Source organism: Cyprinus carpio, chromosome A10, assembly GCF_018340385.1.
Source record: "Cyprinus carpio isolate SPL01 chromosome A10, ASM1834038v1, whole genome shotgun sequence".
Taxonomy (NCBI): Eukaryota; Metazoa; Chordata; class Actinopteri; order Cypriniformes; family Cyprinidae; genus Cyprinus; species Cyprinus carpio.
The window spans coordinates 12,370,173-12,479,263 of record NC_056581.1 but is presented as its reverse complement, the minus strand read 5'-3'; the positions used below and the strand labels follow the sequence as shown (position 1 = coordinate 12,479,263).

At 37.8% G+C, this 109,091-nt stretch overlaps 4 protein-coding genes and 1 pseudogene across 5 annotated transcripts; all 5 read right to left on the bottom strand.

Moving 5' to 3' along the window:
- Positions 1–899: 899 nt before the first annotated feature.
- LOC122146454 lies at positions 900–11,865 on the bottom strand (annotated as a pseudogene).
- Positions 11,866–23,226: 11,361 nt separating this feature from the next.
- On the bottom strand, positions 23,227–37,149 carry LOC109047956. 2 transcript variants are annotated; one of them, XM_042765251.1, is made up of 14 exons: positions 36,775–37,149; positions 36,072–36,192; positions 35,760–35,867; positions 35,105–35,141; positions 33,105–34,954; positions 32,931–32,958; positions 31,007–32,775; positions 30,871–30,919; positions 30,459–30,502; positions 30,203–30,245; positions 28,248–30,109; positions 28,031–28,067; positions 27,818–27,901; positions 23,227–27,730 (listed from the first exon to the last, which is right to left on the bottom strand). In XM_042765251.1, the coding sequence occupies exons 1-14, from the start codon at positions 36,861–36,863 to the stop codon at positions 23,943–23,945; spliced, it is 9,909 nt and encodes a 3,302-aa protein (XP_042621185.1). In that variant the 5' UTR covers positions 36,864–37,149; the 3' UTR covers positions 23,227–23,942. The 2 variants fall into 2 exon arrangements, with proteins under 2 accessions (XP_042621185.1, XP_042621186.1); XM_042765252.1 differs by having other exon boundaries at positions 28,248–30,106.
- Positions 37,150–38,205: 1,056 nt separating this feature from the next.
- On the bottom strand, positions 38,206–42,069 carry LOC109047949 (52 kDa repressor of the inhibitor of the protein kinase-like). Its single transcript, XM_019065619.2, has 5 exons — positions 41,783–42,069; positions 41,126–41,246; positions 40,703–40,783; positions 40,537–40,573; positions 38,206–40,335 (listed from the first exon to the last, which is right to left on the bottom strand). Exons 1-5 carry the CDS (start codon positions 41,869–41,871, stop codon positions 38,438–38,440), a joined length of 2,226 nt encoding a protein of 741 aa, XP_018921164.1. The 5' UTR covers positions 41,872–42,069; the 3' UTR covers positions 38,206–38,437.
- A 410-nt stretch (positions 42,070–42,479) lies between these two features.
- LOC109047941 (cytoskeleton-associated protein 2-like) lies at positions 42,480–46,169 on the bottom strand. Its single transcript, XM_042765250.1, is given in 6 exon segments — positions 42,480–43,456; positions 43,544–43,859; positions 44,008–44,069; positions 44,191–44,529; positions 45,186–46,006; positions 46,146–46,169. Coding segments are annotated over 6 exon segments (1,848 nt in total). The 5' UTR covers positions 46,167–46,169; the 3' UTR covers positions 42,480–43,167.
- A 3,731-nt stretch (positions 46,170–49,900) lies between these two features.
- Positions 49,901–78,096, bottom strand: LOC109089384 (LHFPL tetraspan subfamily member 6 protein-like). Its single transcript, XM_042765249.1, has 4 exons — positions 77,783–78,096; positions 76,689–77,192; positions 50,812–50,910; positions 49,901–50,645 (listed from the first exon to the last, which is right to left on the bottom strand). The coding sequence occupies exons 2-4, from the start codon at positions 77,071–77,073 to the stop codon at positions 50,527–50,529; spliced, it is 603 nt and encodes a 200-aa protein (XP_042621183.1). The 5' UTR covers positions 77,074–77,192; positions 77,783–78,096; the 3' UTR covers positions 49,901–50,526.
- Between the last annotated feature and the right edge of the window lie 30,995 nt (positions 78,097–109,091).

Sequence of the window (109,091 nt, the reverse complement as noted above, 5' to 3'; positions counted from 1 at the left end):
CAACACATATAGTCACAATGTCCTTGTTGATATATGTGGAATAAATACAGGTATGATCTCCCCTCTAGAATTGAAGTAACCAACCAACAGATGGAAGCCATTGCAAAGTTCCTCATTCAAAAGCCAAATTTGAAGTTCCCTTTGCGTTGTTCAGCACTTTCTTTATCTCGTCTATTAAACAAAAACAAATGTGGGGGAAAAAAGTACCATCTGAGTTTTGAGGTCTTTATCCATTAGAACTTGGAATGTTGAATCCTCTGGAATGTCAAGCAATTCTGAAGGTTCTAAGAAGAGTGTTGAAAATCAATGCCTTGCCAAAAACTGGGAAAATGTACCTTTTTAAAAAAATAAAAATAAAAAAACGGACCCAGGTATTATGTAAGAGAAAAATAGACTTTTAAGATCTGGATAAAGGAGCATATGTTTTAATGTTTAAAAAAAATGCGGAATAAAAATCCTCTTGAGGACGGGTGAGCTGGGTGTTTTTAACAAAAAAAACATAAAAAATAAAGTCCAGCTTCTGAGTTTCTTTATAAAAGTTTATAAAGCCAAAAATAAACCATGTCTTCTCAAAAGCATATAAGCTGGAAAAGCATAAGACAAAAGAAAGCCTGGTTGGTAACATGCTTTGGTTATTTGTGGCCAAGTAAGATCAGGTAAGACAAAGGTTATGCTCCACACCCAGGCTGAATATATCTAGAATAGAATCAAGTCTTGAAATTTTCAGCTCGTTCAAACCACAAAGTCTGGGAATTCGAATGAGAATTCTGTCCAGTTCTGGTTACAATGAAGTAAGAGCGCATTCCAGACCTCCTTTAGATTAGTTTAGCTGAGAATAGGTACGTGTGACAGGGGATCGGGACAATTGTTGGAGATGAGTGCAGAGAGGGAGAGCCAACTCATTTGCAGACGTATTTCTCCACAGTCTCTCTCACACTTCTTGCACGTGACGTAGCAGCACCAGTGGTATTTGCAGTGGCATCGCTCCACCACTCTCTCTGAGTATGGGTTGTGGCCTCTGCCACAGCACATCAGATCACAGCTGTCACTTCCGCTGGAGGTTTTTTATTGCATTGCCTGCAGCAAGAAGAAACAGACTTTATAAGAACTTTAGAGTACATGCTTGCTTACCACCAACAAACAAGAAAACATTATTTAAAAAAAAAAAAAAAAAAACGTATATATTAATTTAAAAAACGTATATTATTAAGAAGAAGAAAAAAAATACGTTATTGTTGTCAGTGGGTTGACAACAATCAGTCATAAGGAATGCTTTTCTTATTGGACTTTTACACACACACACACACACACACACACACACACACACACACACACACACACACACGTCTTAAAAAAACCAATGCTGCTTTTAGTCCAATAAAGCACATACAAATTTGGGTAAAATATAACTTTTTTTAGAAATAGCTTTTCGATTATTTTATTTTATTTTCTAAAAGTAAATTTTTAATTATATGAGATCATTTTTTTATCAGCATTTCATATTGAAAAAATATTTTTTAATAGAAAAATCTGCAAAAATATTTTCTAAATTTTCCGTTTTTTTTACATAAATATTATATATATATATTTAGTATTTATATAATATATTTGTTCATGTTTTATCAAATATATGATATTCTATTTTTTTTAATAAAATCCCAATTAAAGTTCAACACTTTTTCAATACTGAATGTTCTACATTTTTCATATTTTTAGAATCAACATCTTTTATATGAAATATTTGATTTAAATTTCAATTTCCATATATCGATTATCATTTATATATATATTATAAGTTATAGATATATATAAGTAACACTCAGATTTTCAATATTCAAAAAAAAAATGTTCAATACTTTTCAATATTGAGTGAATTGTCAAATTTACGTACTTAGAATATAAATAAATGGAACAACAACTAACTCATACATGATCCAAACTGTTTTTGGGTACATTGTTTTGTACATGAAAATTAATTAAAATGATTTATTAAATAAATTAGATGAAATAGATTTTATATGTTTTCTTTGGATGAATTGCTAAACATAAGCGTTTTTTCAAACCAAGGTAAAAAATTTTGCTCAACCACATATTAGAATCAACAGCACTGAACCTTCTTATAAGCTCGTTTTTAAGAGCCAGGTCATTTCGTACCGAGGGGGGGTGGGGGCACATGTTCTCTCTTGCATTTAAGTGGATCCTGCAGACATGTACTGAAGCCTGGGGCTGGGGATCTTGAGCAATGAACAGCCCTGTCATAAATTCACACTCTATACACTAGGGGTCGGCCTGTTGTGTAGCCCTCTCCACATAAGTGCATTGTTTATATAATTGTGTGGTATTAATGCTCAGGGTGGTGAGAGACAGACAAGAGGGGATGGCTACTAGAGAATGAGAGAGAGGTGAAGAATGCTGTTATTTCAAAACTAAAGTCAAATGTTTCTCCCAGGTCAGTGCTGAAAGTCGTAGAAAGGCAAGTAAACATTCTTTAAGGACTCAATGAGTAGCATATGTTTACTGCTGCCCTGCACTAGTGTGGAGTTAATATAGTACAAACGGTTTATAATTCATGAAGAGACCTTCAAAAAAAATAAAATTAGAAAGAAAAAGAAAGTCTAAATGTAGTAAATTTTGCATTCCAAACTACCTAAGACATCTCTAAAGTGATAATCAGTTTAACAATTTAACAGCTGTGAGCAGAACTTTAACTCTTCAAAGTGAAAAGACATTTTAAAACACATCTTTTAAACAGCACTCGGTCACTACAGACACTGTTTGCTTGTTTCTTTAGTGTACCAATCATCTCTAAGCCTCTGGGATGTTGTTCTGTCTGAACTTCTAATGCACCCAATTTCATTATGTTATCAGTCTTGTGGACCACAAAGCAGCATGAGGAACACGGAGAGCAATGTAACTTCAGATGAGACAGATGAGAATACGTGTCCGGGCTTCTCTAAGCGTGTTCATTTTTGGTTTCTCCCCATCTCTCATCACCAAACAAATCAGATTAGACCAAGCCATCTCTGCAGGTAACACGTAGTTAAGGGGGGAAAAGACACTCAAAAGGGGGGGGAAAAAAGAAAAAAAAGGGGAGGAAAAGAGGACGGAAAAAAGGCCTAAGGAGAGAGGGAAAAAAGGAAAATTATCTTAAGACACCTTCAAATCACAAAGAGAGGATGTTGCAAATGACTAGCAGCTTCCTGACTTCATGGGTGAATCTCATGGAAAAAAAGCCCAGGTCAACATTTCACTACACATCAAAAAAAATTCAAAAAAAAAAAAAAAAAAAAATTGAAAGAAAGAAAAAAAAATTATAATAATATTTATGATAAAAATGTAGATTATATGTGTTTTAATGTGAACCTTACTTATCATTTGAACCCAACAATTAGTATATATATATATATATATATATATATATAATATAATATAGTATATATATATAATTATATATATATAATGCTATATATATATTATATATATAATATGCTGCCGTGAATTTTATTAAAGTTAAGCACATCCCCACATCCCCAAATTTAGTATTGTATAAAACATACAATGATATTAGTAATGACAAAAGCACACACACATTAGGTAGAATAGCCCCAATTTAATAGAAATATTTTTTCATTTTTTTTTAAATAATTAAAGGATATGTTTTAGAAAAATATATATGTTTAAAATAAATAAAATAATGCATTTTCATCAAAAAATGCATTAGCCATAATCTTGTATGGACCATTTTACTCAGAAATTTACATTATAATCCATTTTAACAATTCTCATTAGATTCTTAATACTGGCATTACGAAAGCATAAGAATGGGCTTATTCCAATGGGAAGTGTGAGACTTAGTTGTCACAAATGTAAAATTATTTATTCGGGCAAAAACATATTTCTTCATTCTTTCTGCTGATTTTGGTTGTAGAAAACATGGACCTGGATTTCTTGGGGACAGGGTTGCATGAGATTCATCCTCGTTGTATGGTGAGTAATTATGAAATAACTGACCTTCTGTAAAACTGTGACATCAAAGCAACACACGCAAATTAAATGCAAAAGGACAGCAGGTGTTGTAGTCACGTTTTAGAGACAGGTATGGGGTGATGCTGAACCCCCTACATAACAGAGACCACCATGGAACCAACATGTTGCGGACACACACAGTTTCCCTGATTGAACGTTTCTCTATTGATTACAAAACACACCAGAGACCGTGTGACCAAGTGCCAAGCACTAAATATATAGATGCAGAGATCATGTGTGAGTACTCTTATCAGCACTAAGGCTGAGATGTATACTGTGTGATGATGCACCTTGACATATAGCATGTATCTAGTTTTATCAGTGCACTGACCTATAATACCTATATATTAAAAAAGAAAAAAAGAAAAAAAGAGTTTAAGAATTTTAAAAGTTACAGTACTGACTCTTACAATTTGATTGAACTTGAATGAGACCGCATTCAAAGAAATAGTCTAACTCACACCGAAATCCCAAATTTTACTCTGTGACCATCTTCCCGACAAATCAACAATAAAATGTGAAACCAGCTATATAATAAATGTTTCTTCTATAGCTCCAATTACACAAAAAAACACTACAGAAAAAAATAAATAAATAAACATATAATTTACAGAAATTTTTATATTATTTTTATAATTATTGTTATTTTTATTACAATAAAAAACAAATAAAAAAATATAAGAAATACAATTATTATTATTTTAAAGAAATTAATGTCTTTTATTGTTGCTGCCACCATTTTTGGAGCTGTAGTTAAGACTGCGGATTGCTGAAAATTCATGTCATATGAACCATTCATTCCACAAAGCTTAGTCAAAAAAGTGACAAAGAGCACATTTAAACGCAAACATAACAAAAGCGAGGAAGCTGAAGGTTATTGTCCATTCTTACCTAAATCTACACCTTAGTCTCTACTGATAATGCAATAGGAAATAAGCAGGGAGAATTCATTGTCGTGCTAATCTGTGTGTGCAGAGCTGCTATCAGCTGAGAGCCCTTAGTTCTGTGAATAGCAGCACTACTCACAGACAGACTGTGATAACAGTAAAGAGGACACAGTCACTCTGGACATGTCAGAGACACGCGTGTACACACACACACACACACACACACACACACAGTCCGGCTTTATCAGGGCTTTTCAAGAGATATCTTATGAAGTGACAATGAATAACCCATAAAAGACAAACATTTCAAGACATGAGCATTGTGTTAAGAGACTACCTATCAAGTTAGAATAGTTTTTAAAATGTTGAATAGTTTGCTTCTCTGATCAGCAACAAATCATAAAGTTAGGCTTTTAAAGTAAGTTAAATTTGATTCTGCTTTTTTAGACTTTGATCAGCTTTTTTAGACTTAAGTTGGTGTAAAATGTTTAAAAGTTAAGATTTGTTTTCATGATCAATCATTACCGCCAAGTACTGTGTCTGTTCCTACTACAAATGTCGAGTGTCGAGAAGGGGAGCTCTCATTGCTCACTCTGCCTTGGGATTGGTATGAATGGACATAAATGGAATATTTAAGAAAAAATGAAATGATTAAATGAAATAAAGGGCCTGTGAAAATATTGTCAGGGAATTTATAAGCCTGACCTAACTGGGCTAGCAAAAAAAAAAAAAAAAAAAAGATTTTTTTTTTTTTACTGTTGAGCAGTGAAATATGTAATTTGTTAATTAGTTAGTCTCACCTGTCTTGAGTACCGAAAGAGCCCAATTTGTCATTCTTTGCGCAATAATCCGGAGAACTCTGCAGATAAACCAGCTCATTCTCTCGGACTGGCCGGATGTCGATGTCTTTGGGGACGAGCTGTTTGCGTGTGCCCATGGGCCGATGAACCACCTTAGTGGCTGACAAGTATTTGGTCTTTAGGTCCATGGCGATGTCCTTCAGATCCTGTAAACCTCTCCAGCAGGTCCGAATGGAGCAAGAACCAGAAACACCGTGGCATTTGCACTTCATGACCAGAGCGTCTCGCAAAGCCTGTGTAGGGGGGAAAAGTGGGATAGATTCAGATGAAGTAATAAAATAATGAAAAATAATAATAAAATTACATTTTGACCATCTAAACACGAAATGCAACATATTAGTGAATTTGGACAGCTTTTGCTCATTACACCTCATGTATCAAATAAAGAAAAAGACTACTTTGAAATACAATCAGACTTGCAATAACCCATTTTAATTCTCTGGTTTATTATTCCTATCAGACTCCATGCCCAGCTGCCTGGCAGATGAAGTCATGTGACTGGCTTTTGTAGTGAATCATTGATGCACATGGTTTCTGTGAGGCACCGCTTACCTGTCTGCCCACTTCGCTGTTGTGAAGATGCATCAGCTTGTTGGCATTGGAGCCAGATTTCTTCTTCATTTTCATGGGGGCATCAGAAAACTTGGAGCCCATGAGGAGACCATAATGCAGGTTATCAGCACAGCCACCCCACCTGTACCCAGGCTCGGGTATTTCACCTGGAATCGGACCACACGAACACAACCTCAGGTCTCCGGAGGTACATGCCCGTGCTATAGTGTGACTTATAGCGGCTGCGGAGAGTGCATATACAAATGCGGATTCCCTCGTTCCTGAAAGATGGCAAAAAATAAAAAGAGATTAAAATTAGTTTCTTATATAAAAAAGAAAACATGAATTCTGACTTTTTTTCCCTTAGAAAAAAAAGCAAAACAGAGCAACATGAGAAACCCATCAGTATGCAGTATGAAAGGATAATGGCAGAGATTATGGAACTGTTCTAACAGCGCACATATGCCATGACAAGATAATAGGTGTAGAAACAGGAGAGGCGCAACTTGACCCCGTACAAGGTACATCAAAGGCCGCCACAGAGGCAGGAGGGCTTTAACTCTTGACAAATCCAAATGGTCTGCAGGGAAGGACATCATACAGTTCTCTAGAACTTCAATCAGATTTAGTCTGACCATCTCTGGCATTTGGATCACGCTAAATGCTTGTAATAAATAAATAGGGAGGGCGATTAAACCACCCGTCAAAGCATAGCATGAAAGTGTCACCACTCTGAGGAAATTCAAGATGTGATGCTGCATCATTAATCCACAGAAAACCAGGACTATCCCTTTTGTGACTATTTTATTTCATTGATTTCATATTTCTTTAGTTTGTTGAAAGCTGAAAATCACATCTGTGCTGCAGGGGTCGTACACAGGGTAAAACCGTAGGCTTTAAATGACTGTGAAACTAGGAAAAAAGGCAATTCTCTGTCCATTACTGACTAACTCGCTCAATAGCATCTCTCATTGAATAGAATGGACCCTATTGTTTGTCCTCACAGTAAATGCTGCTCCTCCGTGAAGCCTCTCATCAAAAGGAGCATGAGAAAGAAGAGCGATGCGCAAGAATTCTGCGGGTCGGAGGTTTCTGGGTGGGCAGGGGTATGATTTCTTTTATCATGCAGTGAGGCACTCAGGCCAAATTGCACCATTTAACTGGCATAGTCTGCGTTACCTGGAGCGAGAGTGTTTAAAGATCATTGTAGGCTGCTTTTTAAACCATTGCCCTCATAAAGTTTTCCTTCAACAGTTAGATGGGTTCCTCAGACCTATTAAGGCCTGAATGGAAACCATGCTTAGGTATAAAGAGAGGTGTGTGGTTGCCTTGAAGGGGCTGGCAATGGACGGACAGCGGCCCTTTCGCTAATTTAGGGCTTGCTGTATCTAAAAAGAACATCTGTGGATAGATTTCAGAAACGCTTCACACAAAATAGACTTCAATTGGAAATAAATCCTCTTTGGACATGATTTTCCTCTGTATCTCACCTCGTTCCAGGTCCGGGAGGAATTTTAAAGCATCAATAGAGGAACAGTTCCAACGCATGTCTGCGAAGGTCTTTTGGCAGACCTTTTTAACCTCCCGTGCGGCTTGGATGATGGTTTGCATGAGTTCCAGGTTACTCCTACAGAGCTGAGCCTGAGAGGAGACGAGGCCAGGCAATGTCTTGCAGTGCTGGGTCTTGTTGATGTGTTGTGTGGCCTGCGATAGCACCCTAGATGAGGAAACGCATATGTTTTAATGAACACTGGATATCTGTGAACTGTGTGCATTGATATAAATGTCTTTTGAGTTCTAGAAGTTGAATCTAATTTTATATTACAAGTTAAACAGACACCTGAAACGTCATTAAAATGTTTGATGGCGTGAAAAGTGACTAAAATATTTGTGGCAAGTCTTGAATTTAAAGTGACTGAATAAAACATAGTAAAATAAACATGGTTAAAGCCAACTCTAAAATATTAGGAGTAACATCAATGGTTGAGATACGTTTGAGAAAGTGTTCTCGCATGCATTTAGGCTGCGGGCTAAAATTGTTCAGTGTCTCGCTCGCAAAGGCATGCAAACAACAACCCATTCCCAGAGATAATCAATCAAGATTAGACTAAAATGGAAGAAGATTATTTCTGCATCGCTTGGAAGCAAGAAAGGCCAATGGAAAAATGGTTTAGATGATTCAGTTATTGTTAAAAGTTTAGTGAATGTTCCGTGGTACGGCTGCTGTCAAACAATGCCAGAAGAATTTTTGCAAGCTTAAATTATAGTAGAAAATGCAAATCATGGATTTTATCTGAGCAATTATCTCCCTGAAACTTCTGTGACAAATAATTAAATTGAATAAGACTTTGTAGTGAAGCCTGTTGAATTCAAGCATTGTTTTACGATTCTCTTTTACTAAAACGCACACATGTATCACTATTCATGAGAACCAACAATTAGGGGCCATCAAAAAGCAACTAAGCTTACCTTGCAATTCGTTTTCTGTGTATCCAAATAAAAGGATTACATGCCGAGATACTAGCAATCTTATTTTATTCTTATACAGTGCAAAATATAAAAGTGCTCAGTGCATGTTAAAATCAACAAATGTTTCGGTCACGCAGGACCTTCCTCAGTGTTCACATACTGTTGAAACGATTCATTGTTCTATTTAATTCATCACATCTCAACACACGTGTATCTAATCAATTCAATTAATGAATCAGTAACAGGTCATTTACTTCAGTGACAATTAACAAATATAAATAACTTTTTTTTTTTTTTCACTTTATAAGAAAAAATACAATTGCTAGTATCTCGCCATGTAATCCTTTTATTTGGATACACAGAAAACGAATTTCAGGATGAGCTTGGTTGCTTTTTGATGGATTTGACTTGAAATCGTGTTACATGTGAATGGAACTAAGCACAAAATCCTCCGTTTTTCATTTTTAAAACTTCAGATTAGGGACTGCTACTTTACGTTCCACGATATGTTGTGACTGACAGACCCCAGTCTTAACCTCCGCACACACACACATACACCCTTCGTCTTTGTTATCCAGGGAACACAGGTGTTTATGGCGGCTTCTGTTTTGCATTTCTTGCCATGCAATATCAAGACTGTGGAAACCTCTATCAGCATCTTGTGCATGCAAACTGGCCTCTTCACAACCCGATTTCTGTACCATCATGTCTTCTATCGCAATTCATCAACAGTATGATTATGTGAAAACAAAACATTCCGCAGAAACCACAAGTTGCAAGGAATTTAGTGTTTGAACTGGATTTACCTCTGTTTTAATAGAATTAAGATTAAATTATGTTTTAGATTTATTCCTAACACTTTCAAATCCATTATTTCACTACCACAAAAACATATTTTCCTAGGTTCCAAACGTAATTTTTTCCCATGTTGCACATGATTTGACAAATCAGTCAGCTTGACAAACATCTTGAATGCGTTAAAACAGTTTCAGTGTATATATATATATATATATATAATATATATATATATAGATATATATATATAATATATATATATATATATATATATATATATATAAAGAGAAAAGTGTATATATATGTATTTTTATTTATGTGCACTGCTGAGACAGGAGCAGAAATGTGAGGAGACAGAGCGGGAGTGAAGGGAAGGCTCGCTTCATGCTGTACAATAAGATCCAGCTCAATCAGAAGACACTGATCGCTGACCCCACTGCTTCTTGACACAGTTATAATTAAAAGCCAAAAGCCATGGCACGTATTCCTTATTTCTGTCCCTCTCCTGCTTGGGGGAAAAAAAATCAGATTCAGAAAGATCATAGATCACATAGATCACATGCAGCAAACCCTAGGTTCATGTTCTGCTTTGATGATTACTAATGTGCACCAGACATACGTTGAAGATTTTTTTTAAATATATATATATATATATATATATATATATATATATATATATATATATATATATATATATACAGTATATATATATATATATATATATATATATATATATATATATATATATATATATATATAGTATATATATATATATATATATATATATATATAAACCTTTATTAATAGCTTTACTTTTGCTCAAAATAGTACTTTTGTATTTAAATTCTGTAGTTATTATGTTATTCTATTGTATTACTGGATTTAATATAATTTAAATTAAAAAATGTGTATTTAGTTTATTTTGTTTAGCTGAAGAAAGCTAATTAAAAAGATATATGATTCAAAAAGCAATTTTAAATAATGGTCAGATTTTTCACAGTTTTAATATTCTGCATGCAAACTTCTAAAATATAGGTGTGGCTGTTTTTGGAATGTTATCAAATGTCCTGGGATTATTCCATCGGCTGGAATAGGAGGGCAATAAACAGATAGGAGCTCCCAGTGGACAGGCCGTCTGGCCTTAGGCATGATGCGTTCACATACAGACAGTGATCATTCAGATTGCAGAGAGGTTTTCCCCCCCTTCTGGCTATAGACCTACCCAGAAAACTATACATTAAAAGTACAATTACAATTACAAACGTAGCTATTGTATCAAAAATTATAGTACTTATAGTAGCTACTTATTACACTTAAAATGTTATTCTATTGAATTTACCACTATAATATCAATAACAATCAATTATCAATAACAAAATGCAAAGTGCAGATTTTAACTTTGACACCACATTGATTTTACTAACAAATTTGAGGCAGCAATTTTCATTTTTTTTTTTCCGTTTGTGTTATTTTTAAGTGTACTAAGTATAAAGAAATAAATACAAAATGTAGTGTAGTTTATATCCTATGCATTCTCTATCAGTCTATATACAATTCACATGACTAGCTATACGAATCCAAAGAGTTTAATATTTCTTCAGAGCTCTTATATACAACCTATGTAATTGAACAAATCTCATATGAGATATAAATAACGGCTATTTAAAGATATTAGCGATAAGCTTTTATTGTGTGTTATTAGCTATATATAGCCTATGCAAATGCAATAAAACAGCTGTTTCGCTCTTGCTTTCTCTAAGTTGGCACTTTATCTTTTATCTCTTGATTTTTCGCTTTGGGGTGAAACGAGGTAAACTTAAAATGCAATTAGTTCACTTGATATAACCCTCTAGGTGGTCTACAATTAAGGCACTATTGCAGATTATTGCCCTGTCAATTTACTTTAAATTGCATCAGGGATGATGTTTAAAAGCTAAAACATCTTTGTAAATAAGTTAAGAGACGCAATCAAGCGTAGCCTAGGCTACTAAGTTAAGAAACTTTGCTCACAATAAATGGGAACGCACTTTTATCCTCACCTTTATCAAACGGAGACTGATGCCAAAAAAAATGCCTCTTGTGCAAAGTAATCCAAAAGTGTGTTTTATTTAAATCCAGCCTAAATTCCCTAGCCAATGGTCTAATGTGCGTTAATCCGTTTTAGTGAAGTCCGAATGAGAACGCATCATGCAGCAGTCCACTGATAAAGAGATGCGTGTTGATTTTGCGGTGCTGTGCTGCTCGCGCGCTGGAATCTGCTGGACTGACGGTGCAGACGGAGCTCGAGAGACTATATGAGCCCGCGCGCCACTTTGATCTCGCGCTGATGTCAGGAGCCATTAGCATAACAAAGTGGTTAAGGTTTCCAAGCCAAAGAAAACGCTGAAAGTATGATCCGAGACACTCTGACATCTCGCTACTTTTGACACGGAATATCAACGTTATTTATTTATTTATTTTTCTTTCCAAGGCTATTTTCATTATAGGTCAGTCATCAAAAAAGGTGCGGTTTGTGTTCCTCATAAATAGCCTGTGTGTGTAACCTTAAACGATGAGTTTGAAAAACTAAAACCAACTCTTATTATGTGATATTGTAGGCAATGATATTATTTTATTTTATTATTAAATTCCTTTTCCGTTTCCAGCTTTAGCTCTTCCAAAACACATTTCAGAGGAAAAAAAAAATATTTATATTTATTCTTTCTATAACTTTAGATTAGGTTAGAATAAAAACAGTTGTTCATACTATGCTTTATTAAAATGATTTAGCTACAATTCCATTAAGACATAATGTCATCCTTTTAAAATGTGAACTCAAGGACAAAGGTGTGATTTATGAGCACTTCATCTTAGGGCATGATTTTAAATAGTGATTTAAAGTCCACTCTGTCGTCATTATTTTCTACAGTAGTGATTTTTGGAGTGGAGATTTGTTGAAATATCAGTATTAAATTCCCTATCTAATAAACTACTCATAATATCATGCAATAGTCTAGTAATATATTTTAAAAGCATCAGATGGAACAGACACCCTATTACTAATTTTCTGCACTGTGATCCATGAGAGGTGAAATTAGTGAGAAATCGTGGGAGCGTCTATTTCAGGAAATAAAATCACAGATTTCGCAACAAAGTTGGAAATATTGCAATTCTAGTGTTTGCACGGTCCAAATAATTAAGTAGGTTATGCGGCTGTATGCCAGAATTTCCACACTCGTGCCATTTACAGTCCTGTACACAGCCCATATTGGCCACTCCAAAAACAAGGCAATTTTCCAAGCACGCTAATAATGATTTCAACGTGATGAATGTGTCCTGATGCATGTTTCATATTAGCCACTATATGACAAAGCTTCTTCTACATTTCACACAATAAATGATTTAACCTCTAGAAATACTCCCAGTAGCCCATTGAAGTCCACATCTGAGCAAAGATATTTCCTAATTTATAAAAATGAGCTATTAAATTCTCTTGTTGTTTTTGGTCCATCAAGAAGTATTAAAGAGTCCATTAAAGGATTCGTTATCATTACAAATTGCTAATAATAAATATAAATGTGTTGGGAAAATATTGTCATAGAATAAAAAATAGGCTAGTACGTGTGTCCATTTATTATAGATTGCACCACACAGAATGGCCAAGTTAATATTTTAACCATCTAAGGTAACTGTCATTTTAATAGCGTCTATGGTGTAATAAAAGTCAAGATGTTCTCTGGCCATATGCTTCTCTTATTAACCTGGCTCTCTGGTCCAAAAACGCCTCCTGCAGTGAATTCCGTAACACTCACACAAGTTTCCCCTGTAAAACACACCACACAAGCCAATTTTCTTATAACGACGCAATTAAAATACAATCATTAAGACTTTTTCCACTGTTAACAGTATCTACTGTTTTATATAAAACAGGCAATTCCACTGATTTTGTGGTTAAGTGTGTGTAAAAGTAGGAGTGTATTAGTTTGAAACAAAAGAGCAAGAAAGTAAAAAAAACATCAAAGCTAAAGTGCAAAATTAAAAAGGTCCATACACATGAAAAAATGTACATGAAAATTTGGTCAATTTTCAGTAAAGTGCTTGTAAAGTACAATACAATAGTAAGGTCAAAGCAGATCATTTCCAGTAAATGAGCAATAAAAGTCTGCTTTGTTCTTAAATAATGCACTTTTTCCTACCATCTACATATTTCTTCATAATACATGCAAATGTTTGAATGAAGTTAATCTCTGACGCTCCTCAATATCAAAAGAAAAAGAAACCCGATGGATGTTTCTCGCTATTAAGTTGAATCAAACTGCACAGATCCTGTTTGTTCAAGGCCTTGCGTGTGTATGAGTAAACGCCAGGCGCTACTTATTATCTTGAACTGTATTTACTTATGTGCAGTAAATCAACCACTATAACCTTGATTGACCCCCCGAATGCCTTTCCTTTCACGTTCTGTTGCATAATAAAACATACCGAGGGGCGTCAAGAAGACAAAATGCCACACAGACTTAAATCATTCACTCCAAAGAGGCCTGCAAGAGGGGGTGTGATATTGGAAACTGTAGGCACAACTATTTTAGTTTAACTGATTTAAGAAATAATCTAATACACTACTCCTTCTCTCACAGCTGAAACCAAAGCAGCAAAGAAAAGAAAATAGGGCAGCGTGGAGCTAATCTGATACTTTTAAGAGGTACCACCGACAATTGCCAAAGCATGACATTTCCATTCGCAGCCAAGCTGCACCATTTCAGCTCAATATAACGTGAAATGCCCGTGCCAGCTCTAATCTCGACCCAAAGCGATGGGAAAGCAAATATATGCATTATTTCGCTAAACACATCTGCCCACAGCAAATTATTTAAATATGCGGGAATGGGAATTAGCCGAGCTTAGGGGGATGTGCTGGAGATAATAGACTTTGGACTTGAATAAAGACCCCAATTTTTTTTTTTTTTTTTTTTTGAGATTCAATGCATTCTGAACATTGTGGACAGATGGAAGCATCAATAAATGGGTCTTATTTTAACGTTAAAAAAAACTTATTTGTTATATGAACTAAACAAAAATATACCTTTACACATCACAGCTAATTTTCATGCAATGTGAAGCCATAATAGGAGCATGTTTATGGAAAACCTAAGTCTAACGCCCATTTTATGAGGGATGTGAAAAGCATCTAGTAGCAGTGAGATGTGAATGGGGAACTCTTAATATCAGGTCAAACGGGAACTCTGACTGACCAAAAGAGCCGTGACCTCTCTAGTGTGTCTGTGTTAGAGGTTTTAACACGCAGGCTCTCAATTCCTCCTTATGCCAGGATCAACACCACAGCCACTTTGATTTTTCAGCCTTACCAGCATTGAGAATCTTAGCCTTAGGGTGGTTCATAGAGGGCACGAAAGCTACTGCGGTTTATATAACTGAAATTATGGATGGGGCAGAAAAATACATGTGCTTTGAATGAGAAAATGTATTTTTTTTTTTTTTTTTTGGATGGGCATTTGAAACGTTAATTCGATTTAGCAATTTTAGACATTTTGTGGTGGCTATCCATGTATGAAGTTTAATGCCATTACTGAGACTAATGATTTAACGTTTGCATGATGAATCATTTGCGGCAGCTGTGCCAACTGGTCCACACTATTTATCTGAGACATCATCAGACACATAGCACCATTTACCCTGACATATATTCAGATCATTCATTCTGAACTTGTTGAAGGAGTGCAGAGACACAGTGCCCCCGTCCCCTGACATCTCGGGTCTCTGCCCTGCTCACAGCTGCCTCGTGTCTTAGTGACTGTCAGTGGCACGGAGCTAGAACTGCACGGCTGCATCTGCACTTCGCACTCCTGATATGCATCATGAAGAATGCAAAGTTGCAAGAACAAATAAACCTCAATCCAAGGCTAAATAAATCTGTCCTAATGCCTCTTAGTAAAAAAAAAAAAAAAAAAAAAAAAAAATCAAAAAGCCTGATTATTGTCATCAGCGGTGATGAAATTTTATTGTCTTGTGACAGTATTATATAATAAAATCTCATCATTACTCAATAATTTATATTTGATACTAAACGTGTATTTCTATTGAAAAACTATAAACTTCCTTCAATCTTTTCTTCTTTTATTTAGAATCAAACTGAGTGCAACGGTGAAATGATCTTCCAAATAATATATTTTTCTATATGTTGTATCATTGTACATATGCATACAATGTATGCATTTGTATGTGTGTATGTGAGTGTGTGTGTAGAATTATAATTATAATCATAATATATATAATTATAAATAAATAAAAATATGATAGAAAATATCTATTAATGTCTAGATACACAAACATGTATTGTATAATTATAAATGCATAATTATACATACACACAATTATTTTTTTCATTCATACACACACACACACACACATTATAATTTAATAATTGATCTATATTAATGCAAAAGTATCTACATGTAGATAATCTACTTGTAGGTCACTTAAACAATTAAATAATAGATTTTACCCTAACTTTTTGTTCAATTAAGCAACATATATTGATATTCAGACAAAGTCAAACTTGAATGCATGGTGCCAGCAACGAATGGTGGGAATCATTACCCTTTTGAGGCAAAACATCTACACAGTACAAACAGAACACAGCAACAATGTTGATTTGAAACATTGTTCAGCAGCTCTGTGTCTCCGACAAATACAGGATCCATTTGTTTGAGACACAAGAAAGGCGGCAGCGTCTGTTTGGTGCTGTCTGCTATGCCGTGATGGAGAGTCTGTCGTTTGACTGGCTGTTTAAACTAAGAAGAAATGCATCATTTTGGCTGCAGCACTGTGTCCAGCCAGTTTATTTAAGCTAAGGTGGGAGAAGCTTTGTTTTGGCTGTTCTTTTGAAACCTGTTTTAATTAGGCAATCTCATAAAAACAAATCATGACTTAACAGGCTGAACGAAGAGAAACCTGACAAACAGCTTATGCCGGCATGCCAGTATCCTGAGGTTTTGTTTCTATTGCAAGCATGGTGGTGCTAAAGTTCAAATGGCTTAAATATAAACAAATTAGTGTTTAGGAGAATATTTTAGGAAGTTTACATACACTTAAAATCAAGAATGCGAACTTAAAAACCGCTAACCGCTTTCCCCCCACAATTAAGATTCCTATTATATGCAGAAACTTGTCAACAAAAATATTTTAAATTCCATGCTTTCAGAACACAAAAAAAAAGTGCAGAACATGTTTTCATGTCTGGGTTTGTGTTTTGCCTGCTTTTTGCTGTAAAAACACTGGGACAGTCACACTCTGCAGGAGAACTCGGAGAGAAAACGTTCAGCGTCCAATTCAGACTGTTTAGAGAGTTTGGACCTGTTCTTCAGAAAGGGGCCATTTGTTTAGGACAGGCCCTCTCTCCCCTCTTTGAAGGTGATGGCCCCTTTCATGTACCAGATGGGACGTACTTTCAAAAACACAAGTGACTTGTCTCACTGTATGGGGAACATGCACCCGTTTGTTTGTTTTTTTATATTGAAGTCTGGTAACATTTGCTGGTTTAAGAGAAGTCCCTCAGATATGGTTATATGCAAACCGATTTGGAAAATGACAAAACTTGCACCAAGCAGAGGTGAAAGCAAATTCATGAAAACTAATTCTATAATTATTAAACTCCATGGCTTGTCACTGCAGTGTTGTAGCTGTGCGGGGTTTGATCTCTCCACTTGTAGATGATAAAATAGGTGGGAAAGACAAGGATGTGAAGGGGAGGAACAATGAACACTTGTTCACAAGCCAGCATGGAACATGGAAGGAGAATTAAACTACGGCTACAAACAGCAGGGGCATGAAAGGCCTTACAGACATCGCCTTGTGTGCATCCATGTTGTCCATTTGAGTGAGAGGTATTTTTCCCTCAGTACAAGATCAAAGCTTTTACCCATCTGCCGAGGAGAATGCTGGGACAGGCGATACAGATGAGATAAAATCAGTATCACAGCGACTTTATCGGTCAGAAGAGACGTATACTTGTGGTAAGAGCATTTTCTGCTCAAAACAAGATCAAAAGAAGCTGCTCATCAACAAAAGTGGGCGGGTTATAGAGGTTTATACAGATGAGATCTAAACACTGTCATCAGAAATGTATCAGTAGGCGGACTGGAATACATGCTGTTACAGCACTTCTATAGCAAAAGCTAGATCAAAAGTCACTGTGCAACAGAGTAATACAGTTGGCCTCAAACCATTACACAATAATAATAACCGGACATCACATATGTCTATAAAATAGCACATCACAGTCAGGAGTATCTATTATAGCTGTTGACACAGCCATAGTGTTGGGCTTGAGAACTATTTAACAACAGGTGTGACTCTGGTTATTGCCAGGAATATTGGATCCAGTCTCTTTAACAGATCATGTCAAAAGATATCGATGTTGACTGATACCCAAAATCCGTAACACTGTATTTTATCTGGTACCCAAAACTGTATTAACTAAAAATCTTCTATAAGCCAGCAAAGAGAAGAAAGCAGGAGACGAAGTGATGATAAGACTTTGTCTGACCAGCACAAATCCAGCAAGTGTTGTTATATCAAACTGCTTCCAAAAAAGAAAGAAAGAAAGAAAGAAAGAAAAATATAAACCCTTGAAACAGAGATATTCCCTCTCATTTGTAAAGATAAATATTCCATGGAACCCCACAATCATAAGATTAAACAATCACTAGCATCACAAGGTAAATAAGTATAAAAAATAAGCTAATAAAAAGTGTATAAATGCTAAAAATAAAACAAAATGAGGAAAATAAAACAACAGAGATGTATGAAGCTATACACACACTTGATCTGTCCCATTCACACAACTGTGTACATAGCATTCAAATCACTACTGTATAAATTAATAACCAATGTAAATTCCCTTTTTGTTCTTATGCTAGCCTTGATAATCACTTGTAACCATTGTGACACTGAAAAGTCCAATCGAGACACGAGTTCCTCTGTAAAATCTTAATTAACCCATAGCAGCTTTTGTACCGGAGTAAAGCCCATTTGAGTTATGTGCATGACCACAAAACTGATGGAAGCAGGATCTATCTGACGTGATCTACAACCTAGATAACACACAGTTCATATCTCTGTCTGGGCAAGTTGGCCAAAAATAAATAAATAAAAAATAGGCATTACACACGAGACAAGCATGCAGCAAGTAGCTATTGAATTTTATGATGTGACAACTAGTTATTTTCCAGTAGGGTCCAGTTCACACAAAAGGGGTTCAAAAATGCTTAAAGCAAATAGCGGCTGTTCCAGCTAATGAATCGGAAGTCTTGCAAATTAACAGGAAACAGCTTGCTTTTCACTTTGAGGAATAAGATGGATAGAAGCTTGTCACTCTTGGAAATTTATGCATAAATGTAATTACATTAAGCACTTAAATTCTTGACTGACACTGCATTCTGCTGCTGTGTGAACGTGGCCTATTATAATAGCCTTTCATCTGACTTGCAGAGCTTGTCGGTTTCTGAAGATTAAGAGAATTTGAATCAATGAGAGAATGGAGTAAGCTTTCTGGGTGGCAAGAGCATAGACTTGGCAAAAGTTTTGGGTCTAGATGAACACTGATCTACTAAGGCGGTGGAGATTAACAGGGCAGAAAGAGGTAACAAGTAGAACAATAGATAAACTGTACGTACACATCTGTTTTTGTTCAATAGCCTTCTGTAGGATTAAAGCAAAAAGAAACCAGAGTACCAGGGTCAGTTATAAGAACTATAGACGCTATTACTTTGCTTTCCGATCTGAAAGCAAAGTAATTCAGAGAAAAGGTTACCAGAGCGGTAACCTAATCACTCCAAATAACAAGATAATCCTACTTGCCCTCCACTCGTACAGCATGGCATTATTCATACCGGCAGTCACTCAGACCTCAAACTCTCAAAAGCAAATTAATCAGTGACACACATTCCTAATACTCTTGATTTAGAAAGCCAAAAAGCAGTTATTTCAAGAATTCTAAAAGTCATATTAAGCTTTCCAAGATATGCCCATTTCAGTTACAATGTAATCCTGTTCCAATGTAGGTTCAGTTTTAAGTGTGGGGGAGAAAGCCGAAACACTAAAACTTCTTAAAACCTCACAGGTTAATCCATGGCTTTTAAATACATGAGAGATCTTACTTGCAGAGTAAATGGACAATAAAAAAAAAAAAAAAAAGGAAGAAAAAAATATTCAAGTGTTCCGGATCTAACTAACATATTTGACATAGGAATAACTCAAACCAAATGCGTTATTTGTTGGTGGTTCTGAGATTTTCGCTAGGGATTGCCGTCGCGGAAACCTTGAAATAAAATCCTGTTAAGCCCTCTGTCTCTCTCTCAGGAGTATAGTTAAAACCATGCTGTGCATGGTCACGATTATGCACCGCTACAGGTCTTACGGCATGGCCCAGCCTTGACTTTCAGCAGGAAACAAGCTCAGGAGTTCAATTAGGGCAATTTTCAGTTTGGCCAGGAGATTAGCAGGCAATGTAATACAATCAAACAAAGAGGGATTAAATATATAACATACTTTTTAATCAGCCATTTGAAAGTGTACAACTGATTATAACTGATTATAAGGTTACAGACAACTTAGACCTTAGAATAAAGAATTAAAATGATAATGAAAAAAGCTGAATGTGGGAGAATCTCTGAGGGCTTGAGGGCTTGAAGACTGGAGGACTCTGACATAATCCTGTCTGCAAACAGCACTGCTGAGCTGCCCAGCCGACAGAGGAGACTGATCCGTTTGCTCTGTGGATGAGCAGAGGTAAGACGAAGAGATAGTTCTGTCACACCGGGCTGAGCAGACACAATCAGACCCTTGTTCTGAGAGGAGGGAGAGGGCAGCTCTGTTTCGGCCTACAGACAGAGAATACATGAGCCCTCTACAGTGTGATCAGAGCAGAGGATGCTCCAGTTGAACACACAGAGTGAAACAACATTCAGACTGAGTGCTTTTGGAGGAAAGAGAGAGGAAATGTACTAATCCCAGATAGCAGTACACAAGAGGAAACATATCTTGGCATTTCAGCTGCAGTTAATGGCTTCAGGGGTTTTAAGGCTCATGTTATCAGCCTGGAAAAGGCTCACAAAAGGAACAAGAATTCAGTCCTTAAAGATAAACTAGATCTTCATGGTTTCAAAGTTTGAAATAATCTAAAAACATTACCTGAGCAACAGTGTCATGCGATCTGCAGTATTAACTGACAATAAGATGCCTATTTTGCAGCTTAAAGGAAAATATACAAACTCACCTGACTGATGTTGCAACTCCTGTCCTTAATGAACATTTAAGGGATTTCTAAAGATAAAAAAAGAGAAAATAAATGTCTAAATGTCGCACTTGTAACTTTGTATTTGAGCACAATGAATATCATAAAGAACTCATAAAAATCTGGCCAGCATATTTAAAATATTGTAATTTATTTGTTGTGGATTATGGTTTGTTGGTTGTGGAAAGTTGTGGTATGATAAAAGCATTTGTGGTTTGAAGATGGACAAGGACTTGGCTTGTCAGCACACTATCAAACCACACATGAAAAATCCTTTGGGAACTGATCAAACAAACAACTGTTTTGAGGAAAGATAAACATAGCACAATATTATCTAACCACACTTTTAACAACACATTTAACAGCAGAGCAAGATTAGAGAATAAATATATTTGTACAAAATGCTTTGATGAAATTTTTGATCCTTTCAGCTGTCAGCTGAAACCTACCCTAAGGAGCAAAGAAAGAAAAATACATACATTCTTTGGAATAGTTTTCATGGATTGATTCCAGAACCACTACTCTACTTTCTCTTGACTGCAAGTCATAGATTCAATCTGCCACAATAAAGTAATAAAGCAGGCATTGATTGATTTGTAGTTGTAATTACTGTGGCGTTGTCTTGTTAATAGCTTTATTTTCCTGCCTTTCCAACCACATCTACTGCGGCTCTCACAAGAAACAACCCTAAAAGGTTAAAGGCTGTAGCCCCCAAGGGTGAATCATAGGTCCAAGGTTACATGGAAATGGGAGACTGATTGCTTCTCAAAGACATCTCGAAATCTACTCCCGAAAACAATATTCTATGATGGATCTGCAGTCTATGAACCAAGGGTTAAAGAATGTGGGCAAATCATCGTCTGGCAACAGGGGGCCAATGCTACTTTTTGAAAAGACTAAACTCTTAAAAAAGGCATTAAAAAGTGAAAACATTAATAATTAACTACTGTTAACTCAGTGGGAGAGTAGAGGGCAGTAAGTGGTGAACAGAAGTGGGATTTTTCTTCCAACATCATTTTTACAGAAGTGAGTTTTGGGGGGAGAAAATATCAATAATCAATCAAAGCTATAAACAGTATGCATAAATAAATATAAGACTAAATCAGTCAAAATAAGTAACTGAAATAATTGAACAGACTAAACAATAAGGTAACACATGAAACCAGCCAATGACATCAGCTGTTACTCCCACCATAATATTGTAACATTAAAGGGATACTCCACCCCAAAATGAAAATTTTGTCATTAATCACTTACCCCCATGTCGTTCCAAACCCCTAAAAGCTCCGTTCGTCTTCGGAAGACAATTTAAGATATTTTGGATGAAAACCCGGAGGCTTGAGACTGTCCCATAGACTGCCAAGTAAATAGCAGTGTCAAGGTCCATAAAAGGTATGAAAGTCGTGGTCAGAATACTCCATCTGCCATCAGACGTGCAATCTGGGTTATATGAAGTGACGGAAACACTTTTTGTAAGCGAAGAAAATAAAAATAACGACTTTATTCAACAATTGTTTTGTCTTGGTTAGACACAGAGGAGACCTTTGACAAAGGAATTGAATAAAGTTGTTATTTTTGTTTTCTTCGCTTACAAAAAGTTGTCCCTGTCGCTTCATATAACCCAGATTGTATTCTGACGACTTTCATACCATTTATGGACCTTGACACTGTTATTTATTTGGCAGTCTATGGGAGAGTCTCAAGCCTCCAGGTTTTCATCCAAAATATCTTCAATTGTGGTCCGAAGACAACGAAGCTTTTACGGGTTTGGAACGACATGATAACGACTTTATTCAACAATTGGAACGAATTTTGGGGTGGAGTATCACTTTAACAAATTTCATTAGTGTAGCATGACAAATAAATAATTTTATATTAATGGCCAACTAATCAACTGATTTAAGAAAATTAGCATTTATAACAAAAAAAGTCTTATTTATAATATAAGTTTAAGTAATGTGCTCAATTAAAAAAGTATTTTAACAATTTATGTATCATTTTCCATTAATAAATGTGCTAATGTATTTTCTGTGCATCAGCATAAGTCACATAGCTCTCTATATGTTGTAGGGAAGAGAAGAAAAAAAAAAAAGAATCAACCACTAATATATTCATTACACACACTAACTTAATTGAGAGTGAATAAATGAATGTTCCTACAATGTAATTAGCTTCTACAATGCATAACAAAACATCTAGTTAACAGTCTCAGGGCAAAAACCTTAAAGAAATCAGTACTTACCCACAGATACTCGCCAAACTACAATGCCATCTTGTGGTCATCCTTAAATATTCTGGCTATGAATTCAGCAGAGCTTGAAATGTAAAACGCTGATTCTTTTCATTGATTTTATTTGTTTATTTTAGTCAAATATATATGAACGCTTCCTTCATGAGGAGGGCTTCTGGGAGAATTGTTTACATAAAGATCCATTCATCTAAATAAAACTGCAAACAAATCAAACATTGTAATAAGCATAATGATACAGGGACAGACTGTTTTTAGTTTGTGCTGTGGGATGACATTTCAACAATGTAACACAGTCACAATTCATTGTGATAAAACATGATTCTCTTTTCCTCGCAATGCATCTCAGAGTATTTATATGATTTGTAGTTTTTAAAAGTTCCTGAAGATATTAGGAAATTCCCAAAAAGTGTTGTGTGAAAGCATCCATCCACACTTTCGGTGATGATTTAAAGAGTTATGTAGGAGGTTTTTGCATAAAGGCACAAAGCAGTAAGGCCCCCCAAGGGCATCCTATTCTCATTTTTTTTTTTTTTTTTTTTTTGGCAAGACATTGGTCCCAATTGGCAGTCCTCTTTTTCCATGCCACTTACGTAAAAGAAAAAGAAGAAAAAAAGAAAAAAAAAAATCAATAAAAGCATAATGTGATTATACTTAATGTGTACAGGTCTAATTCAACTAAAAACAATATACATACTGAAACCTACAGTCAGATGTGATCTACAGTTTAAAGAATACAGTGGGACATTCTGAAGTTTCAGCAGTGTATGACATCCTATTAGAGAGCTTGTTTGGGGGCAGCTAAGCCAAGCCTAATACAGACGGTACAGCTCAGATTTAATCTTTCCCTGTGTGAAGCTATTCTGTGTGCTGGAGACAGGCAGGACTGCCAGGAGTCTAAGGATAGTTGAAATGTTGGGAAAAGACTCAATGTCTGAAGTTTTGAGAGTGCCAAGAACAGTGTCGGGTAGGTGTTGATGACTGGCAATAGAGTCTTGCCACCTGTCCCTCCATCTCTGCAGCTCATCCTGGAAAGAGTTTGGGTCAGGTAAGACATATTGGAACACCCTGACAAACTCTGTGTCCTTGCAGCATCCCTCCACTTTGGACATGACATAAGGCACAACCTGCAAGCAGCGAAGAGCAGACAGAACATCCTGGGAGAGCCCTTCCATCTCAGCAATACAGTGCTCAATGGCCCCTTTACTGATGTCCTCTCTGTAGTGCACATTTAAGGGTGGTTGTAGTGAAAGTACCTGCTTAGATGCTAATGCAACTGCCTCTTGAAACCAGGTTTGATGATGTGAGTCAATACTGTTCTTTATTGCACTGAGAGAGGGGAGCAAATCAGACAGGCGGTTTACAGCTTGATACACATCGAAGGAATTTCCCTGAAAGCTTGGGCTTATGCTTTTGGTGAGCCTCAAGATGTTTTTCATAATCACAACGGTCAATATGAAATCAAAGTTTTGGATGGCAGAAAGGAAGCTCTGAGCCCGTGTTGTGTTTGCCTCATTATCTTGGTTCCCTTTCATCTCATTCAAGCAAAAGACGATGGCCTCTAGAGTGTCTGTAGTAAGCTCCAGAACTTCGTGGCTCATTGCCAATTGATTGCTGCTGATCTTGGCTTTCAGCTCACTGGCCTTCCTTTCGTCATTCTGGAACAAATGCACAACAGCATCCTCTAGTCTTACACGTCGTTGAATATCCTCAGAGAACCACATTAAGAGCTGCTCCAAGCACTCAAAACAGTGAGCGGTCTCTCTCAGGGAGGACAAACTGGCTAGCAAAGATTTTGGAGTTACAAGGTTTGGAAAACTGAAAGCATGAGGGAGTCTCTGGGAAAGCAAAGCTGAGGCCTGTGTCATCTGAGAAACTGAGGCACCTTGTCTTGCCAAAGATTGACTACTACAGAGTGCCAAGTTCAAACCCCACTTCTCAGAGAGGGTGATGGTGAGTGTATCCACAAATGAAGGAATGTTTGTGGAAAGGGGGATAAAGGCTAATATATTTTCACACTGAATGTCTTGTTTGTTAAGGTAGTGTATCCCTACAGGCATGTATGGTTGGCCATCAATTGCAAACTCTTCCTCTGTGAATATGGAAAAGAACTTTATGTTGCACAGTTCCTTGAGCAATTCCTCTCGAGCAACAGTATCGTAGGGGGTAAAAACTATTTTTTCTAGTCCAGTGCAATCCAGGGTAACTACTTGGTTTGCAGCATCCTGAGCCTTTTCTTCAGACTGGACTGTGCCTTCAGATTCTGCTGCCATGGGATGATCAGTAATATCCTCAGGTGAAGCAGGTGTGCAATGGTCAGAAACATGTGGAGTTATTGCAGAGGACTGATCAAGGCAAATGTGTACTTCTGCAGTTTCTTTGTCTGAGCAATCTGGAGCCACAGAACTGATCTGATCTGTGCCACAGTCTGCAGCTACTTTGGGCTGCTCAAGGCCAACCTGATCTACTATGTTGGACTGATCAGTTTCACTGTGATTCCCTGGTACTATCTGATCATTTCCACCTTGACTAAGTGCCACAGACTGATCAGGTACACTTTGATTGAATGCAATTGCAAGAATAGTTTCACATTGGGCTTTTACTACAGACTGATCATTTCCACAAGATATATCTGCCACAAGCTGATCATTTCCACTTTGATTCCCAGATGCTATCTGACAAGTTCCACTTCCATCTGCTAACCCAAATCCACTTTGATGTTCTACTAAAGGCTGATGAGTTGCAAATTCCACAAATGTATCATCTACAGTTTGATCTGATGACTGATCACTTCCACCTTGATCTACTGTTACAGACTGATCATTTCCAGACTCAACAACCAGCTCATCAGATTCGCATTGATCTCCCAAAACTAACCGATTAGTTCCAACTTCATTTGGTAAGGCAGACTGACCAGTTCCACTATGATCTACTGTTACAGACTGATCATTTCCAGAGTCAACTACCATGAGCTGATCAGCTCCACATTGATCCCCCAGTATTAATTGACTAGTTCCTACTTTGTTTGGTAATATAGTTTCTGTCTGAGTGGTTTCAATTTTACCCTCAACTACAGACTGATCAGACTCAAATTGACCAACTGCTATAAACTGATCAGGTACACTCTGATCTTCTGTAACTGACTGACAGGTTACATCTTGATCTGCTGTTACAGACTGATCATTTCCAGAGTCATCATCTACCATGAGCTGATCAGATGCATTTCGATCTCCTGATAATAACTGACTAGTTTCACCTTCGTTTGGAAATCCAGTTTCTGTCTGACCCGGCTTGTTTTGATCTTCTACTATGGAATGATCATTTTCAACATGACCAACTACTATGAACTGTTCTGTTACACTTGGGTCACCTATTTCTGACTGACCAGTTAAACTTTGATCTGCTGTTAGAGACTGCTCATTTCCAGAGTCAACTACCATGAGCTCGTGAGATTCACTTTGATCCTCTGAGATTAACTCTCTTTCATTTGCTAACCCAGGTTCTGTCTTACTAGCATCTTGACTTTCCACTACTGAATGTACAGTTTCAAATTGACCATCTGCCATGAACTGATCATTTACAGTCTGATCTTCGGATACTGACTGACCAGTTTCGTCCTGACCTGCTGCTATAGAATGAAAACTTCCAGAGTTATCAACAGCCTCAAGTTCATGAGATCCAATTTTTTCCACTGAAACCAAGTGACCAGTTTCTCCTTCATGTGCTATCACTGTTACTATCTGACAAGCTTCATCCTGCCCTTTTACAATAGACTGATCAGTTTCAACTGGACTAACTTCCAACTGGTCAACTACACGCTGTTCCCCTGTTGATGGCTGACCATTTCCACCCTGATCTTCAACTACGTATGGATAATTTCCACTCACATCAACTTCCATGACTTGATCAGTTTCGCTTTGATGGACTGACTCTAACCGATCATTTACACTGTGATCAACTGACATGAGCTGAACAGATTCACTCTGATCCTCTGACACAAACTGACCATCTGCTAACCCTGTTACTATGGGACAAACTTCATCTTGAGCAACTATGGATGAATCGTTTTCAACTTGAACAACTGCCATGAACTGATCAGGTACACTTTGTTCCTCTGTTGCTAGCTGGTCAGTTTCACCTGGTTCTTCTACTACAAACTGATCAACTTCCATAGGTAGATCAGTTTCACTTTGATTAACTGATACTGACTGAATGGTATTAACTGGACGTTCTTCACTGAATTGCTCAGTTCCACTCTGATTAGTAACCATTCGATCCCCTGTTACTGACGGACCAATTCCACACTGATCAAGTACTTCAGATCTATCATTTACATCTTGAACAAGAGCGATCAGTTGATCACTTTTATCATGTTCTGCTACTGTAGATTGCATAATGGCATCTTGGACAGATTCTGTTGGTTGGTCAGGTGTGCTGGTTTGCAGAGCATGGATGACTTGAGCTGCAGTTGTGGCTTTTTCTGAGCTGGTAAGTGTTGAACATGATCTGGTCTGGTCAGGTGTGTTTTCTTCAGCTCTTTCTATTTCACTAGAATCACTGGTTTCCACTAGAATTTCCTCTGCAGCAGCAGTTTCAACATCTAAACAAAAGGATGACACATATTTAATAAAAAAAAAAAAAAAAAGAGATAACTTATTACTAATACTTTTTATTTAATATCACTCACCAATGCCAGCATCCTTTGTCTCTTGTGAATAATCTGAACCATTTTTATCTACAGCCATCTCCTGTGGAACCATGGTAATCACCTCTGAAAAGGGACAGGAAAGAGTGTGTCAGAATAAAACACAACAGCAATTTCATTACTTTGAAAACCCATTTGAGCTACTCAATTCGTTTTAGTGACAGAATAATTAGTTGAGCAATTAGTTTTACTTACCACCTTCCATTCTCAGATGATTAACTCTTGATTTTACCTACATGTATGAAGAAGAAAAAAAAGAAAAAAAGAAAGAAACAGGAACATTACTTTGTTTAAAAGTTGATATTAATACTAATACGAGCACACAGCTAGGGTGATTGACAGTGTATGTTAGTTTCATATTTTTGGACAATTAGAATTATTAACAGTGTAAACACTAAGATATGTACCACACCTGAGCAAGGAATTGATTACTTTCTGGAACACCCTCCATGCATTTCTCAATCACCTCCTCCAGGCACTGCAGTGTCTGGCGATGCATAAGGAGCATCACAGCATCAGTCTTACTGCCCCTGCTGAAGATACTATTTCTCAGTAAGGTCCTCAAGGAGTTTAGTGTCGTCTTCATTAGATCACACTCCATGCTAATACTAGGCAACACGGCCACAAGCTTAAGAAGTGTTGCAACGTTTGGAAGGTTTCTGGCTTCATTATGGAGCAATGTCTCAGAGATAGAGGTGGGAGGACAAACATCTTGATACTTCTCCCTCCATACTGTGGCCCAGGTGTTAATGTCTTCTTCTGCTGTCTCTGGCTCAGGGAGATCGCTCAGGTATATAGTGTGCAGTTTATCTGTGGATTCTGGGAGAATAGGCAGAGGGTTGCACGTTGGCAGAAGGGACAAAACTTTCAGGGCTTTTAGGTGATTCTCTGAGAAGTTAAACTTCATTTCTTCAATCAAACCATTTAGAACTGGTAAGCTAACTGCTTCCATGTAGAACGTTTCTGGTGAATCATAGCTACTGACAGATTCTGCATATGACAGCAATCCCATGACCTTAGTAGCAAGCTCCACTGCCTCCTCAAACCAGATAGAATGCACTGCACTCACATTGTCCAACATCTTGCTAAAAGAATCTATTATTGGCATAATCTTCTCAAGCTCGCATATAATGTCAGCTGGGTTTCCACAGCGAAACACAGTGCTGCAATTCCTCAAGGGAGCACATGCATTCTTTAAGATCACTAGGGGGATGACAAAATCGACCTGTCTAATAGCTGTGGACAGGGTCTGGGAATGCAGTGACATGCTACTACTCCATGACCCACTGCAGTTGGTGCTTACAGAATCTAGGCAGTTCAGGACTCCCTCCAGCATGTCCACCAAAATATCGAAGAAGTCTTCTCTCTTTTTCCATCTGGACAGGCAGGTCTCTGGGATCTCTGCAAGTGCCTCACGTGGGGTATTCAGGAGCCCATCCATGGTCTTGGCAAGCTCACTCTCTAATTTGGGTGACTGGTCAAAAAACTGTAGCAGATCCTCAGCTGTCTCTAGAACCTTTGTAATGGAGGCATTTTGTAGGCTTAAAGCCAGCCAGTAGGCAAGTCCACAAGACTCACTGGGAGTGTTCACAGCTAACGGATAGCTCTCTAAAAAGCCCAAAGCCATCTTTCTGAGACTTTTGCTCCCCGTACCAAAGCACATGATGGACTGGCCATGACAGCAGCCCATCTGAAGTCCCCACTCATCCTCAAGTGTGGCTGAAAGCAACTTTGCTTGCAAATCCACATCAGAGCTCTCATCAAAAGGCAGAAATCCTATAAGCTCCACTTTGGGTATGCAATCATTCACATACCTAACAAAGACTGGTAGGAACTTCACCTCTCCAACTGAGATAGCTCTATCAGTGATGATGGAAAAGAAAGGAGAGTCCTGAACTTCAGTGAGGATTGTTTGTCGTATGGCCTTCACAATTCTTTGTAACATTTCTCCCTCTGAAAACAATGTCCCTTCCTCCTGTACCCAATGACACGAGGTAAGTTTCTGAACAACAGCATCTTGCTCTGGTTTATTGAGGTCAATCAATGAACAGTTTCTCCTTGCAAGCTTAGCTGCCTGTTTAAAGACTTCTTCACAGTTACTTGTGTTGTCAGCTGGTTCATCAGAATGGCCATTCTCATCTGGAACCAGATCCACTTCAACTTTTACATGCTGTTCCTCAGCTGCCACTTCCAAGCAACCAGCAACCACTTCTATATTCTCAGACTGCTGCTGAATCTCTATGCTTTGTGCTCCCTCTTTGTGGATGTCTGCCTAGAAGTCAGGATAAACATTATTTTAGACAGCTTTTTCAACAACAAAATATTTCATTAAACTCAAGTGCAAGACCATTCCCAAAAATTACATACCACTGCCAGTAATCTCAGAATTCATCACAAGTATTCTGGAGTCCTGTGAATAGAAATGTTACTTAAAATCAATCAACTAAGAACGACTGATTTGAATCAACATTTTACCTGAAATAGTTTAAAGCAATTTTCACCTAAATCAATGATCTATACTCTAATATATAAACTATTCTCTAAACCCTTTGAAAATTTGACAGCTATATACTATTTAACTGTTAATACAAATTATAATAATTATCACCACAACTTTACAAACCTGCTGAGCTTCCCTGTCTTCTTCTTCATTCATGTGGGTGTCATCTGCAATGTTGGAAATTGAGCATTAAAGTCAACATGAAATTAAAATTCTCCCTACCTATTTTCTAAATGCATGTTACTGATCTTACTGTAAACAATTCATGCATGCATGCTTTATTTCCTACTGTATGCAATTCATGCATGCATGTTTCATTTAAAAAAAAAAACTCAATTTTAAATCAATACATAACTCAATTTACTGGTGAAACAACAGACTTCTTTCTGATTACTGAATTCCCCAGTCATTTAGTGTGATTAAACACCACCTCCACTTTTTTCCTCCTCTCAAAAGACAAGATGAAAAAAAGCATGCAGACTTTGATTCTTTAAAAAAAACAAGCAAGCAATAAAAATGATAATATATTGCATACCTTCTGTTTTTATTTCAGCAGTCCTTCCAAAGGTTTTGGATTCTTTGTCCTGTGAAATAAATGACTTTACAAACACATCTGAAAAGCAAATTAAACATTTAAAACAAAAAACACATTACTGAAAAAACATTCTTACCAGGCAAATACCCTCCAACGTCTTCGGTGTGAGCTTTAAGCACTGAGCAACCATTCGGTCTAGATCTCTTTTAAAGTCAATGCCCACCTGAAGCATGGCTAAACAGGGTGATCTGTCCATAGGTGAGGTGTTGCTCACATAGTCTTGATACATTTTGTGCCGCTTCACCTCACCACAATATTCCAAAGCTGTGCTTGGCAACACACACATAATCTTCAGCAATGTGTTGATGTTTATGAAGTACTGCATGAGGGGTAGACGCAGAGTCTGAAAAATTGTCTCTGGTATGGTTACACTAACCACTTTTGTTTTCCACTTCACTTTCCAGCAGCTCAGCTCAGTGAAGAAGTTGTCAGGATCGGGAAGATCACCAATGTACAATGGAGGTTTTGACTTGAGCGTTTCAAAAACATAGCTCATTGTCACAGAACACGGGACCAAGGACAATAGGTTGAGAGCCTCCTTGTGGTCATCAGAGAAATAGTCTTTCACCATGTTTATAAGGTGGTCAACTAAAGGGACACTCATTGCATCTTTGTAGTATGAACCTGGTTTCAAAAGACTGTCCCTTGGAACGATCACGCTATCAGGAACTTTAACCTGCACACCCAGACTCTGAGCAAAACAAGTAGCTTCATCAAACCAATTCTGATGGAAAACCTTGATGTTGGTTTTCACTCTGTTAAGCGTGGCCACAATACCACTGATCTGGCTAAGCTGTGAGGCAGCACTAAAATGGTCTTTCTGTAGTGCTGCACTCAGTTCTTTGGTGAAGGATGAGGCGTTTTTTAGCGCAACGATTGCCACAATGAAATCAAAGTCCCTTATTAACTGAAGTAGTCTCTTGGCTCGGTTGGATACTGCCAAACTCCATCTTTGTGATTGGCTGTTATCAATATTTTCTAGCCAATCTACCAGAGGCTCCAGAATCTGAGCGAAGACTTCATAAGAGTCGTGTTTCTCAAGCCAAGTGGAGCAGAAATTTCCTTGAAGCTCATGGATTTTCTCGTAGCTCTCTCTTAGGCCTATGGCTAAGACTTGATCTAATTGTTTCTCGAGGTCAGGCATGCTGTGGAAAAATGACACTATCTCCTCTAATGTGTCTATGGCTCTGATGACTGCAGCTACTGGAACTGACCTTGACCACCAGGTATTAAAAGAGTAACATGAGCAGTGTGTGCATATAGCAAGAGGATACTTCTCCTGTATTTTACATGCAAAGGCCTTGAGCTTGTAGGATACTTCCCCAGAGCCAAGGTAAGCTTGACCTCTGCAGTAGCTCAAATCCAGACGCCACTCATTGGTGACAACATCAAAAAGTCGTTCACACATGGCCTCAGTGTCGTGAGTAACCTCGATAAAACCCAGAAGCTCAAGGCGCATGACATCGAAACTGTCAACAAATCTGATGAACAAAGGTAAGTATTCTGTCTCTCCAAATCTGACAACTCTGTCGATAAACAGGGAGAAGAATGAATTTCCGGCCTCTGAAAGAATCCTATCCCTAACAACATCCTCACACACTTTAAGGACTTCATTCATCTCAGATTTGGTCACATATTCTACTTCTTGATCTTGATCACCCTGAGTGTGTCTGCTTTGCCTGCTGTATGCTGCGGTGACAGCAGCCTGTAATGCAGATTTGAATGCCTCTTTATCAGTTTCTGCATACTCGGGCGGTTTCTGTCTCTCAATGTCCATATTTAAAGTCATCTCTCTCGGTTCTTCCGTATCTTCTTTAGAGGCATCATTTGCACTGGTTTCAGGAACTGAATAGTGGTTGGAGTAAAAATAAATAAATAAAATCAACAACTGTATCTAACATGAAATTCAGCTCAGTTAAATTTATTCTTGTTCAAGCTATGAAAATCAGAAAGGTGTTAACATTTTTGAAGAAAAATAAGTCAAAGGTGAGAAGCTTTACCTGATGGTTGCACTTCCATTACATCATCCTAAAAACAAATGAGAGGATCAAAATGGTGAATGGCTCGTTAAAAACATTGCCATTATTTATCTCCAGAAATGAAATATAATTAAATATAAATAGAATTATATTAATTCAAATCAAATAAAATTAAAGTCACCAAAAAATGCTTACTTCACGTAATAGCTGCAGGATTTCTGGATATTTCTTCACATACGCCTCCACCATTTCCTCAATGCTGAAGTGGACATCTTGATTGACATAAACAAAGGCCATATTGCTCAGTCTCTTTTCCGCTGGTAGTTCTTTCATGTAGGAGTGATAGCGGTCTAACACCATGTCATAGTGCCCATACACATCCGATTCAGCGCGGACACAAGGGATGGTGCCCAACACTCTCAACAGGCTCTGCACATTTGGGTAAAAGCCTATATCTGGGATCTTGAGGGTAGCAAAAACACTGGTGGGAAGAATCCTTCGCTTGCTAGCATGTCGCCATTTCACTTCCCAACAGCCCAGCTCATCATAAAAGGAGTCAGGACGAGCCAGGTTATTCAGGTTAGCATCAGCAACTTTGTCTTTGCGGATGCTAAAATTGTGGTCAGCCATGTATGAGGGCACCAATGACAACCATCTGAGGATTCTTGCCATTTCAGTGCCTAGGACTCTTTTGACTTCATCAACAAGGTATTGTAAAACCTTCTTACTCAGTGCTTCCCTGTAGTAATCCTCCAGTGAGGCTTGTGGTTTTTCCGCACCATCACCATTTGTCACCATCTCCACTGGCAGATTGACTGGCACCCCCAACTTCTTGGCTCTGGCCACTGCATCAGAAAACCACTTCCTGTGAAAAATGTCGATCTCCTGCATATGTTTGTTTAGAAGCTTTAAGGCGTTGGAGATGGTGTACTGCAACGTACTGCTGATGCTGATTATTCCTCTGAGGCTGGGGTTCAGGATGCTCACACAACACAGCGTGTTCTTCAAAACCACAAGAGTAATAATGAAATTAAAGTTCTTCAGCTTCTCTTTCAGCATTAGAAGCACTACGACTGTGTCTGCGTCCACATCTGAAAGGGCACTGGTGCACATCTCTCCAATGCTGTTCAAAAGTGGCTCTAAGATATCAAGCATTGTCTGGAAAGCATCGGTGGTGTGTTCCCAATGGTTCTGACAAGACTCCTTCACTCGGTCCACTTCGCCTTTGATGTGGCTGTACGAAGCAGTGATCTTGGCATCAAGTTTCTTCGCCAGAGTTTCTGATTGCCTAATAATGCAAGCAACCTGCTCTACAGTATCAACAACATCCTGAATTGGAAGGATGGGCATTGAGCGAATCAACCACACATTGAAGGCGTAAGGCTCACTAGGGGACAAAACTACCTGTGGAAAATCCCGCAGCATCCTGCATGAGAGATCCTTCAGTTTCTGACACATGGCACCTGATGACAGGTAGGTGAAGCCGCGGCAGTGCTCCATCCGCAGGCCCCACTTGTTCCGGATCTCAGATATAAGCATAAGGAACAGACTTTCAGAGTCTACATCGCATGGAATGAATCCCATGAGGTGCTTCTGTGGGAAGCCTTCACCTGTGACTGAGCGGATAAACACAGGAATCTGGTCCTTGCCGTCAATGTTTACTTTGTCTTGGAGAAATATTGAAAAAAAGCGTGCAAGGCGCAAGCTATTGCGGATCTCCTCACGCATCACATCCTCACCTAAGGTGAGCACTTCTTTTTGGTCGATCTTCTCTGCACATATGGTATTGACAGAGAGTGACCCAGCTGGGTCATTGCCCAGTGGTTTAACAGCGTTAAGAGATGTATTGTTGGCGATGCTAAAACCAATGAAGGCTAAAGTCTCCTTGAAGTAGTCTTTCAAAGTTTCCTTTGCTTTGGAAATAGCAGGATCCTCTTCTGATTCACCATGTGCAGGAGGATTGTGTGTTTCGCTGTTCTCAGCAGAATCACTCTCAACTTTATCTTGTGCCTCTGGCAAAGAGGGGTTTGAGTTATTGGTAGTACCTAAAAAAAAAAAAAAAAAAAAAAAGAAGAAGAAAATTAGTACAAACACACTTTAAAACAAAAACAGCAGAGAATCTGCTGTAATTACTTTGTGTAATTACAAAGAGATAAAATAATTTAAAAATGCTGACATGGAAATGCATTACCTACCTTTAGTTTTCTTTGTGGCAACTGGCTCCTCTCCTGTCTGAAAAAAAAAAAAAGTATTATTTATACTCAACACTACAATGTGTCTTCAATGACAAATAAAAACAATGAATAATAAGAATAAAATGCTAGTATATAATTTTAATGATGGCTATAAATTATAAAATGATTGTTGAGGGAATGGGCCATTGAGAACTATTACAAGCATGAAATCAGATTTACATGAGATGGTGGAATCACATTCAAATGTAGTAATTTACAAATAAGTACTCCAGTAATTTACAAATAAGAGTAATCTACACACAACTCAATCCTGAAATTGTCTACCTAGCCACCTCGTATTTAAATTCAAGTTAATCAAATAATAAAAAATTGGCAAATAGTTTGTTCCAATATATTTAAGTTAACAATAAAAGCCTGTATTGCATAAGAATGTGCTGATAAAAAGTCTTTACCAGATATCAAAAGACCTGTCTTTAAGGGAGTTGCTAGAGACCATGCATTATTAAAATTTTCTTGTGTTTTGTATTGATTTTGACTTGATTGTTGAAATTATTTTTCTCAAGATTTTTTTTCTCCGTCCATTCACAAAGCAAGAAAGTTATGAAACAGGGTAAAACAAAGTTTTTGAATCTAGATGTGTACATTAGATACTTACTTTCTCCAGTGTCCTTTTTCTGTTGCCAGTTTGTGCATTGTCCTGGTTGGTTGCAAAATCGAAAATAGTAGGAACAGCATCATCCTTCAAAACAGACGTCTGAGAGCTCTGAAATAAAAAGAAGTTTTACACGTCTCTTATCCTTAGCAAATAACAATAAATAAATTTCAAACATTAACAATTCAAAAATGGTGCCGTTTTCTGGGGGATAACATAGGACATGTCAGCCTACTAGTCAACCCTAGTAAAAATTAATTTCACTGGATTAAAAAATTAAAATAGAAGACGCTCATCAAAACCATGCAAACTTACTTGCTGACATATCATTGAGGTCTCAAAGTGTTTTGAGCACAATTTGTAGTTCATGTGTAAATCTTCAGGTGTTTTGGTCTCCAGATCTGGTCTGTGGCAGTTTCCCACCCATTGTTTACATCTACAGATACAAAGTGAGGTTAACGCAGTAATGTAAAAGTGATATTTTACCATTAAAAACATCAAGAATCAAAAATCACAGGTCTAAAACAAAGCACATGTGTTTTATAAACATTAAAATTGTCAATTTGACACCTAAAACCCACAACAAGAAAGCAAAAAGCACAAATCAAGCCATTAACAGAATAACGTATTCGGGGGGGAATTAAATTCCTGCCATTTTGGGAAGGGCCTGATGATGGCGAACGTGTACAGGAGTCATTTGCTTACAGTAACCCCATAAAAGTTGTAACAATCACTTTGAAAAAATGCAAAAGATAATTTCACGATTGCCAATTAGAAAATTGACCCCGGCAAAAAAAACCACTGCATAACCAGATTAACGAAAGCAACATGGCAAGCATAAGCTGACAATAAGGGTGCCATGCATTCAATGAATCATTGTAAAAAGGGGGGCAGAAGCTAACCAGCTAGCAAACAATGCTAATTTTTTCTCATTCTGTACTTAAAAATCTAAATTAAAAAAAATATATATAACATTGATTATATTGCCATTGCATTTACGCCCAAAGGCTGCACTCACCGAGCGGGATCCAGTGGGAACCTAAAGAAGGAAACGTTGGACTGGTCCGTACTCTGCTCGCAGTTTGCTGCGGCACAGCAGTCGGGCATTTTGGACTTAATCAAAATGAATACTGCATTGCATGAATCCTTCACTCAAAAGGAGACGCTTTTACGGCAAAAAGCGTGCGCGCATCTACTGACGCTATCGAGCGTTATTTCCAATCGTCGCGTGCATTCTACTGGAACTTGCTAATGGCCGATGTGTTGCTACTTTCACATGGGTATCAACAACCAGGAAGAACACCTATCTAGAGCGGAAATGGTCTAAACTGAGGACGGATCCCCTCCAAAAATAACTCTTATCATCGTCATTCGTTCTCCTTCTCAGGTGCATTTCCAGAATGTCAAAATGCTGCACAACTAATTTTAAACAGTGTTATCACGAGCTGATGACTCGAATACAAATTTGTTCCCTTTCTCCACGAGGCGCCAAGGTTTTTTGTAACCCACGTGAACATTCGAGGTCACACCCTTTTAATAACACTTAGTTGATTATTTTATAGGTGTAAGTATGCAGGGAACAATTATAGGGAGTTTAACCCATTTATTCACACATTGTAATATTTGAATTTGAAGAATCTAATAAGAGTTGTTGATGTACTTTGCAACGATAAAATACAAATTCAGGTTGTATTGATGTTAACATTTAAAACGGTCACAGCGGTTTAATTTTATTTTTCCCGTATAAAAGATGTCATAAAACACATACAAGCATCATGTTTGGTACATATATTAATATGTATTGTAATTATTAATATTTATAGGGTTTTATAAGAAGTAGCTATATAATTTACCCCACAACTGCCTAGTAGTAAAAAAAAATGTTTCTACATAGTTTCCAACCTTTCTTGTGCCTTATTGAGCAATTTTTGATTCAGTAAGAATTATCCAACGATAAAGCATAATTTCACAATTTGAATCCCTTTTTCAAAAAATGCATGCAGTTTTTTCAATATAAAAATTTTAATTCGTTTTTCAAAGAGTAAAATGTATGTGCTCACAAATATGAAAATATGGGAATAAATTAGTTAACATGTTGACTTGATTCTGCAATCAAATGCACAGGTCTCAGGATAATTACCGGTAAAATAGCAAATAGCTAATTTGTGACAAAAGCAATAGAAATATTTAATAAATATTACATTTATATATATAAAAATATATATGTGCCTGATATAACTCTGAAAAATGAAATGCACTATATAATAACCTGCAAATATGTGAAGGCTTTTTCTATATGCTTTATAGAAATATAGAAATAATGATAATAGTCATAATACATATAGTTGTCTTTTTTATTTGACAAAATAAAATATATCACATTATTTAAGAAATTAAAAAATATATATATATAAAAAGAATTTAGAAATGTCAAGACACATTCACGGAGTTGGTCAGCAAAAGATCTTTTTAATGTTTTCAAATTCAAACTGGGGTTACACTTTTATATACACCATGTTAAATGAAATGGTAGAACAATAAGAAAAGGCTTAAATCCTGCTAATCTTGTATGACTGTACATAAAAAGCAAAAGTAACAATTATAGCTGGAAAATTACAAACTGCTGATTGACAAGTCATCATATTGCAATATGTAAGACTGTGCTGCTACCTGTAGTGTAATCAATCTTGATTCTCTGACGGCTCACTATCTGGATACATTTTCAAGTATTTCTCCACCATGCTGTCCAAATCATACTTAATGGCACAGTTGATAAAGAACAGAGCCATGCTCTTGTTTCTGTGATGCACAGGTGTATCTTCCAGGTATGTCTTCAGTCGTTGTTTCGCAGTGCTGCATTTGTCATTTGTCAAAGCAAAGACTGGCAGATTGTACAGGACTTTCAGGAGAGCACAGACGTTGGGGAAGAACTTCACATCGGACAGCTGAAGCGTCTCGTAGATGGTCGATGGCAATACAACATCTTTAGTGCCATGTTTCCATTTGATCTTCCAGCAGTGCAACTCAGCAGGAAAGGTGTCTGGGTTCAGCAAGTCATCTTTATAAATGTCTGCGCTGGTCTCCTCTGCGGTGTTGAACTTCAACTGTCCCATGATGGCCGGGACAAGTGACAAGGACTTCAGGGCCTTCAGATGATTTTCAGAGAAAAGATCAGACAGCTCCTTAATCACATGGCTGACCACTGGAATGGTTACTTGCTCTTTATAGTAGGTCTCAGGTTGGATTTCCTCCCCAGAGGTTGGTCGTTTTCTAAAGTACAGTCTTGGCACTTTCACTGGGATTTCAAGAGCTGCAGCCAGGTTAACAGCCTCCTCAAACCAGAACTCATGGTAGACCTCGATATTCTCGTAAACTTCATTCAGCGAATGCAGAACCGCAGTTAGACTGCTAGATGCAAAGAAAACCTCGTTTGTTTGTCCTTGCAGATTCTTTCCAAAGGCTCTGGAGAAGGAAAGTGTGTTCTTCAGCACCACTAATGTCATGACAAATTCAAAATCGGCCAATGCCTCGGATATGACAAAGGCGTTGTGTGCTACTTCATCGCTCCATTTGTGATCTTCATTATCATGGATGCTATCCATGCAAAGCAGGAGAGACTCCAGGAGGTCGACAGCTACTTCGAATGTATCATGCTGCTCTGTCCATTTCGAGTAACAGGCCTCTTTGAGGACATTGGCTTTTTCTTCATGTCCCTGGTAGTAAATCGAAATAGCACTTTCCAGCTGATTTTGCAACAATTGAGATTTACTGAAAAACACATCCAGCTTCTTCAGGGTAGACATGACGAGATGCACGCCTGTGAAGGTCATTGTGTTTGCCAGGCAGATGTTCAGAGAGCAACTGGAGCAAGGGGTGAGAACTGCTAGCGGGTGTAACTCAGCTATTCTGGCCACCACTGCTTTGACCTTCATAGCGGACACACCAGAACACAAATATGCCTGTCCTCTGCAGTACTGCATGTCCAGGCCACATTTATCAGTTACTTCAGCAATAAGCCTCTCGGTGATAGCCTCCACATCACCTTCAAAAAGCAGGAACCCGAAAAATTCTTCCCTCAGGCAGTTGGTCTTGTCCACAAAACGTATGAACAACGGGAGATGGCTCTCTCCGCCTATCTCAACCAGGTTGTCTAATACCAAAGAGAAGAAGCGTCCTTCTTTAACTTCAGCCAACAAGTCTTCACGAACAGAGTTTTCGATCACTTCCAGCATCTGCTGCAATTGAGTAGAGGAGCAGTGCTCAAGGTTTACGGACGACCCCTCAAACTTCTTTCTGAGGAATTCGTCACCTGCATTGATGCGGTACTCCAACAGTGCCTGGAAGTTGCTGGGAGTGAAGCTTTTGCTTCTGGGTTCTTTGTCGGAGTGCCCATGCAGAGGGATGTTCTGCGTGCCCATCATCACGACAACATCAAACAAAGACTTGAGAAACTCTTTATTCAGCGTTTCTTCATCAATGACCTGAGGGCTGCTGTCAGCCTGATCACCATTTTTGCTCTCACTGATCTCTTTGGTTGTTGCCTCAGTATCATCTTTCGTTGCCTCACTCTGGGAGTCCGCTGAGAATATAAACATATTTTTTGTGTAAACTCAGTAATTATTTTGTTACTATATTCTATATATTAACATGTAAATATATAGAATGTGTCACACAGCTTTATTACAGCATTACTAAATAAAATTTGATTAAAAAAAAAATCCATCCAAATTACAGATTTTGCATGGCAGGTATGTAAATATGTGAGAAAATCACAACTCACATTTACTTTTCTTTGCTTCAGGGGCATCATTTTCCTTCTGTTAGAAACATACCAAATTCATTAGGAAATCATTCACATTCAGTATTTACACATAATGGGCTTTTACATTTACTTAATAATACAGTATAGTAACAACTCATCAATTAATATACTGAGCAGATCTTACCTCATTATTCGACCGTTTGAGGGAAGGATTTTCAAATATGGTTGGTATTGCATTATCCTTCAGTACAGTCCTGAAAGGGCTCTGGATAATAATCACAATAATGAGCAATGCAACATGTTAGAGAGCACGTTATTTATTGATGGGAAGTTGTGAGACCAATCTGTTTTACCTGACTAAAACTTTTTACACAACAGTTTCTAATTCGTTTGATTATTCTACATGCAGTTTTTGGAATTTTTATATTTTTACAGAAATTTATGTCACACCACAGGACTATTTAAGCAGAAACAGCACCTAAAATACACACTTTATGTTAAATAACTTAATATATTTTGAGATACATTCAATATAAAGGTATAGTACATTTTACTAACCAGTACATATTCACATATGAACTACACAAAAAGAATAATAACAACTTACGGTTTTGGTTATCAAGTTAGGTTCAAAGTGCCTGGCACACAGTCTGTGATATTTGTTAAGATGGTCCGGCGCTTTGTCTTTAAGGTCTGAGCGACTGCAGTTTTCCACCCATTTCTTACACCTAAGGAACAAATATCTCATGAACATATTTCTAACATAGCATTTATTAATAATATAACTGGATATAGTATTATAATGCTATAATATAGTGCATATTATCTATATCTTTTTATCTTTACTGTAATATACGACGTTGATTGTGTCTAGCTGCTAATAGACAACATGCACAATGGGATCAACACAGTTTATATCTATGACAGATAGTTACATTCACCACATACAGTCAGAACTGCACTGTAAAAGCAGGTTGGACTAACAAACAGATTTATCTTATTTGAACAATACAAATGCAAAGTAAAACTGGGCTGACTGAAAAACAACTCATAGTTCTCTAACAATACAGTGTGCAGTATATAAACACTATGAAATGTACGACAGATTCAACTTTGCATCTGATCTGCCAAGCGAGCTAGCTGGCTCCTTTAGAGCTCTGCACACAATGGTAAATAAATGAAGCTACATGAAGGTTAAACACGACGTCGTCTATCGTCTAGATGACAAAGAGTAAGCTCCGTAAGCAAAACGTGTGTAATTTACCTCTCTGGGTCCCGTGGAAACCTGAAGAACGCCAGCACCGAATGAGTGCTGTTCCTGGAGCAGTTTAGCGCCGCGCAGAAATTTGGCATCGTGCGTTCACTTTGAGTCGAATCTTTAATAGTGAATCAAGTTCATTGGACGCAATGTGATGATACTCCGATCGGAAAGTTAAAAAATAGATAGTTTTAGAGACTAATAATGTGGTAAATTGATCGGCACTCTAGTGCTTTGTGTGGCCTGGAGGAGAAGCGCGTTGGAGTTCGTCTACGTCCCACAATGCTTTGCTCGCACACAGCGAGTTCAAATTCCCAGCCAATCAGCACGAGCTTACAGGAAGGAATTGGCGGCAGCTAGGCGGTAACCGTGGATATTAGAACTTTTTTTTTTTTTTTTAACAATACTAAAATAATAGTTCAACCAAGAATGATAGACGTGCCATTTACTCCCATTATTTAAATATTTAAAAAAAAAAATTTTGTTGAAACCAAAAGAAAAAGAGTGTTTCAGTCATCCTTTACTTTGATTGCATTTCGTTCCTATACAGAAAAACTGAATGGTGACTGAAACTCATCCTGCCTTAAGTCATACGGTTTGGAATAACATGACTGAATAAACTATCATGTTTTAATTAACCTTTAACTACACACACAGTTGGTAAAACCAATTTTTGTTACACTGACACAATGAAACATTTATATTGCAGTTCACTGATATATTCTTTATTAAAATGTCTTACAGTCACTGGTTCAGTGATCACAATTATGGTTAAAATACAGTGAATGTTCATCTTGCCTTTAAAAAGACATGGTCACTATTAAGGGATGAATGAAATCCTCTGTAGAAATTACAAGTCTAGCTAATTAAACAAATGACTTTACTGTATGTTTAGAAAATTTGACAGCATCTTAAAAATCTTCAAGAGAAATTACAGTTAAATGCAACATATTCTTTGGTTTGTTCATTTTTCAAAACAAATAAACAAACAACAACAAAACAAATCATACTTGTTACAGACATGTCATTTTTTTCAACTACCAGGTTCTGAAAATGAACAAAGCAGTGCTGTGTTAAAATGTTACAGAAAACAGAAAGCTCTTTATATATCTGCATGTATTATATGTTCATATATCTCGCACTGCATGAGCCTTGTTAGCATAGAAGAGAACTTTTTATAATACTGCCTATAAATCAAATTATTGTCTTTAAGCTGTTAAGCCATTGCAGTTAAGAGATTACTCTATTCAGCAGCCCAATGTAAAAAAAAACACTTAAATATATAAAATAAACAATTAATTAATAGTATCACATAGAATACTTAAAATGTAGGTGTTTCGTATGCTATAAATGTCCAACTTGAAAGTGACATCAACTTCAGCTTATAATGCTTAACTGAATACTTTTGCAAAGTCTTCAGGCTGATCTGGCAGGTCTTCCAGTAGTGCTGGGTTTTTTCTGTAGATGTAAGCATTTGCATCTGCATCTTCACTCTGCACCAGCTCAGCCAGTGAGGAGACGCATGTATCATGGTCATTCAGCATACCTGGCAGACGAGAGGACTTACGTTGGATTCTTGTTGATCGCCGCACAGGCGTCAGAAACTTGAGGTCTTTGATGGTGCTTTTGCGTCGCGAGCCACTGCCTGGTGCCATTTCACATTCAATTATCTTTTTCACACTAAAGGATGAGAAAACAAAATGAACACTTGAACTTGTTACACATGTATGTATCTTTCTGCGTACCGTTAAATTACCCCAAACACACCTTTGCAGATATGGAGTTGTTTTCACATTGTATTTCACAATGGATGACCCTGCCATCTCTGGAGTGGTGCTCTTCATCTTCTCATTACTGTCATCATCTTCACTCGTTAATGGCTTCTTCTCCTTAGGTTCCTGAACATCATCCTCATTCTTTATGACAGCCTTCTTAGTGTCTTCTGTAATGTCGCTCTCTGTGTCTTCTTCATCTCCCAGTTTCTCCTCTTCCAGAATTTCAAACACTTTATCTGTTTCCTGTTCCTCCATGTGCACTTCCATTCTTTTCTCTGCCACCACATCAGATTTGTCAAAATGTACACCTGTCGAGGATGGACAAAAACATATGAGCAATTTATAAAAAAAAAAAAAAACACATCATGACTCAAAAAGAGAATAAGTTTGTTTTTATTCTGGTAATATTAGTCATTAATTTGCAGTTCCTGCATAAAGAATCTGGATGAGAATCACCATCTTCACATGATGAGGGCGTCTCCATTGCCTCCAGTTTATCACACAAGTTCAACACCAACTGCATAATGCATATAAACAAAGCAGAAATTACAATTAAAGAATGCCAATATACATCAGTGCATATCTATTTGTCTGCCTATCAATCAGTCTCACAAATAAGTCTATGTTGTGTTTCTTTTCGAATACGTTTTTATGTTTGTCTACATCAGTGAACATCTGTCTGTGGGTTTCACAAAGAAAAGAACCCTATTCATAATAGTGCTTGATCTCCTAGAGCACACTGTTTTATTGTCAGGGACTTCGGTATCATTAGTTTGGTTGTCAGGCTTCAATGCAGCGGTTGGTTTTACAGGCTCAGTCTGGACGACATTCTCAGATTGGGAACCAACTGTGGTTTTGGGTCCTGTTTTAGGCTGTGGAGCTGGTTTTGGTTTTACTGAAAAGGTTGTCGACTTTTCTGATATTGGAGGCCTCTTCAGAGCTTTTCCTTTAGATGCCAGCCACTCTGCAAGCTTTGTTCTGAAAGCACAGTATAAATAAAACGTAAGACAATCACATCACTATCAGCAGATTGTCACACTTTTCCAGATAAAACTTATAAGTCTATGCTTGGCTGAAGTTTCTAAAATACATACATTATTGTTCAAAAGTTTGGTGTCTGTAAGATTTTCTAATGTTTTTGGAAAAAAGTCTTGTGCTCAACAGGCTGCATTTATTTTACCAAAAATACAGTAAAACAGTAATATTGTGAAATAATATAACTATTTAAAATATTTTAATTTAGTTTAAAATGTAATTTATTTTTTGCGCTGGTAAAGCTGAATTTTCAGCAGCACTACTCCAGTCTTCAATGTCACATGATTTGACTTCAGAAATCATTCTAATACGCTGGATGGATGCTCAGGAAAATATTTATTGGTCACATTTTTTAAATTACAGTCACTGTTTAAAACAGTTGTGCAGAATAATATTTTTGTGGAAAGCGTGATTCGTTTTTTTTAATCAATATTCTTTGATGAATAAATTTTTTTGTAACATACTAAATGTCTTTACTGTCACTTTTGATCAATTTAATCTATCCTGGCTTATTAATAAGAAAACAATAATAATAAATAAATAAATAAAAATAATCTTACTGACCCCCAAACTTTTCAGTGGTAGTGTATACAACTCACCTTCTCTCTTCAGCCGTCTCTGTTTGTAGTTTGTACTGGCTGACTGTACTTGTGACAGGCCTGCGGACTTTCTGTTCAGTGGTGGCTGTTTTGGGTTTCTCCACCTGCACAGTCATCTCTTTCTTCTTTAAAGCACTGGGTTTTCTGATGGCCGAACGCCCTGTAGCTAGAGGGGCTGACCTGGGAGGAGCCGAAAAACCTGCTTTAGAGACAGTACCTGGGAACTTTTGAGGTATCCGTTTATGGGAAACAGACTTATGGACGGGTTTTTCAGTGGCATTCAGCTGGATATCAGAGACAGATTTCGGTCTAGATGACACAGCGGGGTTTACTCTTGGTTTAGTGGATGCTGACAGGGAAGACACAGACTTGGACCGAACTTTAGGACATTCGGGTTTGGGTCTTGTCACATCCGGTTTTGAAATCCCTTTCTTTCCTGGGGTCTTCACATCAGCCCTGGTTTTTCTGAAACAGTCGATTTTAGACTGTACTACACGACCCTTATATATGCCAGGTTTGGATTTCTGGATGGCAGAGACAGTAGAGGGAGGTTTATGAACTTCTTCCACAAGCTTCTTTTGTCTTACAGTCTGCTGTGTACGGAAGGCCTGGCTTAGTGTGTTACGCTTGGTAGGATCAGCATTAGTTTTGGCCTTCGGTCGAACAACCTTTTCCTCCTCTCTTGTTCCAGAGATATCCTCCTTAAGATCATTCTTTGACTGAAGGGGTGCAGATTTATATATTCCTTTTTGTTTTGATACAATACTGCTGATGACTTGTTTTTTTGGACCACATACTGGTTTAGTGTTTTCTTTGTTGCTCTGAATTGAAAGAATAAAGGAGCAGAATTAAACAAACTACATCTCAAGCACACAGAGATCTTTCACACACGTAGATGTGAGAAATAAAAGTTATAGATCTATGAAACAGCTGGACTGCTTCACAAAATGCAATGATCACCTTTCTCACCACCGACTTCATTCTGAGCAACTACCAGTGCAAACAAAGCTTTTCAAAGATGACAATCTTCCCCTGCAGAACAAAACAGTGTTATAACATTCAAACAAACAAAACAAGAAAAGACGTCTCACAAAAATCTGTCTACAGATCCTACATTCAATACAATATATGTAAAATAAGTGGGGGACATGCTATTTTTATCGATTTTTATTATGAATATTTGACATGACAGATATATATTATATATATAGTATCTGACGACACTAACTTAAAAATAAAAATAAAAATAGTTGGAAAATGGAAACGGGGGTTGTGCCCAGACAAACCTGAATACCTCAGAACATGTTAAACAATATTTTCTGGTTTTATACCAGTTATAAAAGATTCGGCGAGGAGTTTACAGTATAATAACACGCTTCAAAAAGATCCAAATCATGACAATAACGTTACTCACAAACAATTAGTAACAGTCACCCAAACAACATCTACTTACGTTATCTACGGCTTCTTCAGTGAGTCAGTCAGGTAAGACCAGTATAAATTTACTGAATTTGTAGAATTATCTTCACATTCAAACACAGCGCACGTTCTTTCAAACAGATTTGAGTTCAGCGGCGCGGCGAGCTGTCGGATTGGCGAAAACCGTTTGTGAGTCACTCTTGCCTACGAATCGTATTGGCCGCCTCTGATCACGTGATCAAAGTCGGTGTGCTCGAGTCGGCCCCACCCCTTTTACTGAAAGCTAAGAGCTGCCCGATTTGAATCAAAATAAAATTCCTCTCATAACTGCTCAGTGGCAGTTTCAAAACTGTTGACGAGCCCAGTTGCCCTAAATTCCAGTCTAATGACATTAATGTTTTATATAGGCTTAGTTTTTGTAAGAAAATCAATGTAATGCTTAATTTAATTTTTGATAGTTCTAGACACTGTAAGAAAATTGTAATTATGGGTTTTATGTGAGAAAAAAGAACAGTGTATTAACAGCATAGTTTATATATTTAATTTTGTCTGTATGAAATTATCAAAAAAAAAGTACATTTCATGGTTTTTGTTAGTATTTCTTAGGCCAAGACGATGACAAGCATGTCAGTGAATATATTTATATTCTACACACGTGCATACCTACTGAATGCAGTTCAGAAGTTTGGACCTCCATATCAAGTGCATAGCAAATCAGCCTCTAGATGGCAGAAGAGTCCACAGTCTTGATGCTCTAAAATGATTAGAAACCCATTTGAACAGTATGACTGTGAAAAGTGCTTTCATTTCAGCGTGTTAATGAGTAAATAAGGAGCTTATCGCTGTTAGGCAATGACTCCAACTGTGATCTCAAATTGCTTCCCTCAGGGGTTCCACTTTAATTAATGTAATATTTAATTCATGTGATATTCAGCTGACTGCATCATTATGTGAGATCTGTCACACATGTGGTCATTTCTGCTAGTTAATTATGACCTTTGTTTAAATAAAGAAGGGCAAATAATTTTACCTTGTCTATAAACCTGTCTTGACTCATTTCCTGGAATTCAGAGGCAAGAAGGAACCAATTTATCTGGTTGGATAATCAAGTAACTTTTTGGTTATTCTGTTTTAAGTAGACAGAGCATGAAAAGCTTATTTTCTATGTTGGACAATAAAATGGACATGGATCTAGCTACTTAATATCTGCTAACATTAACATTTTATTAAATTTAATATGAAAAGTTATTCAGTCCTGATGTTACAAGAGAAAAAAAAATAAAGAAAATTAAACAAGTAGACTTTACATATTCCACTGATGACCATAAAATCATGCATTCCCTGTTCTGCATTTAATCTATACAGTAAACCTAGTTGCATACTATTAAACAATTTCTATGAGGGCAAAATAGAAACCATCTGCACAGCTTTCACCTTCATTTGCTACAGAAATGCTGTTTGTGTACTGAACTCATCTTGAACTTAAATGTAACTTGAGTTCAAACTGCACATCAATAACTGCGCATACTAAGGTCACAGAATATGATGGTCACAGTGTTCAGATTTTGGTAACTTTTAAAAGGGGTCATATGATGCTGCTAAAAATAACATTATTTTGTGTATTTGGTGTAATGAAATGTGTTTATGGGGTTTAAGGTAAAAAAAAAAAATATATATTTTCTTTGGATTTGAGACTTTAGTCTTTGCAACTTTACAGATCTCCTTTATTCACCAAGAGCTTGCAACACTCCAAAGAGAAAGGAAAATTTGAAATCACATCATATGACCCCTTTAATACTGTCTTGTCAGATTTGGTGACCCTGCAAAAATAGAGAGGATTAGACATCACCAGAGTGAATTTGGGTGGCATTATAGCCACTCGATGTGAAATAGAGAAGGGGAATGAAGATTGGTAATGTTCAATACTTTGTCAGATTTAGTGACCCTGCTTATGTCTGTTATTGTTCACATCAAATCAAAATGCTTTCTAGAATATAAAATAGAGAATTTTCGACATCACCGGAGTAAATGTGGGTAACAATAAAACTATTATGTGTGAATCAGAGATGAGTAATGAATTTTCCTAACCTATCAGATTTGGAGACCCCGCGAGACCAAAATGTTTTTTTAGGATATAAAATACATGAGGTTACGTATCAACAGTGTGAGTTTAGGTAACATTAAACCATTTTGTGTGAAACAGAGACGAGTAACTGATTTCGGTAATGTTTCATTTCCTTGTCAGATTTGGTGACCCTGCTGTATTACTGTTACTGTTCGCATCAGACCAAAATACTTTTCGTTACATAAAAGAGAGGCGGCAAGATATCACCAGAGAGAATCTGGGTAAAATTAAAGCCATACTGTGTGAAATAGATGGTGGTAATGGATTTTGGTAGTTGAGAATAAACTGTCTAATATACAGTGTTGCCATGGTTATTAGGAAATATCTGACCAAAGACATTTGAACATCTTATCCAAAGACATATCTACCTGACTCAAGACAATACAGGTGTAGTGACAGTAAATCATCCATCAAAAGTACTGAGGTAAGAGGGTATCACAGAGTAGAGGTGAAATGATCTTAATACATACAGACAGCTTGTTTTCCCATTTGTCTGACAGATTCTGCTTGTTTTTGCTGAAAACATGGCCAAGCAATACATTTGTCAAAACTCCACCACGTGTGACATTGATTTTCGGTTGTCTTACATTTACTGTAGCTCTCCACCATTGGCCTGTCCTTCTCACAGACAGGTTGAGCGTAATTGAGGGGGAAACTATGAACTCTCCCCCACTCAGTCAAGTGTTAAACCAGGGTGAGGTGTGATGAAATGCTGTGATTATCAGTAACACTTCAGTAACTTCTTCAGACAGGCATATGCATTCCTAAAACTATAGCAGCACATGTGTGTGTGTGTGTGTGTGAGATGGTTTGCTGATAGTGCTAAATGGGAACAGCAGATCATCAATAACTTCTGATCAGCCTTTACATCTTCCTGCAGTGTGGATCCCTGCAGTTTCGTATTCCATCCGCGAATACTTCCGCACTGCATCACCCTGTCAGAAATTAACACCAGGCAATCCATCATTCCAAAAGAGAACGATACACGCAGGTTAAAAATACACAGATCATGCAGATCAGGAATGAAGTTTACCGAGTCTCCGTTAGAGCAATTAAATAAAAGTGATTATGAAAAACAAATACACTACCAAAACCCCCCAAAATGAGCATTTGTAAAATGCATTTTAAAAATAGTTCCTTTAAATATAAATTATGATAGATCCTCAACAACTGAGTTTTTAAATGACAGTATTTATTTACAAATGCAGTGAAATATAATGGACATTTATCCATGTTATATAAAAGTTGTAAATACCCAACAAAGATCATATCAGTCACAATCTATTGTCAAACATACAATGATTAGCAAATACACAGTCCGTTTCAGATGTATATTATTGCAGCAGATATATTTAAGGCAATAACAGGACATTAATGAAATGCATTATATAGAATAGGTTATTATAATAACACAATATACCAAAACAACTTAAGCCACAGAGAAGACTGTACTTACACAAACACGATAAAAAAGCAACGATAAATGAGAGTAATACAGTAGAGTCCTTCTGAACACAAATGGTCAAAAGTCAATAGGTCGTTTGACAAATATTCCTTTTTAATGATACTGGCACCACTTTAAATGCAAAAGATCGCAATGCAGGTCAAAGGTCAGTCGTAGGAAAAATCTCATGTGGGAACTGCCGCGGAAAGTTAATTGTTCAGTCACGTCTCCTTGTACATGATGTGTTTGGGAAGTGCACAGGATGTAGAAGCTCTCTGAATCGGAGAATGAAATTCATGCCCATATATGTGGTGTTTATGGTTTCCTCTACTGTTGTTTTGTCTTCCACATGTTTAGTAAGGGTAGTGTTTCTGTTTCTTCCCTGCGAAACATGCCATCCACGTGCACAACAGCATGGCCACCACAGCTCCAGCCCCGGTGCAGTAATAAGCCCATCCGATCTCACAAGAACCTGAAAGAAACAACAACTTCATCAACATTTAATACTCAAAATTTATGTTCACACAATATATAATGTGAGGCACACTATATTGTTTATATGATATTTCCAGTCTGCCTAGTACTATTTAAAAAACAAAAATAAAATTAAATCAGAAATTGTCTATATACCAACGTACCAAGCTCAAACTGGTCTGAGCTGTTGCCACATGTCTGTCTGACCTCTTCACTGTCCCACCCTAAAGGGTACAGTGCACATCCCGATCCGATCAGCAGCCCTGCAGAGAGATGAAACACACTGTGAATACAAATAGACCAAAAAGTGCACTTTATAGCATGACTAAGAGCTCACAGTTTCACGCTGTGTGAAGAGGAGAGCATGATATCCCTTGAAAAATATATGATAACCATGAAAAACAGCACTTTACGCATTTTGTCATTGGTCTGAAAAGCTGTTACTTGTTTTACTGCAAACAATGCAGGATCATTAGCTTGTTTTTTTCCATTTGACACAGATACTCTATCACAGGCAAATCCAAACACACACCTCCGCAGAGACGATAAAGCACAAATCTTGTTTTCATCTGGGCTCAAGATCCAAACAGCTATGAAAATATGATAATAAATGCAGCAAGTAGCTTATTTATAAATGAGCTTCTTGGGAATTCCTTTATATTTTCCCTTTTATGTTCCTACCAATTCAGCAAAAAGAAACAGGCATGTAATTCCCACCAGAAACATATAAAACCATAGTTTCAATAATGCGCCTCCTCTCCTGTGAGCTCTAAATTCTTACCAGAACATTTACTAATAAAAAAGAACTGCATGTGTCTTCATCTACCCCGATGCTTTGCATTATGGTCGCTAATGTCAGTGAATATTTTGTGATTATGAATTCTACTACTACGGCCGTTCATGTCGAGTACGACGAACTGCTTCGCGTTTTGAGAGTCTCTCTTCCAGAAATGATTTGTAGGCCTCCTGAGAAAACCTGCGGCCGTTTTTAATTTCTGTGTGCCAGTTGGGTCTGTCATTTGCAAGTGCCTCCCAGTTGTCCAAGTTGATGGAGAAGGCCTGAAGATCCCTCTTAATGACGTCTTTAAAACGTAGATGGGGGCGACCATGTTTGCGGGGGGTGTTTGCCAGCTCGCCATATAACAAGATTTTTGGGAGGCGGGTGTCATTCATTCGATAAATATGCCCAGTCCAGCGGAGGTGGCGTTCACGAAGGATGGTGTACAGGTCACTGGAACCAGTTCTTTCAAGTATGACAGAGTTTGGCACATGGTCCTTCCAGCATACACCCAGTATGGAGCGAAGGCAGTGAAAATGGAAGGCGTTGAGGCGATGTTCGTGCCTCCTGTATGTTGTCCATGTCTCGCTTGCATATAGTAAGATGCTAAGTACACATGCATGGTATACACGGACTTTGAGGAGCAATGAGAGGTACTTGTTGTGCCAGACACGCTTGCTCAATTTTCCAAACATTGATGATGCCTTTCCAATGCGCATGTCAAGCTCTGCATCAAGGTTATTGTTGTTTGATACTGTGGAGCCCAGGTAGGTGAATTTCTCTACCACAGATAGACATATGTTGTTAATGTACACTGTAGGGTTCAAGGTTGCAGGTTGGGCAACGATAACTGTCTTTTTAAGACTAATCTGTAAACCAAACTCTAGACATGCAGCAGAAAAAGATGAGCAGAGTAGTTGTAGATCTGCCTCTGAGTGGGCAACAAAGGCTGCATCATCAGCATAAAGCAGCTCACGTACCAGAACATGGCATACTTTACTCTTCGCCCGCAGCCTGGCCAGATTGAACAGTTTTCCTGAGCTGCGGGTGTGTAGAAGGATACCTGAGTCATCAGGGAAGGCACGGCGTAGTAAGGCAGAGAAGAAAATTCCAAAGAGGGTAGGAGCAAGGACACATCCCTGTTTTACCCCTCACCTTATCTGGAACTCTTCAGAGCGAGTGCCTTCAGACTGTACGGTTTCCTTCATGCCCTCATGAAACTCAGTAACCACCTTCAGTAACTTTGGAGGGCAGCCAAGTCTTTGTAGGATGAGGAAAAGTCCAGATCGACTAACGTAGTCAAAGGCCTTGGTCAAGTCAACAAACACCAAGAACAGAGGTTTATGCTGTTTGATACACTTTTCCTGTAGTTGACGAACACAGAACACCATGTCTGCTATGGAGCAGCCAGCACGAAACCCACACTGGCTTTCAGGGAGGATACGGTCAGCAAGAATTTGTAGACGTGGTAGAATAGTACGAGCAAATATCTTGCCAGCAAGACTGAGCAGAGATATTCCTCTGAAGTTGTTACAGTCTGCACTGTCCCCCTTGTTCTTGTAAATGGTGATGATGTTGGCATCTCTAAGGACATCTGGGAGATATTGACTGTTCCAGCACATCACAACCAGATGATGTAGGACAGAGGCAAGAACATCACCACCTGCCTTATAAGCCTCAGGGGGAGGCCGTCAGCTCCGGGAGACTTGTTATTTTTCAGTGCTTTAATTGCAGATTTGACTTCCTCAATGGTAATATCTGCATCCAGATTAGACATAGGGGAGAGTTCAGGAACAGCAGCAGTTATTGCCAGTGTGTCAGCTGTGACAGGCTGAGCATAGAGAAGGCTGTAATGCTCTGCCCATCTCGCCAATTGAGATTCTAAATCAGTCAGAAGTTCACCTGATAGGGAGCAGAGTGGAGAGGATTTTTTAGGGACTGGGCCCAAGGCTTCTTTCAGACCTTCAAAGACTCCTCGGATGTTTCCAATGGATGCACTTGACTCAATACGATCACACAGTGTGCTCCAATAAGCCTGCATGGCTATGCGAGTGACCCGCTGTACATTGCAGCATGCCTGCTTCAATGCTGCCTTATTTGAGCGAGTGTTATGCTGCAGGTAGGACAGTCTGGCTGAACGCTTAGAGTCAATTGCAGGTAGGAGCAGGCTGGCATGGGTTTTGAACCAGTCAGGCTGGGATCTGGATCGCTTTCCAAAGATGGAGAATGCAGCCTTTGTGGTAACAGAGTGGAAGTGCTGCCAGGCAGCCGATATGTCTACATGAGGAGGTGATAAGACAAAGCTGGAAGCAAGTAGCTCCTGGAACGCATGCTGCAACGCAGGAGCATGGGTTGTAGAAACATCCAGATGAGGAGTAGGCTTGGGCCTGGCATAATGAAACTTGCTTGGTACCATCCTTAGTTTACAACGTAGAAGGGCATGATCAGTGTCACAATCTGCTGAGTGCAGTGATCGGCAGTGTGTTACTTCCTTCAAATGCTCACGCTTCACCAGTACATGGTCAAGTTGGTGCCAGCGCTTAGAACGTGGATGACGCCAGGTGACCTTGGAGGAGCTTGAGCCCTGAAAGAATGAAGAGGGGACACAAAGTTTGTGGGTGCTACAAAGTTCCAGTAAGCGCTGACCGTTATCATTCATGTTGTCATATCCATGGTTTCCCAGAATGTCAGGCCATGCACTAGAGTTAGCACCCACTCGGGCATTAAAGTCACCAAGGATCATCAAACGTTCAGTTGAAGGGGTCTTCTGAACAATGGCGCTTAGTTGATTGTAAAATGATTCCTTTACATCTAAATCAGAAGTTAGTGTAGGGGCGTAAGTGGCTATGATTTTAACTGGGCCACAGTTTGTGTGCAGGCGCAGTGAGGAGAGACGTGAGGAGATGGGCACAGGTTTTTCCACTGAGGACAGAAGCTTGTTTTGGATTGCAAATCCAACACCGTGCATTGGTCTGTCCCCGTTTGGGTGTCCGTTCCAGAATAGAGTATAGTTTTTTTCCCGGACAGAGCCAACACCGGTCAGCCAGGTTTCACTCAGGGCAGCGATGGAGATGTTAAGTCGGAGTAGTTCTGCATCAATCAGGGCTGATTTACGAGGTGAGACACAGTCCATGTCAGAACTAACGCCAAGAGAACGCACATTCCAGCATGCGATGGAAGTATATGCGACAGTTGCAGGATGACGACCAGGTCGTGCCTGTCGTACACGCGAACCTTGCCGAGCAACGACAGCACTCTTAAGGATAGAGTGCTGCTCCCGAGTTGCCAGTCGTGGAGGTTGAAAGCTAGATGTCATAATGGAGAGATGAGATGCTCATAGTAGAGAGCGCCCGGGCAAAAAAGAAAATAAAAAATATTAAGTGAAAGCATGCGTGCCCAGGTCAAACGTCCACCTCTGGACTCAACGCTACAGATTCCAACAGAACACAGGTGTGTGACGGTTGGTGTAGTTATGAGTTGCCCCGCAGTGACCAACTGACTAGGTCTATTGCCCCGTGACCATTGGCGAAGCGCTCTTCTGCTCACCGGGCGGCTGAGACAGACCGTGCTGAGACAGACCGTGCAGAGGTGCTGTGACAGCAAACGCGCTCTGATACTCAGCATACCAGCCCCTGAATATATATGAATTCTATATATTCTATATTCTAATTATTATTTATATAATATTATATAAATAATATAATATTTATATGAATATTATATAATGTTATTATTTATATTATATATAAAATAAAAAATACTGGTCAAAATTTTATCCTCACCAAAGCTGAATTTATTTGATCATACAGTGAAGAGTAATATTGTGAAATATTAATACAATTTTTTAATATTTGTTGTGCACATTCCTATTAGGTAATGCTTGGTTCTCTTTGTGTCTGGTTACAAATGATAGGTGTGTGATCATCTCAAGTTGTCTGTGTGCTGGCAGTTGAGATTATGAAAGGACAGAGGACTGAACACACTGAACACTCCCACACTGCCACACAAGCTAAATCCTAGTAACAGTTTATTTTTGGAATGATGTGCTTTCATTTGGACTTAAGACTTTGATGTCACAGACATTCTTTGATATAAAAAAGCCTAGATTCCGGCATTAGTCTCCATATTCGGTAGGACTTACTCGTTGTCTTTAAAATTCTTCAGATGCCTCCCGTTCCCTCCATCAATTCAAGCAGGCCTGAAAATCCATTACACTGAGTCAGACAATAATAAAAATGGCATTCTACTTCAGAGTTCGAAACTGCAAAGGAATACAGAGGGAAGGGAAATAAGCTTTTACGTGCTTACTTTTGTTTCTCAGGGGTAATCAGAGAAGTTATAAATGAGTAATCGATAAGTTGATATTGGGCTAGTTATTATGTGTATGTGAGAGTGTTAAAAGAATGCAGAATTATTCTGAAATTAACTTCTACAGATTGCAGCCATAACCTACTCGTTTCAGCCTGGCGTGTGGACAGGCATGTATGGTGAGGTTTGTAAAGTTGCGAGTACAGCAGTTCTCCTTGACCAAGACAAAAATGGACCATTGTGGTACTGTGAAATGGGAAGGGCCTTTTGTCACTTAAAATGTGAGGGAAAATTGACAATGATAATGTGAATAAGAGGGAATAAGAGACACACTTTGAGAAAAAAGTTCTATGGCTTGCAACGGGCTTCTGGTGGAATGCAGCACTGCATTCTCAAAGTCATATTACCATTAGCACCAGTAAAGTTCTTAAACTGTTTGTAGCGCATATTCAGAGTATACTAATTAAACTGCATGCTAGTCGAAGTGTGTGCACTAAAATAAAAAATATGCTCTAGAAAACTACCAGAAAATTCACATCATAATATGTACTGCAAAACAGTATGCCCTATAAAACTAGTACTGACTAGGTATAATTCAATACATATAAATAGAATGAACTTGAACCTATGTTTTACAAACCAAGTACGCACTAAATGTATAATATACTAGGTAGATTGAACAACAAAACTAGTGTGCATTTGCATTCACTACAAAAAAAAGTGGCCTGAAAGACATTATGCATTACAAAACAAGAATGCATTAAATGTAGCATATACCAGGCTGAGCAAACAACCAAACTTGTATGCAATAGGTAGAATTCACTACAAAACTGTACTACACAACTAGAGAATGCATTACAAACCAAGTGTGCATCAATGTAGTATATACTATGTAGAGTGCAGAGCATACTAGTATGTACTAGGTGGCCTACACTACAAAATAATGTGTCAAATATAAAAGTTGACGATTAGGAGCATGTGAGTAATGTATATTACTGGACCTGAACAAACAAATTGAGCAGCACTAGAGCTCAGAATATGAGGAACCCAAAAGGAATTTTGCTTTGACTCGGAAAAAATGAATCAAGGGAACAAAGCAAAAAAAACGCAAAAAAAAAAAAACAGCGGAAAGTTTGACTCATTAGATAATGATCTCACGAAATGTGTGTGTATACATCATGTGTTTTAGTAACAGGATGAAAAGGGCATTGTGTGTGCTGGACAAAGTCTCGAGTGCAGCTGCTACATATTTAGAGGAAAAGGCGCATCAATTTGAAACAGAGGAAAGTATGTGTGAGAGAGGCATAGGTAAACACAATCCAGCATAGGAAGCGCTATTTCTGAGCATTTAGTCTCTAAGGATTCTCATGTTGCTCACATATAGAGATCAAGCTCTAACCCGAAACCCATAATCCTGTTTTAAACACTCATCTAAACACAATTCTCTCGCTGCATGGAGAGTGGTAGGGTTTGAATTTTCAATCAGGCCACAAAAATAGTGATCAACTTCAATCTTCTCACACACGTCATGGCAATGCCAATGATTAGGAGTCCAGAAGCTTTTTTATGAGTAATAAATGAAGAAGAATTTAAATATTTATTATAAATAAATAAGAATAATGTAGTAACAATATGAACTACATTAGCAATCTTTAAATCAAACTAATACAGAAAATTCACAGCACAAACTAATCTAAAAATAATTTGGAGACTTAAAAAGGACGAGGGACTGCAACCCCTGATAAGGGAAAACAAATGGAATCTGTTGTTTTCTATTGGTGAACACACACACAGCTGTAGTCATTGTGTAACACAGCAGATGGTCCACTGTCAACACTATACAGTGCTCCCACAGCCACAGCCTGACAACAGCTCAGGAAATGAGAGCACCAAGACACGGTCTTAAGTGGAGACAGGACAGCTGAGACAACTGTCTTATCACTAAGAGCAACACCTCCGATAGCTGTGAGTGCACAGATAGGGCCTTCATACTGTATCTTAAGTGTTTTTACCAGAAACACAGAAACCACACTGTGGAGGAAGGGACAGCAGTGCAGTTGCAACCTTCAAGAGCTTGCATAATCTAAAAGGAATGACTTGAACTTCACATTTCACTTACAATCCAAGAGATCTGTTGCCAGGAACGACTGGGTACTAGTCCAGCACACAACGATAAGAAGTATCTCTTATCCTGACAGCAATCAATAAATAAATACATAAATAAATCACAACAAAACAATAATAATTAAATATATATTATTATTAAATAAATACTATTATTATATTATACAAATTATTATTATAGAAATATACAATTATACCCACTTAAATTTCATTAATTAAATAAATGATACACAACAACAACAAAATTAAAACAATAATAATAATAATATTAATAATAATAATAATAATAATAATAATAATAATAATAATAAATGTTGCCTGAAAAAAAACAACCAGATGAGTAATTCCACATTCATGTGTAATTCACCATAAGTGTTTGGGTCAATAAGCGGCAAGCAAAATTTACTCATAAGAAATCAGCAGCTTTATCAAATTATACCACATGCTAGCCATGATTCAAAGTATATGTAGCCCTTGGGACCTTGAAAATTATCTGTACTTCTAAGGTTTGTGTGAAGTTTCTTCAGAAGCACTCAGTCTTCACATGTTTGATAATAGCACTATCATCGATCATGTTCTTCTCTTCCATACAGTTTGGCACCTGGTAGGCGAACAATGTCAGACATCTAGCATCTCACTTTGATGTCGGGATAAATCTGCCCCTCTTTATTAAAAAGCCCTAGCAGGCTGTGATCGCTTCTGATTGAGAACAAAACCCAGCTGGTTCTCATTCTATCACTGAAAGCCGTCACTCCACAGAACTGGAGTGTGCTGTCCTGACATAACCATCACTTTCATGGAAGGGAGGCATTCATATGGAGCTGGCAGGTCTTACAGGCTTTGAGATATTTTATCATAGAGCTCTTTCATGACCTAGATGTCTGGCTCCAGGCCTGCACCGCTGCTCTCTCCTGCCCACCCACTTACATAGCCTCTATGCCCCTCAGAAAAATACCCATCTCCAAGGTTGGGGAGGATGAGGAATTTTGTTACGTTGGCTTAAAGATGAGCCTCTCAGCCTGATCATTTGTTAAGTGCTCAGATACTCTGGACCATATACTGGAATAGACAGCCCACTAATGTAGTGATACATATCTCTGCTGACTCAAGCATCACATTTATCACTGCTCATACTTTAGGTTAAGGATTTGAATCAGTGCTATTTTAGTATTATTTATATACTATTATAGTATTTATTAACATTTTGAATAAGCTCTTATATTCAACTGTTTTTGCCCATTTAATGAAAGTAGAAGACAACGTTCTTTGCATGGATAAAAAAAAAACACTAAGACATTTTTCAAAATATCTTCTTTCGTGTTGCACAGGAGCAAGTAAGTCATACAGATTTGGAATGACATAAGCATGAGTAAATGATGAAATAATATTGATTTCACATGCTATCCCTTTACTGACCAAATAAAAAGGATTTCAATCACATCGGTTACATTTATTTTGCCAGAAAAATCATTGAGTAATATGGTTCCCTACAACAACCTTCGTGATTAAAGAAACAGACAGCCCTGAAACAGAGACAGTTCTTGGCTTTAATGTCACTCATTTAGATGAGACACTTATGAAAATTGTTCTCTGAAGGCTTCATATGACCAGCCTTGGTCTCCATGTTCATGCTTTCCTCCCTGTCATTAACATCAGTGTGTGACATCTTGGTTTTTAAGATCTGATCACATATGGCTCCATTACTGCAGGATATGGTGGAAGAGCGTATCCACAGACCATCAAAGCCAACTTCAACCTGAAATTAAGGGCCCGTTGAGAATGATGCAACATTTCTATTCAACACCATCTTCCTGTTAAATATTACAGAAATTAGTTTCCATTTCACGTTTGGTCAGTCCACTTGAGTTGCTCCTTCCACAGATTATTTGCTTTAAACTGAAAATTGTGTCATCATCTGCCAAACTTCAAATATCACTTCAAATGTATATGGCTTTAAACCAACTGATCTCTTTAAACCCAGAAGGAAATTAATTTTTGCTATTCTTAAATAAATATACTTGCTTCTGGAAGTATGCATTTTGATTATTTGATCAAGTATTTTCTGAAGGCAAAGGACTTTCACAGACCACCCACAAAACTCTTGAATGGGATTTAGGATTGAGGATTAAATAGGGAAAACTAAGGCATTGTTGTCCTAACCCAAACACTGACTGGGTGTCTTTCAGAAACAGGTTATGATCTGAAGTGCTTCTACAGACTTTCTTTCAACACCCTAATGATTTCACTAGTTTCAACATAACATTTTTTGCAGATGTTGAGTTTTGTTTTTCTTTTTAACCCTAGGGAGAAGGGGAGGTTTATTGAATTTGGTTGAAGTCTACATTGGAAACATCTGGATGCAGTTACAACATAGTACATTCCCACACAGAAGAGACGACGTCATTCAGGAATCAGCAGGCGAGAATTGAGAAAAAGAACTGATGGGAGGAACCTTCCCAAAAGACCCACAACTTCTATCCATACCAGATGCTAAAATGACACTCGAGAGGTTCTGGGTAAAAGAACAGAGCTCCATTGTTGTAGAAACAGCTCTAGAAGTGTGTCTTCAAATATTAAGTGACTGAGAGAGTATCTAAGGCATACGTTCAGTAAGAGCTGTTAATAGCTTCATTCATTACCCATGAAACTTTTATGTTTAGGCATAGTTCACCCAAAAGCATGATTTATTCACCTTCATGTTGTTACAAACCTGTATTTTTTGTCCGTGAAACATACAAGATATTTGAAGAATTTTTTTGCCATACAATGAAAGTCAAGGGACTTTCCATTTAGAATGGGAAAAAAAATTATGACAGAAATTACGTAAATGATGAGAGAATTATAAGTTTTGGGTGAATAATCTGCTTTAAATATGAGTCATATAAGCCATTAAACATTTTAACACTATCTAAAGAAGAAAAAAAGACTGTTTCCAAAGAGGTCTCACCAATATGTTATTGGTCAGCCGAACATATTGCTGTGCCCCCAAACTCATGCCATTAGTTGAGCAGATTGGGTTAATCAAATAAACAAAGCAATGTTTTAAATTTACCACAGAGTTAACACTTTTTGGCAAGAAATCAACCTGCTAAACCATTTACTTCAAGCAGTCCATGCATATCAAGATGGGATTTATATATATTTTTTTAAAACTACTTCAATGCAATTCAACATTTAATTCAAATCAATTGTTCCCTGCCTTTTACTTTGTTAAAATGGCATTTAAATGGTGCACATGTAAGGTTTCTTCCAAGTAGAAAAAGTCTGTACCCTTTTAATATTTTTCTCCCTTTCAAGATGTGATTTGAAATAGAAAATGCGCTTTGATCATGGACGACCAATGGAGCGGGAATCTGAAGGGTAAGAAAACAGACAGGAAAAAATGACATCAAAGGAAGTTATGGAAAACATGCAAATGTGTGAAAAATCACTCTCAGCATCATTCCAATGAAAAATGCCAGTGTGAAGTGAGGTCCCACATTAGAAAGGTGAGGAGCAATTTAGACTTCATGAGAATCAGTTACTACTAAAAGGAGAAAAAAAAAAAATCCAGGTCACTGCTGAGGAGACAAGCATCAAAAGTAGAGTCATCATCAGCTTGGACGTGAGAAAGAAAATCCTAGTTAAGCTCATGGGAAATGGATTGCAGTGGGATGGATATCAAGATTTTCTCTTTCCCCGTGTAATATTCAAGGTTTGATACTCTGCCATAATAATAATAATAATCCACCCATACATAGCAATAGAGGCTGAATTGGGTGTCTTTTGATGAGCTTATAAAACCTGCAATATTTTTCCATCAGAAACATTAGTGAAGACGAGAACATGGACTCCAAAGATGTGGCAATGGTTGAAGAGACAAACAGTGTGAAAGAGACATCTTGGAAAATGCTAACTTAAGCCTGATAGCACTGAAAGCATACGTCCCACCCTCCCTGCAAATCGCCGTCCAAAGCCACGCCTCCTGAACGCATGAATGTGCACAGACCAGACAACCATGACAACATTACTACAATATACCATGTATCACTTACCGATGAGAAAACTTTATAGTACAGTTAGTAACAGTACTACAATACTGTGTCTGTGCGGACAGGGTGCACAGAGGTATGCAAATACCTATGTTGACAGGCAGGCAGGAAAGCCTATCATAATGTTCAGACTGAACATTATAATTGGACGAACATTTCTTGGTCCTATGCCTTCCATAGAATATATAAGTATATATAAATACATTTAGACCACTTAACTAAATGATTGCTATAAGGATGTGAAGAGACTTTCAACCACCATAACAAAAAATGTTTCTGAAGACAATCACCTATTGCACCTTTAATATTTAAAGGGGTCATATGATACTGCTAAAAAGAACATTATTTGGTGTATTTGGTGTAATGAAATGTGTTTATGCGGTTTAAGGTAAAAAAACACATTATTTTCCACATACTGTACATTATTGTTTCTCCTCTATGCCCCGCCTTCTGAAACGCGTCATTTTTACAAGGCTCATCGCTCTGAAAAGCGAGGTGTGCTGTAATTGGCCAGCTATCCAGCACATTGTGATTGGCCAAATGCCTCAAGCGTGTCACAGAAATGTTATGCCTCTTAACATATTGTGATGCCTTGTCCGGCCGGCGCGACGAGACATAAACATAAAACCCATTATAAACGTGATATAAACATGATTTCTGGTCATGTCTTCTATTGGAAGGCCAAACAAAGTAGTTTCGCTTTCTCAATGAAACATCAACACAGACCGCAGCCTTGATTCAGAGGAGGCCGGAGGCCTAGAATGAGCCGCAGCCGGTTTGAGTGAGCAGAGGCGGGCGGCTTGAGGCGGATTCTACAACGGAGCATACCTTGTGCTTGCGGCAACCACATACTGCTGGACTCCGCTTCATCCATGGTGAAAGTTGATTCAGGGATCCAGAGTGCAAAGTTGATGTATTTCTTTAGCGACCAGCACGGATCAGCCCCAGGCATGACGAATCGGATATTGTCCTCTTTTGGGAGGCCAAACAAAGTAGTTTCGCTTTCACAGTGAAACACACAGCGTCTATACGACATGGTGGCGGCAGCAACAACAATACTACAACGAGAATAAAAGGTACACCTTTTTTCTTTGCATGAACATGTGGGCGGCGTTATGCAAATCTTCCCACATACTGACGTAGATATGTGGGGGCGTGTTAGAAAGAGCCGTTTCGGGGGGCGTGGTCGTGTATTTACTTTTATAAAGAATATCTCTTTGGATTTGAGACTTTAGTCTTTTGAAACAAAATTAATTTGATCATTTTAAAAGGGGGTGATTATTTTCTATACCCACTGTGTGTGTGTATGTATGTATATATATATATATATATATATATATATATATATATATATATATTAAGCAGCATGATTTCAAGTATTTATTATGGGATAAGTTATATAGTTAGGAATTAGTAATGGTAAGTTGTAATGTGTTTTAAATTATATGTTTAATATTTCTGGTTAACAGATGGTTAAAATCCCTTACCCCAAGTATGAGCTTAGCAACCACCACTAAAAAGATGCAAATTGCACACACTCTTACTGACAGAAAACCCTGGTTGCAAATCCTGGAAGGACTGCCAAATAGGAAATTAAATCTTTAGTTTATAGTCCACCGCTCATGTGAAGAATTGGTGCGTGTGTGGGTGTGAACGAAAAAAAATCGTCCATCATAGGTTGTCCTACGCTGCCATACTAGGCTGTCACATTGTGCTGTGACAGCTGTACCAGGAGTTCCAAGAACAGACTATGACTTCTTGTCGTACCCCCTTAAGACTACACTACCTTCCCTGCTCTACACACAGAATAATTCAAACAAACAAAATCGCTTTTTTACTTCATTTCTATACATTTTTATCAGCACAAAGGACCATGCATGCCCTCTTACAGGTCACAGCGGCACTGGGGTCAAGAGTGATTATCTTTCTATTGATCTGGGTCCCGTCATGATCAATACTGTGTCCTATTTTTCTGCTTTCGAAGGTGACCCTGACTCTCTTTTTTTTTTGCTACCGAGCTACAACTGAGCAGTAAAATAGGCTCTCAAACAATTGGCGAAGTGAGAAAGTTAAACACGTCTTGTCTTAAAAAGTACAGTGCTTTTGATGCAAGATGTAGCAAGACATGTTGCAATGGTCAAAGTCATTCATTTAGTGCATGCATTTGACAAACAGACCAACAATTACATCTGAGCTCCATTTTTGGGTGAATAAAACTGAAAAGTCTGGCGGCAATAGTATTTAAAAAAAAAATGTAATTATATTTTTATTCAGCAAGGATACACTAAACTGATCAAAAGTTGTAATAAAGACATTCATATAGTTACAAAATATTTCGATAAAAAAAAATGCTGTTCTGTTGAACTTTCATCAAAGAATCCTGAAAAAAGTATTCCATAAAAATAGCAGCACAACTGTTTCAACATTGATAATAATACAAAATGTTTCTTGAGCACCAAATCACCACTTAAGAATGATTTCTGAAAGATCATGTGACATCGAAAAATAGCAGTAATGGCTGATGAAAATCAAGGTTTGACATCACAGAAATAAATGATATTTTTGTTTTTAATTTTTGTTAGAAAATATTTTTAATTGTAAATATATTTCACAATATTACTATAACTGTTCAGTTTCCATAAAAATGTATCTAAATGTGTTCCAGTGTTACAGTTTCAGTGGGTTGAGCCATAAACCCAGAGCCAGAATGGACTGAATGAAGTCAATCATAAGCTGAGAAAAGAACATTGAACCTTTTTTATTATTCTCCACCCCTCTTACTCCTGTCCTTCTCCTACTTCTTTCCTAAAGAAATCAATGTAAGTATAACATTACCAATGCAGCCTGTCTTTTGCTGTGATTCATATCCAATATCAAGTGAGATTTTGCATTTTTTTTGCATTTACTTTCTTACAATATAATTAAGGCACACTTACAAAATGGAAAATCAATAGCTTTCAAATCAAGCACAGTAGGTCTATCAAACCTGCAAAAACAAGAAGTCTTCAGTCATAAAGCTCGCCAAAAAAAAAAGAAAAGTGCACAGCTAGAAACTGGGACAGTGTGTTAGAAGAACACACAACATTTATCACTGATTAGCCAAAACATAATTATCTGTGATTTTAAAAATGAGGCATGGATAGATCTCTCAAATAAACTCATTGGTTTATTTGAAGACTTTCCTAAAAATCAGTGAAAACAAATCTATCCATTTGTCCGTAGTAAAGAAAATAAGTGCTTTAGGCATACAATGTTTGTAAACCACTAAAGGAGGAAATTCTAGCACATAAAGAATAAGCTTGTCTTCTCCTCATCTGACTTTCTCCACCAAGCACTTTTTAATCTATATATAACTAGACTGGGCAAATTACATCTCAATTACCAGAGCGCTATCTGTGAAGTGGCCTGCCAGGGATGAAGGGTTACTGCTGCCAGGGCTCGCCATGTCATTGTTGACTTCTGGGTTGCCAAGTCAACTGGTCAGAATGTATACAGAGCGTTCCAAAACTCACATACTTACAATCTGGAACTCTTCATAGCAATTACATCCATTTCTAAAAATTCTGACATCCTGTTGTGTCTATATGTAGGTGTGCAGGTGGATGTTTATGTGCAGTCCAATCAAGGCTCATTGCCAGGAAGTGCAGTCCTGTCTTATCAAACCCAACACTGTGAAAACAGAGAAAGACCCGCACAGACTCGGACCTGCTGTTACAGATGGAATTTTCCACAGCTGACTGGCTTTTTTTTGGCAGCTTTCGTGATGAATTAGCTGCTGTTTGTTGAAGTCTGCACGAAAAGGTGCCAACAAAGCGTGGACACAAAAGGGACCTGTGAAATAAAATGGTAAAGTAAAATTGAGTGCTAATTTAGACTGTCCTTGCACCACTAACAAAACAGACCTGACCTAAGAAGATTTACTTTGAACACAGAGATGTGTGTCCATCTCAAAACCATCTTCTTGCTCTTCTCAAAATCCTTTCACCAGTAGACTGACAGAGCATGACTAAAATTTCATGACAGCAAAGTGTGAGAAGGCAATAAAAGGTGACTGGTCTCCAGACGATCCTTTCGCTCCTGCTGCCCCTGACAGGGATCCTCATTAGGTTTAACCTTTGAACTACAGGCCAATAAGGAACATCAGAGTAAAATATCAATGCACTACAAAACCATTCTTTCTCCAACTGGTTTGAGCTATTAAAGCTTTGCTTTGGTGTTCCACAGAAGAAACAATGTCATGGGTTTGGAAAGACATGATAGTGAGTAAATGAAGACATAATTTTAATTTTGGGGGGAAATATCCCTTTAATAAAGCAGTTGGGGTGAGCAGCTGCCTAGACCAAAATGTCTGCACTGAGTTCCATCATAAACCTTGGTATTCAATCCCTAGACATGATTGACAGTCCTGAGCTCAGCTCAAGCAGCCGGCCAGCCGCTGCTATCAGCCTCGTGCATATGATGTAAAGCCGCACTGTCACCAACGCTGTTACAGACCACCACAGACTTACACGGACCATAATTCTTATTTCAATCAGCCAGAGAGTGTGGAACGATTGAAATGGTGAGAGAAAAAGACAGAGTAAAAACAGGCCACTGGTGTGGCCTAAACTAAGCTCATGAATTAATTTACCTTCATAACAGCCAACAACAGCTGGGAATGTTTTCATGATCATAAATGCATGATTATTCCAAAAGCCTGTTCCTTTTTAAAATCACACAGCGAAAAACTTCACAATGTCAGTGTGTGACGCAGGGAATGAATTAGCAATGCTGTTTAGAAGAACATAACATGTTTCCTATTTAAAATGATATTATATTAAGTTCATAAAGGAGCAGTTAACACTGGGGAATACACTACTGTTCAAAAGTCTGGGGTCAGTAAGAATTTTTTAATGTTAATGAGAATATTGTGTTACAATGTAAAATAACTTCTTTCTATTTAAATATATTTTAAAATGTAATTCATTCCAGTGAAACAAAGCTAAATTTTCAGCAGCCATTACTTAAGACTTCAGTGTTACAGGATCCTTCAGAAATGATTCTAATATGCTGATTTGGTGCTCAATGAACATTTCTTATTATTATCAATATAGAAAACAGTTGTGCTGCTTAATATTTTCTATTTTAATATTATACATTCTTTTATGAATATAAAGTAAAAAACAACATTTATTTGGCAGAAATCTTTCATAGCATTCTAAATGTCTTTACTGTCACAATTGATCAATTTAATTAAAAAGTTCTAAGTTTTGATCTTTGGCAAAAGATTTGGGCAAATTTCCCAAGATTAACATACCATTAGAGTAGGAAATTACACAAAGTGGCAAACTTGCGGTATATTGTGAATAAGTAATAAGGAGCACTTTTATGATATATGTGACACTGGACCACAAAACCAGTCTTAATTCACTGGGCTATATTTTTAGCAAAAGCCAAAAAAACATGTATGGGTCAAAATTATCAAATTTTCTTTTATGCCAAAAATCATTAGGATATTAAGTAGAGATCATGTTCCATGCAGATATTTTGTAAATTTCCTACCATAAATATATCAAAACTTAATTTTTGATTAGTAATATGCATTAAGAATTCATTTGGACCACTTCAAAGGTTATTTTCTCAGTATTTTGATTTTTTTGCACCCTCAGATTCCAGATTTTCAAATAGTTGTATCTCGGCCAAATATTGTCCGATCCTATTAAACCATACATCAATGGAAAGCTTATTTATTCATTCATTTATGATATGTTTTGGTGCTTCTGTGTCCAGTCCCCAAACTCCCCATTCATTGTAACTGCATAGAAAAGAGCAAGCAGCACATTCTTCGATTTCCGTTCTTGCTTAATGTTCTGTAGAAGAAAGTAAGTCATAAAGGTACGCAACAGAATTTTCATTACATTGGCTTTGAAAGCAACTGCAGTAGGCTAAAAAAGAAACATTTACAGGTTGCAGTGGAAAAAAACTAATACACATTTAAACTCAAGAATGCAGTAAACTGAAAAAAATAAATAAATAAATCCTCAAAGCTCTAATGGTGGCTCAGAGATAATACCTTCTGGTTGCAAGAGACTCTAAGAGATGAAAACTGTTTTCTACTGAGCTTCCTTCAAATGTGCCTGTGCCATCTGTGTGAATCCAAACCTTTCTTCTCTTCTGCTTTATCCTCAAAAAAATCTCCCTCTGCCACACTGTTGGATCAGTCTCTGAGCTAGTAAAGAAAACCATTTATTTCCTCTTTTACTGTAGCCAAAAAATGTGTCTGCTGCCACAGTCGTGGACCTTAGAGGACCATCTGGAAGCCTGGAACATTCCAGCCTGATTGCCCTGAGGAGAATGCAGACCTGCATTCCAATCTGAGGGAGGGAGCCAGGCCGGAGAGGGACCACGCAGCATTGGAAGTGGACTGAGCCAAGTTCGCCAAGGAACTTCTCAAAGTTCTTGAACACAGAGGCTCCTTTGTTCACTTATCCATGGAAAGTTGGCTTTGCTCAAGAGTGCGTGCGTGTATTTGTGAAAAGTTAATCATGTCTAGCTCATGCCCTCCTGGATAAGAAAAACCTTTGCGATAAGAAATTAAAGCGATAGTTCACCCAAAACCAAAAATTCTGTCATCATTTAGTTACCCTCATGTTGTTCCAAACCAGTATAACATGTATTCTTTCTTCTAGGGAACATAAAGTGTCTCAGTGTTGTCAATGGGGTCTAACATTGTTTTAATATAACGGCATACCAAACCACAAATCTTGAGTAATACCTCATATTTATTTTACCAAATACATCCATGTAACATTGGGGTTGAAATGATTTTGTAATGATTTTAAATTTGAGCCACGTCAACTCTTTTTAGTTGATTTTAGATGAATTGGTTGATCCATTTCACAAAACTGAACCATCTGTTCATGAATCATACTTATCTGGTTCTCAAATTTAACTCATTGACTGATTCAATCAAAGCAGTTAAGTGAATTTCAGTACGGACTTCTAATTATCCCACTTTAAACAATTTTTTAAAGTTCCCACTGAATATAACTGACTGGAAAAGAACAATCCTTCAAAATGCCTTCTTTTGTGTTCTGTGGAAGACAGAAAGCCATACAGGTTATAAACAATATGAGGGTAAGTACATTTTAAAATTTTCATTTTTGGGTCAACTATCTCTTTAACCACAGTAAAAGACCAGTGTCTCAATTTGCTGATAGTTTTGTTTGATGATGACAGAAAGGAGTGTTAGATACTATTCAAGAGATGCTGAAGCAGATTGAGGACATGGTATACAGGCAAATATGAAAAAGTATCCTGACGCTCTTTCATGTGCTGCACAGGCCCACATGCTCACATATGCTATTCTGAGCATCTGAGGATTTGAACATCCCCACTCTCTTGTGAATCACTGCCTTTCTCAATTATGTGAGCTGGTTTCAGGATTTGTGCCTCAAAGCTAAAATATCATACTGGATTTGAAGACTGATTTTTTTTTTTTTTTGCCAGTTAAGTTTCAATGAATAATTCATGATTGAAAGATCTCCTTCCAACATGTGTTCGCCTGACTCACCCACAAAGACACTCAAAACAATGGGAACACAAACCTCTTTATATTCAACACACTATAGCAAACTCATTCTGAAACTCATCAAAGACTACAACACATTATCATTTGTGACGCTAATTATGTTTCCATCCCCCCATTTTTATGTGCATTTTGAAGTATCGCATCATAAACGAGTGATGGAAATGCTAAATTTAATATATATATATATATATATATATATATATATATATATATATATATATATATATATATATATATATATAAATCCCTTAATTCACAAAAATGTTTTTATGCTTGAGGTGGTTTTTGACTTCTGTGAAAAAGGGTTAATGCGAATAATGGGAATTCCTCCGTGCACATCAAAAAAGTCATGTGACTTTGCACTATTCAACAGCATAACCTGACTAACCAGTGGACCGATCTTGTTGCACAGCATCTGAAATGTTGTCATGGTCATTCTTAAATGCCTGAGCAAAGTCTGTCGTCAAAGTATTTCTGTTTAATTGCCTCCTAGAACTGTCTTCAACAAATGTGTTCCCAAAGAGCAGCTTCCACCTCCAGAAGCAATGACTGCATTTTTTGTGTTTTGTCTGCTCGCTCTGAGGTGCAAATCATTTATTATATATGAAAATTATTATATTTTGTTGCTTTTATTGGTTTTTTTATTTTTATTTGTTGTATTTTTTTCTGGTTTATCTGGAAATGATGATTGCAAATTTTTTTGTGTTAAGTGTGCTTATTCGCAAATGTTTTATGCAATATTCCAAGTTAAATTCGCACCTTTGGATGGAAACCCAGCTACTGTCTGTATTTTCTAAAATTCTGAAATATTTATACTAAAATAATAACAAACTTTTTATTCATATTTAACTTTTTTAGTTTTGCAGTAGATTTTAACACACACTGACATTTTAGTGTCACAAAAATATTCCTTTTATCTCAACCCAAAAATCCTTCTTTGCATTCCATTTTTCCCTTCAGCTACAATAAGTGAGCAAATCGTTCCAGACTAGTGCTAAGCAAAGGCAAAGATTTTGTCAAGCTAAAAAAGAAGTCATGCAGCACGCCGCTTTTCTTACAAGAATGTAAACACATGCGAACACCAGTCGAAGCCATGACCTACATATCCTTACGGCTGTTGTGTACAGCCGATGTTGCAGCCTGTTGGAAAGGTTTCTGAGTCATTTCCTTAAGGAGTCACGGAGGAATCATTTCTTGTAAACCATGAGGGTTTCTTTATAAAAGTTGAGATTGGCTAGCTGATGGTGCCCTGCTGCTCTCACGTTGTTTTCTCTGGAATCCAAAAGTCTGCTCTAAGGATACCATATCTCCTAAATATGCCTTAAATTATGTGTGTGGGCCAAATAACAAGAGAGAACAGAAAATGGAAAGTCTCCTAAATGACTCCTAAAGCGAGAACTGTTATTGCACATCTTGTCTAATGACCCGTTTTTATTTCTCAAAGCATAAAATATCCCTATGGCTGCACAACGTATTAAAAATCTGCACTCTGTGATGAGAAAACAAATACCAGTATTGAGACATTTCACGTCATGAAACTGCATCTTGATATCAATTTGTGCTAGTATCTAGGTATATTCATTACTTTAAAACTTATATAGATTAAAGTTTAATTTCATACTTTTAAAAAACTGTTGTGGGTGTTTCTGTCTGTCTTTCATTCTTTCACTAGGCCATTTTCTTGGTTGAAAGGCAATAATCACAACAGCTCCTCTTTCATAGCATAGGTTGTGGACAATTTTAACTTGGATGCACACTAGTACATCATTCAGGCATATTCTGGCATTTAATTTACTATACACACTATAATTTGGGATACACTAGGATAAACCTGTCAAAAAAAAAGAGTCATATTTCACTTTAACACAAATGGTAAAATATATTTTGCACATAAAAAAATTAACGATTTATGTTTTTGGATCATTAAGATTATTTTCATGACAATTAAGTACATTTTTCCTCAATTCTCATTACTGCAGTATAAAAAATATGAATCCTCACATTATAATAATGATAAGTGTAATACATATTTTAATTCAAAATTTTACATTATTGTAGTATTTGTTGTTCTACCTGTAATTTATGATTTTTTGTAAAAAATATATATTCTATACTTTATTGCAATTACAGAAATATAGAGGCATCATTCAAAATTAGTAAACTATTTGTTAAATTTGTTACATACACTGAGATCATATAACATAATGGGACACATGTATTGCATTAATACATTATTATTGTATTACACGTAAAAAAATATATATATACACATACAGATTTTTCTTTACATTACAGCAAAGAAAATTTGAGGTTACATTTGCTTAATAGTCATGAAAATAACATCGCAATGCAAAAAAATCTTTATGGCTTTAAAAATAGGCTTTATGTAAAATAAAACAGCATTCTGATTTTGTGGTTTAATATATCTGGCCCTATGAGATTTCTAATCTTGCATATCATTTAGCAAGAATATAATGTGGATTGAAATTCAATCATAATGGGCTACACCCAATGGTGTCGGGTTTACAAGACATTATCTGGTAGACACTGTCATTGATTTCTGTGAAGGACAAGAACAGATTTTCTTCACCTCTGGCCTGTTTAGTTCACTGTGTGTCACTCTCTCAGACTCTTTTTCTCCTATTTTCCGGCAACATTCCAAATATATGTCAAACATTCCAAGGAGTCAACAAAATTTTTCAGACGGACAGTAGAGAAACTGACAGTGAGACATAGTGAGAGATGTGCACCAGTACTGGAGCCGGTCAGTCTCTTCCTGCTGCTGCAGCTGTCTCCATCAGCTGGATCCTGCCTGTCTTTCTCATTCACACCACCCTACGCTCTCACATCTCTCCATCCGTCTCTTTCCAGGCGCCCAGGGGTCGGCATGGGTCAGCTAAAACCAGCGTATACACCCTCAGCTAGGTCTGTTCCCACACGACCACAAATACACATGGCACATTGCTCAAGCGTACACACGCTTCCGTTCACCGCACAAAAGTACACGAAAATCAGCAGTTCTCAACACCCGGCCGTATCTGCAATTAGAAACATTCCAGCGTGACTAATTCAATATTGTCAATTTAGATTTAAACCAGAGGGGTTTACACAGCACACAAACGTGACGTGTGACATCCAAGCTAACAGAGGGAGAACAGGAGGCAAACTTTCACGGCTTCAACACTTTTGTACGTTGTGCAGTCCACTGTGACTGTCACTGGACGTAAAGTCAAGGACAACTTTGGAGAAGTTAATTATTATTGTGACACTTTGGCAGCCAAATTGTTGCAGTTTCTTAATTCAAACTTTGACAGCATACACATTTTTTCCAAGCTGCATTGACCCTCTGTTGGTATTCGTTGAAAGTTTACAGCTCAAGCAGTGAAAGCTTCTACAGTACTTCTACAGTAAGACAACTGCTGCTGGCTGGATTACTGAACCGTCACGTCTCAAAGCTCACTCGAGCACAATTGTTGCCACCTGGCTTATTTGTGTTTTCCTCAGGGTAAGGTTGTATAAGATTTCCCCACTGCAAGTATGACGACATTAACCATTGAATAAAGGGCCCACAGAAACACACAGGGCAATTGTGTTATTATTCTGAGCACTGAGCCACAGCTAAACATGAACTGGCCTTATTTTTGTCACTTAAACAACTGAAGAGAAGGTATTCACAAGTAAGTAGAGGAAGAGGACATATCTATGCAAATACAAAAAACTTTGAGATCTGTACAATTTTTTTATATTTTTGAAACATGACTCTTATGCTCACAAAGGCTGAAATTATTTGATCAAAAATACAATACAAAACAGTAATGTTGTGAAATATTATTACAATTTAAAATAACTGTTTTTCTATTTTAATATAACTTAAAATGAAATTTTATATTGTGATTGTAAACCTGAATTTTCAGCAGCGTTACTCTGGTCTTCGGTGTCACATGATCCTTCAGAAATCATTCTAATATTCTTATTTGGTGCTCAAGAAACATTTCTTATTATTATCAATGTTGAAAACAGTTGTGCTGCTTAATATGTTATGCTATGATACGTTTTCAGATTACTTTGATGAATAGAAAGTTTTTAGTATGTATGTAAAACAGAAATCTTTTGTTACATTATAAATATCTTTGCTGTGTTTTTTTTTTTTATCAGTTTTAGTCAGTACGTATGGTATGCAGTAGTGATAATTCATAACGGTTAACTAGTTCTCCAACAACCAGCTCATCAATTTGACTATTAAGAGTTCCTTAAGAAATGTGTCTTATTGTCAGGTGAGCCCAAAATCAGTCTAATCATAGTCTTCTAGACTTCTAGTTAAGACTGATTAGTCGAATATAAGTTATGGCAAACCATTAAAAATATGTAGTTTTGCACTTTCCTAGTATGAAGTGTGCCTGTATGGGATTCCACAGAAAGTCTATAGAAAGACATATAAATGTAATCTTTATCCATGTTAATGTTAGAATATTTTGGTAAATGTGATAATGCTATGAGCTACTAATTATGTAAAGGTGTAGAATCTCATCTCTTTTTATCATATTTTAGTGTCTAAATCCTTTCCACAGATTAACTCTGCAGATTTTTGCCTGCAACCACTTAGAAAAATCCAAAAAAAACAAACACAAAAAAACTCTACAGACTACGGTGGGCCTAGTTATGGTTCAATGAATGCATTCTTTTTCATCTTCTACTGCAAAATGCATACAGGACAGTAAATACTCAAAAGTAAAGAGAAAAAGGAGTAAGATAAGAAAGAGTATCAGAAAACAGACTTTTGATAAGGGCATAACGCATTAGAGGGAGGGAAAACTTGAGAGAAATCCAAACAGCTGATTTTAGCATTCGCAAACTATAACAAACTCATCAGGCAATGTCATTACAGCAAAGTGAGAAACATCTCCCAGGAGCAGAGGTTGCTCTGAAAGGATGTCTTCAGTATTTTACTAATGTGATAAGACATTAAAGAGTAATTGAGAAAACACCCAGATCCCACTGAGTCATATCGACAGATCTCTCAAGCGAAAAAGACTAATTTCAAGGTCTTGGGTTCTCATTGGCCAGGATTCTGACAGATCCCATAAATCCTACAGTAAATTCAGTGTATGAAACACGTGACTGAGCCGACTGTCTTTCAGGAGAGTGTGTGTGACGTATGCAAACATGCAACGGATGCTGTAGAGCAAGACATGGGTGTGAGAGGAAATCCAATAGGATGCAGGAACCATAATGTTCCTTCAGAACATAGGCAACTGTATACTTCTCAAGTCTGACCTATTAACAAATAATATTCCCACCTGAAAAGGGCAAACTAAAGAAGTGATACACCAATGTGGCATCTGGCGTCCGTCCCAGAATTAGTAAGTCCATAAGTGAGTCTCTATCATCTCTACTGTATCAAGTGATAAAAACAAAGCAGTCACAGCCTTCTAGGACAAGGAAGAAATGCAAACAGGAAATATTTAGTTGCCCTTGAATAAAACATCACAAAGCAAGCAGGTGTGCGTATCAAAGTGTGTGTGGAAAAGTAAAGAGTGCACAAAAGAGAATAATATGAAAGAGACATGAAAGAAAGAAAAGACAGAAAGTGTTGCCTACAGTCCCTCATAGAGAGGTCACGTATAATCAACCTTCATTATTTCCCATCTCTCTGAAATGGAGCAAAGACACTGCTCTGAGGCAGGACAAAAGAAGAGAGGGTGATGTAAGTTATAAGGGCCCGTGAGGGGCCCTCCTCCCCTCATATTCTGCTCATTATGAGGCCAATTGCTTCTTGAGCAGCTCTGTTACTGCCTCACAAATACAAAGATCTTGTAAAAGGATATTAACAAGAGACAATTTATTCTGTTACCTCCTGCTCTCTTTGTTTTTTTTGTTTTTTTGTACCTATGCCTGCGTGAGCAAGCCTGGATTTGCAAATCATGTCCTCTTTCTTGACCATTAAAAGCTTATTTGGCCAGGACTAGTTTACCCAGAGGAGGTCAGGTAAATTTGTGCTTCGCAGACGTTTGAGCAAGCCCATTTTTTTCTCATTTCTCTGTATAAATTACTGAGGAATTTAAATTTTTCGGGCTAACTTTGGAGTCCTGTGAGAAATCGAATGCTGTCCAGAGAGGAATGTGTGTGATTATGGTATATTATTTTTCACAACGCTTCTCCTCATTTGCTTTGACCTTTGGCGAATGCCACAACTAAAGCTTAAATTTCTCGTTTCACTGCCTGGTTTGCCTTCATGATGGATTTAGACCTCTTGGATAACTTCAGCTTGCCATCTGGGTAAAATAACAGTAGGTGGTTCAAGTACTGCTGGTATTACATCTAACATAAAAAACAATGTATAGCAATACAGAAAGCCCAGTCACAAACTAATCAGAAAGGCCACAGTAGTAGGAGCATCAGGTATGATTTTGTCATTTTGTACTCACCCTCATGTCATTCCAAACCTGTACAACCTTTATAGAACATTTCTGTCCATAAAATGAAGCTCAATGGGGTCCAGTGTTTTTTGGATCCCATTGACATTCATTGTAAGGACCAAAAAAATAACACTAAGATGTTATTCAAAATATATTTTTTTTGTTGGTGCTTCACAGAAGAAAGAATGTCAAAGCGACATGAGGGTGAGTAAATGATGACAGAACTTTCATTTTGGGGTGAACTATCCTTTTAATTAAATTAGTTTTATTTTGTAATTGTACATCCCATCCAAAATCAGCACAACTGTAACTCAATCACCGGTTGGAAAACCAATCCCGTCCAACCAGTACTAAGGACATGAAAGGAACCTCTTGTTTGCTTTTCACTATTTGTTTAGTTTCCAAACAAACTCAAACTGATTTTCACCAGGGTGCAGGTTTGCTGTCTAGGCACAAATCAACAAGAGGTCACAGGCTCCACTCCTCACAGGATGACATGAATCGGAGCAACAGAATGTCAAAAACAAGCACACCGGCTTTCACTAAGAGGATGCGGTTGTCATCTTGTGTTCCCGCTAAGGAGCTGCTAAGTACCTGCGTCTGGGAAAGACGCAAACGAAAGTGTGTTTGTGATGTTGCAATGTTTACTTTGAATATGCATTTACAAGCACATTCATCCATCCTTCGGACAACCCATCTATACATCCAACCAATAAATCCACTCATTCTGCCATCTATACATTCATTTATCCAACCATTTCACAATTTACCCGTCCACTGAATCTCCAGTCAAGCTCCTTGTATTTGAACTTACCTCCCACAAACTGTATCCCTCCTGCCACACGTCCGATGGTGCGAGAGATTAGATCTGTAACACAGCATCCCATGATTGCTGTGAGAGCCACCAGGAGCAGCAGTCCACAGCCTGTCCCTGTCACCACCGTGCAGATCCTCCACTCCAGACTCGGAATGCCTTGAAAGGAGGCATAGCGCCCACACTGCTCCAACATAACCGTCCCACCACGGGCCTCATCCCTTATGGGGTAGGAACAGCGGCGGAATGTTCCAAATGACACCGGCTTACCCATCTGCGACCCAAGCAGCCAGTATGGCATGAAGAAGCCTATGCAAGATGTGGCTGCACAAAGGAAGGACAACAGGGCCCAAACCATGCCTGTACATGTAAGACTAGATGCCATCGTGATCAGCTCAAACTTTCATATAGATGCAAAAGACACTGATTTCAGGTTGAGTGTGCATGCAGATCTCCTAATCCCACCAGCCTAGATCCTCCTGGCATCTTCTTGTTCGGTTACACCTGAGGAAATAGAAAAAAGTATGGGAGCATTAGTAAAACATTGGGACATCTGTTTCCGGCCACAAATCTGAAGTGACAGTCTCTTCAAAATTGCATAAACTGAAAGGTGTTCACTTTCTCGTGTAATTTTCTCTCTGAAGAGAGAGTAAAAGCTTTTGTACAAATCTTTTTTTTTTTTTATGACAAAACTTAATTTATCCCATGAGAACATAGGGCAATTTCACAAATTAATGATAAATAAATTGACCAAAAAAATCTTAAATGGGCTATATGTCAATTTTATTATGCATAACTATTAAGTGCATATTATCCATAACTATTACGTGCTGTGTGACAAGACCTCAAAAAACGGAGATAAAAGGAGAAAAAAATGGTGATGCACGTATTACACATACTTTCCCTCATGCACTCAATTTTTTTAATCTAAAATCTTGATGTTAGCAAAAAGAAAAGTTAACGGACACATTGTCAGTCATCTATCAATAACAATATGGAATGTAAACAAAAAGGAAAACATGTATGGCGCACTGTCATGTGGAAAGTCCAAAAGTGAGTCAGAAACTGATTCAAGCATGCGATATTGATCTTACATGTCTGTGTCGTTCAGTGTGTCGGATTCCAATTGATTTCAAAAACTAAAGAGCATATATGACGACAAAATGCAGCGTATACTGTCTGTTTGCTTCTATCCGTTCCTGGGTTGCGCGTCTCTGAAGTCTTTAAGTCTGCCGTATACAGTCCACTTACTGCCCGAGCGCATGCACGTCTCTTCACGGGACTAAACCGAGTACGAAAGCACAAACTGAGGCACCAATCTCCAGATCCTCCGCCCAGGGGCTGGTCTGACAATACGTCGCGTTTCCCAAGACGACGCAAGACTCCGCCTGGCTGCCGCGAGCTCTCGCAAAGTCCCTCGTCAAAGTCAAAGTAATTTATTGTCATTTCTGTTCTCCGTGGGAGAAACGAAAATATATAGGCTATAGAAACGAAAACGGTGTCTCCAGCTGGCATGGTGAAGAACAATTACATCTTTTTAAGACAAATACTTGTGTTACACCAAGAGTATATTCAGTAGTTTCATAATTTCACAAATTAACGATAAATAGAATACTGACAATAAATTCTCAAATTGACTATAGGCCTATGCCGATTTTGAAACATACGCCTAATGAAAACGCAACCATACAAATGATAGGCTAGTTCACATAAAATGCATAATTTACAGAAAATATGTAATTTATTCCTAATTTCTGCGCCACATGCTAAATAGCGTTATCCGATTGGAGAACGAATCGTTTTTTTGAGTCGGATCTTTTCAACGAGTCGCTTGAAGCAGTCCACAGCACACATCGGAACCGCTCCATTTCAGTCGGTTCTTTGAAACGAACTGTTCGAAAGAATCGATTCGCGATAATGAGTCTCAACAAATCCCGCCCCAGACTCACGCCATTGGCCACGGATATTCATTTCTAATTGCCTAAGAATGTTATTTATTTGTTTATAAACTTAGGGCTTTCTCAGGGTGAAATGTTAATAGTCGGAACTCAGGATACAATTCACTGGGAAATCACATAAAGGGGTTTTGTGCATTTGGAATTTAAACCAAAAATAAATTTTGCTGTTCTTTCACCCTCACTCTTTAAAACACTTGGTTAAAAACAACCCAATTTGGGTAGCTTTTAACCCAAGGACTGGGTCCATATAGGATAGAACACATGTTGGGTTCATTTTACCCAACAAATTGGGTTGTTTATTTAACCCAGCTAATGGGTTGATTCATTTTTACAATAATAAGCTACTATCTTATTTTTACTTCAGATATTAAATTATGTTTACAGATTAACTTAAATCCTCTTTAAACTTTTGTAAAATATTCCACACAACCTCTGGTTTGATAACTTCCTTTATTTTCCTTTATTTGGGCCTATATCATTTACAGTAGGCTATTGTTTTTTTGATTTTTAATATGTAGGCTATACATATTGCCTATGCACCCGCTTCGAATGTTATTTAAACTCGCTGAACAAACATTATAAGTAAAAATAAAATATTGAACAGAAGTAATTCTCGTGTAATCAACCAGTCACTGTTATTCTGTTTCCACCATAACGGCACTGTTTCTCATGACCGAGCTGAGGTCGTGTTCGGCGGGGAACTGCTAACAGCTAAAACCGCCGACCTGTGTTTCACTCTTAGCCAAAATGTGCTGCGACTGCTCTCTCCTGAAGAAGACGCAAAATCCCCACGTTAAATAACTCAACCGCTGCGTTACGTCTGACCCAGGATCTGAGTAACACTTAACTACCCAAACATTGGGTTGTTAACATTTGGCTCAGGAGCTGGGTAACACTAAAACTACCCAAAAACTGAAAAAAAAATAACCCCCCCAAAAAACAGCATTTGGGTTAAAAAAATATAGGCTACCAGGATTTTTTTGAGATTTTTTTAGACCAGCTGGTTTATTTCATGTATAAACAATCATTATGAAAGTATTTTAAAGATTTTTTTTTAAGTGAACATCCTATGCACCTGACCTGACAAAAGAAAACTCTTCAGTCGAAACATTTTTAAAAGGTATAGCCTGGACATCAATCTCATTTATGCTGTCACACTGCCTAAACAGCACATAAAAACTGATGTTGCATATCAAAATGGGTCTGAGGGCAGCAACGACCTTCAGGAACAGACAGAGGGAAGGGTACACTGTCAGCAGCTCTTCTTGATCCATTATTATAATTTCTCGTCAGCAGTGTGGCATTGGCTGATGTGGCTGTAATGATGTTTTAGTATTCAGTATCTTTACTGCTGTTTCATACATTTTATTATAAACCAAAAGGAACATCAGAGATTCACTGCATGTTAAAGTGGTTCTGACCCTAATGAGAAATGCAAATTGGGGAAGCCCATCTCTTCTTCTTTCCCTTGTGTAAAGTGATGTAGCCGTAAGCAGTCATGCAGAATTCATGGAAAGTGCCTCTTGCACATGAAATAACCAGATTGAAAGACCTTAATGTTTCACAGCATACATATCAAACATATGTATGCTGTGAAACATCCTAGTCTAGTGGTTAAAGATCTGGGAAGCAACTTCTTCTACAGTGGGAGGTATTTCTCCTATCAAAGAATGTGAATTTGGGCTGAAATCTCTGAATCAAACGTTAGAGAGAGCATAATCTGAGCAGTTCAGACAACCGTCTGATCTCTGTTCTAACTGTTTATTCAAACCAGGTCTGCATAAAGCCTTTTAGATAAACGGATCATTTAGCTTCTCAATGGACCATGGGCGTACAGAAAAAAAGAAAAGAAAAAAAAAAACCCTCAGCAAGCAAAACTCTTTTGCACCTTGAGATTGAATGAAGTATTTGTGACCATTTGTTTGTATACCTGATGTTTTTTCCCCCATATTACTGAATACTCACACACACACACACACACACACACACACACACACACACACACACACACACACACACACCCACACACACACACACACACACACACACACACACACACACACACACACACACACACACACTTTGTGATGCTGCTCTTATTTAATACCACCAACAAACAGAAAAAGGTGCAACATTTCAGGTTTAATCAGAGTTTAGCTCAATAAATAAAAGCAATTGTGCTTAAAAATCTGTTTGCAAAAAAAAAAATCTGTATTTGATTTTTATTTGAACTACAAATGCCTACTTTCATTTCACCATTTAAAAATGTGTTTAACATTACTTGCTTGTCTACTAAAATCTTTATTTATTAATTAGAAACATATTATTAATAAACATTCTATAATAAAATTAACATTAAAACAACAGTTAATAAAATAAAAGTTACTTATATTTATTAAAAAATAAATCAATCCATCACATGGCTGGCTTTTAGTCATGAAGTGTTTTATAGGGAACAGTCAATAAAATGCATTTAGCAGCTACTACATATAATGATATAACTTTAATTTATGATATTTGTGTCCTAATAGAGTTATGGCTCCATTAGCTCTTATGATTAATTGAGCACCAAATCAATTTGCAGAAGCCATATTGCTTTCCGCCTGACTGATCTGATTTCAGCTCAATATTCAGTGAACCCAGTAAGCCAGATGTCTAATACAAGTGTGAGGAGGTGGGTGCCAGACGTGTGTTCAGCTCATTGGAATTCACCTGTACGTCACAGATGCATATGAGAGTAGTTAGAGTAATTTAGTGCCAGACTGACATTTACTATCCTCGTAAATGACATCATATGGCTTTTGTAGGCGTGAACTGAGATCTCGCTGGCGTGTCGCCATTTGAGCACCTGACTTCGATGGCAACGACCTGAGGGATCAAAGACGCTCATCAAAACCTGAGAATTATAATTATACTTTCGCTCTCTCTCCCATGCAGAGCACAAGATGGTTATGAGCTGTCAAAACTTCATGAGAATCATGTTAAATAGTCTTGCTTTTTGTGGTGTAGTTGCACCATGCTGCTTAAACTGACACATGTGATCCATCGAGACACCAGAACTGTTACCTGCTAATGATGAGGAATCTTACAAAAGAAGTTAATGAGATCTCACAGTTTCATACACATTTACCTCATTACTGTGAAAACTTGACGACAGAACAGTGTCCTTGTGAAAAATTCATCACTGAGGCTGACAACAAAAGTCACTTCACAATGATTGTCATTGTCATTCCCTTCTTCACTGAATTAAGCCAAGATTAAGAAGAAGGTACTTACACTGCAGGCGTTTTACTGATCAGCTGGCTAACTGATAATGAAAAAAACAAGCGTAAAAGCCCCTGAAAGTCACAATCGATAGCAATGTGATCATTCAAACCCCCTCAGGAGGCCATATAAGCAATTGTTACTCTTTCCAGATGGAACAGCCTCAACAAATGGAAGCTTGTTTGGGAGCAGCACCAAATAAAATGTGGCCTATAACATCTATTGCATTTTATATTGCAATCATCAAAGCAATTGTGGCCTACATCACATGTGGAAACACATTTATTTGGCCAAGTGTAAATACAATGTACAGATCCAATCAGATAGCAGTGTGGTTGATCAAATGACACATATAGGCCCAAAGGAAGATCATGAAGAACAAAGAGTGATTCCTTGTTTGAGCATTATCAAAAGTACAGAGGTGGAAATGTGGGAAGGGCAACACAGAATGAATCAGAATGAATCAGCTGGCAGTTATTCACCCTCTTGTAGTCTGATCCATGAACCTCACAGCAAAAATCACAGATGCTAACACAGCAATCTAGAAAGGTGAAAGGGACAAAAATCCATTAACACATAGTGCTCAAACTGACTTTCGCACTATAACACTCTATTTTTTCTCCCTGTAGACTCTTTTAAGCTTCTGCTTCCTTCCTTATTACATGTTGTGAATGTAACGAATAAAATAAGTTTTCATATCATTATGTCAACTGTCATAGTTCGTAATTTCTGTGGCACAAGCCCCATCATCTATTGTAAAAAATAATGACTATTTTTCAAACGGTTTCCCCAAACACTCTCCCTGTCTGTGATTAGTTGGCCAAAATGGACAACATCGCCCTCAAACTTACACCATTGGTTGAAACACTGTTGCTGTTTAATTATGAAAAGATGACTTTATCTTTGAATTACATTCAGCAAAATTAACTAATCTTTCATTAAGTCATTAAATTGTTATCTTTTCAATAGTCAAAACCCACAAACACGTCCACATAAGCAATCTTTGACCATATTCTGAATTGAGAAATTAATAAATTATGACAAACATAAATGATTAATTCACCTTCTGAGTCCAGAGTCTTGCATTCATTAGTCATGTGACAAACTAAAAACCATAACAAAACCGATCACAAATGACAAATCAATGTTGCCTGGCTGCTCACGCAAACAGAGAAAAGTTTTGGTAGCACCACAGAAAAAGGGTTTACACCTACAAATGGCTTACTTATATTTGTATTTATAAAGTATCTTCAGATCAAAGCATGTAATTTTAAGTAGTATATGTTGTTTTTTAGAGACAGAAAAAAGCACCACCTGAAGACAAACATCAGGGTAGCTAGCTACTTGTTTGGCTTGGCCATGAACAGAGACCTATTAGGAGATGGCAACCTTGACATTTTGCCATTCCATTTATTACATTAAAGAAGTCAATCATTGTGCTCTTGCTTGTTAAGTTGATTTTTGCTTGTTGATTTTTTTTGTTGTTGTCCAGAGTAACTTGATGTCATTTGATGTCAATTTAGAAGTTGCCTTAAAATGTTTCCCTATTTACATTCTTCTTGCTGAAGTTTACTGAGGCCCCCTAGTGGGCCACTGCTGTAAAAAAAGGGAGCCACTTAGATTTAGTTTTGCTTCAGGTTCCAGATTTTACAGGCGATGTAAACTTATTCAACTCAATACCAAACTTCTTTATAGCACAAAAATAAACAAAACTACGTTTTGATGCCAGCAACAAAATATATGGAACGTGTTTTTTATTCCTTTTTATTATTATATGCTTAATTTGCACTCGGTTAATTTGCATTTAGCATTGTTTTTGTCAGTTCACACTATCAGAACAGACCTTTGAATCATTTTTGGGTTAATTAATTTTTGGGCGACCCAGAACTTGCGGACTTTTAATCTAGAGTAACACATTGCATTAAATGCAAAAAAGACTGAAATAGTATTTTCTTGTAAAACATACTCCAATAATCTTTTTTTTTAAAACGAATTCATTTATTTACAACCTTGAAAAATCATTTTTTTTTTACAGTGAACAAAGTAATAGTTTATGCTAAGACATAAAAACATTAAAATATGTAAGACATAAAAAACATTAAAAGAGTGCACCAAGAATTTAAAGATTCTCATAAAACAGAGGGATAAATACTCTCAGAGGATAAATTTGTATTATATTATATTAAATACTGAAGTATAATTATAAATTCCAGCGTTGATATATCAGCATGTCTTATTCATTTCAAGCCCACCACATCAAAGAATACAGGCCAATGAGAGCCTCATTCTTTTCCCTCCCCGTCCGTACAAGTATCACAAGGATAAATGAAAACTTTCATTTGAAAACATCAAGCCTTTTAGAGAGGTAAAGATAAAGCTGGGCAGACTGTTTTACTGCTTGAAGTACGTTCCATCTCAGGAAATGGCTCTGTAGTACAATTCATGCATGCGTTTTGATGCATATCCAGGTCCATCTTTCTTTAACTTGCCTGAAATCACCCCAGTGCTCATGCAGGTGGTACTGCCGTTGCCATGGAAATTTATACAACAAGATCCTGGGATAAACAAACTGATTTCAGCTAAAGTGCAACACACCGATAAAGGTAGCAGCAAAAGGATAAAAATGTGTTTGCTTTGAGCAAACAGGCATGAGATGATTTTGTGATTTAGTTTAAAGTCATCCAGCCTTTATCTCCTTGCTCTTATCACTTTATTTCTCTGTTGAGTCGACAGCCGCAAGCAATAATAAAACCTCAGATGCATCAAATACAACTCATTAAATACACTGCTCTCCAGCTGGGCCCTCTGCAAGATCATTTTTACCTGGTGTTTACCTAAAATGTATTTTTGGCCACCCTGTGTAGGATGAGGTTTTGGCATTCTACTCAAGCTGTTCTCTAAAAATAGAGAGTCTCAATCGTCGTCTGTTAGCCTACTCACGAAAATTAGAGTGCATGTTGACCGAAAAACAACCCTTATGTTTAAATGGCAACTAAACAGTGCATTTAGTCTCAGTCCACTAGAGGGAGCACTTTAGCATTAATTCAATACCAATTGAGGCAGGATTCCTTCTTGAAACACAATAGGTGGCGCTGTGGGATTTGTTATAGTGCCTAACTGTCATGGAAAACCATACTGCCATATAGTTTACACTGAAGTGTATAGTATTATACATTAAACAGTATGCTAATTTGCTAAATGTGTGCAAAAGAAGTAGAAGAGAAATAAATTAGTGTGCCGTTTTAGATCCTATTGAAGCTGTTAGCCTTTCAGCATAAAACCTAAGTGTGCTGTATGGAACACTGTCTCAGAATGCAATGTGCTCAACCTGACCTTCAATTTCAGCTGCAATTTCTAACGTATCCCCCTTGACTATTTATTTGCCAAAATTGAATTTACTGTATATATTAAAAATATTTAATATAATATACAGCCATCATTGTTTGTGCAGATGTAGCTGAAGCTGAGGGGCGCTAAGGGTCTCTTGCAACACAAACTGTTAGCAAAACACTTGTGAACTAACTGTGTACAATTTATTACATCATTGCAGAGTCATCTCCATGCTTTTCAGCAGCTTTACATGCATCGACTACACTTAACTCATACAGTGACACAGAGAAAAACATTGAATTTTGAGAGCAGACATTAGAGTTTAGGATGAGAGAAATACATTTAAACAGCTTGACAGTCATGAAATTTCATTTCCCTGTTGAAAAAAACAGCATATGCTGGTTAGGTATGTTTTGACGCTGGGATGCTGGTTTATGCTGGTCCTTTTGCTGGTTTAAGCTGGTCCTTTGCTGGTTTATGCTGGTCATTTGCTGGTCCTTTTGCTGGTTTATGCTGGTCTTTTTGCTGGTTTATGCTGGACCTTTGCTGGTGTATGCTGGTCCTTTGTTGGTTCATGGTGGTCATGTGCTGGCAAAGGACCAGCATAAACCAGCAAAGGATCAGCTTAAACCAGCAAAAGGACCAGCATAAACCAGCAAAAGGACCAGCATAAACCAGCAAAAGGACCAGCATAAACCAGCAAAGGACCAGCTCTAACCAGCATCCCAGCGTAAAAAATACCCAACCAGCATATGCTGTTTTTTCAGCAGGGTTGCTACTTGTTAGTTCGATGCAAGTAGCGTCATTCTCATTGTAGAGTGCTGTGAAGTGTATGAGTCATCAGAATTTTTGCACATGCATTAAAGGTTAATTTTTTCCACTTTCTTTTAACTGGGCGTATACACTCTTAAAAATAAAGGTGCTTCACGATGCCATAGAAGAACCTTTTTGTCTAAATGGTTCCATAAAGAACCTTTAACATCTGAAGAACCTTTCTCTTTTACAAAAGGTTCTTTGTGGGGAAAGAAGGTTCTTCAGATTACAAAAAGGTAAGAAAGAGATGGTTCTTTAAAGAACCTTTGACTGATGGTTCTTTGTGGAACCAAAAATGGTTCTTCTATGGCATCACTTGAAGAACATTTTGACGCACCTTTATTTTTAAGAGTGTTTGATGGTTTTAAAACTAACATAAATGGATTAAAATCCACAGAAGTCCAATTTTGAATTCATGGGCTCTTTAAAATGTTGCCATGTTTGGCAATGGACAGTTCTGCAAATGCTGAAAGTAGAAAAGAGCGCTTTCATCTCTGTCAGCTCAATCTCCAGTCACGCTACACTCTTTAATTGGCCGAAAAAGCCTGCCAGACTTAATTTGCCCTCTATTTAAAGTAAAGGGAAAAGCTGGAAAGTAGGACAGAAAAGTCAGTTGCTGAGCTGATGCTTCAGTGGTGCTCACAGTATTTGGTTTTGCATTTTGTGAAGTAGACCTCACTCTGTGATGGATGGGATACTGCTGATCTAGTGCACTTGTGGTGTACAGTATCTGAAGACAAACGAGAAACTTATTTTGACAAGGTGGCAGCCAGTTTCTTCAGTGAGATTTTTTCAGTGTGGTTTGTTCAATTAGCCATAAAACTTACCCCAAATTGACCATAATTTGGATTCCCTCAAAAGCAAGGCCTAAGATCAGAGAAAACCACTCTGGAACCTGTTCTTTAGACGGACAATGATCTGTCAACCCAGCTGGAGAATTATAAAGGGGAATTCACAAAGTCAAAGGGAACCTCCCTTTGTTCCATCTCTTCTGAAACACGCTGACAAGCTGAAAAGAATATGTCAGACATGTGCCTGTTGGCCACATTGGACTTTTTAACAGCTATGTAAATAACACAATTTGTGCGGTTATAAAGCCACTTCACACATTTCAAACCCAGACGCTCCAACCAACCCAACCCAAATTTACACCTTTTTTTATTTTTATTTTATTTTGACATAAAGTTCTTAAAATAAAATGTCTGTGAATATTATGACAGTCTGCATTTTTTTAGGAGGAAAAAACAGGTTGCATATGTTCAAAAAAATTCTCAATTAAATGCCATGTTACAAAAAAGCTTTAGACTTCAGCTGCTCTCTTACAGTATCTATTTAAACCTGTTGTTAGGCCTTTAGATGGATTTTGCTTAAAAGGCCAAGATGGCATAATGAGTAGCTTTTAGTAGATGTCAGTAAATTTGTTTTTTATTATCAGCTAAGCTACATTATGTTCCCTATAGGTTTAAGAAAATGACATTTACGCGACAATGTCGCCATGAAATCTCTGTGAGATCCGTCCTGTGAGCCGACAGTCCTCTGACCCATTTAATTTAACAGCCAGACTGTTTCATATAAGAGAAACTGGTGCTATCTTGCATCTCAGTAATCAAGTTAACATTATTAAGACTGATGAAGGAAATTCCAGGTCTAATTCTTGTTAGGAGTTAACAATTTTGAACTATTTGAAAATCTTATTTTAAAATATGCACACATTCACTCTTATTTGTATGTCCAATATAAATTGTGACAAGACGTTTTGTGTTTTTGCATTTGACTCATGCTATATGAGAAAGTCAAGTAGTTCTTCAAGACTCTTAATGGGCCTTCATAATTTACTCATATTACTCCTGTCTTAGCTTCTTTGCACTGGCTGCCTATGTGGTTTAGAGTGGAGTTTAGAATCCTTATGTTTGTTTTTAAGTCTCTAAATAATTTAGCTCCCTCTATCTGAACTGCTTTCCTTACATAATATTTCTCAAGCTCTTAGATCTGGTAGTCTTAGACTGCTCACTGTTCCCAGAGTTAAACTAAAACAAAGGGGTAAATGTGCCTTTGCTGTTATGGGCCCTAAACTCTGAAACAGCTTACCAATTCATATTAGATCCACACCTACTTTACAGGTTTTTAAATCTTTACTCATAACGCATTACTTTTCCATCACTTTCAATGTCCCTTGAAGATCCACCTTTGTATCTGAATTTTGTTGGTCATTTCTGGCTTTTATTTTGATATTATATCTTTTAAATGCTGATATAGCCTAATGTGGTTTTGTTTTTAGCTGTGATTTTATTTATTTTTTGATGTCCTATCACTTCTTATTTTATCTGATGTTGTAAAGCACATTGGTCAGCTGCTGCTGTTATGTCCTATATAAATAAATTAAACTTGAAATTAAGTTTGCATAACTGTATATTATGGTCAGTCGTTTAGCATTTCTATGGTAAAACAATTGTCAAATATTTAATGTTTTACTACTTCTTACCTGGCTGTCTTAATCTTAACTTAACACTTAGCGCTGGAATTTTAAATATTTTTAGTAGAAGCTCAAAGATAACAAACAGGTAAAATTCTAAAACAATTTTAGCTCAAATTAATATTTCATGTCCTCATTTATATGTTTAATTGATTGAATAACAGCGCTGCGCACCGGGCTCTTTGTCAGTGTTTATTTTGCTATAATGACCCGCTGACTGTACATTAGCATTGCACAAAGATCAAAGAATCACGTAGGTCTACTTACCTGAAAAAAGAAAAAGAATAAAAGACAGATTTAGAGAGATTGTCTCTTTAGTTTGGCCTGTTATAGTCGTCAATTCTCCCTATTTATGTGAAGCAGTTGATGCACATGATGTGTTTCAGGTATTCTCTTACACACCCAGACCCACACACACCAAGTAAAACAAACCGAAATGCCAAAGAAAGCTGGTGGTTTGCTCTTTTAATAATGTATTCTTTTAGGCTGGCTCAATAAGTCAGTTTAGGTGAACAGAAACCCTCTGATATAACTGTAGGCTATATGAAAATGGCGCAGTTTAAAATCATTTGTACAAAATACGATTCGGCGGTTTCAGCCGCTGCATAATGTTAATTACAGCTGAAATCTGATTATTGGTCAGTTTATTTTCAGCAGCTGAAAGAGACACTCTACAGTGGCGAGACCCCCGCCTGAAATCATATTTTCGTCAGCCTTAATCGCATTTAAGTTGCAGCGCTTTGGCTAAAACGTCTCTCCAGAAAGTTTATAAGGGAGCTTTCTGTTGTACACAGCTCCGTTCTGCTCCATTACCAAACACCGCACGCCTGCTTCATGCTGTGGGTCTGTCTGCAGTGTCTCCCATCATCCCCAGTGAAATAAACGGAGTCAACAACTCACGAGTCGAGTCACTGTATTATTATGGGCAATTAGGCCGGTGAACATCACACAGTGAATGGGTGAATGTAGCTGCGGCTACAGTGCACTCAAAATTAAAGGATCAAATTAGGCTAGAAGCAAAAAAAGGTTTTTGCATCCTGGTGGCAGAAAACCTTTTTTTTTTTTAATTATACAGAGAACTTTTTATTCCCACGTTCTTTACAACAGTGAATCTCAGCCTTTTTTGAGAATAGCAATCTATCTATTATATTCAGACAGAATTTTACAATTTTTCCTTGATGAAGATGATGAAATACAGCACCAGCAATCCCGGAATAAAATTTACTTGAATTCACCTAATTATTAATTCCATGATATCAGTATTCTTTGAACCTAAAATTATTCTTAAATATTTAATTTTCCAATAACTATTCAGTCAACAAGAACCAAATGGTGAACCAAATGTCTTTATTTTGTCTTGCAGTTAATCACCATGCTCACATAGTATACTTGATGGGGTGATCTTTTTTATGCATTTTCACACACACACACACACACACACACACACACACACACACACACACACACACACACACACACACACTTGCAGACACATTTTAACGAGAATAGAGCAACACAAATTGACCACACAACTCTTGAGGATAAAGAGTTTCTATTTGGAGTCACAGGTCAACAATTTACTGAGAAAAGTGTTCAGTTTAGTGCAGCACCATGAATGCATAAAACCTGCACAGAAAACGTCACATTCACTGTTACACACACATCTTCTAAAATAAAGGATTCATCTTATCGTTTAGGTGAAATGAATCTGATTTGGTGCTTTGAACTCTTTCCTTGGGCATCTTGAAGGCACGTTGCCCATGGTTTCACAACCTGGTACCAGTAGTGAGGAATTGAGGAGCATCTTTGATAGCCAAGATTAAATTGAGAAAAGCATTAAAGCCTAAATTTGATTAGGTGAGCCATAATCGAATCAACATGAGCTTGTGAGAGTTGGCCTTGCGTCACAGATTCAACACAATTTCCTGAAGAGTGAAGGGATAGACAGCAGTCAACGGAATATGATCAGACAAAACACACCACAATAGACCGGCCGGAGAGACACGGAGGAGGAACACGAAGAGGATTCTTTCATGTCCTCATGCATGTAAATGTCAGCTTTCTTTCCTAAGAACACAAGGCCTAAAAGTTTGCAGCCGTGTGTTCGCTTTGTGAGTCATAACTTTCAGAAAATATGTTGAGTGCAGGAGAGAAAGATATCTGAAAATAACCTTCATAATGTCCATCTTCCAAAGAGTCTGAACACCACATCAAAGCCATTTTGGTAATTTCTCTGAGTAACTTTAACCATTACAACACCACATGATGGCATTATCTTCCACACAGGAATATTAACCATTGTGCAACATCTTTATTACATTGGCTGTACGCTTTTTTTCAGATGGCCCTTGATTCAAATAATATCTCTTGCTTTTCATAAAAACCAAATTACAATCTGAAGAGAGGAACCGGGCTCTTGGTCTGCATGAGCTAAAACTAGCCGACTAATGATGATTGACCTTTAACTAGCGCAACATTTTAGGGCCGTGAAAAAAACCCCTCATGATTAGTCCTTTTATTCCCGTTCACATTTTTAATGGCACACTCTTATCCCCACGTTTCCCACTTTGTGTCTTTTAACAGACAGAGCAATTATTGGCCTTTCCATTAGGCTGCGGAGAGCAGGCTCAGCTTAATTCACTCTCCGTCCAGCAGTGCTTTTATACAAAATGTTTTGTTCTCAGGAAGAAAAAAATGGAGTGCCGGAGACAGACAGACATGAAAAATCATCATATCCCAGCATCTGAAGTGCTACATCTACTCACCTACTTTCCAAGTGAATGCAACAAGTACTCATAGAAACCTTTTAGTGGTGAATATTCTTCTTATGGTCTTATAATATACATCCTTGTCTTTTGAGATCCAATGTTTGAGACCATTTGCATTTATAAATCTAATTCAATAAAGTTTCCAATATAAATTGCATTATCAGTATAATGATTTAGGTTAAAAGTTGATTTATTTTTTCATAAATAAATTTCTTAGTGTTTAGTCAATTAATTATAAATCTCAGATTTCACTGCACACCGAAAGACACAGTTTGAGGATAAAATCCAATATTAGTGTAAAAACAAACTTGTATGTCCCAAATGTCCCAAAAAATGTATTTGGGACATTTTGAAGCTATGGTAATGGTTTCAAATTCTAAATTTACATTTTTTTTTTTTTTTTTTTTCATTGTAGTTAATTCTTTATGGATCAAACTAAAAATGCTTTCTTGCATTGTTGATTTGTTTGTTCACAATAGAATAAGTAGAAATTAACATTAACAAAGGTTATATTTATTAACCAAGACATTTTAATATATTATATTATAAATATTCAGAAATATTATTTTAAATTAAAAAAAATTATTGGTGACACTTACTGTGACGGCTTGTAAAAGAGGAGGAAGCAATTGCAGGCAATCAGAAGAAGTTTATTGATATCAGAGTCCAGAATGTAGGCAATGGAAACGAAGGTCTACGGTGGCGTGAGAAGAGCTGGATGGTGAAGTCGATGGTGAAGGTGAAGACGGTCAATGGATGAAACCAGGGAACAGACCGGAACACTGACACGAAGACGACAACACGAACACAATCCAGCACACACGAACACGGAAGACGGTAATCCAACTAGGAAGTGGAGACATGAATGAGGATCTGACAACAGACAGAGAGATGAGTGAGTATATGTAGCTGAGTGGAGATGAGGATCAGCTGGAGCGAGACAATCAACACACAGGTGACAACAATCAACCAAAACGAGCACATGGAGACTACGTGAGTACAAAAACAAACACAAAACATGACACTGAGGAAACAATGGATTTCCTACCGTGACAGTACCCCCTCCCCTAGGACGTCACCTGACGTTCCCAGCCTGCTTTACCTGTAGATTGTAATCATCAATAAGGCGGTGATCCAGTATGTCCCGAGCAGGAACCCACCTTCTCTCCTCCGGGCCGTAACCTTCCCAATCCACCAAGTACTGAAATCCGCGTCCCCTCCGTCTAGAGTCCAGAATACGATTAACCAAATATGTGGTTTCCCCATTAACGATACGAGGCGGGGGGGGAACCGGGGCAGGCGGGTTAAGACGGGAAAAAATCACCGGTTTAATTTTGGACACATGGAACACGGGGTGAACCCTCCTGTACGCCGGAGGAAGGCTAAGACGCACTGTTACCGGATTAATGATTTTGGTAACAGAAAAAGGGCCAATAAATTTGGGAGCAAGCTTATTCGAAACGGAACGCATAGGAATATTCTGGGTAGAAAGCCACACTCTTTGACCGACGACGTAACGGGGAGGCTTCGACCGGTGGCGATCGGCCTTAGCCTTGGTGCGCGACCTAGCCTGGAGCAGAGCTCTGCGAGCTCTGGTCCAGGTGCGGTGACACCTCTGGACTAGTGCGTGTGCGGAGGGGACCGAAACCTCGGATTCCGTACTGACAAAATTAGGTGGTTGGTACCCTAAACTACACTTAAATGGAGACATGCCCGTAGATGACACTGGTAAAGAATTGTGTGCGTACTCCACAATTGAGAGTTGCTGACACCAGGACGAAGGATTATTGGAAGCCAAACATCGCAAAACCCTTTCGACATCCTGATTGGCTCGCTCGGTTTGACCATTGCTCTGGGGATGGAACCCGGAAGAAAGACTAACAGTCGCTCCTAACAATTTACAAAATTCTCGCCAAAATTTGGACACAAATTGGGGACCCCTGTCAGAAACCACGTCTGTCGGAAGGCCATGTATACGGAAGACGTGGTCAATGACAGCTACCGCTGTTTCCTTGGCTGATGGTAATTTGGGCAAGGGAATAAAATGAGTCGCCTTCGAGAACCGGTCCACTACGGTTAAAATCACCGTATTGCCCTTAGAGGGCGGGAGGGCGGTAATGAAATCTAGCGAAATGTGGGACCAGGGTCTCGAAGGGACAGACAGCGGTAAGAGTAACCCATCTGGAGGTCGATTGGAAGTCTTACCAATAGCGCAAACTGAACAAGCCAAGACGAAGTCGTGGACGTCACGAGCCATACCAGGCCACCAAAATCGTTGCTTGACTAGAAACCTAGTTCTACTAACCCCTGGGTGACAAGCAACACTGGAACAATGACCCCACTGGAGAACGTCTGACCGTAACCCCTCCGGCACAAACAATCGGTTCGGTGGGCAACGAGCCGGGGGCGTTACCCCTTCTAAGGCAGTCACACACCTTCGATTCGACCTCCCATCTGAGCGCGGAGATAATGATGGTCCCCGGTAAAATGGGCTTGGGAGTAGCAGTACGATCGGAACGCTCAAAAAGACGGGATAAAGCATCGGGTTTGATGTTTTTGGAACCCGGCCGGTAAGAAAGTGTAAAATCGAAACGACCGAAAAACAATGCCCACCGAGCCTGCCTGGAGTTAAGTCTTTTGGCGGTTCTAATGTATTCGAGATTCTTATGGTCCGTCCATACAATGAAAGGTACACCCGACCCTTCAAGCCAGTGATGCCATTCTTCCAGTGCAAGTTTGACTGCCAACAACTCTCGATTGCCAATGTCATAATTAACTTCCGCAGGAGATAAACGGTGAGAATAATACGCGCAAGGGATGCACCTTTCCGTCTGAGGATGCGTGTTGGGACAACACTGCTCCTACCCCCACCTCTGATGCGTCGACCTCCACTATGAATTGACGTGAGCGATCAGGGGGTGACGAGAATGGGAGCTGAAAACAAAGCAGCTTTTCAGTTTGGCAAACGCAGGCTCGGCTGCGTTTGACCACCTGAACGTCAAACTAGGGGAGGTCAAGGCGGTCATAGGAGCGGCTAGTTGGCTGAAATTGCGAATGAAACGCCGGTAAAAATTGGCGAACCCCAGAAATCTCTGCAGGGCCTTGCGAGACTCTGGGGATGGCCAATTTACCACAGCCTTAACCTTCTCAGGATCCATGCGAACACCCTCAGTCAAAATGATGTGTCCTAGAAAAGAAACAGACTGTGCATGAAAAACGCATTTCTCCGCCTTGACAAACAATCCATTCTCTAGCAACCGCAGAAGCACTCGTCGTACGTGTTGCACGTGTTCCTGGAGAGACGAAGAAAAAATCAATGTCATCCAGGTAAACATATATGAACAGATCGACCATGTCTCGCAACACGTCATTAACGAGTGCTTGGAAGACTGCCGGCGAGTTCGTTAGCCCGAAAGGCATCACGCAGTACTCAAAATGGCCTCTAGGGGGTGTTAAAGGCAGTCTTCCACTCATCCCCCTCCCTGATGCGGACCAAATGATAAGCATTACGTAAGTCCAATTTAGTGAAAACGGACGCTCCCTGCAACCTCTCAAAAGCTGAAGACATAAGCGGCAAAGGATAGGTATTCTTTACCGTTATGTTGTTCAGCCCTCGGTAGTCAATGCAAGGTCGCAAGGATCCGTCCTTCTTTCCCACAAAAAAGAACCCCGCCCCCGCTGGAGAAGAATGAAGGGCGGATGAACCCCGTTGCTAGAGAACTGGATATATATTTCTTTCTCCATGGCCGCCGTCTCTGGAATAGACAAAGAATATAACTTGCCCTTAGGCGGAGAAGTTCCTGGCAATAACTCTATCGCACAGTCATAGGGACGATGAGGAGGAAGAGAATCAGCACGAGACTTACTGAACACCTCCTTCAGGTCGTGGTACTCCGCGGGCACGTTAGCCAAATCCACTGCTTCCCCCTGAAACACAGACTCAGAAACATTAACACCAGCAGACAAAAAGACAAGACAAAATGACACTCCTCGCTCCAGCTAACCACAGATCCGAGGCGCCAATCGATCCTGGGGTTGTGTTTCTGGAGCCAGGTGTGACCGAGAACAATGGGGGATTGAGGTGAGTCCGTGATGTAAAATGAAATCTCCTCCGTATGGTTGCCAGATGTGATGAGAGAAACCGGTAAAGTGGTCTGTGTGTGATGACTGGCAGTCTGTGTCCGTTGAGTGCAAAAGGTGCAATGGGGTGTTTGAGGGAGGTGAGAGGAATGTTGAGTTTAGTAGCAAACTTAAAGTCCATGAAACTACCCTCTGCCCCAGAATCCAACAAAGCGTGATGATCGAGTGCGTGGGTGGACCACCGTAGACTCACCGGAAGGAGTGTCGATGTAGATGAGGTCTTCCTGGCAGAGATCCCACCCGATAGTAGCCTCCGTTTTACTATCGGGCTTGGTCTTTTACCGGACAGCGCTGGATGTGATGTTCTTGGCTGCCGCAGTATAAACATAGTCCCAGGGATCTCCGCCTGATCCTTTCCTCCCGGGAGAGCCGAGCTCGCCCCACCTGCATGGGTTCAAGATCTCCAGGTGGGCTGACCGCAACCTCTGAGCGCTGACGCTGAGCCTCCGGTCTGGTCGCGAGAACTGCTCTCCCCCTCCGTCTGGCGGCTTGGTCGAGTCGGTTGTCTACTCTGATGGTGAGATCGATCAGGCCATTGAGAGAAGTGGGGAGCTCGACGGCGCGAATCTCCTGTTGGATGCGGTCAGCCAACCCATGCAGGAAGTGATCCCACTGCGCCTCTTCGTTCCACTTACACTCCGCCGCCAGGGTGCGGAACTCAATGGAATAGTCGGCTACGGACCTGTCTTCCTGACGTAGGTCCGTGAGAAGTCTAGCCGCCTCCCTCCCGGCGACGGAGCGGTCGAAGACCCGTCTCATCTCCTCCGAAAGGGCGTGGAACGAGGCACAGCAGCTGTCTTGGTTCTCTCCCACACCGCCGTCCCCCAGAGGGCAGCCCTCCCCGTCAGTAGTGACAAGACGAATGCCACCTTCATTTCCTCGGTGTTAAACGTGCGGGGGCTGCAGGGCGAAGTGCAGAGAACAATGAGACAGAAATGATCGACAAAACTTTGGCTCACCCGCATATTTCTCAGGGATGGGGAGGCGTGGTTCGGACTGGGAAATCCCTCCGGAGACGATCGGCGGTGTGGGTGGCGTGGGAGGCGCAGCGGGTGGCGGTTGTTGTTGTCGTTGAGCCTGGAGAGCGAGCTCGGACACCTTCGTCACCATTGCTTGGAAAGCTCGACCCATCTCATCTATCGCCTTGTCTTGGCGATCCATACGACCAACGGCTCTCTGCAGAAACTCCTCCAGATGAGATGGGGAGCGATCGCCTGCTGCTTCCATGATGGTCAGATCCTACTGTGACGGCTTGTAAAAGAGGAGGAAGCAATTGCAGGCAATCAGAAGAAGTTTATTGATATCAGAGTCCAGAATGTAGGCAATGGAAACGAAGGTCTACGGTGGCGTGAGAAGAGCTGGATGGTGAAGTCGATGGTGAAGGTGAAGACGGTCAATGGATGAAACCAGGAACAGACCGGAACACTGACACGAAGACGACAACACGAACACAATCCAGCACACGAACACGGAAGACGGTAATCCAACTAGGAAGTGGAGACATGAATGAGGATCTGACAACAGACAGAGAGATGAGTGAGTATATGTAGCTGAGTGGAGATGAGGATCAGCTGGAGCGAGACAATCAACACACAGGTGACAACAATCAACCAAACGAGCACATGGAGACTACGTGAGTACAAAAACAAACACAAAACATGACACGGAGGAAACAATGGATTTCCTACCGTGACACTTACAATAGCTTATATATATATATTTTTTTTTGGGGGGGGGGGTTATTACATTATAGGCTACTATATTATGTTCATTATCGATTTGTTGATTTATAATAAATAAGTATAAGTACAAATGAATATAAACCAAGAATAATAAGTGTTGAAAGTATTGTTCAATCTTAACTCATGATACTTAATGCAATGTAAAACCTTTGCAATAGAATCATTGCACATCTTTTAAGGACCAGCACCATCCCCCTCAACTGTGCTTGTCAACACAAAACACCTTACAAATCCCATGAGATGGATGTATGATACTCGTTACTTTGTCCCAGGTCTGAAGCAGGCCTGTCTAGGCCTGCCTGCGAGGGGCGAGATCTCTTACCACTGGTAGTAGCTTGCCATCTGGGTGTAATCCACAGCTCAAATAAGGTAATTAGGTGGTGTCTCACAGCTGGTGCCTAATCACTCTGTAGAGCAGAAGATACAATGTACACGTTACATACAGTATCTATGTGTGTGTTGCATCTTTTCTAGCATTACTTCCAGCGGGTCCACACCCCTAATTATAACATGTTGTTCTTATTCAATAATTCTCACTTCCCTGCGGGTAACTCATTCTCTGTGTGTTTGGAATGGTTGGTGTGAGGTTTTACATGGCTGTGATTCCCTGATTCACTGAGAAACTATGCATGTTTAAAGTGCTGCATTTAACTTGTCTGATGGTTTATGACTCAATCCATTCACTGGGTGTAGGTCATCAGTAAATGAGTGTGGCATTTAAATGCAGTGTTTCCCAAATTAAAAAAAGTGCTGTTTTGGATGATGAGTGTAATGTAGAGAACTGTGTTTAGAGTTTTGCAAAAAGTTTGTTTTTCAATAGCAAACTGAGTTTAAAGCACGTAATGTGCTTATAGTTTTGCAGACTTGGTCTAAAGATTAGGTATATGAAAAAATAGTACCACTTTTAGTGTTTAAGCAATTCTTAAAACACTAAAACTAACCTATTTCAGTATATTCTAAAATGTAATTATTCCTGTGATGACAAAGTTGAATTTTTAGCAGCCATTAGCATCATAATAATAATAATAATTATTATTATTAATGCTGAAAAGAGTGTTCAACAATACTTATCAATGTTGAATATTTTTATGATACTGTGATTTTTTTTTTTTTTCAGGATTCACTGATGATGAAGAGAAAATTCAAAAGAACAGCATAAAAAACAAATAATAAATAAAAATAAATAATCTTAAATATATAATATATAAATATATAAACATCCTTTCTAAATAAAATCATTTTTATTATTATTATTATTTTAAATCTAATGAAGAAACAAAAATCTTTAATACTTACAGTTAGTGGTTTGTTCCCTAACTCTAAGTATGAGCAACTGTATTAGTGATACTTGCCTTAGCAAGCATCACTGATCATCATTAATCTCCTTATTATCAATCACCCATATGCATTCTTTTGCTGATTGTATTTGAATTTAGTCTGGCTTTACTTGCATGTGAGAGATGGAGGTTTTTTTTTTTTTTTTTTTGTATATCATCTATTGTTTCTCTCAGTGATTCCACCCTACAGGTTTTCATGTTCCTTAAACTGAGCTGGAGCTGCAGGGTGTGGGAGTGCTTGTGTGTTATGTTGTTACCATGGCAACATACAATGATTAAAAGTTCTAAATGAGAGCTCCTGTGGGACAGACAGCAGAATCCCGTCAGCCCATTAACACAGTGAAGCAATCAGAAAAGCCCATGGCATATTAGTTCAACTTGTCAGCATAGTTTACACTAGACAGTGTGGGAAACTGCACTCTGTCCACTTTATCCGTGAAACCTACCCTCCCAGAGGAAAAACTGAATATTGACAAGCAGTGTATTAGATAAATAGATTTTAGTTACTGTGCTGATGATGTTAAAAATTATGTTTGCACTTATTGGGAACAGTGCGGCTATTAAACTAAAACTATTCAAATGGTTTTTGTTAAGTGAAATAGAGCTAAAATAAAAAATAAATATTTAATGAAAAATTTAAACTTCAGAAACTTGAATAAGAAATGCTGTTTGGCGACTAACTGAAATCAAGTTTAACTAGGAAGACAACAAACTAAAACTGAAAAATAAATTAAACCTAAATTCAAATTAAATTATAGAAACAAAATAGAGAACTATAATTAATAACTGAAAATATAATACTGAAACTTGAATCAAAATATTAATAAATACTATAATAGTATATAAATAACACTAAAACAAATCTCTTTCAGAAACATTTTGAATTTAAAGCAAAATTTGTTCTGTGTGTTTAATGAACAAAACAAATTCCTGGCATAATTAGCAATGACAACTGCACGTTTTCAATTATAAAGTAACAGGTTTGCATGTTAAGAGCAAACAAACAAACTTGGCTGCTTGGCGGGGTGAGATTTCTGCTAGAACCGTCCAGAGCCAAGCTCATAATAACGTAATAAAAAAACATACAGGAGATCAGACACAGATCAACACATGAAATAGTACAATAGTGAGTGTGATGATGTAATGAGAGCAAATGAGATTGAGAAAAAAAAATGAAAAACCTCTTAACAGGACTAATAAGGTCTGTGAATGGAGGAGATGGAGGTGGTGGTAAGTATAATGCACAGAGGACATTACAGGTAATGCATGTCTGTATAATGATTGCAAGTCTGTCTCAGCATACTGTATGCTGTAAATTAATATACACCCAATTAATATACAATATACATTATTTTTATTAATAAATTGGCCCACATTCTAGTATTTAAAAGTATACTTTTATGTATGCTTTAAGTATAATAGTAGCAAACTTTGAGTACACAACTAGTTTACCTCTATGTTTGTAGTTTGTACTGCAGTTATACTAAAAGTGAACTTATAGGTATACTGTCAGTTTACTAATTAAATACTTTGTACACTTTGAAGTATAGTCAAACTACTAGCATAGTAGTTTTATACTGCAAGTATACTCATGAGTTTTCTTTAAGTGAACTTTATATCATACTTTAAGTATACTACTATGTCCCTATTTAGGTTTTAATTTGTATATATTTTGTTATATGAATACCTGAACATACAAAACATACAATGAAAGAACAGGGTATCTGCTTGTAAACAAAAACATTTTATTCTAGCTTCATGCATTCTTTTTTTAAACATTTAAATGTGGGTAAGTAAAAAAAATACATAAATTCATAAAAAAATAAAGAAATAACATTTTGAACAAAAAGCTGAAAAAAGACTATGAATTGGATTCAGAATGATAATCAAACCGTAGATGGAGTCGATCAACACCCTTAAGCTTGACTGTAATTATTACCTCTTCATCGGTCGACATTTTATTCCATAACATTAGAGTTTTGATGCTGTTTCATGTCAGATGATCGTGTTACATGTGTTAGTATCTGTTGTTTTTTTTTCTTCCTCACTTGTGTTTTTTTGGAAATTCTGTATGTGTACTAGCGCCCTCTACCGTATAACAATGAAAACACAGATTCTAGGAGCACAAGTATAGTTCAAATATATTTAGACTTTTTGTAAGTATAAGTCAAGTATACTTAAACGTAATTTTAAGTATATTTCTGAGAGGTACATAAAATGTAACCTAAAAACAAACTTTCCCATTTTTAGTTTAAAAGAAGTATACTAATAGCACACTTGAATAAACTTATTTTTCGTAAGGGACTACAAAGACACATTAATGTGCCAGACACCCAACAATGACTAAAGACCATCCTGGTGTGGGATCTATTTTTTGGAGCACTTGAGCTCCTAATTTAAAAATTTAAGAGCTTAGTTAAAAAACAAAACCAAAAAAAACAAAACAACAACAACAAAAAACAACAGGAGCACCTTCTGATCAGTAACAAAAATTAGCCTTCCCATTACAAGCTGATAATTGACTCCTTTAAGTGATTTACAGGGACATTTTTTAACCTTTGTAATGGCATTTTTTCTAATTTTATTAAATAAAGTTTAAAATAAACTTTAAGCTTTTTCAAAAATATAAAACAATAGAGTAGGAAGAATAAGTTAATAATCAACTGAAATCAGTATTAACAAAATTAATTTGCACTACAGATGTGGTACAGAAGAACACAAAAGTGACATGTGGGTAGACTATATTTACAGACGTTTGATGAGGCTCAGAGGTGGCATGAGTGCAATTAAATTCATAAATTCATGTTATAATATTACATTTTGAATACAGAATTATTAAACAATTTAAATAACTGAAATGATACTTTAATATTGAAACTAAAACTGCCAGTAGGTGGCGGCAAGTCACTGATTTTATCACAGTATCATTCATTCAGTTGATTCGTTCAAATGGCTGTTTCATTCAGGAACAAAGCAAGTGATTGTCTTTATGAATGGGTAATTGAATCATTAACTCACTAGATTTATTTAAAACGCACGTTCATTCATAAACGAAACACCATTGTGTTTGTTTGGAGATGCACAGAGGCTCAGCTTGTTGCTATGCCACTGAATTGATGGTCATCCTTGACTGATGTTTCCAAAATGTTTTATTGATTTTAAATGATGTTTGAATGGTGTTTACAAAATGTTTAATGCATTGAAATTCTGAAGAAATTAATATATAAAAAAAAAGTGTGAACGAATATTACAATAAACAATTTGCATCATACATTGTACAGTGATAAACATTTACCGTGTAACTCTTTCAGTGAGATGCACAAATACAATAAAGAGAAGAGAAAATATGCCACAAACAGCAGACCGCGTCCTCCACAAAGCGTGCACACACTAAATGGGTAGTGCCTTATGCAGTCATAAGTTCATTTAAAAATAAAAGTCCTTCAAAACCTTTCAATACAGAAAAGTCAATGCAGATAATAAATTCTATTTAAATTAGCAGTCCTTTACAGAGCTGTGACTTTAAATTATTTTGTTGATGAAATAAAAGATCAGGTAAGAATCACTTAATATTATCTTCTTGTTTATTGAACTGTTATATTAAATCAATATCACATTTTCAAACTCCCTTCATAATCATTAAGGCGATCTCTCATCTTACTTCATCGCAATCTCACAAAGTTCTGTTCTCTGAACTGCACAATGAATATCTTTTTTAGATCATGTACACTTTGTTATAATGAGAGGATTCGTGAGCTTGCATAACTCAGCACTGAACCAAACTCTGGTGTTTTGAACAGTGAGTGAATTCTGATTAACTTTGCATTTAAGGAATCAACAATTTAAGGAATTTAACAATCATGCTGTTAAAGAACACTTAATCTGGAAAGCATCTGCTGTGTACAAACATTTGATAGAAATCTTTAAGATGTCAGTTTTACATACATTCTAAATCATAGACATCTTAAACACATTTTCTAAACTTCTATTTGACATTTGATAGGAAACGCCCTATAGACGTATTGCAGATGTGCAAACACTCTACAAAATACATCATGCAGATGTAAATCCAGATGTCAAATAGACGTTTCTGAGATGTACGTGTGCTGTCAGGGACAACGCTGCAAAAACAAGTTGTAAGAAGTAACCTCTGAAGCTCCCCTGAGCTTCACAAAAAACACAACACAAAAAAAAAAAAACAACACAAAAAAACTGATTGGGTCAGTCGCACTGATGCTTCTAAATATTTTTTTCATAATTGACTGAAATGGTCACACTGTAGAGCTCTGTGAAGACAGTCTGATATTCCATATATTGCATATTTTGGTATTGTAAAGGATTATTATTTTAAAGGGAGTCTATATAAAGAGTTAAAAAAATACTAATAATGAAACAATCACTAATCATCATGTGAGTATGTTAATGACATTTTTAATTAGCAAAATATGTATGCTCAAATCAAATTAAACCCTTGTTCAAAGCCAAAGCGTGAATTTCCGGCACAACAAGTCTCATCCTATCATCTTGCCATGTTTCCCTGATGAGCTCGTCCTAAATCAGCTTCCTTTTGTCATTGCTGGGCCGCAGTGACAACAGCACAGACATTCCAGTGGAGCGTCACCCTGGGTTAGAGCACTGCTGAAACATTCCTCTGGCAGAGCTGAGTAATGAGGCTCTCTGGACTCACTAGTGGATTTTGGCTAAAATATAGTGTGTTCAAACACACACACACACACACACACAACACACACACACACACACACACACACGGATAAACTCCCAGTTCACCACTTTGCTTCCAATTACAAAATTCAAAGCATGTTAGCGGAGTCAGTCTCTTTCTTATCTATTTGTTCATCCATCCATCCATCTACCCATCCATCTATGCTACAAACAGTAAAGGTTACCTATATCTTTCACATTTCAAAGATATAAACAGACAGACAGACATCATTTCTTTCAAAGCATCATCATTTCTTGCTTCTGTCAGCAGAGTCAGTGTCTGAAAATGGAAGTTCATGTCTGCACCCACACTGCTTTCTCCATTAGAGAGGGACCATCAGGAAAACCTGATTAATTCCCATAAGCTGTGCCACAGGCAGGCGCCAACATTTCTCCTGGGCCTCTCTCTCACCACGCTGCCAGTTAGGCCATGCGGCACGCTCACAGGGAGTGACAGCGGGTGGTGGAGAGATGCAGGGTGGAGGCCTGGCTCTCACCTGGGGTGACTGACATCAACAGTGGGTCATGTGGGACACATATGCATACATACACACTCATGCACACAAACACTCACTGCATGATACCCGTCCAGGAGGCGACAGTGGCTCTTATCATGTGATTAAAGCGCAGGAAGTGATGAGAGGGTGGTGACAGCAAGCTGGACTGATGCACAGGGGGTGGCAAATATTAGTAATACTCTCCCTAACCACCTACAAAGGAGATAATATCAGATCAACAAGCAACACAATGCTCTCTCATCCCTGGGAGAGTCCATGTTAATGCAAAAAGAATAAATATATATTGTGTTCAGGGATGTCTAAAAGTTTTGGGACAAAAAAGTAAAAACAAAAATAAATAATCATGAAAACTCATCTTTGCAATTAAAGTATCATTCAAAACATTTAAAAAACTCTTATTAGGAAAAGAAAAATCACAAACGTAAAACTATTCTCAGACTACCTACTATAAAGAAGAAAGATTTTAAGCATATTCAGCCAATAAGGGACTTCATTCTCTTTAGTGCTCCAATAACAATGACAGCTAATGAGCCGAATAGTGCTAAGCAATTTTCTTTGGATTTATGTAGTGGAATAGTATGACTGGGACACTTGTGTTGTGCTTAATGCCGTTTGCACCCTTTTAGTGCAGTGCGGGGTCCTGTAATTTTTGGCCTGTTCTGTGTTTTTTCAGCTGTAATTTGCTCTGTCTGTCACTAAACACCAACGCATCAATTTGCTGTCTCTCATCAGCATTAAAAGGGCCGTGGATCAAATCAAAGTTTGTTTAAATAAATAGTTCATCCAAAAATGAAAATTCTGTCAATTATTTACTCACCCACGTGTCATATTTTTCTTTGGAAAATAAGAAAGGTTTTGTGTACCCTTTTAATGCAGATGAGAGAGAGCAAATCCATGCCTTTCCATCACATGTTGGGCTTTAGCAACAGGTGGAGCAATTCACATTTAAGTTTTTGGTGAGATATTCCTTAAGCATTTAAAATGATGACTAAAAGGATGTAGAGTACACCACTTATTGCACAGTACAGTGTTTGTATGGTGAGATCAAATGATCATAAACAGACATTTTTGCAGGAAATTGTGATCTTTTGATAAAGGGTGGCAAAATTGAAGCAGAATAAAACTGAGTGCTGAAAAAAAAAGACATTTCGAAAATTATAGGTTCAATCAGACTTCCCCAGCACTAAAAATGACTCAATTAAATGACATTTGATAAGTGTTACATCAAAGATAATTTACAATGAAGATAAATTCTGTGAATAAAAAACAGCTGAATTCACTCAACATGAGCTTTCCTTAACATCACCTTTACAACCTCATGAAGCGTTAACAATCGACAAAAACATGCACTGTATTTGAGCGTCAAAGGTCAGTAACAAACAGAGCTTTTTACTTTAGCATTCGCCCAGGTACCATGCATAGCATGAGACACGGAATTAGCTGAAATGCTCAGAATTCCTACAATGCAATGCACCATTTAAATGCACTGATGTCCTTCTAACATCATGACACTTAATAAGAGCGTCGTGTCACGTTGTGTACCGACTTCGGCTCCTGTTAAGCGTCCTCCCCTCATACACGCTGAACTCTTGTTCAACCTGGCCACTGAAATATAAACTGCAAGGTACCTTCTGTGTGCAGCAACCTATAGGGGACAGCAACTGATTAAGTGAATTTATTGTGTAATACCCCACTGTCTACTGTGTTAAATGGTTCTGTGTTCATGTAGGTGACTAGCCAGAACATTTGTTATTCTTAAGGCTATATAACTCTAATACACTACATGCCATTTTAAAATCAGAACAGGTTTTAAACACTATAGGCATCATACATTTGCAGACTTTGTAAATAGTTATAGAAAAAAACTGGGCACACTAAAGGACTAAGGATCACACAAACTTTCAAGTCGTTCCAAACACAAAAAACTCATGCAGAAACATGCACATTGTTTCCAGGAAACACATGACACATGAAAACAATGTGTTCTGAAATCGATACAAAATTTCAAACAAATGTTTGAAATCCTTCGACTGGATGGAATCATAGTCTGAAGCTTTAAATTTGAGTATCTTACTATCATAAAACAAATCAGAACTGAACTAGCATATAAAAGCCACAACTAGTGGGGCTGGATAAAAATATCAATTTCTGAATAATCAATGTCGCCATTCGAACCTGCGTCTCATTTTGGAGGCTGCGTCCTCCGGAGGTTGCATTTGTCGGCCACAAACATCATTTTAGGCTTTGACTGTTATCCTTGTGAGGTGTAAAATACGATAATTTCTTTCTTACTTTGCAATCTTAGACCAATTCAATGACGTATGTGGTCGACGAATGTGTCCTCCAGTGGATGCAGCCCCCAAACTGAGATGCAGTTTGCAACCCAAATTTAATGTGATAGGATAAAATCAACCTGTATGGAGAAAAAATGGCAAAAAAAAAAAAAAAAAAAAAAAAAAAAAAAAAGGTTCTCCACGCAGAGTGCACATATTCTGTATTGTACTAATTAATGATAAACCCTTTAACTTTAAAATAAGATGTAATTTACATATTATACAACATTTCTTGATATCAATTATTCTCTTCAAGCTATGTCTGTACGCTCCAAATGACAGGATGTCAGCTGTTCCCTTCATCTAATCATCCTCTGCTATCATCTCCATGTGGTCTCCAATCGCCATGGTTACTCCTCACATTTAAAGCAGACTTTAGCCTTTAGTCATTGTACATGAACTTTCCATGACATCATCAGCAAAGGCCAAATGTCTGCAAAACAAACCAAGTTAGCAAGTGGTCCACAGGAAAGTAAACATCTTTAAACTCAAAATAACTGGATGCAGTGAATCCATAGTCAAACTTATGATGTATGCTCTTTTATGTTATGCTTATATACTTTAAATGTATTAAAAGACAACATTCTATGGGCATACAGTCCCTAAATCAGTGTAATACAAGTTGCTAAAGCTGCCAATTAAACAAATTAATGCACTGACTACTTGTATCTCATAACAAATTAACCAAAAGGGCATCAAGGACAACCTCAATCTCAATATTACCATCATATCCACTGCACAGCCAAGCAAACATAATGAACTCACAGCAGAGATGGATCTAAGATACAGGGTAATAATCATATTTGCGCCTCTCACAACCAAACTGCTCTCAGCTCTCTTTATGTTTTCCGTGTATCAAAGCTGTCAGCAGTCGCTGTGGGTTTTCTTCCACTTTCACAGCTTAACAAGACTTTCAAGCAGTGCCAGAGGGTTTCAAGCAGTTGTTCTGAGGGGAAACAGACCCAAAAACAGATTGGATCGCTCATCAGTGTAAGTAAAATCCAAACTAAGAAAAGAGAGAGAATGAGAAACAAAGTGTATGTAAAAGTGAAAGACAAACAGTAAAATGAGAGAGGCAGCACTAATGAAGGCCAGAACTGAGAGCTTTAATGTGCATTTCTGATATTTCACGTTTCTGTAGAACATTTACATTTTTGGTTTGTTTAAATTTCAGCCCAGAACAACAATGAAAATCAAGACTTTAAGTTTATGTGCCACATGGGACATGGTTGCAAGAAACAGATGAAGGGAGATATACTGTATATATGCATGGGTTTACTAGATTTAAAGGGATACTCCACCCCAAAATGAAAATTTTGTCATTAATCACTTACCCCCATGTCGTTCCAAACCCGTAAAAGATATTTTGGATGAAAACCAGGAGGCTTGTGACTGTCCCATATAGACCGACAAGTTAAAAATCGTCATTCAGTGTAACAGACCGTATATTGATTTGTAAATATGAAACCAACATACTTATTGACCTTTAAAAATTGATGCATACTAAATTTTATCATTTTTTTGCATGACAAATGGGTAAATCATATTGTTGTGAAAAGGTCCAAAAGCTGTCACTGGGATGGGTACCCTTTCAAAATGTACTAATATGTACCATTTAGTTATGAATATGTACACTTTTAGGTACAAATATGTAACTTTAAGGTACTAAAATGCAAACCTTAGGTAAAATGGTAAGGTAAAAATGTATACCTTTTGAAAGGGTCCTGTCCCAGTGACAACTTTTGTACCTTCTTTTTTTTCTTCTGAGAGTGAGTCATTTAATGACATCAAATGGTTCTAAATATGAATTTATTTATTTTTATTTTTTTTGTCCACAATATATGATAGTCATTACTTTTATTAATTAGGGGTGCAACGGTTTGGTTTGTATCACGGTTATAGAGTCACAGTTTCGGTATGGTTCAGTAGGTGCCATGTTTAGGGAAAAATAAGGATTATACTGTCAAATAAAAATAAAGAAAATAAGAACAAAAATATAGCCATATTACAGATTGCCAGATTTAACCATGGTACAAGTGTGCGCTGAACTGTTGGCGAAGAACGGTACAGTTTTTACAGAGTGAGAACCATTACACCCCTATATAAATATATTAAAAAAATATGGAACACAAGTCATATGGAGCACTTTCATGGTATTTTTTGAAGGAAGTCATTATTTCAACTTCAACTTTTCCTTTTAACCATGACAAAGGAAGAGCATTTCTAGTGCAAGCCAACTTCTAAATTAAAGTTTTAAGGTAATAACACACTTTCGTTTTTTTTTTTCTTTTTTTGAAACGTCAACATAATAGATCTTTCTATACTGTAGGTCTACCTGACCCAGTGTGAGTGTGTGCTGCATGCTGACACACTTGTGCTGAACTTGATGAACTTCAGCTGAAGTCTCAATGGGGGTTCTATTTTGGCAGCTGAAAGTTTGCCTGGCGGTTTCTGTCTGAGGAGAGACACACAGTCTCACTTCCTTTCTGAAACAAACTGTGGCCTGAGCCTCACCACAGGACACTTTAAAACAGGGGAACAAGGGGGAACAAGAAATGTTTGCATGAACCAACTCTCTGTCTTAAAGAAATTGTCCATACACGTATGTAGAAAGGCAGGTGTGTGTATGCGGATGGATGCATATAAACTGAATAGAGCCTGTGCCACAAATAGACGTTTACTTGTAAAAGAAACATTGCAACATATTACACAGTATGACTTATATTTATTTAAAATATTTTGTTTCATTTTATGTTTTTAGATATTACAAACAGGTGGAAAACTGTATATGTCCTTATGGATTTCTCTTTTACTGCAGAATAAGAATATATTAAAATAACATCCCCAGTGGAATTCTCATAAAATGGCCATGTGACCATTTAGATGCATCTTCAAAGGACTAAAAGAGCTCAGTGTGGTTTATGTCCAAAAACTAAATGAAGAAACCTTATTGTTGGCACAAGAAGTGGGGCTTTTGAATAGAAACCCTCGCACATTGACAAGAA

What these genes read in the sequence shown, in the direction of transcription:
- LOC109047956 (XM_042765251.1), bottom strand. Translation starts at nt 36,863, where the DNA reads ATGCCCGACTGCTGTGCCGCAGCAAACTGCGAGCAGAGTACGGACCAG. An exon ending in TTCCCACTGGATCCCGCTCG is followed by an intron (nt 36,193 to 36,774) that starts GTGAGTGCAGCC and finishes TTGTATCTGTAG; the next exon opens with ATGTAAACAATGGGTGGGAA. An exon ending in TGCCACAAAGAAAACTAAAG is followed by an intron (nt 34,955 to 35,104) that starts GTAGGTAATGCA and finishes TTTTTTTTTTAG; the next exon opens with GTACTACCAATAACTCAAAC.
- LOC109047949 (XM_019065619.2), bottom strand. Translation starts at nt 41,871, where the DNA reads ATGCCAAATTTCTGCGCGGCGCTAAACTGCTCCAGGAACAGCACTCAT. An exon ending in TTTCCACGGGACCCAGAGAG is followed by an intron (nt 41,247 to 41,782) that starts GTAAATTACACA and finishes TTTGTTCCTTAG; the next exon opens with GTGTAAGAAATGGGTGGAAA. An exon ending in TCAAACGGTCGAATAATGAG is followed by an intron (nt 40,574 to 40,702) that starts GTAAGATCTGCT and finishes TGTTTCTAACAG; the next exon opens with AAGGAAAATGATGCCCCTGA.
- LOC109089384 (XM_042765249.1), bottom strand. Translation starts at nt 77,073, where the DNA reads ATGGCATCTAGTCTTACATGTACAGGCATGGTTTGGGCCCTGTTGTCC. An exon ending in AGGGATACAGTTTGTGGGAG is followed by an intron (nt 50,911 to 76,688) that starts GTAAGTTCAAAT and finishes ATCTCTCTGCAG; the next exon opens with GGCTGCTGATCGGATCGGGA. An exon ending in CTCAGACCAGTTTGAGCTTG is followed by an intron (nt 50,646 to 50,811) that starts GTACGTTGGTAT and finishes TGTTTCTTTCAG; the next exon opens with GTTCTTGTGAGATCGGATGG.